Below are 144,179 nucleotides of genomic sequence, written 5' to 3' on the forward strand. Positions count from 1 at the left end.
TACTCTATGCTGCACGAGCAAAGTGCTTACTATGGGAAAACTGATATACCTTGAGCTCACCGGCTGTGCTTTCCAAAACATCCAGTGTACTTATAGACTCAAGGTATAGTTCTAACTTCACATTACGAAAAGTCTTGTCAGCAAGCAGTCCACTTAACGGAGCAAATCTTCAGCTGTAGAGGTAACGTGAATTTAAATTTTTTATTCTTTTCCTATCCTATTACAGGATAAATTTTGTTTTGTTTTATTGTTCATATATTTATTGTGGATCTTAGATAGTTCCGAATTGTCATGTACAGCAATTTTATTAGATTATATAGTCTGTTTTAAGGTTCATCAGTGTTTAACTGAACAGAAGAATTGTATTCACATAAGTTGCAATGTATCATGGGACGAGAGAATGAAATTGATGTTTTTACACAGATTGTGTTTGATGCCTAACAATTTACATACTAAACGTGTGTTTAACGTTGCGTTATTTCACTTCATTTTGAGCGGATGCATGTCAAGCTACGGGGTTAATTTCAAATTTTATTATACCTCAAAGAAGTTTGACTTGCTCGGGTATCTAGCTGATTATTTGCATCATTCTGAAATTCCAGATAAACATAATTAGAAAGAAGTTGTAAGGTCAAATTCTTGAAAATAGCCTCTGGAGAGCTCGTATTTCTAATCAAGCAGATTTTGATAGATTCTCTTCGATACACGAATACTTACGACCTGCCTCAGTGTGGCAGTCGGCTAAAGCCAGACAATATACTAAGGTATTTACATATGTAGCTAAACTATGGGCTGCTGTTCCACAAACACAGCTTGATATGTGTATTAGATGTGGGAATGTTTATGCAGACTTGATACTTCATTTTTGTTTATTTTTTTTCCTTATAATGTCAACTTTAGAAATTCTTTCTGGGATTTCCTTACACATAAATTTCCCCTGAGCCTGCACATTACGTTATTTAATGCAGAAGATGAGCTGCAACTACACTACCTTTTAGGTAAAAGGTTACCATCAGGAGTAATCGAGCAAAGAAAACTCCAAGCTATCCGTCCTGTATGCAGCATACTTTGTCATGCAGTGTGAAGCTATCTTCTGTCAAATAAGGTACTGAAACTTGCAAACTTATGCAGTTGACGAACACTTTGTTGACTGATATGGTGTTAAGAATTTGTATTCTAAGATATATATATATATATATAATATAATTTTAAAAATATTTACTGATTGTATTCAGATGATTTATTCTGATATCATGTAATCTTCCATGGAAGGAAATAAAGATGATGATGATGTACAGCAATTTTATTAGATTATATAGTCTGTTTTAAGGTTCATCAGTGTTTAACTGAACATAAGAATTGTATTCACATAAGTTTCATGCATCATGGGACGAGAGAATGTTCAAGTTCTGTAAGACTGTCAAATGGAGATTTGCATACGAACCTGTTTGTGATAACCTTGTACAGTAGTCCCAATGAAATGATTTATTGCGAAATAATTAACTCCACTTACCTGCATACATAACGCACGTCATTGCATTTTATACACTACCGTGTCGCAGGTACTACATGACTTTAGGCATTATATTTTCAGCTGTTGGGGCTGTAATGTTTTAATGAACGGAGAAGATACAGTCGGCTTGGGCTGCCTTGTGTTGGGCAGTGTCAGTTGCAGAACTGTTGGTGCTGTCCGTCTTGGAACTGTGATGTTTCTGAACTGTGCCCTCTCGTATATGTTGTTGCTGTGGGGCAGCCAAATTTTGACTGAAAGCGGAGACCATACATTTATGTCGGAGTCTATCAGTCTGTTTGTGCTGCCTGTGTTGGGCAGAGTGGTAGTTGTAGAGATGTTGGTGTTCATCTTGGAGTTGTAACATGTCTGAACTGTGCTGTCTGTGATGTGATGGAGCTGTTGTGGAAGCCTTTGTTTGACTGTGTGCTGGACGTGTGCGTATAATGGGGTGCTGTCTGTATTGTCAGCTGTTGAGCTATATGCGTTTTAGGTGTGATCTTAGCCTTGGTGCTGGTTTGAATAGAGTAGTGATTCTGTGACTTTGTATGTACCTGGTGTGCTGTTATCAGTGGTGACATTGGCTCAGAGGAAGATGGTGGTTATCTCGTGGTGATGGACCAAATGGTCTGTATGGAACAAAGGGGACATAGGGATCCTTAGGAAGGCTGGAAGGGGCGGACCATACGTGGTGACTCCTTGACCATCTGACAGCGGCGAGAGTGAATATACCCTGTGGTTTAACTGGACGTTACCTCCCATCTACTTATCATTATCTTTATTCGAGTAAGTGAGGGACATAATCATTATAAATGTGAAAGCCATCATTATTTGTTTGATAAATATTATTGTTATTTGAAAATCAACATTATCGTTATTTATCTGAAAATTACCATTGTCGTTATTTATTTGAAAATCACCGTTACCGTAATTTACTTGAAAATTATCATTTGAAAATTATCTATATTTGAATTAAAGTCGTCATGACAACTGAGTGATTATTCATTGTTTTGCTCAATTTCCAATTATTAGTCATCCATGTTGATAGAATCAATAATATTTAATTTATATTTAATTATTGTTGATTGTTCTTGTTTAACTTAATATGATTCGTTCCAGTTAGGAACAATATCACTTTCTTTATATCGGTTATTTAACTGGTGTACATAATTTATGCGCACTAGTTTGGTGTCGGAATTTTTTTTTTTTCAATAACATATAAATAAACATATTGTTCACGTAATCGTTCCTTGTTTCGTCACTATAATCTGACCCAATCTGGTTCATCCTTTTACATAAACCATCTCGCGTGTTTAAATCGTAAGTGTCTTATATTTAGTTTATATGAATAATAATAGAAGCTCAAACCAAAGAAAAGAATCAACGTATCAGTTAGCACAGGACTGTAAATAGCCGCATAAGGAATAGAACTCCACTTTGAAATGGACACACGGTGCTGGGATATGAATAATTCATTTACTGAAAAGTACAGTGTTTGGTAGTTAATCTTAACTCCGTTCAAAAGGCATGTATATGTATATGTTACTGATATAAATCAAATGTACGTATAGTATGAATGTTGCATCTTTAATACATCACTCGTATAAATGTTTCACTGAAAAGAAAATCGGCAAGCCTAGATTCCCTTTAATGAAAAATTCGTATAAATTTCGTAGTATATATAATGATAAAAGTTAATAGAAAATTTATACATCTCATAGTATATATAGTGATACATTATGTCTTATAAAGTTTTTGTAAGGGTTATTTAGTGAAAGATTGACATTTATAATGCTGATGTCCTATAGTGGTAGTCTCCACTTTAGAGTCATACGTAGTGCGTACGTTAGTTCATTCACAAATGTTTCAAGTTTGATTGAATTGATAGTTCACATAAATATTAAGTGATGTGAATGGAGGTCGTGGATTTTCTGGAAAAGAGCACCTTGTCTATTTCGAAATTCCTAATTAGCCCAGGTAAATCAGCTGATGTGTTTCTGATTCATTATTTCGAAGTACCAAGAATGATTCCTTAAAAGCCTCGAACTGAAACTTTATGTTTTTGTACTGAAGGATGTATTTTGTTTAATCAAATTGATTGAATTGTGTCGTGAGAAATTATTTATTTTATACAATGGTGTTCTGAATGCAGTATCGGTGAATAAATTCTAATGTGATGCCTCTTTTTTTAAAAATTGTTCTTGGGTATATATGAATAGTCGCTGAAGAAATGGTTAGGAGATTGTTCCCAGGTTGCAAACAGTTTGAAACTTGTTTTTACGTGTATACTTTTTACAGCTGTTTAAACAAATATCCATCAAAAGTTTATTCGGAATAAGCGAATAAAGCTCAGATAACATAACGTTAACGGAACTAGCATGTATACTAAATTTGAATCAGATTGTTGTGTGTTAATGCAGATGGGTCAACAAGACTAGTGAAAAAGAAATGCTACATTTTCGCCAAACTTTCTTGCGACTCCAAAGAAAATTTGATGTCGAGTATTTAATGTGAACGAATATACCCACAGGCATTTTATATAAAAAGTAATATACGATTTCTTACCTTAAAAAATTGTTTCATGCAGAATCATAGGATTTATATAATGATTCGCTTAATATTTAGTACCAAATGACCTCCTTGAAATTTTTTGACTGTTTCCGGAACCAAATTGAAGCCACTTAATTTTTTCGTAAAAGGTTTTATTTAGACTTATCTCCCCTTAATTCAAGGACTATAATTTGTTGACACGCCCGTATGGTCGAGTATACCATAGACTTGGTTGTGACTTAGGTAGGTTGTGGGTAGGTACATGCAATTGATAATTAAACCTTGACGCTTACTCAAGTTGTAAGAAGTATACACAAATATAGAATTTTAAGACACTTGTTAAAAAAATTACAAGTATTAAAATGTTTAATGTTATTTAGATGCATTATTACCAAAGTTACAACCAGGAAGAAGATTGTGCGCTTGTTTACTGTATCTTTTTTTCGGTAACTCAGTATGGTTATGGGTCCATTTGTCTGATTTATCCCAATTTATGCATTTGTATCTCAAGTCTTTTCCCTCCCGCTCATATTTTCTAATTTATTACATTTAGTCAAGTTTCTTGTATTGTATTTGCCAATATGACATGGTGTGTAGTAACAATGAAATATGTACTTTCATTTCAACCTATGATGATATTAAAACTACAGTCCCGTGTTTTGATGGTATCAATGCACTAATTAAGCTCCATAAATATTTCACTTTTGTTTGTATTTTACACCATGTTTAATGTTAGGCACTGGTAGGTCCGGCTCAAGGGTTTTTGGCACCCTAGAAGAACTACGACTTTGGCTCCTCCACCCCCACAGCCCAGAAAGAAACATTAACTCCCGTCAGATTTATCGCCCCTTAAAGCCTGGCGCCCTGGGCATACGTATACAATATATACATAGTTTGAGTTATATTGCATTTTATAGTAATACTTGCATCAGAATGCTTTTGTTTTGGAAAACATGCAAACTGCAAATTAGGCAAAACATAACAACTTGTAAAGACAAATTTGTATTTGTTAAATTGCGAATCATCTTTTCGAAGTTAAGCAAATTTAATTTTTTTTAAAAATGTACAGTACATTAAATCGAAGATGTGTTATTAGTTTTAGACTATGAAGGAAATAGAGTTTAGGATAATTACAGTAAGAAGTAAAAATAACCATTTTTAAATTAAAAAATGATATAGTACCTTTAGTTAGTAGTTAGTCACCACAGACTATCTTCAAAAACACAAAAGCAATCACCTGAACAAACTAAATACTGACCTTACTTAAGATTTATCGCCCTTGTATTTCTGGATATTGCTGTATTTTCATATTCACATGAGTGTGTTGCTGTGGGAACGCTTGGGAAAGGCGTTCTCTTACCTTTTTGCGCTCGTGATTGTCGCCTCCATCATCTGAGTAAGATGCGTTCACTCACTTTATAGCGTTCTCTCACTTCATTATTTAGCACTATTCCACTGCATCTTCGATATGGCTTGTATGTATTTTCTTAGGTTTATGAGTTATTTTGTGTACATTGGTGAATGAAACATACGCTACAACTTCTCTGGTTTTCCTAGAGTGTTATGATACCTTCTGATTTGCATAAGTCATGAAAGACCAGTAGAATAAAAGTTACATGGGTTTTCTAAACTAGAAAGTCTCTTTTTGTATACACCTTCTATTGTGATTATTATTCGCAATAGATTCCACGTGACTGTTCTTACTACTCATTTTGCGTCGAACTAGTCTATTCATGTTACTTAGCCCAACCAATGAGAATTTACTAAATTCTTCTAGAAACGTCGAAATCCCATCAGCCAATGAGAAATTAAGCCACTAAGTCTTATTATTAAGATTATTATTAATAATTGTCAACACACGCGTAAGTATCTATTTATAGATCCTATGTAATACTTTGCTCTGAAGAGACTCCGGTCACTTATGCAAAATCGGACTAAGATATTCTATATAATTTACGGCCATGGATAAAAAATATAAAAATTAGATAAAATCTTGTACAGGAATTACAAAATATATACAGTATCATCTAGAATTGTTCAAGTCAGAATATCGCTTCACCATCATATGATTAATAATAAAATCGTGTTGCTGATCCTAACTTAATAGAGGCTTGTATCCTAAATATTTAACTGGTGAGCTTATTTTATTTTATCTGCTACTACTTTTCGGTGGTAAATATAAATGTTAAGGTGCTCCTGAGGTCGTCTCTTAACCTGACGTCTGGCTAAAATCTCCGACATTCCTCGCGACGCCACTGTACAGAAATATTTATCAAATATTTCTGTTTAAAACATTTTCTTGAGATACATTAATAAAATGTCGGATAACACGATGTTATTATAGCCAAATTAAATTACTAAATTTGAAATAAACTATTGTGTGTTAATGGAGCTAAGTCAATGAGGCGATTGAAATGAATAACATTAAAGTGTCGCCGAAATCTCTTGAGACTCAGAAGATACTTTAAAGCTAAGTATTTTATAACACACAGCAGAGAAGTATTTTTACGTGCTCATTTTCTTTTAAAGAGTTGGAGGATTCATAAAAAATTTAATTTGATACTTAACTAAATACTAATGGACAGCCTCTAACAAAATCTTACAGACTATTTCTGGGATTAAATGCCTAAATACAAATACCTTTCTCGTGAAAGGTTTAGCTAGACTGATCGCCCTTGAATTCCATGAGTACTGTTTTTGGACAAGTCGGATATGTATGTACATAGCTGGGATTTTCTTTTAGTTATCCGTGGTTACATATAACTGATAATTAAACTGCAACGCTACAACAAAATGCAGCAAAATCTTCAAATTAGACATGACATAGATTTTCAGGTACTTATTAAACAAAAGTTAACCACAAAATGTCTGATATAATTTGTTTATGTTGTTGTGCGTTTAGCGCCATTTGTCGGCGCAAGATAGAATATACATGGCGGCCAGTATACCTTGTAGAGAATCAACCCGGGAAAAGTCCAGTAAAAACCACCTACCCACGGGAAGCAATTGGCAAGATCTCTCACATACCCACATTGGCCGAGCCTTAGACTCGAACCTACGCGAAGAGGTGAGTTGGCTGTGATCGGTTAAGGCAAACACTTTAGACCACTCGGCTACACGGGGCTTCCTTATGTAATTTACATAAAACTTATCTACAGTATAGAAACAACGAGGATGAAAACTGTCCACTTGTTTACTTTCTCTCTGAAAAATTGTTGTTTTTAATCTTGCATGTTGTCTAACAATGCAAGCTAATGTGCTGACAATAATGGATCGTATATAATTACTCTTAGATGCATCAGGGCAGAAACTTTCTGTTTCTTATGGTGTTGTTGTGTTTTGTTGTTTGTCCTTTTTTTTCGACAACAAATATTCAGATTCAGAAGTTCCTATGCCTTGATATATATATATATATATATATATATATATATATATATATATATATATATATATATATATATATATATATATATATATATATATATATATATATATATATACCACCTCATGAAAGAGAGGCAACCAGTTTTGATTGTTTAATATTTTATTAGTTGTCTTGTCTGTAAATTTCCACGTTTTTCGACCGATACCAGTCTTGTATTGTCATGTTAAAAAGGAACAAATTTTTACAGGAAGCAATTTGCATATTGCTGTGGTAATCAAAGAGAAATCAGTTATAAAAGTCTTGTTTACTTGACTTTATCTTATAAAACATATTACGGTTTCAATGAGAATTAGAGGTCAGATCTAGTATGTCAAAGTGAGACCAATACATAATTGAGACATATTATATACAACGGGTGATGTGTTGCAAGGACTGAAACTTGCTTTCATTGTAGAATATTGTCTGGGCAAGTAATTAGGTTCGGGAATGGACCGAATTACAAAGGAATATTTTGGCATATATGTACTAAGCAAAGTGATTATCGTGACCTAAGTCATATGCTAAATTAAAAAGAAACATTGTCTGAATGCTCAGGAGACGGCTTGGGTTGCTGACTAAAAATGGTTATTTTTGTCACAATTTTCCTTCCTAAATGAAAGCATATTTTTTAAAAACACCTGCCAGGAAACAACACTCATGCAAATTATGTTTTTGCGCATATGACTTATGTGCATCACGGTCTGTGTCAGAAATGAATTGTAACAATGAAACAAGCATACTAAGGCGAACGTATGTCGTACTGTATTTCTGTCTCTCTCTCTACACACACACACACACACACACACCTATATATATATATATATATATATATATATATATATATATATATATATATAGATTCGGAACGAGGGAGGTAAGATGGCTATGGCATTGAAATCTGAATGTGGGCGACTTCTTGTTGCTGCAGTTGACTTTGGGACAACCTTTAGCGGATATGCATTTTCGTTCTCGAGCGAGCCAGATAGGGTGCAAGTTAACCAAACCTGGGTAGCTGGGTCTACACAGCTGATATCACTGAAGACACCAACATGTATCCTCCTGACACCGCAGAAAGAGTTCCATTCCTTCGGTTACGAGGCGGAGAATAAGTATTGCGACCTAGCCCTAGATGGAGAACACGAAAACTGGTATTTTTTCAAGCAGTTCAAAATGCTCCTTCACAACACAGAGGTACGTCATGTTCATATGCTCTAACAAATGTTATGCATAGTTATAAGTCGTTTAATTAGATGTGGCTGGGCAAATATTTGATCTTACTAATTGCTATTAAACGTGCATACATGATAGACGTATGAGGCTGGTACGAACTCTTTCAGGGAAAATCTGAGTTTGTACTCCGTTCACAAAAAATGTTTCACTAATTATATGAATTGACAACATTGTGCACATTAAGAGAACATATTTTGGAACAGTAGATGTTGGAAGCTGGAAAATTAGGACATGCTAGATATGATCATTATATAAATAGGTCTCAAAAGGTAAACAAATACACAAAGCAGTTGTCCTCAATTATCTACCTTAAAAGATATTGTATCTAAAACAACTAGTGAGGTCATTTCTGACCAGTACATACAAATAAGAATAGCTATGTTACATTTTTCATATTAATAAGCAGAGTCATTCTTTCTGTTGTATGTCAACTTCAACAAGTTTGCTGTTGCTGTGCGTATGGATGGCTAAGACATCACAAGGGCAGAATAATGCATGTCTTTGATATGAATTATAGTTGTTGCGACTGCTTGAGCTGATTATTTGTAAATAAACTATATTGACAACAATAATTATAGCGGATCATACTGAAATGTTGCTTGATGTTTCTTGCTTCCAGCGTTTAAATCTGATTTCTATGAATGGAAAATGATAATAGTTGAAAAATAAAATACTCCTATGTTCATATACTCATATAATAGTACGTCCGTTTTGAAAATTCATAAAATAATACCATGTTTTAGTTTTTTGACCTTTATGCCATGTCATATTTCATGAAAATATTTTGCATGTTTTTAAAAGCAATGGCCGTTATAAAATAAAAATGCTATGACGTTAAAAACTGCTCATTTTGGCACCGCTTACAGTCACTAAATAATGCCAGCCCCTATCGTGAAAAGTTAGTCAAGCACTATGATACATAAAGCTGGAGAGCCAATGTTAGTTATTACAGAAAGAAAAACGGCAGCTTTGCAAAATGTTAGCAGAGCTAAAGTTATTTACTACTGCTGAATTGTGATGTTGAGTGAAATGTAAACATGGGGCAAAGGGAGTTTCGTGGAGGGATTTCATGTATACCCACAACGAGAATCAAATTTGTAATGGTGCCAACCATTCATTGAGTGTTAAGATGATAATTTGAGGTCGTTTGTTCCAGAAGTTAAAGTTATATTAACACCATATCTATCCAGTGTTTTGTGAGTAATTAAAGTGTTTCTGTTTGAAACATATTTTACTCTCATATTATTAAACAATATTGGATTGAACACGAATTAGGTAACTCATCTAGGTTCTTTCCCAGAACATGCAATAATTCTCTTAGAGTGCTAATCTAAAATAAATTTCCTTCTCCACAATGTGTTGATAGTAGTGTTACGTGTCTAGGTTCTTACAAAAAATAACAAGAAAAGAGTGAAGACAACAAGCTTTGTAAAATTTAATAAAGAATTTATTTCCCTAGAAAAACAAGGTAAAAGTGAAAAAGAACGATTTTATGAATCAAATCCAAAAACAATCCAACAATTAAAAAATCGAAGTCCTCGTAATAAAAGTCCTAATGAAACTGAGGTCGAATCCCGATGAGATCAAAAGTGGAAGATTATGACGTCATGAATGGTCAGCTATGTGCTGCAGTGTCAACAGTCTCTTGTAGAAGCACAGAAAATATTATTCCAATCTGAATTCTATATAAATTTCGATAAATGTCATCGTCCAAGAATTAATTTAGAGCACTAGTATTTCCAGGGGAAATAATCTTGATATCCAAATAATTTGAAGAAAATAAAATAATTAGCCCCAAACTGGTCACAACAGAAAACACCTGGACGCCTCCAGTGTTAAGGCAAGAATGACTATTCTTTCTCAAAACGTCAATAATTAATCTAACTACAACGCAAAACAGATGCCCGGATGTGGGTCAATCCTCTGGAAAACCTGGAGTTTGTAACAACTGATACATGTTATTTGACACATAGGCAAGATATGATCTTGACTGTAATAAGTCGTTCTTACACTGGGAATGAATAAAAAAATATATAAAAAGTTGTTTACCAGAACTCTTACTGGTTCTGAATCAAGGTCAGAAACTAGAAACAGTGTTTCTGTTATTGGTTGTTTATAACTGAATTAAATTTCTGGACAATGTCAAATCCAGTAAATAAAATTGTATTAAAATAACATGTAATGGAAGAAAAAAATTAAAACTAACAAGCAAAGAATTAAATTAAATCCAATATAAATTAAATCAAATATACATAACAGTAGACAATATGATAGTGTGTTGCTTTGAATATAAAATTATTTTAGATTAGCACTCTCATCACTATGGATTGTTTGAAAAGTGATTCTATGTCTATAAAGTTATATTCCCGCCCCGCCAGGCGATGTATTTTTTTTTTTTTTTTTTTTTTTTATTGTATGACGGTACGGGTTCCCGCCCCGCCAGGCGATGTTTGTATTTGTGTTATATTTGTGTATTTGTTTATTTGTCTATGTTTACAAAGTTATAAGTCCTGCCCCGCCAGGCGTTATATAAAGTTATATTTATCGCTTCTCCAGGCGTTATATAGAGTTACATTTCTCTCTCTGGCAAGCGTTAGAGTTTTGTTTCCCTCTGTCCCTGTTTTGCCCGGTTGAGGTCAGCCACTTGTAACATTGTTGCCGATGTCCAGTACCGTGACGTCATCATTCCTGCTATTTCTATACAAACCAATCCTATGTTCAACTTTACACCATAAAAAGAAATGTAAGTGTAGCGGTATTTTTAAAAAGTAGGAATAACATAGTCTCTCTCTCTCTCTCTCTCTCTCTCTCCATCGTAATAAGCTTGATTGAAATCATAATGGTATCTGTTCCTGTTTTAGGAAACCTCTCCAAAAATGTGCTACCATAATTATGTGAACTGTTCCGTCTATCGTGTAATTTTTTCAAACACTTACACCCTAAAAATTGTAAAGCGATTTCTTTCCATCAGTAAATTGTTGAATACTATAAAATCTTGAATTGACTTTAACTTGTACACATCAGGTATCCTATTTGGCACTGCCATTTGTCATGGGAAAATATTCTAACATTAGATCTACCGTTTTTCAGGAAGAAAACAAACAGGGCTTTTTCAACAAAAAACGCTAGTGTCACTGCACTCTATGACCCTGCCGATGGTAAACTCTCATTCTAAAACCAAAACATGCGTTCAGAAAATGTAACAATGTTTGTCCTGTTTGTTTTATCTCCGTTGCTTAAGTGTGCAGTAGAACCAGACTTTATTTTGGTGATGTCCGTAGTTTTGTTGAAAACTTTGCCACATTGTTTGTAGCGTGTGCTGCCAAACATGATAACTCCTAAATTGGGATATCCAACAAATATTATGGTAGAATGAAAACAATTGTCTAGGAACATTACTCTCATAGAATATATTGTTGTCCTAATTATCATTGTCCTGTAATACCTTTAAAAAGTAACAGAACTCCAAAAAATGGTGTCCTACATTTCCGTTTCTTTCCATTCTTTCTTTCTCTCTGCAATGTAATGTTAATTCTGTCTGTCCATCTCTCAAATCACTATTCCCCGTTCTACTGTCATCTCCTTCTCTTACATTCTAAGCGAACACAAGCCATTTTGGATAGTGAGCATGATATGTTGGATATCATAGTATTGTGATGGATAGTATTTTTGTGGTGTAAGGGATAGTCTCTTTTGTGAGATTTCGTCTCCTTCGTTTCCATTCTGAGGTAAGAATAAAAAATTGGGATAGAGTATTAAGGGGGTTGTTAAATGGTATAATTACTGTGATGGATAGTATTTTTGTGGTGTAAGGTATAATCTGTTTTGTGAAATTTCATCTTCGTTTACATTCGAAGCTAACACATACCGTTTAAAGAGAGAGAGAGAGAGAGAGAGAGAGAGAGAGAGAGAGAGAGAGAGAGAGAGAGAGAGAGTATAAGTGTAGTCTTTGTTTGTCCCTATCAAACTCTTTTTGTCCCTATCAAATTCATTTTACCTACTTACCTATATACGGTATTCAGGTCAGCCACTTAGTCTTTAGTACAAATTGAAATGAAATACAAAAATAGGGACATAGAAAAGGGGCATTATAGAGACAATTTTTAGTGAAATTGTAGGGACATTAAAGTTACGAATTTTTTAAAAATCTGCATAGCTATAGCGTACCTAATTATACGTCCCTAAATACACAAATATTCTAAAGCATAACGGATCACATAGACTAGCTCAGCTGACTAGTAAAATCTATAAATAACTTATGTATAATTAACTACGAGATCTCCTGCTCGGTTCAGCTGAAGCTAGGAGTGTTTTTGTGTATGTGTATTTGTTTCCGCGTGTATGTGTGCGCGCGTACGTTTGAGTGTGTGTATGTTTTTGTGTGTATATATGTGCGCGCGTACGTTTGTGTGTATGTGTGTGTGTTTGTGTGCGCGCGTACGTTTGTGTGTGTATGTATGCGTATGTGTGTTTGTGTGTATCTGTGCCCATGTACGTTTGTGTGTGTTTGTTTTTATCTTAACAAAAAACACTCATCCCTAAACTGCAAAAATAGAGTTTGTGTGTGTATAGTTTTGTTTGTCCCTATAAAACTCCCTTTTGTCCCTACCAAATTTTTTTTCACCTACCTCTCTGCCTACAGTAGCGCATATTCCAGTCCACAACTTGAAACACTGTTGCCATTATTATCCTAGTGTCCAGTATAGTGACGTTATTGAAGCTAGAAATTTGAAGGCTATACATATGGACTTTCCATAGAAATTTCCACAAGGAGTAGCTATAAATAGATACTAGCATTTTACAAAAGGAATTTGCACACACTGTGACTATAAATAGATAGTGGGTTTTTCATAGGAGTTTCCACAGGTTGTATCTATAAATAGATACATGGGTGTTTATCCACGATCGTCAAACAAGTTGAGACTATAAATAGTTACTAGGTTTATCCATTTTAGTCTAAACCAATGTAACCTAATGTTCAGGGATATGTTTAGTCTCCGTTGAATTCTGAGACAATTTAGCAATTTTAGCGTTACTTTTAGTCACATCCATTTTGGCATTGGTCTTTTTCTTGATTATAGCTATTTATAGCATCATTACAATTATGCAAATTTATGAACACCGCCAACATAATTTAAGTCCTAGGCAATACTTTATATATGAATCTCGGGCTTGTATTAGTGTATGTCTGTCTCTGTCTCTGTTGTGTTTGGCCCTCTATCATCCTTGTCTCTAGACAGGCCCAATACAGTTTCACCCATTGTCCCTAGACAGACCCATCCATGTTCAGTTCATATTGGCCATAGACAGGCCCAATCCAGTCTTGCTCTACCTTCCCTATGTTCAATTCCCCTTGTCCCACAATAGGTCCTAACTTATGTTAAACTTTCCCTTGTCCGTATACGGGCCCAATCCATTGTCACTCTACATACCTATGTTGAATTCCCCTTGTCCCTAGACAGGCCCACCCATGTCCTATTCTAAGGATGATTGGGGCTATCTAGGGACAATGATAGATTATATAGATGATTGGACCTATCTAGGGACAATGGAAACACCCATGGTAAATTTCCCATGTTAATTCCACTTGTCGCTTGACAGTCCCAATCCAATGTCACTCTACATCCTTATGTTCAATTTCCCATGTCGCTTATACAGTCCCAATGCATTGTCACTATATATCCCTCTTGTCCCCTTAAAGACCCAATTCATTCAATTGATTTTGCCTTCATAGAGACCCAACCGATGAAAAACTTTCCCTTGCCCCGCTATAGCCCCACCCATGTTAAATTTATCCATGTTAAATTCCCATAGACCCTAGAGTGGATATAGAATTCCCCATGTTAAATTCCCATTTTCCCTAGAGTGGATATAAAATTCCCTATGTTAAATTCCCCTTGAGGCTAAAGTGGAAATACGCCTTTTTAACATTAAGGTCCCATTGAGGCAAGGGTGACCAATCCCTTGTCGCTATGTGCAATTCCCCATTCACTTCATGGTAAATTTCCCCATGTTAAATTCCCATTCACTTAATGTTAATTTTCCCCATGTTAATTCCCATTGTAGCCAAAGTGAATATACCCATTTTTAACGTTAAGTCGCCAGTGTCGCTAAAGTGTCCCATATACTACTCATATATATATATATATATATATATATATATATATATATATATATATATATATATATATATATATATATATATATATATATATGCATGTTAATACTAGAGTCAGTATTCGCTTATTACAAGTTTTATACAATAACTATTTTCTTTGCTCATTTGTTTGACAATATTTACATTCTATTGTCATTTTCAGTGATTATTTTCTCTTATTATGAATCACCAAATCAAACAGATACATAAATTAGGAGACACATTTACTTGGACAATGTACTGCATTAGCAATTACTCTGCTTTGTACAATTGTATATTATATAACTACTACATTTTTCCTTTCTAATATACCTAGCAACAAAATAAATGAGGTCATACCTCCATCACTGCACACATGCTTAATTTCCTATTTGGATATATCTGAGCTTAATTAAAATTTTAGTTGTGATTTAAAAATATAGTACGAATCATTCAAAGAGATGATTGTATTGTTGCCATTGTCATCAAACCTTTCTATGTACAATTGATATATTTATAATATTTTTTCTGACATGTATTATAACTTCCTTTCTTTTTAAATGGGCAATGTTTTGTGTTTCATTGTTAAATCTACATTTATAGATATATTACGTCAGTTGCAACAAAAGGAGATTGAGCACTGTATCTCTTTTGTTTTGGTCTATTATACCAAGAATAAAAACTCTTCATGACATTTGAAAATTATGCAGATGAGTACATTTAATCCTTATCCACCCAATAAAACTAATAAGTAATGACTCAGTGTTTGAAACAGTTCCAAAAAGATGAGATAAAGTCTCTAAGGAGTCATTACATAAAGAGCACATGCTTGTAGGCACTATTCCAATTTTTTTCCAAAACTGTATTTGTTGGTAAATTTACATACATTATTTTAGTTTGAAACCATGTTAATTTAGGACACTTAGTTATTTTAAATGGCAAGAAAAAGTATTCCTTTCAGTTACTCTCAAATATAAACTCATATTCTTGATTCCATTTCAATAGAGATGTTGGCCTAGAAGTGTGAGCTTTAAGTTTTTGATGTATACTTTTACAGCCTTTTGTTTTAGCAAGATTACAGCTTTATGTAAATACGGGCCATATATATTAAAATTAGTGTTTATATGAAGTTTGTAGAAAAAAAAAACTGAATGGCTCTGATCATGCCTTGAAAATTATAGATGTTGACATGCTTTCCAAACGTATTACAAAAATTGTCTATATTAGTACATGAACCGTTTTCATTAACTAAATCGTTTACATACAAAATTCCATTTTCACCCAGTTCAAATACATAACGCTAGAATTTACAACTGCATTACGAGGATCCGTCCGTTTTGGAGTTTTAAGAAAATCGTCCAAGATCTCTACAGTAAATTTGCTATGTAATTCAATATATGCTGCAAATACATTAGTCCAGAATGCATTACAAATATTTCTCAACTTTCTAATAAAATATGTACCAAAAGTGAAAAACATGTCTATATTTGGCATGGAGGTTGTTACATTCTCTTTCCATTTAGGTTCAGAGGTGACAAGTCTTCTTACCCAAGCGAGTTTCAATGAATGTACAAACATATTTATATTTAACAATTCCAATCCACCTTAAAAATACTCTTTGCATACGATCTTCCTTTATGACTTTATCTTTTCCATCACCCCATACAAACTTATGGAAAAGTACAGCATCTAAGTCTTGAAGCTTGGCTTTAGGTGGGTATGGTAAACTTAGAAATAGGTGCGCAATCTTAGATAGGACAAAGCTGTTCACAACTACAATTTTTACAAGTGGGTAAAGTGATTTTTTTTACCACTGTAAAAGTAAAGATTTAACTTCTCTAATTTTGATATAATAATTTAATTATGCTTCACAAATTCATTTAGCACCTATATAGGTGAAATATGATTTGTTCTAATCTAAATGATATTCTTGGCAGCAACTTTTAGTACTTCTAGTTGTAATTCCTATCCATATACATTTAGTTATTTCATTATTTATAATGAGCCCTGAAAATTTGGAATATTGGTAGATAAGATCTTGAGCTGACTTAAGAGACTTCTCTGAGCCATCCAGGGTGAAAGCAGTGCTAAATAAATACTGTGAAACTAGATTTTCTGTGTTGTTTATTTTAATTCCTTTGAAATTTGTTTTTTTTTATTTAAAAAAATAAATTTTCTCTTATCTCTGCACATACAAGAAATATATGTGAGTATTGTGGATCACCTTGTCTACACCCTCTCTTTTTTTCAAACCACGTTGAACATTGTCCATCTACACTTACACAATATTTGATATTGTTATAGAAGATATAAATCCAGCCTTGAAAATTCTGGCTAAAATTTAGAAAATATAGAACTTTCTCAATAATGGCAACGCAACGTAATCAAACGCTTTCTCAAAATCAATTCAAAGAAGAAGTCCAGATAGTGAAACATAAGGCCATATATAGTATGGATATTTTCTCCAATGTATCTGCTTTTAATAAAGCTGTTTGATACTACTTATAATTAATGTAAGTATAGGTTTAAGTCTATTTGCAATGCGTGTTGATGCAAGTTTTTGTATGATGCATTAAGTAAGGAAATGGGTCTCCAGTTTCTTAAAAATTGTTTTGGCTTACCCCCTTTAGGGAGACATATTATAACACCTTCTTTCTGAGTTGATGATAGCGCACTTTTAGTATAGGCAAAATTGATTGCTTTTACAAAATACTGACCTTTATCTCTCCAAAAAGACTTTAAAGTACTCATCTGTAAATCTATCTGATCCTTTTGTTAAGCATGTTATTAAGACTTGTTGTTGCTTCTGTTAGCGTAATTGGGCTAGTCATCGATTTATTTTGTGAACTCTAAAATTTAGGTATATCTGTAAAATTAATTGATGCCAAAAAGATCTGCTGAGTCTACATTGTGATAAGAATGTAGCGTTTCATAGTATAATTGAGTTTCTATTAAAATTTCAAGCTCATTTTGTGTAAATCTTCCACCTTGCTGAGCTAAATTTGGCAACATCTTACTTGTATAATTTATGTTTTCCAAATTACAAAAATATTTTGAAACCCTTTCCCCATCTTCAATCCATTTTGCCCTATATCGTACTGTAGCCCCTTCCATTTTGTTTGGCACGAATTTACACTAACTGGTTCTTTTTCCTTCTAATTCATGTAGATTATCAATATGATAGTTTCCTCTTCTAAAATAACAATCTCATTTGTTATTTGATCTTCCCGTTGAGCTTCTTGTCTTTTCTTATACGAAGCATAATAAATAGTTTTCCTCTTATTTTTTGCAAATGTTTTTCAAAACTTAATTGGTCATTAACTTAAAGTCTAATCTTAGAGCTGTATCTTGTTCCAATATTTTCTTTGTTGTGGGAGATATATCTATTATCGCCCTCTTGAACGGAGCCCTTAACAAGCGCTATGTATTCTAAATCTTTCAAATGAGAATTGTAAAATATATGAACTTTTCTGGGGGTTTTCTGTTTTTTTTTTTAAAAAGAAAGTTATTTGGACTTTAGAATGGTATGTTCTGTAACCTGGTTCTATAGAGGCATCATTTACCATTGCAAAAGGAGTTTCTGAATTACTTTCGGACGTGAAAAATACAAGTATAAATTTTCGGTTGGGGGCATAAACTTCTTTGTCTATGAACGTCTGTCGACTTGTCAGTCCAGTGAATGACGTTCTTGTTTTATTAAAGGTATCCCATCATATGGACCTTTGTAACATCACTTATGTTTTTTTAATAAATAATTTATATGATTCCTTACATTAAGCAGGTTGACGTTAAATTTGTCCTTTACCCCTCCCCCGTCAAAATACGGAATCACGATAGTTTTCTCATGAAGCAACGCGAACGTTACCGGGTTCACCTGCCTCGTTTGCTCCCTGCTGTGCACTCGTCTGTACCAGTTCTTAAACGGGAGACACGCATTTGGTTAATGGCCAATGAAAATGGCTTGCTTGTTGATTTAGGCCGAGTAATAGCGAATACATTCAGTCACTGTTTGAATTCCAAATAAGAATGAAATAAATGAAATCTTTGCAGAGAACGATTCAGTGAACACAACTAAATCGACTGCAGTTGCAGTTAAATGCTTTAGAGATTATTAAGGGAATGTGGACGAAAAGAGAAAAAAGTTGTTAAAAATGTTGTAAACTTTTGATTTGAGATGTTCTGTTTCTTGTAACTGAAGTATTTCTTCAATTATTGCTACACTAATAATCGGTATAATAAGCAACGCATTCCAGTTGTTAGGTGAGTTATAAAGATTTGTTTACTGGGGACAAGTTATGGTCCACTTGGGCTCCATCCTCATGGAACATGATTTGCCATGAGTGAACACATATCTCCTCCTAACAAGGGCAATACATATATATTATCGCGCATGAGATTATTTTCTCAGTGAAAACAAAATTCATTGCAATTTTCTTCTTTAATATAATTTTTTTCTACGCGATAAGAATTAGTTTTGCAATTTCTGTCGCGAATGAAATTAGTTTTTCTTTGAGAAGATAAACTGCTTCTTCGCTGCAAGCATAACTATTTTTCTGAATTATGTTACCTTCTTCACGAAGAAATGTACATTTTCTCTGTAACTTATTTTTCCCTCAAAAACACTTTTCTTAAAGCGCATGAAATTATTTTCTCAGGAAAAAGTATCAAAATTTGCATCTGGAATATAATTATTTTCGCAGCCAAGATATTTATTCCTGCACTTTCCTTCAAAAATAGTTTTAATTTTACAGAGAATGAAATTGATCATATGAAATATAATTGGATCATTTATCGCTCACGGTAGGTTTCATATGTCTTTGATTTAGTTTATGCTACCACTGTTCTGATCAAGATTCCTCATTTTATGTTCAACTCTTTATTCCCTCAACCGGAAGTAGTATAGCCTCAACAATCTAGCAATTGGAGTGCACCGGGCTGACCTTAATCGTAATCAAAGAACGGGAAAAAAAACCCTAGAATGTTTGGCGGGACAGAAACTTATTTAGCACATACAATATACAAACACAAACTACTATACAACTAACTAAAAACAATTTAGGCAAGAAAGCAAATCTTTTCGAGATATATAACACATACAACACAAAAGCACAAACAACTACACAACCGACTAAAAAAGTTTTAGGCAAGAATGCAAATCTTTTCGAGGCATATGAGTGGCCCTAAAAAGTGCCTTTGGGATCTTCTTCTTCTTCTTCTATTCTATCCAGTTCTTCCTCCATTTCGTCACTATCTCAATGATTCATTTCTTCTTCGAAATTTCCGACTCAGGCATCCAATAAGGATGTCCCATGGATCTAAATTTCTCCTGCACCTTCATCCCGTTGTTTTTCAGTCTTTCAGACTTCTCTTTTTTCTTTCTATTTTCTTTGTCCTTTTTGTTTTCTTTTTCGTTTCTCTCCTTTGCCCACGTATCTTTAATCTTTTTCACCTCTACTTCCAGCACCTTTCTCATCATTTCTTCTCCTTTCTTTAGCTGGCCTAGTCCCCACCTCACAAATGACTACTCTGTCTAATACAATGTCTTCTATAAAGCGCCTGAATTTGATGACATGATCAAGTGCCTCCTTCAAGCTTCCCACTCTCACATATTTTGGTGTAATTAATATTTTTAATTTTCTCACTTCCTCCTCTATAATACTTTTTACCAGATCTCTCGCTAATTTCAAACTAGTCACAAAGTCTAGGGTACCTGGATACTTCAATTCTTTCTCAAGCCTTTCCACCACATGGCTGCATCCATCATCCAGAACCATCTGTGTTTCAAATTGTTAAACAAATATATTGCAATTTTCGTTTATTCAATGTTGAATGGCGCGAACGACGAACGCTTTGACTTTATATTTGTCAAGCATGGACGTGAAGGAAAACATCCCTTACACTCACTTCACATATTATCTACTATCCACACACGGGAATATAAAAAAAACCCAAATATACTATCCAGAAAGAAGGAATAGAAGAAAGAAAAAACCCCACAAATATACTATCAACACAAACGTACGTTAACTCATACAAACCCCAAAATATAATATCCACACAGAAGTGAACAGAACAAAACAATCACTCTACTATCCACACAAACGAACATTAATCCATATCTACCATCCACACACACTATATCCACCATCCACTCTCTCTCTCTCTCTCTCTCTCACACACACACACACACACACACACACACACACACTATCACATCAGTAAAGGAGTGAGTGTTTATAATCACACTACTCCTCATTCACAACAATTGGCAACTTGAATAGTGTCTCTTTTCTAGACCTTTGGAAAGCCCTGAAAAAGGCTGTTTTTTAAGAACTCCATATGCACCTCTTAATGTCGGCGCCTCCCAAGTCTAGCTCCACACACGCATTGTCTGCTCCAGTCCTGCTCCCAATTGATGCGTGTGGTTGGGAGCGCTGAGGGGGGTTGACTGGCTTCACATTCCCAGTCTTCACTTTGAGGGATAGCGAAGATTTCCCTCCTTCTCCTGTTCTGCACACGGGGATACTGCCTTCTTACCTCCTGGGGCCACCGAGGCTACCGCTCTTGTCTCTGCAATTCTTGGTCCCATACCTCTATCTGTGGGACGAAGGGTCTCTGTGCTGGTTGTGTTTGTGGTGCTGAAAGTGGCTGTGGAGGTGTCCTAACCATGGGATCAACTTCACAGCTCTGTCTTAGCATCAAGTGAGGCAGGATAATTTCTTTTTTTTTCTTCTCTTCTTTCTTCTTTTTTTCCCTCCGCCTCTTCTATCCTAGCCCTTTCCTGGACTGCCTCCATCGCCAGTTCATCCAGGACGCGCCTGCATATTCCAGGTGCATCTGGAGTTTCATCAGTTTTGTGAGTCTGCTCAATTATTCAATCAATTAAAGGATTTAAGTCGCCTACGCAACTAATGCTTTTGCGACTGGTTAAGTCTCGAAGGTCAAGATTTTCAATTGGTCGAGACTGTAGGAATGGAGCCACTACCGTCCCGCTTTTATGTTCGAATGTCGCACTTTTTAATTCATGAACATGTCCGGCCAAGGAAAGGATGCAAGGGGCCCGCTGAAACGCGAAACACCACAGGAATGTTGTACGCCCAGACACGGCAAAGCGCGTAAGATCAAATCAAATCCTGTTGTACTAGTGGACAGAAATCTATTCCAATGGTATGTAAGCCACCTGTGTAATTTTCTTAATCCTTTGAGTTGTGTAATTTCATTACTATTTTTAATTAAAGTTGTAATTTGGTGTACATGGTATACTTTTGATTTTCCGTAATGTTGTCAGTCAGCTGGGTGTCAGGCACCCTATACATGTTTGGGTCACGCTGTGTTTACTTTTGGTTTTACTTTTGATGGTGCTATGCAAAGGATCGAGTTAGGGTTGTGGGGATAGAGTTTTTATCGAAAGAGGTCTTCAATAGCCAAAGGAAGAACCTCATATAAATTGGCAATTTGAAAGTCGATGTCCGTTTTCTTCTCTACTCCTTCTTCATTCTGTGTTACCCTCTTTCTTTCTTCTTCGTGCTGTTGTAGTGTTTGGCTGTTTTGCTAGATTTTGCTGTTCTGCTTTGACTCGACTCCTATTGCCTTAGATCTTGATGTTTGAGACTGATCTTTTATCGCCAGGATTCTTTGTACAATAGCTATATTGAATTTGGAAGGTATATTGTGCCCAGTTGTGTTGTATAAATTAGTAAGTTTGGTCTGAGTATCAGTGTTGGATTTACATGTCGTGTTATTAATTGGGGATTGTGTTGTTGTCGTTTATTTAGTTCTACCTTGTGTGGTGGTGGTGGTGGGGGGGCTGATGACTGGGCTTAGATCACATTATAGTCTTAAGATGGTTGTGGCCTAAGAATTTGTTGTGTTTATTTATAACTTACCACTCTTGTTGTCGTGTGTATCTGGGTCTGATGGCGGGGGCGGCCACCTTTATAATATGTACACATAGTTATGGGAATATATGTGTTGTTTTTGTCAGACCATGATGGTTAGTATTGTGTTAGCTGCATGCCTACGTGCGGGGAAAAAACCCACACACACAACAACAACAACAACCACGGGCGTGCGCTTCAGCTAGCAGTCTTACCTTACTGTTTTAGCCCTTCTATTAATCGTTATTATAATTACTTGTGGTTGTATTTATATGTTGCCATGTTTGTTAATTTGTTTGAGGAACCTTATTATGTTCATGTATGTGGTATCGATGTTTTTGTTGCGTACCTTATCCAACAATTCAGGGTATGTTGTAGGGGAATTAATTTTCTTTTGGTAATCTTGGAAACCGACTCGTTGATTATGGTATCTGGGACAGGTGTTGAATCCGTGGTCCAGTGTTTCTGCAGCAGGGCAATGTGGACAGTTAGTAGTTTGGTTCAATTCCTTCCTGAGATGTTTCCCAAAGCTGTCTCGGAGTAAAGTTTTTCCTGTTTTGATCCTATTGATAATTCGGATGACAACGATTTCCAGGATTTTAGGTGTCTTGATTACCCTTGTGGCCTCTTTTTGCAGTTGGTATAAATGTCTACCCATTTTGGTATTGTCCCAGAGCTGCTGCCATTTCTTGTTCATTTTGCTTCTTATCTGGATATATATATATATATATACACATACACACACACACACACACACACACACACACACACACTGTAGTTCAGTGTTTATGTTGCATTATTCAGGAGATTGTATTTAGCTCTTCGGTCAGCTTTATCGTTGCAAATCAGATTGATGTGAGCAGGTCCCCGTAGGAATTCGAGGGTTTGTTGTTTATCTTCGATCTCCCTGATGGAGAACATAGTGTCTTCTAGCATATTTGCTCTATCTTTTGACGTGCCAGTCTCTGAGGATTTGAGTACGCTTAGAGAGTCTCTTATAATGACGTACCGGCTGTGGTTTTGGGTCTTAATCCATTTGAGGGCTTCATTTATTGCCCAGATCAGCCATCCGGGAGTATTGCACCAAATTCAACTTGTTGTTGCGGCACTACTATTGCAGCAGCAGTTCTGTTTAGTTCTTTCGATTTAGATCCGTCTGTGTAGATTTTAAGAAATCCAGAGTAAGTTTCTTCAATGATTTTCTGGATTTCTGTTAGTATTTTTGGTGAGTTTTGTAGTTTGGATCCTAAGTTCTTGGCAGACAGGTTTATTTTTGGCGTGCAGTCTTTCCAAGCGGTAGGATCTTTGATTTTATATTGTTCTGTTTGAATTCCGGATAAATGAATTTCATCACAGTGTGTGTATTTCCTTACCTGCTGAGTGGTTTAGAGTTCTTTTTTGCCTGAACGGAATGTTGCACTTTTTAGTTATCATTTTGGTTGCGTTTTTGTCTATTGTATTGAGTTTCTGGTAGCATATCTCAATATGTGATCTTCTCGTCTGAGGTTCAGCGGTAGATCTTCCGTCAGTATTTGTAGCTCCTCGAGTGAGATGTTAGGTAGAGTCCCCGTACATAGTCTAAGTGCTTTAAATTGTATGCTGTCTAGTTTCTTAAGAAGGTCCTTGTTTGCCGAGGCATACACCTGGCAACCGTAGTCCAGTTTAACCCTGATTAATGATTTGTAGAGCTTGAGCATAGTTTGTTGGTCAGCTCCCCACGTTGTCCCCTAGATATTTTTAGGAGGTTTATGTCTTGTTGACATTTTTTGATTAGGGTTGTTGTGTGCTTTTTTCAATGAAGTGTTTCGTTAAGTAGCATCCCCCAAAAGTATGTTTCTTTTACGAATGGGATTGGTGCATTTTGGGTGTAGAGTTTTGGGTATGTATCAGATTTTTGGAATCCATATTTGTCTGCCAATTTGCCGATTGCGTCTAGGCTTTGCTGTAGTTGATTGATGTTGTTTTGGCTGTTGGGGTTGCCTGCCTTCCATATTCCACTATCGTCAGCAAATTGGGACAGTTCGACTAGTTTCATGGTAATATTGTTGCAGAGGTTGTTGATCATGAGGTTGAACAGTGTTGGACTAACTACGCTTCCCTGGAGAGTTCCGTTGTCCAAAGTGTAAAGTCGCGGAGAGTGCATCGCCTACTCTGGTTTTGAATTGCCTCCCCGTTAGGAAGTTTGAGATCCAACGGTGCATTCTTCCTGTTATGCCAAATTGATTGAGTTTGGAAATGAGGCCTTTAGTCCAGACCATATCAAACACTTTTTCGAGGTCTAGAAATACCGCAATTAAGTGCCTATATTTTTTCCGTTTGGCATTGAAGGCAAGTTTAATGCTGGCTTCTAGCTCAATTAGCTGATCAATGGTGGAGCGTTTGGTTCTAAATCCACTTTGATTTTTAGTAAGTAGGTGGTTTTGTTCCAGGTGGTGCCTTAGCCGGTTGTTGATCATTGTTTCCATGACTTTGCAGATGGTGTTAGTCAAGGAGATGGGTCTATATGATGTTATGTTTTTGGGGTCTTTTCCTGGTTTAGGTAATGCTATGACCACTGCTTGTTTCCATAATGTGGGTTCGTTTCCAGTGTGCCATATTAGGTTTATCATGTCAGGTATAACTCTTTGCATATTTATTGGGAGATGTTTATAGATGTCGTAGCCGAGGGTGTCTTCACCTGGGGGGTTGGGGGGTTGGGTGTGTTAAGTAATGCTTGTCTCAGTTCAATGAGGTTGAATGGGTCATTTAGTGGTGAGTCATTGTTGGTTTGGTCCATGAATATGCGAGGGAATTCTTAGATTGCCCGACTTTGCTCCATAAATTTTAAGGTATGATTGTTATTACTGCTGAAATTAGCAAAATGTCGTGCCAACTGTTCTGCTTTGTTCTGGTTGGTGTCGGTTCCTGATATTTTTGGTGATGTTGCCGGGACCTTCCCTTTCATGGCTTTGACTTTGCCCAGACTTCTTTAGAGTTGGTATGATGGTTGAGTGTGGAGCAGTATGCTCGCCACGAATTAGTTTTTGCTTCCTTTATTGCTGTTCTTGCTTTGTTTTCTTTCTGCTTATATATTATAAAGACCGAAGCTAGTTTTGTGTGTTTAAAACGGTTGAGGGCTTTCTTTTTTTCCTTGATGGCTATGCAATAATTGTCTGTCCACCATGGTATACTACTGTGGTTGGATTTCCCGCTAGTTTTAGGTATGCTGTTTTGTGCCGCTTCATTTATAGTCTGGGTTATGTTGTGATAGTATTGATTTGCATCGTTACTTTGCAGTTCTTCTAGTTGTATCTTGCTCAAGGCTTGTTGGAAGAGATTCCAATTGGCTTGCTTTGTTTTCCATTTTTGTATGGTTACTTGTTGCGTTTTTTGGACTTTGTATGTATATTGTTGTCTGCGGCTCATTCTTCACAGTGGATGAATCAACGATGGGTATCCAGAATAACGAGTGCTCCCTTTATATTTTTCAAGCACGGACGTGAAGGTAAACACCACGTGACACCAAAACGTACAATACCCATATGATTACCCCAAAAATATGGAAGGCGCGGACCTAAAAGAAACACTCACTGTTTTACTTATCAACACTAACTATAAACAGAAACACATACAGATTATTTTTGACAAGCGGACGAAACAAAGTGCGTATAGGCACACTTCTAACAAAATCAAACAAACGAAGTGATTATAGGCACACTTCTAACAAAGTCTAACAAACGAAGTGTTTATAGACACACTTCTATATCTTAACTTACTAAAATACCATTGACAATTGAATTAGTATCTCTTTTCTAGAGTATTGGGTAGCCCTGGAAAGGGCTGTTATTTTGTGGACAGGGAGTTATGGCAGTCTTTTATCGTCTAAGATTACGTCCCTGTCTGGCGGCAGGCTTTCTCACAGGATAGAGACTGCTTCGGAAAGAGAAGGTGAATTATTTTGTGTCTACACGGCAGTCGACAAAACCTGTGTATGGTTCCTGCTGTCGCTGCTGCTGCTTTCTCTGCTTTTGAAGTCTGTACTGCTCCGTCCATTCTTCTTTCTCCTTCTTGATTTCCTCTCTGAAGAGCTCTTCTTTCAGATCTTCGGTCACTTTTAACATTCTGACATTCTCTATCTCTTCAGGCTTAGGTATCAGGTTTTGCCTGACACGATGTAGATTCACGTAGGCTACGTTCTGCTTGGCTACTCTTGAACACATCTTCATAGGAAGATGAGTCGCCAATGGATGGTCAGACTGGAGACTGATTCGCTTTATATGATTCAAGCACGGACGCGATAGAAAACATCTCTAGAATGTTTAGAGTCAGAACGCCAGAATAGTTTGATTTGAGGGAGAGGGATAGAGAGAAGTCAAAGAACATGTATCATCATAAAAATTTAAAACAAACGATAGACACGTTTTTTTTTTCAAAGCACAAAACTTTTTATTCAAATAACTAACAAACAACAATTAACAATAGAACAAACAATTTCTTTTCGAATAACCAGCTATTTTTTATAAGGTTTACAACGTTGTGAAGTCAAGCTAGACTTCCACTGATGGAAGTCATCGCGTGATTGATTTACACTACGTTTCCTAGCTAATGACAAAAGATAACCATAATGGTCACAAAACCATCGATATACTTTGTAATCGTTTCAAGAAGAGTGATGATCAAAATAAGTCATTAAATGTCCTAACTAATATCCAAGACTGCGTTGATGAAGACAATACACATAATATACCATGAAATCTGTGCATTGTAATTTCACATTATTGAATCGTGTCGTCTGGGCATTTCTTCTCATAAAGTCAGTGATATCGTCTTCGAAAACTGGTAATCCATATGAATCAAAATACTTCACACAAACCTCTTTAGGAAACTAGATGGCTACCCAGTGTGTTCCTGGGAGATGACTGTATGGTCTTGATGTTTGCAATGAGGAAGTTCATTTTTACCACACACAATAGGATTCCAAGAAGCAGTGTACGAACTGTGGTTCAAAAGATAAAAGAGTTCCCAGGTATCCATTATCTTTGTTTGGTTTTTTCTTCTTTTTTTCTTTGTTTCACATCTAATGATAAGTCTTCAATTCAATCGGAACCTTTTGCTGAAAAATCTCTGACAAGTAACCGTTTCTTCGCTTCCTTCCTGCGCTTTGAGCCCAGAGAACTTTGATGTGATGGATCTCTATTGTCATCAATGGAGAAGAGGATTAATGACGCAAGTCTTTATACCACTGATGCAACACGGCTTCTTCCGAGATGAGACTCCAAGCTTCGTCCAGATACTCGTCCAATTTGTATTCTTGACTCAACATCAGACATTTATCGTGTTGGATTTGACTGGGATGATCATTTTGACATCCAGAGCAATTTTTCTTGATCAATTCTGTAAAATAAATTCTGCCAGGTGTTTGGCAAAACAGGAGAATAAATGTTGTTCTTGTACTGGCCATCTGAACTTCATCACTATGTCCTTTTCATCTTTGTCTTGGGGTTTTACTTGCACGGTATCCTCGCATTCCATTTTCATACATTCTCCAACATTCAAAGAGGGATTACAGTCTTCCATTGCTTCTAATAGTCTAGAATGACTTCTCTCAAACTGTTGATTTCCATGGCATTATCGAATTCGGCATACAATATGACGTTCACAGTTTCGTCTTGGACTTTAGTTTGATTAAACCGAAGTTCCACTCGAATCTGATCGGATATTATATGGTGAAAATGTCCCTCGACTCTGCCTTGGTCCGGAGTGAAATAAAAAGCCCACAAAGCAAACCCTCCTGGATAATACTCGTAAGTAATGCCGTGACTGGTGTTGGTTCCTAACTGTCCGGTGGAGTTGTACAGGGACAAGTATGATCTTAAGTAATTCTTCTGGGTAAAGTTAGGTTCAAAAGGTCTGGTACACGTGGTCTTGCTGTCGCAGCTGACTTCGATTTTGGACACGTCGTAGTGCTGGAAGTTGAAAGGATATTCATTGGAGGGTCTATTGAAGGCTGAATTGCTCACGCTAACAAGGATTAAACGTTTGGGTAACTTTCCTTGGAACAAATTATCTTCGATCATGGAATGCTGATTCCTGGGGATGGTGAAGGTTTTTACTTCCACGCGTCGTATCGGATAATTGGCTGTCGTTCTGCTCAAATTGCGACTGATGTCGTTTCCCACTTTAGGTAACAATTCCCCGAATCGCACGTACAGTCTGGCTTCTTGGATAACAGTTTTTTACTCGGCAGCATCAGCCATTAAATGGAAAGCGGCATTGCTACAATTCAGTCTGAGGCGGACACCCACACCGTTCGACAAATACTTTTGTTGCAACCACATGTCCAAATGCAAACGATCCATCAATTCTAAACTACGACCTGCTTTGACTTTCTGTCGACATTCGTTAAAACCCGCATTGTGAGGATTTTTGTCTTCTGTCAGGACTGTGTCGTTAAACGTGTTTACGCCTGCTGTGTCAGGTTTCCATACCACGCAAGCATCCAGATGAGTGTGGTTGGCTTCTTTTCTGTACGTCAAGAGATGTTCAAGGTACGCTTGGTATGGGTAAGTATCCATACTGCTGCTGACTAGTTTGTTATTCAGGTACAAATCCATTCCGCTTAACAAGTACTGCCTGAAATTGTTGACGGGAGCTACCTTGTCATTCTCTCCCGGATTGGCGTTATCTGCCGCTTTTTTCACTTGGACTTTCAAGTACAAGTAACTGATATTCAGATCGACGTCATCTTTTTGTTTTCCTTTGATGTCAAACTCAATGGGAGCTGAATCAGTCAAAGAGAAGACGGGATGAAATTCGACCCATTGGGATTCTTGCATCGTCATCATGGTGGGTGGCATGGCAAACAGATCCAGTTCCGACCTGCAACAGGTGCAAGACTCTCGGTGCATCATTTGTTCTGTTTCTATGATTTAATAATCAAAAACGTCTAAGTCTCAGACGATTCTTCTTTTCTTAGTTTTTCTAGCTCTAGGGGTATGAAGGTTTCTGAAGAAGGAATGACTGACTCGACACTGTCCAGGGCATTTATAGGCGTTTCTCGTCGGCTCAAAATGTCTTTGCCCGTTTGCAACAATAGCTTTTGCCTGCTCTCAAGAAAGTTTCTTTAGGGTTTTGTTTGTCGATGATGACATCTTGGAGAAATTCTTCGCCTTGCGTTAACGCGGCATCTTTAAAAGCGTGCAATCCTCGTGTCAACATTGGTTTCAACACGGCTGCCAACGAACGAAAGGCTGATTTTAATATATCTCCTAAACTATGTCCTCGCTGTCGAGCAACTCCTAGGTACACTGGATACATGACTTACGAGTCCTGAGTTCAGTCGTGATGGTGAATGAAATATTTTCTCCCACCTCTCCTTTTATAGCAATGTTGACAGTGTCAAAATACGACTTACTGACGGGCAAATAGTGAGGATGTACAAATTCTTGGTGAACGTGATAGGTGTTTCCACCTTTCTCGTCAGCATTCGTGGCATAATCCACTTTGAAAGGAATGACATGCAGTAACGGTGTGTCCAACCACGTTGTACTCCACCAAATCGGAATACACAAAGATCAAATTGAGTCCTTGGTTCAGTTCTACCGGGGAATTAAAATACTTCGCAAAACTCAAGTTCTCGTAAATGGCTGGTGTGGTCCACCTCTGAGCATCTTTGCGTTCCCACCCAAAATATCATACCATTCAGGACAAAATGTAATGCTCAACATTTTGCCCTCCGAAAATTTAATTTGTAGGTGACAAGCCACTTGATGGTACTCAATGGTGATCTTTTCGTTACACTCTGCAAAGCTTTAAGAATCAGTGCTTCGAACCTGGTAGCAAAAGTGCTCACCAAATGTTGACCTCTAAAATAATAGCCTGGTGCAATTACAATGTTATAGGTCCACTTCTGAGTTTGTGAGTTATGCGTTTTATTCTCATATTTTACATTGGTATCCAAGCAAAAAATAAATTGATTTGGAAGGACATTTAGGAATTGTGTCGGGTGAATGATTTCCACCAAAGCCTGTTCCCAATGGGCTTCGTGATCTAATTGCATGGCCTGGGGTTATTTGGTCGTGTATTGTTGGGAAACACCTCCATGGAACTGTCACTGGGTAGTGTTAAGTAAAATTGGTTGTTGTTGTTCATAATTCCAGAGTTCTGCTGCTATCCGAGGGGTCGCTCGAAGTTAAAGGAGTGTCTCCGTCCAAAATGTTGTTGGGGTGGTGACTGCATTTGGACACAAGGCTCTCGTAGTTTCCGTTCAATGAGTATTTCAGGGAAGCATTGGAAAGAATGTAACTGATGCATGTCCTCAGTAAAATGTTCCACAATTGTTTGTCTCCTTGTTGGAAACTCAAATTGGTAATGACCTCACCGATGACACAATTCACCAAAAGGATTTGTGCAGAAAAAGACGATTTGTGTTTTAGGCACACGTTCTTAACATCATACCCACAATGGTTGCTTTTGTAGATCTTGCAGAGATAAACTGGGTGAAGGAGTGGTCACTGCGGTGATAGAGGTAGCTGAGCCTGTGTGGAGGGCATGATGGTAACTTTCTTTTATAGTCGATGACTTGCGAACCGTCGATCCAAGAATCAAAACTGGGAGGATATCCTTTCCAACGCACTTTGACTTCTTTGACACGTTGTTTTTCCACTTTACGGATTCTTCGTTCGAGAATGCTTTCGATGTTGTACATTTCGTCTTTTATTTTGGTTACGCGTTGTAACTCGGACAAGTTAAACGTTCCTTTTAACACATTTCCCCTTCATGTCTTCCAATTTATAAACGGTATGGTGACGGCCACGCACTCGTCCAGTGACACGAAACAATTTGGTGGTCCAGTTGGGTAAGTAACCTTTGTCGAAAGTGCGTTTGGTTTTGCCAGTGCGCACCCAATCTCCTACTGCCAACACTCCATTTTTCATGGGGACAGTCACCGTCAGGGACATACCAAACAAGCACTCAAAAACGGTCACTTGCTTGTCGGGAGCCACTTCTTGGGGGACACGTCCGATGCTTCGATTGTAAGATTGGTTCTACGCTTGGACCAGGTGCTGTAAGATGCTGATGTACTTGAGAATGTGTTGATGCGCAACATATTTCCACACGCGATCTTTGAAGGCGGGTTGAAGACGTTTCACGATGCTGGCTTTGGTTTCGGGACTCTCAGTGGTAAGAAATGAACGTAACGTTTCTTTGATTCTTTTTGGAAAGCTGGGCTCAGAAATGCGGTGCCTTTGTCGGTTTGCCATCAAAGAGGATGCCGACAACTTTGTTTCAACACCAGTTTGAGGGCTCGCACTAACTCACTGCTCGATTTGGAAGTCAGTGGCACGATAGAGGCAAATTTAGAAAAGACGTCGATAACACAAGACAAATATTTGTAGCCACGATTGTAGGTAGCCAAATGAGAGACATCGGCTAAATCGGCTTGCCATTGATGATCAATGACCTCGACTTCTGGAAAATTTTCGGTGAATGGGTTTATGTAAAGTGTACATGGCTTGTTCTTGTAACCATCGTTGTACTTGAGATAAAAGGTGACTTTTCAGACGGATTTTGGCAGCACGATACAATTTCTGAACTTCTCCGTAACCTGCAGGATGGGATGGATCGTAGTAAATGCTGGCTAACACCTTCTTCATTTTTTAATAAGTCACCCACTCTTCGCTGATGATGCTTTGGATGCGGCGAAAGGGTTATTTGGAAACAGCTTTACGTGTCCAATGTGCCACATGAGTAGAAGTCAAAGGTAGTGGTGGTGGTGGTGTTGGAAGCTGTACTATGATGGATTTGGTCTTCTTTTCTTTTTTCACTTCTGGTTTCCCTTCTTTCTTTTTCACTTTTATCGAAGGAGGAGTGGACATCATCTTTTTAACCCAAGCTTTCAGTTCTCGTTTGGGAGTGGGGGAAGGGGTCAACAAGAACGCTGAAATCTTAATAGGAATGGGAGCTGCTGAAGGTGTTTGAAAGACTTCTCTTACCTCTTCTTCCTCAGGCATTCGTGGGGCTGCGTCTATCTTGACAGCTGGGGGTAGTGGTGGTGGTAGTGATGGTGATGGACTTTTCATCAAGACCTTAAAATCTTTCAGAGTGGGCAGAGTTGTCGCATCTAAAGCTTTCTGGTGAAAGAGTTGCAGTCGTTGCAAGGGTTGACTGTATTTTTGCGATTTTTCTGTTTCGGACAAATCGTTTCGATCCATCAACTACTGCAATTCGTCTTGTAACTGGGACATCTCTGTCAAATTCGGATAGGGAGGCAAATTCGGGGTCCGTTGTTCTTGACCACGATGGTATGCCATCCATCATTTGCAAGGCACTAAAGCTAGTTTTCGTCCTTCCATTCAATTTTAATGGTCAAGTCTGAGATTTTTGGACTCCAGAGGTCCCTTTTATCTTCTTGGTCCTTTTTATCACGACGGAATCGCCTTGACTTTCTCGCAGTAAATGATGTTCATCGATCAAACGTTTGACAAATTCGGTTTTGCCTGAACAACTAGGTCTGGCAATTACATGTTAAAGGAATGGCGAAGGTACAAGGCTTCCCATCTGGCACGATCTATGTGATGGCCGATGATTTTGAAAGTAGAGAAAGAGGGAGCAGAGACAGTAGAGGTAGCCATAGTGCAGGTAATGTCACTTTTGACACGAAAACAGACAAGACAAGAGTTTTTATACTTTTTTTTTGTTGAACAAAATGAGTTTCTTGTGCTCATTTAAATGGACCACTTTCATGCTTTATTTGGTGGAAAGTATTGTTCATAATCAGTCCACAAGGAATCAGCTGGTAAACGAAATCCCAGAACGGAAGTCACTAAGACACACACCACACGTCGACCCCAATTAAATGGGGACAGTTCTTGTAATAAGTGTTGGTAATCTTCCACTGTCTGAATAGTGTCATTGATTTCCTTCCACTGAATCTGTTGTATCACGAATAATAGAGTTCGTGGCATGGATGCAAGTTTTATACCCTCTTTGGTGAAAAGTAATAAGTGTACTTTATGAGCAGCATCGGTTTTATTTTACTTCCGTAGCAAAACTGTTTAGTCACTAACTCACACACCACACGTCGTACAGAAGTTTCATCTTGAACCAAGAATTTTTGGTGTAAATGATTTTGGTAATCATCAAACTCGTCCGTTGGAATTCGGTGTAGTGGGATCACCTTGTAAGTAGAATGAGTGGGATATAAAACTTTATGAATCTCATTCGATTCATCAGTGTCTGACCAATGGAACACTTTGAAATGTACCAGAGATCTTATACCCTTCAGGTACCAGTGGTTCCAAAATTGGTGACGTGACGGATGCAATGGTTCTTTGCGTTGAACTTGTAGTGTGACTAGTTCTTGGTAAATGCGTTCCCTCAACTCCAGAGGCAGACACACGCCCAAGTATTATATTTTTTTCTCCTTTCTCCTCATTAGTGTGGTAAAACAAACAGGTGGCATTCGTCCGTTCTTCGTACAAACTGTCCCGTAGGTTCAAAGGGTCCACCATCTTGTAACTTTCCACGACGCGTTCAAAGTTGGGATAGGTTTTTAAACGGTGATTGTACTCGTGTTCACACATTTCCTCCACTTATTATCCTTGCTGTTCTAACTTCAAGTGTCGCTGACAAGTGGCCTGGTACAAGTCTTCGATGATCAGTTGTAAAAACTAATTTTTAGTGTTACGTTTAGGATAGCAGAGGGGACATCTGTGAAATAAGCGACCGTTAAACTCGTATACGATCTTGGGGTTTTCTAAGTCCCAGCCTTCCACAGAATACGTTCCGGTGGTCTTTTCGCCTCCTCCGTTTCGAGCATGTAGAATCCATTTGTCTTCCTTATCGCGTAAGTAATGTAGCCAGCGTAGGGCTTTGACCGAGTATTGATGTTTGACAAAGTTCGTCGTTTGAGGGCTGATGACAGCCAGGGTGTTTTCGGGCATGGATTGTTTGCGGTATACTAAGGAACACGCTTTGGCAATGGTGCAGGCTTCTTTCAAAGGATCGATCCTTCCATGTTCCATAAACAATTTTCAAAATCTTCCACAGCAACGCAGTAAAATGTCCACGTCGGAACAACAATACTTTAACATTTCTTTCTGAAAGTCCGAGGGGTCTGAGGCGTGAGTCTGGTACCAAGCGTAGAAATATTCTCGTTGTTCAGTACGCCTGTGGTCGGGGTCGAAGTCTTTAGCCTGATGAAACTGGGGTAGAACTGCATGTTGATTGGCTTCGGTATTGAAAAAGTGAGGAAAATAGCCTTTGGCCGTTTCTGTCATTCCAAACGTTGTAGGAATTCGACTCAAAGAAATGGCCAAGTAACTCATTGAATCTTTAAACTGCACTTGTCCCACTTGCATGGAAATGATTTTGGCTCCGTTTAAAGTCACTTTAGGACGTTCGGTACTTTGTTCCATATAGTATCTTAAAAGAAACTGTCCCTCGGATCTCGAGAAATTGTAAACCATTACCGTGGCATGGCGATGACAATCTCCGTACCGTTCAATATCCTCTTGGCTCCACGTCTCGTCGATGGGGTCTAAGATTCATTAGGCGAAACCGCCTAGCGTGTTCGATCCCCGAATGATTTTTTCACTTCCTCCAGGAATCTTGCTGCACTGAGGACAGTGACTAAAGATAGGGTCTTGGATGCACTTCTCGCACGTTCGAAGAGCCACTCAGAATTTAGGAATGTGAATGCCAGTCTCTTGCATGCATTCGAAATCGAAAAAGATGAAATTGCATTTCTTCTGCTCATCTTACTTCTCCTCCTGTTTGGAATGGTATTTTGGAATGTAGCATTTGTGTTCCTAGTCCACGATTTGGTGACAAATATGACATCGTTTCGTTCCTGCACATACGTGTGCCTTGGCATTACGGGTACGTATGTCTTGTCCACAAGTAGGGTACAATCTCAGTAGTTCAAAAGCACTTTTCTGCTGTGAACCTCTGGTCTTCAGATGTTGTTGGTAACAGGTAGGGCTGGCAAAAGAGCGCTGACAACCAGGGCTATGCACTCGTGGTTGTTCTTCGTCAAGTCGGAGTTGAGAGGCCAAGTATCCCTCACATTTTGATCCACAATGCTAGTGTTGCTCTCAATTGTTAAAGCCATAGTCACATTTCTGACAGTAATAACCGTATTCCAAGAATGCAGTCATACTGGTAACGGTATCGAAATGTTCATCGTGATGATAGACGTGAATGTATTTTCCGTCTTTGAAATCTTTGCCTCGAAACAACAGAGGTCTGCGGACTTCTTGTGGGTACACTTTCAAGGTGTAGAGTGGAGCCAAGACATCTTGCAATTTTTGTATTTCAGGTATGCCACAGGGTGTCTCTTTGGATAGCCCCGCTTGCTGTAACAAGAGTTCTACTTTACTTCGTTGTTTGGCTCGGTCCAATTGTCGAATAGTTTTCCAGGCTCTTTCCATTCTGCAGTGTCGTTCTTTTTCGCATACGTGTGTCCCACCACGATGGCACGGGCGAAATACATCTGGTCTTGAAGGTTGTGAATTTGGACAATTCTTCGCTTGATGCTACGAAGGTTGTCCACCAATAATGCTTTTTGCGTCTTTTCGCTTTGAGAAGAGATACGTGGGTCAGGAACAGTGTCGCTCTTCCATCGGTGATGTCATATTTGTCGTTGGAGTGTTGCACGTTCTGAATCTTTTCGATGATTTTGAAAGGGGTTAATTCTGCCGGTCTGCTAAACTCGATCCAAACGGGGAACTTTAAACTGTCGTGATGAATGGAAAGTCTCAAGCGATCGTCTTCTCTGGCTTGACGTTGTCGTATCAGTGTGCTTAACAAAGAATCCCACACATCGGTGATGAACCTACCTGCCTTCTCCAATGGTACTTCGGACTTGAAATCTTTAAACTTCACTGTGTACGTGCAAGTCGTTGTTCTAAATTGTCTAGAGGAGCGCTTTTACGTCTCTCGAATGTGTTAGTACTTTTCAGGAGTTAATGCTGGTGAACTTTGGTTAAGTGTAGACTCTATGGGTCTGGGTTCTGGCTCACTCATGTCATCTTCAAAATCACTGGCATGAATTTGTGCCAAGACTTCAGCTACTGTACGAGGCGATAAATCCCGTTTCTGTCTCTTACTCTCTTCTCCACTATATGATGCGATCGTTTCATCTTGACTGAAAGAGTCAAATGACTACATTTTAAACATTTTAGATCCATGTCAGACTAGTGTATATATAAAGGGTTAGCGTCTTCCGTTTCCTTTCACTCTCAAGCCGACCAGAACGATGGAAGAGCCCACACAGATCGAACTTCTGATCAGAGCTTTGTGATGTGTCATACGAAAGTTTTCTTCAGACAAGCCGACGGATCTTTCGAGATAAAAGTCAAGATACTTACTATATCTGTAAGAAGAATGGACACTGGGCTACAGAATGTCCAGACCGTGACAAACGCAAAACAAGTGACTAAAGAGACAAAAGTCAAGATACATGTTATCATTGTCAAGAGAAAGGACATTGGTCTTCAGAAGGCCCTAATAAACAACAGGAGCAAGAGGAAGAGAAGGGTACCGGACAGGAAGAATAGGTACCCTTCTCAAAGGAAGAACACAGACGCGTCCAAAAAGAGAAAGAGAAGAAATGAAGACGAGGGAAAATGAGGAAGAAGAGGAAAAAAAAATATGTGAAAGTGACGAAATTAAAAAACACAGAGTGAAAAAAGACACATAAGACGTTTATGAACTTTCTAAATTGTTGTGTTGTGAATTGGATTGTAAAATTTGTACCAGAATAGACCATACAGAACACGTGTCTCTTGGTTTTGATTTTTTTTTAGAATATGGATCTACACTCATGTATTCATTAACATACGTACATCATGGGTAAAAATGGATTTTGAGTTTTAATTGATTTTTTCAAAATGAATGCTAACTTTTTTCGAGAGAGGTGAGTGACCCTGGAAAGGACCGTTGGGTATTTGTTTTTGTTTTTTTTTAAACTCAGGAACGGGACAGAATCCGCTTTAACTGACATAAGCCTTTGCCATGGCCAAGGACTACTTCTGGACTTGCTCCTGTCGATGATAATTTGGTAGAAATCACTAGTGGTGGTATCGCATGCGTAGTAACAGGGCTGGGTTGTTTGGCTCGGGACGGTCTTTTTCTCTTGGGTCGTATTAAAGAAGTCTGATACATTTGTCTTAGACTCCTTAACTCTGCCAAAATGTCTAAGAGTACCGTTACCGTTTGACTTTTACTGTCCTCCTTCTCTCTTAGACATTGTTTCTTCTCTGCTGTTGCTTCTTCTTCCTGTCTTTTACTTCTTCTTGCCTTTTCTTCTTGCTGTTTCTGTTGAAGGAATAAAGCTTGTTCTGCTTCTTTCTGCCGCTGTAAAAATTTCAAAAATTTCTCCAATTTTTCTTTCTGTCTCTGTTCAAAATCGTCGGCGTGTGGTAAAGAAGGAGAAGGTGGCGAAGGTGCTGATACTGAAACAAATTCGTGCGAAGAAGAGAGAAAATCTACTAAGTCCCATTTACAATCGATTTTTTCTGGAAGCAAGACTGTGTCGACTTTGGTAGCAGCTGCTATACTATCGCGTTTCGTCTCCACTGCCGGTACACCCCAATTCATTGTCTTCTTTGTTTCCGTCATGTTTGAAAACTTTGTCGCATTGATTCACAGAGCACAGACACTAGCGCACATCCATAGGGAATGTGACGTCACAGTCAACTCTCTTCGGATTGGAAGATAGACTTCGCACTGTGAATGAATTTTGTAACGCGTGTTAGGATTGGTGGAAAAAAACTCAATCTGTTTCGATCCGGTCTTGCATTCTCAATAACCGCAGTTCATTTCGTTCCCTTCACCTTTTCTCGTCACAAGATGTGGACAAACGTAGAATCATCTACCCTCGTATCGTCGATTCTGTTCCTTACGGACCTACCCATGTATGTGAAATCATCATGGACAATTAACAGGATCACGGATACGAACGTTTGAAAAAGAAAAATTTATGTGAAGAGACAAGGCTGTTTGAAGAGAGTCCTTATCTACGGACCAGAAGTCAGAAGAAGTTTGAACAAGAGAAGAAGACCTATGTTAACGGAATGATGTTAACATAAACCCAAAGGCCCTTTTCAGGGCCACTCGTAATCCTCGAAAAGATTTGCTTTTTGCATAATTTTTTTGAGTCAGTTGTGTAGTTGTTTGTGTTTCTATGTTGTATGTGTCATATATCTTGAAAAGATTTGCTTTCTTGCCTAATTGTATTTTAGTTAGTTGGTCACGATTGAGGTCAGCCCGGTGCATCCCAATAACTACATTGTTGTAACATTGTCACCAATCTTCAGTACCATGACGTTACCTCACCTGTTCCATTCCTATTGTCCTTACACAACAACCCCACATTCCTCTGACGCTATACAGACCCAGTATTCTCCATGTTCAATTCTCTTGAGGCTATAGTGTCACAGGGTGTGCTAAATCCTTGAGGCTATAGTGTCCCAGGGTTGTCTGTACTGTATTTTCCCACTGAGGCTATAGTATTTGAGGCTATATGTTCCCTTTGTTGACTTTTTTGACTGGGATCTCCATTGAGGCTATATTATCCCACTATACTACTACCTGATATGTGTGTTTATCCCTAATTTTGTTTGTTTGTGTTTGTTTGTTTGTTTAACAAGCGGGCTTGAAAATAAACTTATCCACATATGATTGAAATTCCAATCTGTCTTTACATGGTGCAAACAACAGCAACAAGAACTACAGTTGCTTACTTGTTTTTTTTTTGGTTTTTTTTACTAATACTCAAAGACCACCATCCATAAACTCATATGAGGAATCCTATGGTTTTCATTTCATCTAGTGTATATATATATATATATATATATATATATATATATATATATATATATATATATATATATATATATATATGTGTCATTTTTTAAAACTATTTGACCCTATTTGATCTTTTTTCTTACCTCAGTACTGAATATATTTCATAATGTTGTACAAAAACAGTCTTATTTTAAATAGTGGCGAAGCCACAAGTTGAAACATATGGTTCTGGTACCACAAAATGAAATATATCCAGTATTAACCTATGAAAGGAAAATGTTCTTTTTATTATATACCAAACTTGCTCAAGAATCGAAGTTTACAAGATTAAATCCACTCTTAGGCACAACACGATCACTGAACTCCCTTTTCGTAAGTAGATCTTACTTTCATAGCCTGATCATATAAATATACGTGACGCAAGAAAGCGATATGATTGGGTTGACCTTATTCTGTTGCAGTGAATTACATTTTTTATTATTTTTTAAAACTTTTTGACCCTATGTGAAGGCAATGCATGTACGATTCAGCAATGACTCACAGCATGTTTGTCATTGTTGTCAAGGAAGTAAGGGGAAATAACTTCAGAGATACGAGAACGGCGTCAAGCCAAAAAATAATTTCAATGTCCGAAATGTAAAGCAGCTCCTATTTATTTGTTTTAGCTCACAAAGTAGTCGGTTTTATTCCTGCAGGTACATCTTTTGTAGGCACATACAATCAAGCGTCACATAGCATAATAGGAAATTATATATTTTCACGTGTGAAAATTTAAAGGAAAATATCGGGATGGAAACAAATATGAAAATCACTTCAAGCATTCGTATGATAAAACATAAACTATGTTTTTTTGAAGGCTGACAATGCAACCCGATGTCATGGTCTAAAAAGTGCAAAATGACTTGATTTCCTGATGACGACAACGACTTATTAAACTGTGAAATGATCCGAATGCAAAAAATGTATTAAAATTAGACAAACAAAGGTTAAGCGACAAATCTTGACTATCTTTTATTTGTTAGGGCTTGCAACAAAGCACCATGATAGAAGACGCATTAGGTCGCAAAATGCCGGCGATGACGATACTTTCATTGTCAATCAAATACCTCAAAGACCATGTGATGAAGGCTATCCGGAACAGAGTTCCTGGCATATTACAGGAGGACGTACACTTCGTTATTACTGTACCTGCCATATGGGACGACAAGGCTAAACAATACATGAGAGATGCAGCAGTAAAGGTTAGTTATATTGCATTCAGTTTCCAGTAGGTAAAATGCATCCCCTAACAAGCTTAACGTTCGACCTTTAGAATTAAAGAACACGTTTTCCCGCAGCCCTGATTCAAAGATTTACAGGTACGCATGCCAAGCTAGTTTGTAACGGTACAATTTGAAAAATAGGCAATCGGGAACTCCACAGTTTCATATTTGTCATTTTCCTTGAGAGGTTTCTTTTTTAATGAAATAATAGTTTTAGATTCCGAATAAAAAGAGTTGTACATCGTATACTGCTTTGTAAATTCAAATCCTATAACAAAAGTTTAAAAAGGCAGCAGCTTCAAAGTTCAACCCGCATTTTCAATATTTTTCTGATAGATCAGTTACAAAACATAGTTTCATTTTAATATTTTGCAAGCTTGTTTTTAATATTTTTCACAAGTCCACTTGATATAAATGAGTATAAGTCTAATTCAATCGGGAAAAATCTAATGAGAGTCAGTTGATCTGTCACGTGGAGCGCGAAGTGATAATACTTTTTTATCATTAGTTTTCACTTAAATTTTCTTATCCGGAACATAATGAGGCTGTTAAATAAACACGAGTACAAAAGTTATGGAGTGAAATAAATAAATAACAAGAGTAGTACGAAACTAAGGGTTTTGTCTTACTGGCCCTTTTTCCGGTCTTTTCATCCGCTTTGGACTCTACCCACCATGACCATTTAGCCACTATGTGAGCGTTGTCTGTGGTTCACTTTAATGTTTGATCGTGCACACAGGCAAGTACAAAGGTGACCAGAGTGATTTAGTCATGGTGAAGTAGATACTCGTTCGGATGGAAATGCCGGCAAAGTGGGGGCCAGTAAGGCAAAATTACTGGCCTTTCTTACTACTTTAGCCTGCAGGGATTGTAGAAAGACAATAAATAACCCATAAGAGAAAGACTGAGTGATGATACACTTAGACAGGCAAGTATATGGTAGCGAGCAAGATATGCACTTCATGTAGATTCTTTTTTATTTTACTTTTTCTGTTTGTAAATCCGCGAGGTTTTTTATTTGTGTTTAGTCTGTGATTTTCCATTTCCACCAGCAGAGTCTCAATCTCAGCCACACTGATTATTTTATTATCGATTGTAACCGAGTACAATTTACTGATCATATTGAGACTGACGTGTGTGGCCACAAGTAATTCGGAATAGAAGCGTACTCGGGAATGTATTCTCATTCAAATTAATTTGCTCGCGCTATCAGAGATACCAATTACTACCGATATAACTCCGACATCAGTACCGATTGGTACATCTACAATGGTTGATGTTGTCGAGATTTCAGTCACACCTAGACCAATTGTTGCTTCCGCAGCAAAACCGCACATAACATCTACAGCCAAACTCGCGTTTGTATTTTACGATCAGCTCGGTTCTCATGGCGATTTCTTCTCGCAGCTGCTGTAGCGCTTTGATTATTTTTTCACGTCGTTTAGACTAATGGTTTCTCATAGTTCTTCTACTAATAATACCTTTTACTAATAATACAATCGCGTATTTTCTTTGCAAGATAGGCAGAATTTTTCTGGTCTCATCATCACGTGCAGGCGCAACACAAACGCACACTTCTGACCAGTCATTCCTTTTTACTGGCACAATTGTTATGCAGTTATTAAACCCTCTGCCTCTAAATACTTAAATTTCCGGCGATTGTGCATTCTGGCGGTTTGGCAATCCTCTACTATAAAACCCAACACCGATTACACCAGAACCTTTGACATCTAGCGATCGTTTTCGCCCAATAATTGCCACTGGAACAAGTGCGACCTTGTTGAATAACAGTCCAGACCTTTCTTTTCTTAACTGAGTTAATGTTGGTTTAAAATATTCGATGGTGAGCGTAAGTGGAGTGGATACATCGGTGAATGCTACTTCACCATTGTAGAAACAATCCAGAAGTGACTTTATATCTTGTGCTGCAGTCGACACTTGAGCATTTTCACATGCACGTACAATGAGTCCACGCTGACCTCAAGTTGGTAGTGGCACATCGGAGTGATTCCGAATGGCAATTTCTACTTGACCCTTGACAAGATTATATGATAGTTCATACGATGGTCTGGTTATACCGTTGTGACGCAGATATTCATCAACAAGTGGAACGAAATCACTGTCGATGTTTATACCTTGTGTTAGGTCATCCAACACCCCTTCAGTTTATTCCGTAACCACATCACGACGGTCAGATTCCATTACTTATACATAATGATAAAATCTAATCTTAAACACAAAGACCAAAAACGGTTAAGTTTTCGTCCGGATAATTATTGACTGCTTCAAACTGAATTTCATCTCCGGCAACTAATTATGCTTATAATGCAGCTGTGTAAAATTCGCCATCTCTTTGGTTTGTTTTACGTAATTTTGGTGGCAGAAAACTAAAACCAAGATTCCTCTTATCATTTATCAACATTGCTATTCGACCCCACGAACCTTTAGTTCCAGTTATGATAAACAAGTATGACCTAGTCTCGCGCACCTTTAAAGATGTGATTTTTAGGTTTATCAAAGCCATCAGCTCTAAAATCTAAAATATGTCGACCACTTGCTAAGGCTGAGGAGTTAGGTTTTTTCTCCTCCTTCTTTGATTAAAATTCCCACAACTAAGGTCTATGAAGTTACTACAACCTGTGGTGTGGGCACCTTAGCGATCTGCTGATCCTCGTATTATTTCATTCCACCATTGCCGGTATCAACATAGATTTTGACAAATGCAGCTGACACACTGCTGTCTCTGATTCAATCATTGTCAGTGAGCTTAACAAGATTCTTTACCGCCTTTCAACTTGACAATATTATCTTGAATGCCTACAGTTGACGTTCTGAGTTTGTCAGATTGAGCATCAAACATCACAAGCTCACCTTGATCCACACCAACAACAACCTTGCTTGTAAACACAGACAAACTCACTTTGGTGGTAAATCGGCTCAGGTCCACATTAGTACCGTGTCCTCAAGCAGAGAAACTACCGTAAATGTTGATAGTCGTGGTTGTATATCACACATACTTTCAGGTAAAATCAATAAGTCTTTGCGGGATCAGTGAGCGCTCCAGTGCGCACAATGCTTCGACGACAACATGGCCGCATAAGGGGCCATCCAACCGTGTTTGTATTGGCATTGTTTAATGAAACAGCGGCAGCCGAATCTGTCATCGACATCCACCTTTGCACCGGGATAACTAATTAACCACTTTGACTGGTAGTGCAAGTCCATAAAATTGAAATGATGCTAAGGTGTTACCACATGTGCGACCCAGTGAGTGCCAGGACCAGTTGATGAATAAAGGTTGACGATGCCAGTTTCACGTGTACGTGGCACCATTGATGCAAATTCATTTCGCATAAAAACACCACGGAAAGTTTTGAGCGATTTTCCCATCTCGAGTAAATCAAGATTGGTCAACGGCGTAATCATCTGTCACCGGGTTATCATAGACTTCTGCCCGAGGGTATTCGACGACTTGTTCCTGTCAATCGAAGACCTCTTCGTTTCTTTATCCGGCCGCAAGACGCTGCGAGACAATCGACCATTTTTTTCAGCGTCATTCTTGATGCAGTTTCAACAGCCCTAACGATGCAGCTTTTAACAATGCTAGAATGGCTGCAAGGAATTGAAATATTCCACTGGTCTTTTACATTTGCGCCACCTCTGACTGATAATTTTAATGTTACTGAAGTGTTTTTTTTGACCGCTTTAAGCTCCGCGAGTTGTGTTTGGGTCAACCACACGGGGATATTTCCAGATAATTTTTCTGCAGACAGTTTCAGTGTGACCCCACAATTCCCAGCTTACTTTGAGTAAGACCGACCTTCTCTTCGCAATAGAACATTATTATTCAAATAAGTGACACGTTCAATTATGAATTCTACGAATTTTCCACAGGTGAATCCATCCCTCTCATTCTGCCACTAGCACCCTCCAACAACAGCGTCTTGTCAGAACTTATCATTGCATGACATTTGTAATGAGCACCACCAGCTGTACCTGCATGAAAATACATGTCAACAACGGACTGCCTGTACAACTTCATGTGCTCCAGTGAAAAGTGATAAATTGAGTACAAAGTCTTGTTGAGAAATTTGCAGGCCCGTGTCAATGTTTTTGATGCCATTCCATGTATAACCATACATTGTGATACACACATGCATTGTGATTGGCTTCTGTGTAGCCAAGACCAATTTCTTTGGCTGGTTTCTGATGACTGTTTAACCGCAGAGAGATCTCAGTTACTTCTAAGTTGTCAAATACCATTTTATTATTAATACCATTTCATTATTTACCTGGTCATTGTCTCGCGTTGCAAGTTGAAACGCCAAGAACACGTGTTTTGGTGCAGTAAGGCCATGCTGGGTACTTATTTGCCAAGTAAACTGCCCCAAAATACCAGTGGGTTGGTGTACGTCTGTTGTATGTGCGAGAAATGACACCGTTGATGTGGATTCTGATTGTATGAACGATAGCAAACGTGACTATTTGCTCAATGAAGGTGATAACACGAGCATCCACAAAGTCAATGCATCTAATACAACTTTACCAGCAGAAGCCACTGCATCATACCAAATGGCATAGTTTGAGTTATCTTTACGAAATAAAGTGACCGTGTGGTTTGCAACAAATATCACCTTGCGAACATCTCTGCAAAACCCAACGATGTGACTTAGTGGAATGGCACACCAGAATCGTAAACAGGCTCCATGAAGTTGTGATCGAAGCTGTAGAAATCCAAGATTAAAATCTGGTTTAGGAAAAGCTAAATTTTATACAGCTGCATCAGCATGGCCAGCAGCATTTCATGGCAGTATAATTTTATATTCTCATGTTATCATCGCAGTATCTGATAAATAGAAATACTGACTCCTTGAAACAATTTACCTTTTTGTATCAACATGCACTTTCCCACTATGAAGAACAAAGTAAGAAAAGTAAATTCCCCCCTAAAACGTAAATGCAACCACCATGGTGGGACAGAAAATGTGAAAAGTCAAAACATGAAAAGTACGTTCGATTACGTAGATTCTGGCTGACTAGTTCAAATATTGACCTGAGAGATATTTCAAATCAAAAAAAACGAATAAAGTACAGAACAGGCCCGCGTTTAGTTTAGAAACATTTGGAAACAACTACCTTTAAAAAGGACACATAAACTATCTCAGAAACAACTGTTTGGCACGAGTATTTAAAAAAGCTCCAACAAAATGAAAACCCCGTGAAAAATAATCTTGACAATGATGATGATATTATCGTATTGGAAACTGACAATAACTTAGATGACATAACAACGGATCAAGAGATCATAACCAGTTTAAATTAAATGAAAAACAAAACTCCTGATTCCAATTATATGTTGACAATTAGTAAGAGTGTTTTACCATTCTTAAAGTCTCATTCAAATAGAATATTTGATTCTGGTAACTTTCTTAATGAATCGGCTAATAGCAATATTTGCCCAATATATAAGAATGGGAGCAGAGATGACCTTAATAATTATCGAGGTATATCCTTAATTAATACAATATGCAGTGTTTTCTCAAATATTTTGAAAAAGAGAATTTACTCTTGGGCAGAAAAACATAATATCACTGATGAGGCACATACCGGTTTAAAAAGAAATATATCACTATTGATAACATGTTTAATTTTCAAGCCTAAGCGCAAAAGTTTTTATCCAAAAGAAAAGGAATATTTTATTGCTTGTTTTGTTGATTTGATTTGTTACTCAACTGTTTTTATACATCTTTGAGCTGATCATCGGACGACGGTACAATCACATACAACAGATCCCAGGTGAATCGTCATAAAACCATATTCAACAACAGCTGAGTTTTACCTGATTCATTAAGTCCAATGATGAGTGCCCCGAACTGAGTTTGGAAACACGGTTCCGTCACCATCCTTGGTCGGTTTAGGAGTTGCTTGTGCGGAGAAATCAATGACATTGAAAGCGGAGTTTTTCATATCTTTGCTGCTCTTTCTACCTTAAAAAATCTGTGAATTTACTTTTCCGTGATGCCATTGTAATTGTACGCTATAATACAATGTGTCGTTTATATAATTAACAAAAACACGGCAACTTTTTATGTTAGCAGCATTCCTATTCGTACTCTTCTTCATGGCGAACACGAAGCTGTAAATCAATCCTGTCCAAATAAAATTGATCACGCCTATCTCAGAGTAACCAGCGCGAAAACCTTATGTAATGTTGAGCAAAACATCTTTCAAAAACGAGTCTGCCTCAATAAGCGGAAATGAGTTATCATCGAATACGAAGTAGCATCAATGTTGTCGGGAAACTGTCGCATGTATTCAATAATGCTGAACCTCCCTTCGTGAATTTCATCCACCTTGTGCTTGATGACAGTGTCTAAAAATTTGGCCATATGCACACGCTGCCGCACTTATTCATAGTGCTAATGTGCTATGTAAAATTGAGTTGGGCTGCCATTTTTATACTTATGGCCCCGAAGCATATGCTTAATTAGCCTGCTCGAAAACATCTTCGTCACATACTTCATCAAAAACGTCACTCACGGTTGGCGAGTTATCATGTTTCTTTTGAGCTTGTACTCTTTCATACACTATATTCTGCAGTTTCTTTTTAGTTTTATTTGTCTCAAAAATCTGCCAAAGTCTGTTTCTTTCTAATTTTAAGATCACTCCCAAACTCTCCAATTTATCAATGTGCTTTGATTTTATTTCGGAAAATTCGTGCAACAATTTATGTGCTTCTTTAATGAACCTGTACGATGTATTCAAACCATACAACGATCTGAATGTGTCGGTCACATGTCTTAGATTCCATTCTTTTGGAAGCTGTACGCCGCCCTTTGTATTTTGAATGTATTCCTTCAATATACCTTGTGAATCAATAATTTCATCGCCACTCACCATTTTGTATACAAACAGCAACCGACAATCTGTTTAATATGTGAATATTGCAGCTCTACTATATTTTCCTCTTTCTGCCAGCGTAGAATGGTCATTGTGTATATACTACAGAGGCTACACAACACGATCTGAAGAAAATCAATACACAGCAAAGCTGGTATATACACATTCATTTAATGTAGTAGGCTTGATAGTGCATATATTGACTGCTACCATAGACTTTTGCCTGTCTGAGAATATAATCAGTCTCTCTCTGCAGGTTCATTTGGCGTCGTTTCTACATTTCCTGCAAGCTTGAATAGTACGAAAGGCAGGTAATTGCCTTACTGGTCCCATTTTGCCGGCGTTTCCATCCGGAAGAGTCTCTACCCACCATGACAAAATCACTCGGTCACCTTTCTGCTTGCCTGTGTGCACGATCAAAACTCAAAGTGATCCACAGACAACGCTCACATATGAGCTACATGGTCATGATGATGAGTGGAGACGACGACGAATGGAAAGGCCGCAAAGTGGGCCATTTAGTCGAAACCCGTAGTGTAGTACTACTACAGGTATATAATCGGTTTTAAAATATCTAACTGATGAAGCCTCCAGATATAGCATTGCCACACTGACTTCATTTATACAAGTCATATTCTTTGTTTACTACAGCTAAAAGCCAGAATTACAGAGTTTGTCTGTTGCACAACGGAGCATGCCTCATTATTAGAAAATACTTTTTTGGACAATTTATTCCCCATTTCTAATTATTAATAACTAAAACGTTCTTGAAATCGAAATTAGAAATCTTTCCCCATTGCAAGAAATACTTTGAAATAAGATTTAGAATTAGATTTTTAATAATGCAAAATGCTAACATCATAACAGTATGTACCAAATGTATTTTCCATTGCTATATTATAATATCATGTTTACTGAAATATGCATACTACTTAAGGGAACAATCTTGTTATTTACAGTTATGTTAATGGTGATTTTACTGTCCAAACGTCAGTTTTCCTGGTCAAGTGATCTCAGAGAATTGAAGAAGAGATAGTTATGCCACTTCTTATATATTTTATACATTTGTGTTGTAATATCATCTTGAATAAGCATCTGCAGAAGATTCTCGAAATGGCTTTAAAATGTCACATGTCGTGCATTTCTACTGCCGTAAAATAAGACTAGTCTGTAGGCGTAGGAAATTAATTGATATGTCCACGTTTGTTTTCATTCCTTCGAATATTACAGAAATATGAGTTTATAAATCTTTTCCGTATGATTCAAACATTCTTGAAATTCGATTGGCTAATTGCACGGCAAAATCATTCTACTCGATCCGATCTCTTACTCTTACGGTATACTGAGCATAGTTTTATTTGTCTCAGTAAAATCAAAATCTTTATTCATCAGTTCCTTAAATGTTTAAAACCATCGGTGAATTTTTTCGTTTTTAATGTTAATTGATTCTTTCTACATCACGTCTTGCCACCACAAAATGTGATGTTAGTAAGGTTTTCATTGATGTTAGCGCCATTTAAAAAAAAATTCAATTCAACAATATGCTGATACCTGCATTATCACGAGCTTCACGTAAATTTTGCACTTGGATTATTTGTCTTTTTTGTGTGTCTTTTTAATCATAGGGGAATAAAATTCGTATATCATGTTTTAATTAGTTTGATTGGAATGTCCCAACTATTTGATTCTGCTCCATTTTTGCCTATAAATTAGGGTGAAATGAAATCAAATAGGTTTGACATTTCCTTCCTTCTAAAATATAATATACCTGATAATAATACATAATTATTAAGTGAAGTAATTCAATGTGATATTTAGGTTTCGTATTGTATTTAGAAATAAAACGTAGACTGCGATACCGCCTAACGTATGCAGAGCAAAAATGAACTCGAAGAAAGCTATGAAGAACTTTGAACAAAAGTGTTGCCGAAGACTCGAGAATTCTTGCAAATAGCTCATCATTTATATACATATCGACACAAGGAGAGCTGCTCATAGTGAGGAAACTGCATCAGCATAAAATTAAAACTCAGACTGAAAGATGTTTGTTTTATTAATAACAATACTTTGACAAAAGGTAGAATATTAGCTTCTTTATATATTTTTGTCATAATTTCACCACTGTTAAAAGGCTGTAAAGATGGTTCTTAATTTGGTGTCTTAAATTTGTCGCCAATTTTTTTAGCCAGTTTGATAACGGTAAGGTATGCTTTTTAAAATATAAGTGTCATTATATTTAGAATAAAAAGAGGTATATTCCATGACACATTTTTATTGATTTTTAATGCCAAGGGCATGTTACCAGCTTATATAAAACTCACGATGTCTTGTGTACATATGTGAACTCATTAGTCGCACTTCAAAAAGCGCAGGTGGAGCAGTAACGAGCACAATTCTAGAAATATGTTAATATAAATATCCTATATATGCGACATATTGGAGCATAAATCAGTTTCATTATATTTAATTCTGAGTAATTATGAAATGAGAGCGACTTTATTTTTTACATCAGGCGGGAATCAGTAATGCACAACTCGCCATTTCCTTAGAGCCTGAGGCAGCTGTATTTTGGTGCCAGCGACTAGAATCTTTGAAGACATCTCAAGCGGACTCATCCTCCGTGGAAAGGCTTTTCCATCCAGGAATGAAATACATGGTTGTGGATTTGGGAGGCATGTAATTTATAAATAGAAAACTATACTCTTGTTCTTAGGAACTGACTCTTCTGGGACTAATTCTGTAATTGTTTTTATATAGCTGTACCCTCCTATTCCTACCCTTCGTTCTGTTCTTATTTTTGGCTGAAATCATCACTGAAGCGGTGCTAAATAAATAAAGAAGTGAGAGAAAGCAATATAAATGTGAGGGAGCGCATATTACTCTGATGCGGGGGTGGGGATGAGGGTGGATAATGGCAAGCGGGAAAAGGTAATGGAACGCGCAAACAAAGTAAGGGAAAGTCCAGTGCCGGATTACCAAATAGGCAGAGTAGGCACCGGCCTAGGGGCCCCGCAACAACGTATCAAAATAATATTGATAAAACGTATTAGGAGATAATTTGCGAGGGCGGCCCAAAGATTTCGCTGGCCTAAGGGCCTCCACAGGGTTTAATTCGGCACTGAGAAGGTCTTTCCCACAGCACTATACCCCTGGAAATCATTATGGTGGAGTTGTCATAAAAATGGATTCCTCGATGATCGAGTGGCAATAGGCATTGAATCTGCAACTCACTGAAGTATCAACTGCGTTAAGTCACAGATCAATGTTGAGAAGTGTTAAGATTTGTCATTCTACCTCACTGGTTGAGGTTACTCTGAGACTTTGTTAATGTTGTGTGTTTTTGGCGTTTTCTACATCATATGAAAGATTATGATGTGCTGAGGCAGTTGCAGTAAAATACATTGTCCAGAGACACGATACAGCGGCAGACCCGGTTTTGCCCTGATAAGAGTCAAACTCGCATCATCAGGTCGCGAATCCGGTGTAATGAAGTAAATTGACTACCAAAGAATAGTGACCATCGGCAATTCCACTTCATAACATAATGACCCCCGGTCATAATTCGTGTTATAGAAAATTTACATTTTCGTAAAAGCCTATAATACTATGAGCCTTCACAAATAAAGAAGCATCCCTATAAAATACTGACCCATGCTGTTATATATGAAATTTACATACGATGTGGCGGCGCTTGTTCGGAGACAGCGGTGACGTTGTCGTTGTCTGTTTTGATGTCCATTGCGTGACTGGCACCTTGGTTTATATTTGAATAGTCCTTAGAAAACATGGCTTAAGGAAGTGAACGTAATTCTGAGAATTCACGTCAGAACATATTTTCAAAGTTGGTATCTAAACGCATTACATCTGCTGGGCTCCAGCATCAATGTCTCCTCAACCAATAAAGATATTTTAAATAAATGGAGTGGAATACTTGGGTTCGAGCTTCGCTGTGGCAATGTTATTTATCATGGAACCAGATAATGAATCCACATTACTTAGTACTGGTTCTACCCAGAAAGCCAGCGACAGTGATTAATATAAATTCTAAGAACTGGTTAAGCAATCGATGTAAAATTAATATGTTTAAACTAAGCATTTCAAACGAATTGCTATATCACAAATGACAACAACTGAAAATAATGAGCCACATTGTTTGTTTTTAAGCGACGTTTATAGGTTGTTGAATATGTTTGGCGAAATGTGCACGAGTTTGGATACTTTTCATCATACAGATCGAAATCTTAAAAGTCACCACCTAGTGAGTAAATAGACATACATGGCAATCGGATCAGCATCCTCTTGGTTTCAATTTTGTAACGTTATATTTTGTAAAGTTATCCACTCAGTAACCAACTTTCTCAGTTATTTTCATTCCCAATCAATGTATACTTTTTATATAGTATTGTATTTTTCTTGCAAACATCATTAATAGAATTAGATTTCACGTATATATTTTACTTGGATAGTTATTTATGTAGCTTTTAAAGCATAGCATGTGTTTATTGTAAACCTGGGTCGTATTATGTGATTGCTGGTGGCGTCTGTCTGTCTGTTTTTCTCAAATTCTTGACTTGGCTATAATTCTTGAAACGGTTGGTATATTCGAATTATAATTGGTACTTATATCAAAACGAAGTGTCGGTCGCAACTTTCAGCGCCGTGCGTCAAATGTTACTATCACAATGTGGGTCAAATGTCAAATTGTGACCAGGCCGTAACAGTTTAACGGGTTGGTGTTTTCGAATAATAACTGGTGCACATGTTACTGACACCGTGACGCAGACGGGCATATACTGACCCACAAAGCGGCGCTCTTGTTATTTTATTAGCCCACCTTAAGCAACTGCTCAGCTAGTCAGGTGAGGTGCTCGGGATGGTCTGCTGTCCGTCCGTCAATTGATTTAACTTGTGTGCACCTTAGACGTTTCATTAAACACACAATCGTAATTAAATAAACTTGACAACAACTTGTATTTCAACAATACCTCGTTTCCTGTCTTTAACGAGCAATATATTAACCAGAGTTATTATACTTTGTTTCAAATTGTAATAGTTTAATTGTGTTTAATTTCAACCAATTTTAACCAAACGTAGCAGCAAGAAAATTATTTCCAGAACAATTCGTCTCCTTCTTGAATTAGCAATATTGTTCATGTTTACAAGAGTTCTGCGCCTTTTTGCAATATTTAGCCTCTTGAGCACCATAGTTTTGATGTTTAAGCCAATCTTAATCAGACTTGAATCTAACTAAATATATATTTATTTATTGGCTGCTGCAACTGATTATATATATATATATATATATATATATATATATATATATATATATATATATATATATATATATATATAAGCGTTTTGACATTTAATTTGTCTAAGATTTCCGTTTTTAATCCTGTATGCACCATATAAATTTTATTCTCATTCAGTCTCTAACAAATTTAGCAGGAATTTACAATATATAAAGAACAAAAAAATATGTTGTTTATAACCCATTATCTTAGTAATGGACTCATGTCTACGATGTTTGTTCATTTCTTGAACCTGCGATATCCGTTTATATTTACGAGTTATGCCCAATTTTTTTCGTTTCAACTTCTCATTTATAGCATTGTAAGGACCGCTTGATTTTATCAGATTCTGTTCAAGTCTGGCCAGGAGTGACATTATTGTCATGGCATTGTTTCTTCATATAAAATACTAATCAATTTTCACTTAAAAAGTCGGTCGGCAGGTGAATCGAAAGGAAATCCTTGTTCATGTTTAAGACAGTAGCAAATTCGTTTTGTTGTCTAATTTTGATTGAAATAGTATTTTGATGTCAGCTTCATTCTTGTTGATAATGATCAATTTCTTTAAAAAATATCACCAAGCGAAATTAAAAAAGCATGATAATCATTAGAATCGATGGATGCTCCATGAAACGTGCCATCGAATAAGGGCCCCTCCTTTTAGTAAACATCTTAGGATGACTTTGATCGTTAGTAAAATTGTATAATCGTCCACTGTGATCCACCCAAGAATTCCCTGTAGACAATGATTTATACAGGTAGTGCAGAAATAGCTTATGTATAAGAACAGAAAATGAAATACGTTTAATTGTAACGCATATTTCACAGTAAAGCACGTAAAAAATTGACTTATGATCAAAATTGTCGAAAGTTGTTTGACAAAAAGGGCTCTGATGTTTATTATCCGATATTCGTGGTTTTCGAATTTGTCCGAGCTTTCATCAATGTCAATGATCTGGCCAATTTTGTTAATGATCAGAGGCAAAACGAAGGTGCAAGAAAGTTGACAAGGCAAACGTTGTAATTTTTCATTAAGCAAGGGCCATAACTCTCAAATTTATTGTCCGATATTGTTTTTTTTATAGTTTTAATTCGTCCAAGCTTTCTTTCGTCAATACAAGGACTCTGGCCAAGTTTGATAAAGATCGGAACGTAGTAGAGTGTTGACATAAAAACAATTAACGGACGTACGAACGACGGACAACAGACCATGGCTTAAGCCTTACTGGCAAGGCCAGTAGAGATAAAAAAAAATATAAACGAAGAGTAACGGACGATCGAACGGGCGGACGCACAACCTCTTCGGGCATCACGATAAACCTTGCAAAGAAGGAATCAAGTTAAATTATTTAAATCTGTCCATATTGTGTAGTAGCAGAAGATTTTGGTGGGCGACTCAGGTAGCAGCGGGGGAATGGGGGGGGGGGTTAGCCTACATTTGGGAGGGGGCGGCAACCCGGCCAAATTCTTCTTACAATTTTGGTCTTGGAAAATGTTGATTTTGTTTTTAATTGTGAAAAACAAATCCGAGTCTTGTATGGTGACCAGACCCCTCTCCCGACCGGTGTTGATTTCTTTGTTGACAAAAAGCCAATTCGAGCCTGGTTGAAAAGATGATCCTTCACTGAAGCACGACGAGGCCCAAATACGGTCTCGTGGGGTAAAACAAATTATTTCGCTGGTTTACTGAGTTTGGTGTGTATTTTAGTATATCTACTGGCCACGGATGGGTAATTAAATCGCTGTTGTAATAATAATAATTAGTGATTCTGCGCTAAGTATGGAATCTCGTCCATCGGTGATTCTGTCAAACAGCAACTACAACAACGTCAGGAAGCTCAAGTGGAATTTACAGAAGGTAGAGAACAGTTATTTAAAACATCTGTCTAACCAAACCAAAAAATTGTTACAGCAACTGACGCAACACGAAAACCTCTCGAGACATTACCGGCGGATATTGCTGGTCGTCTTCAACCACCACCAAAAGGCAGAACTAACATAATAGATAAATGCACTTAGGAACGTATTGCCGCTATCAGGGATAAAGACCAAGTATGTTTTATTGTCGCGCTTGGGTACAGTCCTAGACGTCAATATGTAAAATCAGAATATATTAAACTCTAAAAGCTGCAGATTGGGTTAAGGAAGTATTTCGCGTTGCTTTTGATAATTAGATTTTACGAAGATACTAATACGTTTGAAATTTTCTTCCGGGCAGTAAATAAACAGTCTGCAATGGCAAGACATGAAATAGAAGAAAAACATAAAGAAGCAGGGGAAAGGAGAAAATCAGGCGTAACAGCTAGATCTGAAACAAGGAAAAAAGGAGGCAGAAGCTGAGTTAGGTGAACCCCAGCGCTCGGAAACCACATATAGAATCGCCACTTGAAGAAGCAACGTAAAATGGCACTTGCCACTCGCGTTCTTGGTCGTAAACAACAAACCTCGTCGGCGATTTTCGATAAACTTTATCCCAATAACTTCCTCGCTGATGTTGATCGAACTGGAAATTTTGATTGATGGAAGACCAGCTGGCAATAATTCCCCCGAAATCATTAATGAAACAGCTGAGATTTGACAGCAATTATTTACCGTTGGCGTCTTGGACAGCGTCATTTATCGGGCACTAATTGATGAAATTGCCGACGATTATTACAGCGACTGGTCAAATAGATCGGCGATAACAAAATAACATGATTCTACACAGTGCTCAACATTTACCTGTGGTGGTCCGGGTGATAAATTGACGATTACCAGTATATAAAGGTGTCTAAAAGAGATGGGATTGGTGATGTTGTTCAAGGTTTATTTAGAAGGAATCTATCTATCCCGACTGCAAAACAATTAGGAATGAAAGCCATAGAGTTGTTCGTGATAGTGCTATTGGCACTGTTGGTGATGCCGCTGGTAAAGCATTCTCAGCTGTCAAGGATTAATATCAATAAAACCCACAGCAACAGCCAGTGAAACTGCCCAGCACCGAAGTGATGCTAGCAAGCATCAGTAAAATAATAAATCAAGAAGCAAATGAACGACTAAAATAACTAGCTGGCCTGCCGTTGCTGACAAAACAACAAGCTGCTGAGATGAAAACAATATAACTGCAAACCTAATAGCGGGTAGTGGTCTGGCTCGACGTTGTTGTAAACAACGAATAATATAATAAAATGTTCAAGCGAGTGTGAGTCGGTGCGTGATTTTCAATAGTATTCTCATGAAGCACGAGAACCAAACCAACGTGGACGAATCGAACTGCAAGTTCAAGATACATCTAGGTATTTCCTGCCCGTCGAGGCAATCATTGAAGTTCAGGGTAGGCTTTTAAAAAATGATGATTCCACATATGCAGCAAAAAGAGCGATGTGGATCCGTTAACAATGGCGTAATGGCTTTATTTAAGAGTTCCAGATATATCATCGACGGCAGAAAGATTGAGACATGCCTTGATAACTTCGACGTTGTTACAACTATACTCGGGCTAGCCCGATACAGTGATCATTATTCAAGGTCCGCCGGTCCATCCATGATGTTTGCTAGGGACATTCCTGACGATAGGTAGTACCTCATGATACAATTAACGCAGGTCAGTTCTGTTCCATAACCAACGGGAATGATTGTTCGACCCGGCGCTGCTTTTGCGACACTGCAGATTACTAATCCGGAATTCAATCTAAAATTTGCGGCACAACGATCTTAGGTGAACCCCGATGGTGGATTTTCATGTGTGCTATCGCTGTCACATATCTTCGGATTGTGCAGGAATGTTAGAAACGTTATTTTCGGAGCCAAACACACAATAGCACTAGTTCGAAAGGCCACCGATAACGATGCAATCTGATAGAGTGGGAATGGTGGTGGTGGTGGTGGGGGTGCTAGTAAAGTAAAACTAAAAAACTAGCATTATGGATGCCAACGATGATCTCGTCGCTGGCAGAAGAACAAGAATTGTTATCGTTCATGGACAGTGGCTGTAAATCAACGTTATCGTGGCTGACAATGACCACAAACACGGCTCTCTGCACAGGAGGAACATTATCATGGCAGATCGCATCACAGCAAGGAATTTCAGCACCACGATATATATTCGTGGCATTTACAGCGTGTTACCAGGTCTAATAATTAGATATCAAACCCAAATGGTGTTTGACAGATTGGCAGTGTATGCGATTTCGCTGAGGATAAACGGACATCAAGAACCCAGGAAGAGATAATACTGAATTTTGACCAAAACAACGTTTCAAGGGTGTATCATAGCTTAATGAGATTCATGGGACGTGACCAGAATGTTGATTACGGGCTGCCGATATCACAGCGTTATTTCGCGAGGTTGTATCCGATCTATTATTGCTCGCTTAAACATCTGGTTTATTAAGACAGACAGTCTTTGACTTACACATTGGCCCTGCGCTCTCTGTGGTTATAAAGCAATCGCCGTAATTTTATAAGATAAAACAATGCAGCTCGAAGGTGTCGGTGGACCAATCACGATAGTTGATTCACCTGTGGAATATATGTAACACAATCAATAATAATAGTATAATGTCATATCAACACGTCAATGTCACCCTGACACCTGATCATATACAAAAGCTACAATCGGCATCAAATAATAATTGTGGAACAACGGTATCGCTGAAATCAAACGTCAGCTCAAACACTACAATAACGCCAAGAAATTAACAACTGGTGTGCGACTTAACTTTCCGTGAAAGTGATCAAAGACATAGCAAAGACCGGTGGTATATTTCCACTTCTAGCGGTGATAACAGCGCTGTTTGCAGCTAAAGATTAAGCTGTTGTAAAAGTATGCGCACTCACTCGAAGCCGTTGCAACAGCTTCCAGCATGACACTGGAAAACGCAACAGGACAGTGTTTAAAAACACAAACCGGAACGGGGTCCAAGACTATCAGGAACGCGGTACGATCAAGGTCTGCGACTGCGAGGAACGTTTTCCTGAACCTCCCCATGTCAAATAAAATTCAGCCCAAACTGGTCACAACATAATACAGCTTAAAGTGCTAGATGTTAAAGCACGACTGGTACAATCCTCACAGTCACAAGATAATATTGCTCTATGCTTGACCTCAGGTCACAAATAGCATTTTCTAAAAACAACCATTACCTAATGGAAAATGCCCTTCTTTAATGATCTAATGAGTTTGTTTATTTTCGAAACAATAGCCTACAAAATTCACTTAGGAATCTCCAAAACCCTGACCCTGATCAACATATTTAATCTTTATTGTTTACCTGAATAATAATCCTAATAATAAGCTCATTCACAAAGAGAATAATGAAGCTATTATTAATTGTTTACATCAATGAAATAAAGAAAAGTCAATCAGGTCAAGCAGAAATGAATTCAATTTTGGACAATGTCAAGACCAGACTACAAGGTTACATTACAAAAACATGTAATGAAATTAAAAAATTAAACAAACAATAAAACAATTACATTAAATATACATAACAATGCAAAGTTTGTACATTCCACTCACCTCCATTCTGCATTTAACGCATGTATTTCATACTAAACTCCCTCGCCGGGCACACGCGCTATGACATGCAGAAAACTCATTAAAACTATTTTTCCACATGGGGGTTGTCGATCCAATCGTTATCCACTTACAAGTAATTTTTGCTCCTGGCATTATTAAAAAATAATCTGTGATAATCTTCAATTCTAGAAAAACGTTTCTTAATTATATAATGTGTAGGTGGACTGTAGCAAGAACAGTAATATAATCTCACCAGTGTTAGACCAGCCTTTGCTTAGTCATAAATTAACCTAGAAAATTTGAGAAATCAGATTATATCATTAGAAACTACCACAGAAGAGTTTGCAAGATTATCTTTGATTAAACGCTCCGCGGCCAGGTTTGATTTTGATGGAGTAGACGATAAGAAAAAAAAGCCCACTGTTTAATTTACAATTACACGAACATATCAGAATGGCCAAAAATAAGTTTAAGCGGGACGGTGCAGCACATGTTTGGCTAACGTCCCGTATAGATCACTACGGTATTTTAATTGATGCTAAAATGAATGAGCAACGCGGGAGGATGATTATTGATCGTTTAGCTGATGATAAAAGGTATTTTTTAGAATTAAGTTCATTGTAGAACAGGCTGGCCGGCATGGCCCAACATGGGTGATGCGGGATAAACTAGATCAGGTTCAACAATCACGAGCACGTGGCTTGCATTTCACTGTTACAGATACAAATTCTGCACCGGGAATGCTGACGGACATTGCAGTGTTGGAATAGCGATTAAAGTTTCCCATACTGGTAAAACCAATAACCGACCAGGGTTTGCACGATTACGGCAACTATCGTAGTAAAGGCGCCCCTGTAGTGTTAGTCGACCACGACGCTCACGCGTGGGCCGCAAGTGTAACAAAATTTCCGTCGAAAAAACTACTAGATTTTACCACGGTAATATTTTTGAGGAAAGTTATAATATTAGTAAGCGCGACCCCTGATCAGTTTGGCTTTTTCAGAGTGATCCTGGCTCCGAGGGGTCCAATCGGAATCAGGATTCAACGGATCCCCGTTTGATCAATTTGTGCTACCGTGGGGTCAACTTGATCGCGAGAAATCTCTCCATCATAAGATGAAACAGGCAACGCTCAAATATACCATCGTCGACATAGATTAATTACTGAACAATTGTTTTACAATCTCGTCTGTTGTGGCTCGTGTCTCCAGACATAAAAATTCACGAACCCAATCCCTAAACACCTTCTCGAGGATATATCTCGTTCATGTATTGAATTAGCACACGGCGGGCCTTTCTAACACAGATTACAATCCCGTTTATGTAATTTCAGTTGAAATGGTGGCTTGTTGCCCCGCTATGTCTCTTGGAGGGGGTGAATGTGAGCCTTACTTCTCACGATTTGGTCATCCAGCACTTAAAATGATTGGAGTTGCAATAAAGGGTTCGCTTTCAGAAGTGGATCTAATTAGATTTGCTGAGACTGAATCATCTGTGTTTGCAACAAACATTCATCTCGTTATTGCTGCTTGATTTGGTCGTCATTTTAATAAACCAGATACGTAGATAAATCTCCTGGACTGCTGTGCATAAAATAAACGTGGTTGGGCTCCACTAGTTTATTGAGATATATGTTTCATGCGGGGATACTTTACATCGTTGATAGTGAGTACGGCGATAATTTCATATAGGCCACAAAAGCGAGTCTGTCTGCCAGAGAATGACGATATATCGATTGCAAAAGATATGAGCCCAAACATTGTTGGCAAATTTACCCAGGCAGCCTCATCTAATAACAAGCGCCGCTGTACATGGTTAATTATGGACCAAGCAGAACTTGATTTTATTATCGCAGATACGTCAGCAAAGGGCATATTAGAGTCCAGGGAATGTGCAAACTTACCAGATGGAACCACGATCATGTGCTATTACGACGGTGATTTTACCCAGTTTACTAATCTCAGATCCTCGATGCTGCCATATGCATCAATAAACCTGTTATCGATGATTAACCGATTTCCAAATGACGCTTTTAGACCTTCCGATGATGCATATTAACAACACTGACCTAGCTTGTTGGGTTCATTGAAGAATAAAAAAGGAACGAAACGTAATTATTCTAAATTTGAAGATTATAAACCTGATCCTGTATATTACTGCTACGATAAAGTGTCACAACCGTCATCGACACCATAGGTTCATGATCCAATTTCACGACATAAAACGGTTTATCTTAATGGTTCTGGAGGTTCTGGTAAAACAACGTGTGAGTTAGGACTATTAAGAAATTCTGATTTGATAGGGCTAACCCACGCTCACCGGCTTGCCAGGGAGATGCATGAACACCAGGTCGAATGGGCGAGAAACATATTCCTTAAATCATCATGTGGGACGAAATAGTTACTGTGTCCAAGAAATCATTAATAGCGTTTCTCGATTGGCTTTCGCCAAACTAAACGGCTGTTATCATGTGCGACGATCAAGGACAACCTTCTCTGATTACAGCAGAATCGCCACACAACTGGCTAAAATATATATCGATTATTACTAAGAAATATTGATAGATCACCAGGCCAGCGATAAATCACTATGAGAGCTAAAAGCGTTAATTAATCTTCAGCCGGATAAGATTCAATGTGAGATAATGCGCAGTGTAATTCCAGAAATAGCGATCAATGACTTCTGGAACTTATAGCGGACAAATGATCTCATAGTTTCATCCAGAAAAGTAGTTCGCGAACGGGAAAGATATCCCACGTTGGAAGTTACAATATGTTATCGTCCAGCGAATACTCGTCGCCAGAGTAGTCTCTTCGATATTCCAGGAACGGCTACCCAGCAAACGCTCTCGTTCTTAATGATATCGTTGATGTTCCCGTTGAGGCTGTTGAGCAGGCACTTGCGTAAGCATCATGCTGGACTCTAGGATATGCAATAACAATTCATTTATCACAGGGACAAACAATCTCAGATACTAATGCTTGGATTCTCGAAGATCATGTCAAATGGATAAATTTAGTGTATCTGGCAGTATCGAGAGTTACAAAAATGTCTCAGCTGAGATTAATTGTCTACAAAAGTAACGAACCTCAGGTGGGATCCACCACTAAAATTCCCGACAGGGTATAGAAAAAATTGTGTCTATCAGCGAGATGACAAAAAAAAAAATAAACGCGAATTTGATATTGATGTTGAATTTATCATGACGCTGAAACAACTACAAAGTAATCATTTCGATTGCTGTAACACAATAATGTTGTGGGAATATTTTCCTGATGACGTACAACAATTTACCGTGGACAGAATCGACAGTAGTTTTGGTACACACGCGAAAATGTCGTGCTGACATGTCTTGAGTGTAACCTACGTCGTTGAGAGCGACATGTGCTAGCGCGAATCCAGATGGTGTGTATTTTTAGGAATTACCTGCAATTGTTCACGAACAAATCCACGCTGATGAACCGCTGAATCTAGTCAGCAGATTGCGGGCCTACACGTATATTTTACCACGCTGGAAACTGTATGGGTAGTTACACTTTAGATAAGATCAGTTGCTCTTGTATTACCTCTTTCATGGTCATCAGGTTTATATAAATACCGGACTGTCACCTTACTTCCCAGCACCGGTCTCGCTGGCAACTCCCGCTGCTTAACCGGTATGTGTTTATTCGCGATTACATTGACAGATTTCATAGCAATACCACTCGTGACTTCGTTGTTTAGCGTGGCTATCACATGCGGTAGTCTTGCGATCCATTCGCTAGATCTGTCCTTGCTTAGTAATTCCTGGGCATGTTGATATCTAAATAATCTCTCAGCATGTGTTCGATTGAATCGCTCTACGATTTCCTGATCACGATGTATGTCGGCATGTCAGCGTCTGACTGTAGCATTATTTTGTTTCATCCGCGATGATACTGAACCAAGAAATTCTTTGTTTGGATCAACCTGTAGCAATCGTAATCCGCCGCAGGCCACCACGTGAAAAAATTAATTCAGACGAGGCTGAGACTTTAGTTGTTGCTTTAGTCGATAGCGGTTCTGATTCCTTGTTTCTGCTTGCAACGTCGACGACCGCCAACGCGTATTTGTATGTACGAGTCTGTCATTTGCGTGATGTGCCAGTGTGGTAAAAACAAGACATCTGCCTGATGAAGTTCGTTGGGCCTGCTAATATAAAATCGTCCTTGTTGAATCGTTTCAGGCGGGGAAAGATAAATTTGCCATATTGCCTGTCGAGACAACCAATATGCGGCAAGACCACGCGAGAAACCTACAGTATCGGCAAGTTTGCTGATCATTGCTGTACCTTTCCAATATCCTCTTGGACTATAATAAATCGACTCCATTATTATAATTATTGGACAATTAATTTCCGGCGCCCATGGCTAACTTACCACACATAGCCGATCTTATCAACCAGTTAGCGAACTGTATGTTTTTATTTTTTATCGACTTCAACGTATGAATCAACTTGACATCAGAAATATGTAGTTGTTTCAGATCTTTATTTTTAAAAGCGAAGTTATGGGTGTGGCACACTTGATCTATCGCATTCGCCCTGTTCTGGCTAATTTTTTCGTCTAGTCTTATATAAAGTCGTGTTCCACGACTACATTAGTTATATCCAGAAAGATGTTTCTCCCCGGGTACTTAGCCCATGGTGTTCCTGGTAATCTCCCGAGCGCCTATGCAATATCACCACCACCGAACGTCTCGCGAAACGCCACAAACGTGTATTTTTGTGCCGCATTTTACACACTTGCCTGTAAGTGCTCGCCTATTATTTTCGTCGTTGTTCCACTTAGCGTAGTTGTATGCGTGACCGCCTTGCGTTGATCACAATATAGAGTCATGATTATAAATAATTCATATCGCTACAATATGAACGTGATTAACTTTTCAGCGACAAAAAAGCAAGTACCCGTCAAACATCATCCGGCGTTACCAAATTCTATTCAAGCCATTATCATTGTCCCGTCTGGGTCTGTTAAACTCAATTGTTGCTCAACCTGATAATGAGATGTCTCAAATGGGACAAACTTTAATTAGTATCATCATTCACAGACGACCAGCGATGTTATCATATCCTCAAGAAATTCAATGAAGCTGATAATGATTATTCCTTGTCGTATGATACAGGTGCTGTTGAATTTATCACCGTCATCAATAACGCACCGTTCGTCGATAATCTTGATTTTGGTTTTAATAATGTTCTGCTTTAAGATGATGTCATGCTTAACATACAAACAAATCCTGCCAGAATATTTTCACAAGGCACACGCATATGTCATTTACGTCGCGCAACGATAAGTTCAGATCCCGAAAGTGATGAGAGATAACTGTAATTGGTTGGTTATCTTTCACAGAGTTAATACACGCATACACTCTACGAAATATTCATCAGACTTGGTGTCCCGGTGACCTGGACATAAATAAGTTTAAGTCCTTCTTTGCTCATGCTCAGAGAATTCCACATGGATTCATTACAATCAGCTTACACGATCCGGCATCACGTTATCGCATTGGTATCGATATTATTTTTGGTCGAGCAACTCGCACAACAAACTCAGCAAACGCAGCGACATACATTTCGTTTTGCCCCACGAGACCGCATCTGGGCCTCGTTGTGCTTCAGTGAAGCATTTCATCTTGCCAGCCAGGCTCAGATTCGCTTCTGGCAACAAAGAAATCAACCAACGCTCGGATTGGCTTTATGACAATTAAAAAATCAACATTTTCCAAGATCAAAATTGTAGGAGGGATTTGGCCGGGTGCTGGTTGTCGCCCCTTCCCCAAGAAAACGTCTGTAGTCTAATTTGAGCCTGGCTTTCAAGATGAAATCCTTCACTGAAGCACAACGAGGCCCTGCTGTTGAGGACACTCTTGTTTTTTTTTTAATGACGATACGTGTTCGTTTTTCAGACAAAATAGAAAAAATATCAACACTACAACATTGTTTATTACATCATTTGTAAGAAGAACAAATATTTGTATATGTTGCAATATACGCATGATACAATAGATGTGATCTTCCACTTCTGTTAATTTTTGCATCATCAGAGGACATTTAAAATCTAGTGATATTGAATATTAAAGACTATGTTCACTGAACCACCAGTACCAACAAAAGTGGACCTTGTTGATCGGCTTCATCTGACTAAATAAAATCGTAACATCATAAAATAACGTTTTTATTTTAAACGACGTCTTTGTGGAACTGGCATGTCTTAATGACACGAATTTAATTACAACGTTTCTTACGTATAGATAGATAAACATATTGTTAAAAACAGAAAGAATTAAAAATTAAGACAGCCTCATAATTGTGACGGAATATGCATGGATATATATCTAAATAAACCATTATATTGATTTATAGAAAATATTAACAAAAGTATTAATGAAACGTGCAAGTCCTTCGACAACGTAGATTTTCAAAAATGTCAGCTAAATGACAGGAACATTTATATCTATAGCTTTGTTGAAAAATATGCAAACACATTGTTGTATACTTAGATAGGCTACTAATTAAGTTTGTTTAAATATCCTCTCAAATATTTCACATCTAAGTACCACAAGTACCCTCGTCGTGCATATATATAGGAACTTTGTAAATAGCGATTTATTAGTTTTGACTCAACTTGGCGCATAATTTTAATTCTCTTTGATAAATCCACGATTCCCTTTCTGGCAATGTTGTGGAACGTTTGAGCCTGATGCATACGCATTTTTACAGCTTCACGAAATATGTTCGATGTGTTCATTTTCCAGCGCTCGTCAATATGGCTAAAATAAAACGACGAGGAGCGTCATCAGTTTGAACTAATTTGCAATCCTCATCTTGTAAATTTGTTTTTTATTTTGCAAAGGAAGAGTGCTTCTTTTCTGCCAGCAATTTATAAATGAATTATGCTCTTTCACGATCCTGTAGCTGATGGTCCTATGGTCAATTTCTATTCTTTCGCCAGCCCTGTTGCTGATGGTCATTTTTTATGTCGCTGACCCTATAGCGAGCCGTCTTATCGTCTGTTTTTGTTCTTTCACCGACCATGTAGATGATGGTCCTTTGGTTGAGTTTTGTTTTTCCGCTGTCCCGGCAGCTAAAGGTCCTATGGTTGATAGATGTGCTTTTGCCGACGCCATGGTCTGGTTTGCCTCCATGTGGGTAATTCTGTTCTTGCGATGAATTTGTAGCTGGCTTTTTTATTTCTCCAGGGATTTATGACGTTTTCATTTGTTCATGCTTTTTCAAGACTTCACCCGAGTCAATTGTCATGTAAAGTTTTAGTCTATTTTCATACACTGCCGATTTAAATCCTCCTACAGGATCCGTCCCCTTTTTGTTCCGTTACAACTGTAAATGGTTCTGCCCACTTTGATTCCAGCTTTCCTCCTTTTCGAGTAGTTTTTTTTTCTCGTATTCTGAAGCAGAACACTGTACCCTACTTTAAACGAATGTTTGCCAACTACGTTGTCATAATATTTCTTTTGAATAGCTTGAGTTTCTTTTTGATCTTTGTTTAAGTTTCCTCTCTCTTGCGCGATAGTTGCACGAAGGCTTCACACCTGACACAGAAACAATTGTTGTCTTGCCCATCACTGCATGTCGCTATATCTAACAGTATCGGAAATATTGCCTCTCTTTCATACACCATGTAGAAGGCAGTCTTTTGTTGACACACATTCGCATGTCCTGTAAGCGAACAGGACGTATGGTAACTTGTCGTCCCAGTCGTATTGTCCATGACATAGCAAGACAACATGTTGCACAGAGTCCTGTTACACCTTCCTGTATGGCTCCCGGTTTGGGGATGATACGCAGATGGCTACGACGATGATGTCTGGATTATGCAAGATCATGTCGATGACGAAAAACCTCCACGTCGTCGTAGTCAACTCTGTTGACCGTTTACGCGCTGAGACTCGATGACATTTGTTATATTTTAGATAATGCCTATTAAAATAAACATCATTGATGATGAATTTCATCAGATGTTGAACGATTTTATTGCACGGTACAAAATCAGATAAAAGTCATCGGACTGGTATAAGAACATGGAGACCACGTTGGGTGGATCCGAGCTTGCTGAGGTCACAGGATCCTGTCCATTTCGCACCACTGATTCGATTGTGGCTAGCAAAATATCGGGTTTCGAACCTTGCCGTGGACTGAAGCTATTACTCTGCTTGTGGGCATCTCAGTTTGAGCCAGCGCTGATACTTTACATGGAGAAGCTGCTACGAGATAAAATTGTGGGAATTGCATCAACGATGCCATACCAGGATTTGTTATCCTCCAGATGGTTATATGGTGACATATCATCACATTATGCTGCTAGAGCTGAAATGTCCCTTTGTGAGACATACAGAAGTGATGCCTGAGTATTATCGCTCGCAGGTATTATCAGGATTAGCGGTATCTCCGATAGCTTCTCACGGACTGCTAGTCGATGTTGTGTTTCGAAAGTGATCCACTGACCATTTAGATTTGACTCCACGTTATGATAAAAAAAATTTCACTGTCGCAATTTTGGTCGATACAAAGATCCTCCCCTGGTGATGGGTTTGACACTCTTCTATTGTGATGGCAACGGTAACATTGCTAAAGATGAAAGATTCAATTATGGAGACGCCGATGTAAAGTCCCTGTTAGGTTTACTTCAGCAGGATCTACAAACAGAGCTTCTTAAACGCGATCGATTCAGAAACAAAAATTGTGGCGTTTGTACCATTTAAACCAGTGCTGTCCAACCCACAGCCCGCGGGTTGATTTAAAATGGCCCGCCAGAGCTCGAGCAGCTATATAGTCGTTGCTTTTCAGTTTTCTGCTGCGGCCCTCAGCTTCAAGAAAAACATTTTTCAGTGGCCCATGGTGTCGAAAAGTTTGGACATCACTGATTTAAGCTAATGGCGCAACAGTAACATCCTATACCTCCTCAGCAAAATTATCGCAACGTCATACGTCAGGCCGCATCTCTAGTTCTAGCAAGTGCATGTGATCCAGTGTGTCATCGTATGTCACCTTAGTGTTCAAACACTCGTTTCTTTTTTGGCTGAAACATTTGATCGTACGCCTTTTCAAATCGGCTGAGCGTCGTCGTGATCATATCCATGGGAAGATCGGCTGTGGTTTTCAGCTCATGAATTAGGATGGACATATCAAATGGAGTTCCTCTCAAGTACGTTCGGATTTTACTGAACACCTGCTGATACATCATCATGGTGTTATTAGTATTTTGGCCTCCAATGCAGGATTCATCCACTTGATGATCGTTTGTAACGCTAGTCCATCTCAGGGTAAAATCAGCATGATCCGATTGGCAGTGACTGCCGCAGACATGATTCCGCTCGCAGTGACGACCAGTGGCACAGATGCAGCAATTTTTAATAAGCGTTGATAATGCAGATACGCTCATTAATACACGTAGACTTTTCTATGATAATAGGGGTAATACGATTCAAGTTCACGTCGGTTTTCTTCAGGTAAATACTCGTCGATGCGATAAAAATCACAGATTGACAACTCTGTCGTCTGCCGCAGCCTGTCACCTTATGTTTTTGATTCGACCAAATTTTTCTGTAGAAGCTCCAACTGAGACAGGTGTGTTTTTAAGAATGTCAGGTGTTTCCTGGTGCCTTCTTTGTTCACTTTTAGATCATGTAGGGACTCATCCACTAACCACAGTGGGTATCTGTTTAAATCTTGGATATATTTCATCTGATTGAATTTGACAAGATATACCAGCGTATCAGGGGTCAAAATATCGTTGTAATTCCACGACGTGCATTAACCTATAATCGTCTCCTGAATAAGATATTTGCTGATGATATTTGTAAATATAATAAAAAACCAGATCCATTTTTTCTACATTGAGGTTGGCTTTGCGAAGTCCCACACGATGGGAAATATAAAATCTTTGGTCTGTAGTGGCCAAGCGTGTCAAGTATTTGTCTCGGTATTTTTCTCGATCATTTATTTTTCCAGCAGATTCGGAGTGCTTTTGGGAGGTTGATCAAAATAGCAACTAAAAATAATGAATTGTGTCAGAAACATCACTCAGTATTTTCTCAATATCCTCCAGCAGAATATTTTCCAGATAAATGTACGCCGCTGCAGCGTTATCCGTGTTTACCTTTTTAAATCTTGAAAAACTAAATTATGTCAATAAGACAATAAAGAAGATCATTTTAGATGATGGGACAAATATATCAGACCAAATAGATATCTTAGAAGCCCCAAAACAGCTCTGCTTGGAATTATACAAAAGCAAAACTGCTCAGCTTGATGCTAATGATATTCAAGAAACTAAAACTAGATGTTTTAATCACAATATTAAACTTAAGAAAAAGAATAAAGTGATGTTCTACCTACAATGAATGAATAAAGCATGTCCCTAAACCGGATCAGATGAATTTACGGCAGATTTCTATAAATTCTTTTGGAAGACTATTGGGGGATTTTTATGTAGATCAATAAATTATGGCTACTCTAAATGAAATCTTTCAGATTTTTAGACTCAAGAGTCATCACATGTCTACCAAACGAAGACAAAGACAGATGATATTTTAAAAACTTAGAGACCTGTATCACTCCTAAATATTGACTATACGACAGTTTCGGGAGCTACTGATATAGGATTAAACACGTTCTTCCATCAATAATAAGTGATACTCAGAAGGAATTTATGAAAAGTAGATTTATTGGAGAAAATACTAGGCTATTATATGATATTATGGATCAACTGGAAAATGAAAATAGATACGGTTTATTATTGTTAATAAAGTTCGAAAATGCATTTGACTCATTTGAATGCAGAATTGTGGAAAAAGCTTTACAATCTTTTAACTTTGGTGATTCTGTTTGTAAGTGATTTAAGCTGTTTTCTAATAACTCTAAAGGTTGTGTTATAAATAATGTAAATATGTCATCATTATTCTAGCCTCGAAAGAGGGCGTCGTCAAGGGAATCCTCTGGCGCCATATTTGTTTATTATCGGTGTTGAGATTTTAGCTATAAATTTAAAGCAAATTTCGATGTACGGGGTATCTTCTATGGTGCAAGTGAGTATAAATTAGGTCAATATGCTGATGACGCTTTTATTCATCTCGATGCATGTCAACATTCTCTCAAAACAACTATGAGTAGCTTGCACCACCTTTTTCCTATTATCTGGACTTAAACGTAACATAGCAAAAAGAAATGCCATTTGGACTGGAAAAATAAATTTTCTAATTAAAGAATATGTCCTGATATGGAACTAAACTGAACTAAACTGGTCTTCTTCCAACTTTACACTTCTTGGCATCGACTTTTCTGAACACGTACGACAAATGGTGGAAATTAATTATAGGAAAAACAAAAAGAGGCAAAACGAATTCTTTCAAGCTGGAGACAAGGGCATCTTTCATTAGTAGGTAAAGTAATTGTTGTAAAAACTCTTGGTCTGCCCATATTCATATATCTTTTTTCAGCACTTCCAAATGCATCAGCCAAAACTGAAGCAAAACTCAATCTTACCTTATTTAAGTTTGTGTGGGGTAGAAAATTAGAGAGTATTAAACGTTATGTACTAGTAGCCCCGGAGAATGAGGGATGATTAAGTATGATACACATTGATTCATTCATTGGGTATATTACGATTAGTACTAATATTAGTACCCTTGCTCGTACCTCGTGGACAGTGTACTAACATGAGCATATACGTGTCAATGGAGCAAGCCGGGTGATTCACACCCGGCGCTCTTTTAGCCTAATATAGATAATAAATTGAATAGTCCTCTTATTTAATACCGTAAGTATCGAAAATTATTGTAGATATAGTTGTAAAATCTCATTTACCTTTTTTATCCGATATTTTCGTTTAGATCGTCCGCCATATTAGTTCAAATAATGATTACTTCCGTTCCCAGCCTCGTTTGTTTGTGTGCCATATAAGGACATTGAGGCCTTATTTGGAAACGTAAACAAATCGTAGTAAAATATGGCGCGGTTTGAGTCAGAAATTCTGCGCATTTAGAGTAATGCGTTTTATCGGCAACTTTGAAATTCTACCAAGAATCCATTATTCGCTACTTGATTGATAATAACATAGAGTAGAATATCCAAATATGGTCTGGCAAGCCTTACATAGAAAAGGGGTCACGGCGAGAGTCTTGCGTTATCTGTCATGGCGGACACGGTGAGGTTAGTGTAACCATGCCAATTTATTTTATCGTGTTAGGGCTTAATAAATTCAAAATAAGCCAAACTTCGTTCACAAAATGATTATACTTATGTGGTAGATTTCTACACTGTTTGTTGTTCTGACTTTAGTGATGATTTTTGTGTTGTTTTGCTCCATTACATGATATGGGATCAGTTCGTAGCCTCAACCACAACAAATCAAGTTGAGGCTACGACATCGGAGCAATATTACGATAAGACGGGTTAAACGATTGCTGAAAAACAAGGATGGAGAGTGTCAGAACCTAGTCAATAAAACTATATTCAGAAATATAAAGGATATTTGGAATTTAGGAGTAGAACATTAGAAGAAATTTGTAAGCTCGTTGAAAAACAGTTTTTGGAGATACGTAATTTTGGCAGTATTGAATTAGAAAGAGGATCCGCAAAATTCGAATGAGTATTTACCCTTGAGTTTTTTAAATTTTGATCGACCTAGAAAGTTCCATCAATATAAATCCTGGAAAGAGGCCGGCATTGAAATTCCTAATGATTTAGCTGATGATCGCGGTAATTCAATACCTTTTGAAATGATAAAACGAAAAACCAGATTATTCAATTTTTTGAAACACTTTTCATTAATATTCGAAAATTCCAAACTTTTGGAAAGATGCAATCAAAAGCCATTTGACTCACAACATGTCTGATAAGCAGGATGATAAAATAATGAACGTGCAAAAACGAAACTCACTGAAGTTTGTTTGTTAAGATTTTTTTAAAAAGGTAAAGAGGCAGCACGCTGCTAATCAAAAAATATGGATGCAATTATTAAATAAAAATATAAGTAGTGAAAAGATGTTTAAGATTTATAGCAGGGCGAAACTTGTACTTAGGATACAAATTTTATCTCTATTAATCTTAAATTAATTCATAGACTAATTGCCACTAATAATTTTTTGAAAAAAAATTAACATATTAGATGACGACAAATGCACTTTCTGTAAGAGTGAGAACGAAAGTATTGAACATCTATTATGCGACTGCAATATTACTTCAAAGATTTGGTACTCTTTTACTAAACGTTTTGCACATTGTTGTCCAAATATTGTCCATTTGTCCGAAAAAATAAATATTTTTAGAAAGTGAACAATTGGACATTTAGCGTAATATCTTGCTTATTTCGGCTAAATATTATATTTACACTTCCAGATTCAACATGCAAAATCCTTCCATATATCTTATTAAGGAAATGTTGAAGCTCATAAGAACATTGACTAATATGCAGCTACATTAAACAAAAGAGACGACCAATTTCTTCACAAATGGGCCTCAACCATGCACTTGCATCTTATGCAATGTGGTAAACAGGAACTAATACTGTAACATTGCGAAGTCTATGCCTCCTTTACACTGTATAATTATGTCATCCCATCTAATTTGTGTCAAAAGAGATTGCGTGCAAATATGCATGTGTACATGCGTGTGTGTATTTGTATGTGTGTGTTTTTTCCTTCTTAGTGCATTATTTATTGTCTCTAGATTGATTGATAACCAGAAATGTTTTGATTGTAAGGTGACCTTGGGATGATGTTCGCCAACCCAGCGGACAACGTATTACGGGGATGATGATGATGATGATAATAGTAATAATAATAATAATAATGATAATAATAATAAGGATATCTAGCATGGATCCCACAAAATCTCCATTACCGGTATTCAGAATATCCGCTGTCGTGTTTGGCTTGATACATTCTAATCTCAACTTGAGAATGCGTTCTGATAGAGACGTGCGTCCGCGTACTTGAAATTTCCCGATCGCGACTGCAGCAGGTAAATCTATTTTCAAACAGAAATTAGAAGTGACTCCTGTGTCGCCCACTCGTTTCCCGTGGACGTGGGTGCTATGTGATGAGCAAAAACATTAAAAGCTTTAAAGGCAAACGAATATTCCGAGGAGGCTGAAATTATCACACCGCACCGGTTTCCAGTATTTCCTGTAAGCGGTAGAATGTGTCCAGTATTGTTTCTGACTTTCCGCACATCCACATACATTTTCGTGGCTACAACTTTGTTGGCTACCGGTGGATGATCTGTTACCACGATTCTGTCTCCTGTCAATACAGTGAGAGTTCCCGTGAGAGTTCCTCCTGTGGTCGATAATTTAGTTTCTCCAAACGAGTTTGAATGAGAATACGAAATTGCTTGGGTGTTATCGGTGATCGGCCATGAGGTGGGGTGTCCGTATAATTTTTGTCATTCCATAGACGTCGTTCTGGACAGACTAAGTTTGGTGCTGTTGATGTCTACCAGCCCCTGATAAATCGAATTGTTCACGCGAAGTCGTTCCACCGTTCGAATCACGATCGGTTCGTAATTTCCATTTGCATCTCTGTCAATCCACAGAGAACGATCTGAAGTTACAAGATGGTAAATCTTGCTTGCTATGGTGTTTAATCCGATGTATACGCCTTTATCCCTTGCATTCTGTGCGGTGGTTCTGGAGGGCTGCGACACCATAACCAGTCAGAATAATTTCCAGTGACTTGTTCATTTCCGGAGACGGATCCACCTGTTTTATGATATTTTCCAGCCAATGCCATCTCGAGATATGTCACCGTCATGGGCTGAGAAGATCTATCAGCAGCCGAGGAGTGTCCGTATAAACTCTTTGCACCCATGTTGAGATTTCCCGTCATCGTTCCACCTAATTTAGTATGAGCCAGTTGAGACACGTGAGACCACCGTTCAGCATGGCCATTCGGGATGGATAAGGAATATCTTCCACAGTCGTGATGCTGTGACCGTTCATATTCAAGTTTCCCTGCATGGAATCGCCGGTATAATCGACTTTCTTATCCAGCTCATCCTTGCACGGCAGCCTCTGCATCGCAGCTTGAGTCGATTCTGATCGACGTTCCAAAGAAAATAGAGGACATGATTCAAATAAAAAATGAATATCATTAATTTCGATACCAAGACGAGGACGAAAAAATAAAAGCACTATTTTTTCTGCCAGATTGCCATTACATAGTCATGGGTCTTACAGACTCGGTAAAACCAATCTGCTGATGAATATACTCCTGAATAAAATGCTTCATTACGACCATGTTATCATTTACACGCTTAATCATCACCAGAACAAATACAGAACGCTTTCCAAGTTTAGTGAATCTCCGGAAAAATGGTATAGATGGTCACACCAGTACGCACATCACTGTGTCCGACCATAGCAGTGGACAGCAGAGACGTCTGGAAGTAAACACGATTTCATGACGTTTCATCGCAATACAGAAAGTATACCGGAGAAATACCGAAAAGGACTTGAAAACATTTACGTTACAGGGGGATCTAAGTAGTCATTTTTATCTTCCACGTCTATATAACACAATATCGGTTGAAAAGATCACCAGTAAACGCCAGCGTGAGGACGTGTTCAGAATATTTGTCGATCAACGGACAGTGTTACGTTAGAAGGTCATCGAGGATAATTTGAGTCAACAGGTATTTCAACGATATGCTACTCATGAACTGTTTAAACTACTTATAAGCAAAATAGATGAAACGAGAACAGTGGACAATATAAAACAAGATCAGATTTTGGATACTTTAGAGACATCACAGCAATCTCAGGAAAGATTACTGGATGTGATAGTTGAAAAAGATGTGTCTACTCCAAAGAAGATGTAGCTAAGCTCATCAGAGGGGCTGAGGAAAATCAAAAGGGAATTGAAAAACACTCAAGCTTACATGAGCTGAAAAAAGCAGATGAGAAAATGAAAATAGAGAAGATGATAAACATTAAAAATTTACTGAAGAAATGATAACAGAAAGATATGAAGATAACAAATACGTTCAGGATAGTATGGAAAAGATGAAAAAGAGGAAGCAGAAATTAAACATCGTCTGTATGAACAGGATATGCTTGATCAGCATTCATTTTCTGTAACTTAATTCATCCAAGGAATGGTTTATACACTTTCATGATAAAAGGATGCCATATATCGAGAGCTTTTTAATAGAACTGACCAATAGCAGGGATGATTATTTCAACGCTCTGGCAGTACGTACCATGTTAGGCGGAGTAAACAATAGTAATGGTAAAATTATGTCAAGATACCCAGATGGAGATGTAAAAGATGAAATGAATTACATGTTCGACATTTAAAAAAATTAAACAGGTATCTGCGAAGTGTTGTTGCCACTAGAGAAAAACCTACAGAGCTTATGATGTTCCAGTGTCAAATCAAATAGGTGAGCAGAAACAGACAAGTTCGTTAAGTGATAGTAAATCATGGCTTATAGGAGCGAAGACAGGATCTGGGTTTCGCTACTACAAAAATTCAGCGGAGATCTTGGAACAGTTAACATTACTGATTGATTCTGAAAAAGATGGTAATGTGGGTGTGGAAGTCGATGATGAAACATCTTAAGTCTTCTTCTGGAGAGTGCATTTGTTCCGACGGAGCAATACCATATTTTGCACGAGGATTTAATCGGCTCATAAACTGATCAATTGAGAACCACATTGTGACCTATGACCGCTTTCAGTGCAAGTGGGTAGTTAAATAAGAAGATGTCTCACATCTACACCACACTGTTATTCGATTCACATTCGGTCCAATCCACCCTGAGGTACAATCCTCCACTGGATTTAAACCAAACGGCGACGTACTAGATCGCGTTGATTTCTGCTGATTTTTTGCACCATTTTTTTTTAATATGACCGCGAGCAACAATCAGTTTTCGTGTTGGACGACTAATGCGTTGAGACATACGACCAGGATCTCCCCAGGCGAATATAACATTTCCAATATCGCCACAGAAATCTCAAGACTGGTCGATGTTAAAAGTCATAGTGCCATCAACTTCAAAATCGAACCCAATTATTCCATGATTCGTACTCAATCACGTTATCGGATGGTTATAGTGTGGAATTTGATATTTCTAACTCAATCGGATCACTACTTGGTTTTACCAAAGGCAGTATTTTATCTGCTAACGGCGTGTACAAAGGCGATTTGCCCGTCAATATCACTGATGTGAACAGTTTACTCATTAACTGTTCGATTGCACAAGAGTCATTGTCTTCCGTCGGATTAGCGTCTAATGTGATTTATTCGACAGCGATTAATGTACCACCGGGATCACAAATGCCAATTCGACCTAATTCTATTATTTATTATCCCATCGTGAACACGTATGCGATTTCTGAAATCACCTTGTGGCTCACGGATTAATCCAGAAACAAAGTCGACAACAACAATGAAAGAATCACCTATTATCTGCAGGTACTACGTAAGACGTAAACGTTTCAAAGCGTCTTTGGCAGCCTAGCTGTTCGCGGCGTAAAGTCTCATAAGACGGATGACGTGGACAACAAAGTTGTCAGAAACCAAAAAACAGTAGCTGTTAAAATATGAAGCCATTACGCACGGCACAACAACAAAATCGTGGCTTTATTTTCATCAACACTGTCTTCATCCATTCAATCCGTATTACCTGGTCTGGACTCTAAAGCTTTATACATTGCTCTCAAAGTTGCAGAAGCTGGAGCCGTGGGAGCATCCTCTGCAGCAGGAACAGCATTATGACAAACAAATTGCTCGTAAAATCATGCCGGCCACGTCAGCGCCTGGGCCCAACTCACCAGTCCCCGAAGTGATTGCCAATATGTCATCTGATGCAAAACAAACGCTTAAGAAAACGGTTGCTCTTCTCACGGCGAGGTCAATAAAGATTGTACAGTATCTTGAGAACAAGATCGACGCACTGACCACAACGGACAGCCATGCTGTCGCCTGATCAGTTCCTGCTATTAGTAACATTATGTCCGGGTATGGGTTGAAAAGATTCTGCTGACAGATGATCGATGTGTCGGTGTCACTGTGAGATTTGTATTGCGATCCATGATTGCTGAAGTCCCAGACAACTCTGTTGACCGTAGTAGAACAGGGTGATTTTATCACACTACCATTAGTATACACAAGCCATGTACTCGAAATTTTCGCCCGATTACTTTTGGGATATCCCGTCGACGACTCCACGATGAAGTTCGAGTATGTCGAGTATCAGGATACCAATATTACCAATCTCAATGCAAGCACGCACCGAAAAATAGAAACGCGTGACGAGGTTGTGTATTTGCTTCCACACAAAGCCTTCCTGGAAATTCGAGGAAAGTTCAAGACAAATGGAGCTCCTCCAGGTGATTATGCCGGTAATCTTTAGATCGCGTTTCAAAACAATAGATGGTGGTTATTTAAGTCAGCGCAATACCAGGTGAAGAATTTGACTGTGGAGGAAATCAATGGCTATTTACGATAAGCCAGAACGATAATAAATCTGATCACGTGATGATTACATGCGATCTCGTGCGACCAACATGTGGTGGTTTAAAGATACCAATACCAGTGCTACCACAAGTGCCTAATTTGTCACCAATGCAGATATGCTTCCAGTAGCGGATGTGGCTAACGATGCAGCGCTGAATGGAGGTAATTTCAGAAACAATTTTGCTTTTTCTCGTAATGGCACGTATAATGCGATATTTGCTGCACGTCTAACTCTTTCCGATTCCAGTCGATAAATTTGCATGATGCTTCCTCTGAGTATCATTTTTAGAATATGTCGTCATGTTCGCACGGTCTTCAGATGTTAAACATACGCTAATCTTAGAAAGAGTTTCTTCCGCGTTGTACATGTACAGAACGGTTGCTGATACTCCAGCCGACGTTCAGTTTAACATGACGTGGCTCGCGTTGTGGATGCCCAAAATCACACCCTCTGCTGCTCACATGCTCAAATTAGAAGCTACCTTGGCTTGATTACCCAAAAACTTTACTTTGAACAAAACCGAATTTACATGCAACAATGTGCCGCTTCGCAGAGAACCACATCGTGGAGAGTCACCACCAATCCAGGCATCGAGCTTCCCAGACACGTTTTTGTAACTTTTCAGCTTTAAGCACGGCGTGCCGACAAAACTGTAAACAAACACATTTTCAATAATCTCAATTTATCTCGCATTCACTTCCGCGTCAATTCCAGGCAATATCAAAAGTGAGAACTGGAGTGCAATTTTGATGTAGCGACGAGAAATTATTCACGGGCGTGTCTGATGCTCGTGGAGGCCATGCAAAAATAATATGATACCGATACCGGCACGTAGGTGTCACTGGATGAGTTCGCTACGTTGTATCCCATTCTCCATTTCGATGTGTCTTAACATTCGGAATGTCTCAATGATTCTTCAGCCGATATCGAGATTCGGTGGAATATTGGTGATCCTGGTGGAGAATATGTTTGTTAGGCTCTGGTCACCTGAGACCGATATATGACCCTGGACTTACTAAATGGAAAAATAAACGTCATCGTGTAATATGCAACAGCAGTTAATTGTGTTATATAGAGTATATATCACCATGCCTTAGCAACGCGGTCGAAAAACCAATCGAAAAGGGGGTTCCATTCTCAGTGATATAGTCCCTTTCGTCAGAACCTTTCTACCTAAATTAGTATGTACGCTATTGCTTCCACTGAGTCGCGTAAAAGCTGCTGCAGCCGTTACTGGAGCCACACAAAAAGCGTTGATGGGTAAGGGAGTTTCCGGCCGTCAAAAATGTGCTTTCCTCACCTCATCGGCGGACTATTTCAACCGTGGTCGATTACGCACTGCTGTCAGCATTGAGGCGTAAAAAGCAAAATCATCTGGTGTTATATACAGCAAAACAGTGTCGCACGTACCAATAGGATTAACGCTGTCGCCACAGCACAGCATTAGAGAGCGATATTCATTATACTTAACTCTTTAGCATTAACAGGACTGATAAACTTATGCTGAATCATAGACAGGCCACCTCTGTTGAAAAACATTCCGCTGCTAAGAAAGGACTTTTTCTCAAATTGTAGTTGTCTCAGATTTCAAAACAAGGAGGATTTATCTCACCATTGCTAGCAGGTCTCGCAAAGACTCTCATTCCATCCATTCTTGGTTTTGGAAGAGGACTTCAGCGTCCAGAACCACACGTAGGAGATTCAACTTCAGCAGGGGACGTGCTCGGAGAGGCAGGGGATTTTGTGACTTTGAAATTGCCAGAATAAAAAACGATCAATTAAGCCTTCTGCTGTCCAACTTTGACATAAACAAACTCGCAATTATTTAAACTTTCCATGGATTGTGTTCTAAGGATCAGTTGCCAGACAGAATAAGATCCTGCGAAAGCTGTGTGATTAATCTTCAGGATTATTACGATGGATCGGGAACTCACTGGGTGGCTGTGTATAACTATCCGCAGCAGCGTGACGTGGAATATTTCGAGTCTTTAGGATTACCACCCCTTGATTAAATCATACAATACATGAACACGGCTGCAAGCAACAAAGTGGCCCGAAACGTTGATTACACAAGTGGTGCTGTGTATAATTCCATACAGCTTCATGATGTCATTAACAACACCTGTAGATAGTACTTTTTTTACAGCCAGCAGAGATTCACCTGTAGAAACAGTGATGTCACTAAGCATTACCTTTCCAGGTGATTTTGTGGATAGGTAAAATATAATACAACAACAATCCAATCATGGACTCGTGGTGTCTCGAGTATAAAACTAGAACGCGTAGTAAAAACCCTACAGAGGTGGACACTAAATATACTCGTATAATGGTCAAGTCGTTCTGCAAGATATGTGGAAACAAAATATCACAGTTTGTGACGGGTCGGGCAGCAACATCATGGCCGACAGTACAGTTGTCCGCCATGCCGTCAACGACAATGTATAAAAATGCAACATTATCACTGCAGACGCTAAGATCTGGACACTAGCTGCAAAGACCATCGGATAGAACGAAATCTATGTGTGGGAGATTGTAAACGTTAGATCATAGGTGGTGCTATGAGCATCCATAAACTGATCGGAAACCTTCAAAGGCCACGCGTAGGATGGATATACCCAGAACATAAATACATCGTATCATGGAATCCAATAGAAAACCAACTCGTTGACAAGGATCAACTTCTGCCTGGTCAGGAGCCTTTTAACAGTGTGAATATCATTGTCGTGCATCATGATATCTGGTACAAAGATCATCCCGACGATAAGGCAGGCTGTGATCAAATCATGCTGAGGGACTTAAAGGAACTCAAACCCAAATGTTTTAGGGAACGAGTGGACCGTGCTCTGATACGTGAAATCATAGGAGCTAAACATAATCTCGGTATCGGTGTGAAACCAGGGGCTGTTGTAAAGTTGCCACTGACAGATAGACCTGTCTCAGAAACGTTAGCGTTGACGACGCTCGCTGACGAACTTCACAAACTTGCTCGCAAGAATTTCCACGTCCATTTTGCTGTGAAGGTAGACGACATATGGTCTGCCGATCTGGTGAACATGAGATATTACAAAGCATATAACGATTATTTCTGTATTTACTGACGGTTATCGATATCTTTAGCAAATACGCATGGGTGTTTCCTCTGAAAAACAAAAAGGGAAACTCTATCGTTGAGGCGCTGAATAAAGTGGTGGGAAAACGCAAACCTAAAAAAATATGGATCGATCACGGCAGTGAATTTTACAACAAAAGAAGTGTGAGACTGGCTTAAAAAATAACATCGATATGAACAGCACACAAAATCAATCCAAAGCCGCTGTCGTCGAGCGATTTAAAAGAACTCTAACAAATTGCATGTGGAAAAGATTCACCAGCGATAACACCAACATATACTTGGATTTTTTAACCAGAGATCGTTGATTATTATCATCAAGGATAGCATCCAAGCATTAAAATGTCTACAGCAGAAGCCTCACCGGGTCACCATAAGCAGGAGTTCACATAGCCTTGTTTTTAGACATAAATTAAAAGTATTTGACCGAGTCAGAATCAGCAGAAGAAGAAAAAAATACCTTCAAATAAGGATATACACCCAGCTGGATCGATGAAGTATTCAAAGTAGATACAATCAAATAAACCATCCCAGTCACCTACATGCTTAAAGATGCCTCAGGAGAACCCACTGAATGTATTTTTACGAGCAGGAATTACAGTAAACCAGTCAGAACATGTTCAGAATCAAAGAAGTGCTCTCAACCAAAGGCAAAAATCTCTCGTCAAATGGTTTGGTTCTCCTGACACCTTTAACTCGTGGATTCTGACGGCGGCGCTGACCTCTCTTTCAAACTGATCGCATGAGGCGCTAACGCCTCCGAAATAATTCTGTCGTATGTTTCTGAGACTTTTGTACCAGAGACTGGTCTGCACTTCGATGCATGCTATGGAAGCTCCATCACCTCAAATATACGCTTAAACTCGTAATAAAACTTGACAACTTTCTTACGACCTGGAAGCCACACTCTCGTCACCAAATTCGGCAACTGAAAAAACACTAATCTCGCTCAGATGCTGGTAAATTAAATCGCTTTAACTTATTCTTGATATGGTACTGCTACTTATATCTCTGCGCTGGCCTATGGTGACCGTGATATGTCCTCCTTTGATGATCCTCATACTCATCTATGTCCACCTCAGAAAATATCATCTCTGGGATATAACTCAATTCATGATTCACAAAAGCCACATACTCATCAAAACGTTACTTAGAGCCGCCCCAGAGAGAGTGGAAGAATCTGGGAACCTGCTCTACTCTTACTATCGAATTGATTGTTATGGTTCTTTTACGTGCCTGGATTATAGAACGCCCGGTTTACGTCCCCATCCGACGGATGAGGCTAATGGAAAGTTTCTTGCCTAAGAATACACCGGCGAATCTCATCGGCACCGGAGAGGCTTGAACCCGGGTCGTCCGGTTTCAAGTCAACCGCGCTATCCAGCGGGCCACTCCAGTCCCTTTGATACTAAAATAATAATTAGGTACATTATACTTTAAATATCTTCATATCTTTGTAACCACACAAATTCTGTAAATATCATTACATCAGTCAGGTAAACTGACTATTACTGAAAAAAGTCCAATTTGCTCTCATGAACTTAAATGGTTACATAATATGTAAATAAATCAAGCTATTTATAATTCATAAATATGTATCATACTAAAACAAATACATGTGCTTACATGTGATGACGATAACAAGTATCATTCTTAAATATAACGAGTACTGATCCATTGGCCTTTCAAAGCATATATATGCAAATAATACAGTATACATTAGTAAAGCAATCATCATATAATGCTCTTTTTACAATTTAATCGGAATATATTTAACTTATTCATCATATAATCATTATAATAATCAAACTATCTGTCTTGCGAAATGAGATGTTCAAAGTGTGATGGTAAACAACAATTGAAGAACCACCACCAATGCAAATCAGAAAACAAGTGTTGCCCCTGTTCAGGTAATAAGGATTTTCTTCCATTTGACCAAGTGACATAGTTTTGGAATCAGTGTAACCCCTTTTCAACAGGAAGTGGAGATTTATTCATATAAACATTTTTAGCATGTTTAGATCAATGCGGCCTCTATCGTTAGTTGAAAGTTTCTATATAAATATATTCAGAAGATAAGCAGCATACCTGATGGCCTTGTTTTTCAACCAATCAAGTCGGTTTGATCAATCTTGACAGAGGATCACATAAACATTAATTCTGAGACACTGTTTTGAATTTGAGCAAGTAGTTTCAGACAGGATTTTTTAAGTTGTGCATATACGCTTATACAAGCAGTTTAAAACAGTTTAAGAGATTTTTAATATTTTTCTTTCTGTTGCCATGACAACCTGAATTCATGATTTGTACAAACATAAAAGAGGGCCATACTTTCAGCAATTGCCTAATTAGTTCCAGAAAAAGATGTCTTTTGAAGCTAAACATCGACGAGGACATGCGACATGTGATCAAAATAGCTCAACATTGAGCGCTTATTGCGCTATAGTATGTTTTATGAATACTCTTCTAAACTGAAAATACAATCCATCATCTATAAGAGGCATAATGTAAATACCCAAGGTTAGCCTGAAAGTGTGCACCCCCCCCACCATGTTCCCGTGTACGCTCAAAATCACTATTTTACGTCCTTCTTTTGTATTACTTTAAGTCCATTTTTCTTGTCACGAGACAGAAGTTGATTGTTTTCTATATAAAATGCACCGCATTTCCTTCTGAAGTTTCTTTTTCATCGTTATCTTTTAAAGTCGCATGATATTTTCCATTCATTTCAAGAACGGCATATACGTGATGATATTCCCTATGATCCAATATATATATATATATATATATATATATATATATATATTATATATATATATATATATATATATATATATATCAGATGATGTAAAGCAAAATTCAACCAACCACAATCATAATAAAGTTTCAAGTGGAGACCGTAAAACATTTTTCCTGGTCTTGAGTTACACAGGATGATTTTAATGTTCTAAATTTCTTGTGCCATATTAGAAATAAGAGCGAGATGATAGGTCATTGCAGACAAAAATAAACAAAATTATTAATTTGCAAAACATATTGACCGAGGATCATTCTTCTACATACATATAAATCTAAAACGTATAAAACATTGACCCCCTCGGAGAGTCAAAATTATATGGGGGAGGTCAATATTTTATTCCTTGGGTGGTTGTTATTCTATATAAATTACACTAGGCTACAATTGTTTAGAAGTTGTTTGCTTCAGAGATAAAATGTGCTATTTATTATGGATTTTGATGTGCTGAATTCAAATATGACAACTAAAACATCTGATTGGCTACTGTTTCTAAGATAAATAAGTTTTTACATTTTACGTCTATGTTGTTATATTAATAGTAGAGTTATAATCACAAATTGTAAACCTAGGTTTTTCATGTATTTAAGGATGATTTTACATAATAATATTTCACCTGCCCTGTTTATGTAACACTTTCACACAAAAAAACAGCAAAAGGGTTATATAAATCAAATTTATTCAAAAACTATTATGTATATATTAGTACAAGATTTAATCCTTATTCAGTGTCTACTCGGCGCTTCTTGGCTTGTCTTGTCTATTGTATTCTTAAATGGAGCATCTCTTGCCACTGTCCAGCAATAGTCTACAAGCATTGATGGGTTCCATTTGCCCTCATAGCGTTTCTCCATTGTTGTAATGTCCTGGTGAAATCGCTGGCCGTGCTTGTCGCTCACTGCTCCGCAGTTCGGTCGACAAAATCTAGACGAGAGTGCAAAAAAGGTGTCTTTAGTGACATGTTGCAACCAAGGCTTTTGTATGCCTTGATGAGGTTTTCCACCAACTCCCTGTAGTTGTCTGCCTTGTTGTTTCCGAGAATATTTGTTTCCACTAACTGGAAAGCTTTTCATGCCGTATTTTCCTTGATAAGCAGTGCACATTCAAATGCATCATCTCGAAGAAGTTCACGAATCTGAGGGCCAACTAAGACACCTTCCTTTATCTTAGATTCACTTAATCTTGTAAATTCTCCACGGAGGTACTTGAAAGCTGCTTGTGTTTTGTCCATGGCCTTGACAAAGTTGTTCATCAGACCCAGCTTCATGTGCAAGGTTGATAACAAAATCTTCCTTGATTCAAGTGGTAGATGCTGAACACTTTTTTCCCAGGCAGTAAGAGCTGTCGGAGTGGCCAATCTCTCTTGATGCAGTGGGAACTCTCGCACGACTATCCCATTCGAAGAGAAAACAGCAGTACGTTGTGTATCCGGTCTGCAGGCTAAGCAAGAGAGCAAGAACATTCAAATCGCTACAAATCTGCCACTGTTGTTGGTCAAAGTCTATGCACGTCAAAAGTTGTTTCATATTTTCAGGGGTTTCCTTCGTATGGACTGCATAGCCAGCTGGAATTGATGACAAAACGTTGTCATTATGCAAAAAAGCAGATTTAAGACTCGTCTTCGATGAATCAACGAACAGTACTGGTCGTATAACTGATGGAATGTTTGGATAATGCACAGTTCACCTTTTCTTCTTTGACACACCTTTCCCAACTGAAGGCAAAAACCATGCAGAAGTAATAATTTCTGATATGATCTGTTGGCAAAAAGCATAGATTTCCTTTTCCTGTTTAACCACTGGCGAAGATTTGTTGCACAAGTGTTGCAACGTATGAGTGGGGTCCACATCTTGTCCTGATCTACAGTTTTGTAGCCAAAATAAATGGGATAGACTTTCTTAACCATAGTGACTATACTGCGCTTTTGTGATGAAAATTTCTCTTAACCACAAACATAGCAGAATTTATCTGCATTGTTCACACAAGTACGAGGCATGACTGCTCACTTTGGCTAAGGAGAAATGTGTCCCTTTGCTAAATCAAACACTGATAAATAAGAGAGCACGACACTATGATTTGTAGAGCTGATATAGGGCGATTTGTTCAACAGCTTGATGTAAGCTTAGTTACGATTGCATGACATCTAGGAATAACATGATGCAATTCATATCATGTATGACGCAATACCAGCTTCAGATTGCATCATTCATTGTTTTGTTTAAAAAAACTACTGTCTAAACCCAGTCATAGATTTATTAATAGATTCAGTCAATGATGTATTTTAGTTATTTCTGATTTAAATTGTTATTCCTTCCCTTTATAGCTCACTTGCCCTCCGCCATTCCCAAGCCAAGGATCGTATATACTGACCCAGTATCATATCTTTAAAACTAGAGCCAATCAACACTTTTAAGCATTATTTTCGTTCTCAGTGACCCAGAATTAGTAATGTTTGATTACATTTATTTCAGAAGCATTTTGGCTGTAGACCAGTGTTATTTACCGGGGGTCATTTTTTGTATAAAATTTCGATCCGGTGGTCATTATTCAAACGGGGTCGATTTATTTAATTACTCCCATACATATTATACATACATACATACATACATACATACGTATGTACATTCATACATACATACATACGTATGTACATACATACATACGTACATACATGCATAAATACATACACACATACATACATATATACACACACATACATACATACATACATCAGTACACACACACACACACACACACACACATACATACATACATACATACATACATACATACATACATACATTGATAACGATTCTATGGTCTTAAACTGAGAACTTAAGTAATAGAAAAGAGCAAAAACCAACACATTTTGTAAAATTCAACAAATAATCTATTTCCCTAGAACTCAAAGTGAAAATGTAAACATTAACTTACAGTCTTGCAAATTAAATCCTAAGTAATCCTATATTTTCTAATACAAGTCCTTATGAATAAAGTTCTGAATTAATTTTAGTAGTATTACAAATAATTCCACGTGTTGATGTATCTGTAGTAGTCTATATTCTAATGTATATTCTAATGTATACTATTGTACCAATGACATGAATTGTAATCATGTTTCAACAGTCTTTTGTTGAATCACGGTAATATAAACCAGTTTCCTTGTTTGATTTCACTATAATTCCAAGTTAATGTCTCTGAACAATATTATTATTATAGACGAGCACTGTTTATTTCGAATGAATACTAAATAAATAAGTTGAATAAATAAATTCCAGCCCAAAATAAATACTGAACAAAACAATAAGACTGACTATGTTTCATGATCTTAATTTCTAGATCATCAGTATTAAAGCTTATCCAAATTATTACACAAAAGAAGAACCAGGATGTAGGACATAAGTTTATTTCCAGAAGAGTCAAAATTATAATTAAACAAAGTATGTTACTAAAATTATAATGATGAACATGGTAAACATAATGTTGTTAATTCAGAGCAAGATAATGATCCTAATATTTAACCAACAACCACAGAAAAATATAAACTTTGTATTAGTTGTTTACAGAATAATACTAATAAACAGAGATTCTGGTCAGGTAGGCAAAGAACTTGATTTTGGACAAGGTCTGCTACAAAATACAATTTTATATAACCCATAGCATTTTTTGAATAACAAAAAAAAATCTAGCAAGCAATGCAAATTAAACAATCATACATGCATGCAGTATTATCTGGTGGTCGTGAGATGTTAGGATGGCACACAAATATTAATTCACTACTTTATAAAATCATACTTGATTATACAAAATTCATATATTTGACAATTGCTTAGGTACAAACTGATAAGATATACATATTCTTGTTTTGTTAAAAGTTTCATTTTTCAGTACATAACATTAAATAAATTTTGATCATCTAAACTTCCTTCGCAAAAGTGATAAACAAAGTTCTGTGCATTTATTAAATTATACATTTTATGAATTCCTTATATAGTAATTACATTAAAAGTTGTGATTGTGCGACCGAACGAGTTGGAGGAAAAATGCAATATTCGCGAGATGACAGTACCCTTAGTAGTTTTGTCCAAAGTCATTATGCAGTGTATACATTGCAAACGTCTGTGGTATTTTTATACAATTTTAGGTGGAACAGTTGACATTGCTGTCCATGAAATGAAGCAAGACGGATCTTTAGGAGAACTGTACAAAGCATCTGGTGGCCCTTGGGGAGGAACTTGGGTGGACAAAAATTTCCTGGAATTTATAGGCAAGATCGTGGGTCAAGATGTTATACGGGAGTTCGCGAGGAAGGAGATGTCGGATTACATAGATCTCCTCAGAGAATTCGAAGCGAAGAAGAGGACAATAAAAAACGGCATGGACGGCAAGATTACTTGTAAGATGCCACCTTCGATGATAAAAATATTTGAGGACAAAGGGGGTGATGTAAAAAGCGCTATCTCTCGATCTGGATTTGAGGGTAAAGTTTCTTGGGTAGGAGACAAGTTCAGAGTCGATCCAAGTGTTGGAATCAGTTTTTTTGATGAGTCAATCAGAAACACCATTAATCATGTGAGAGAAATGCTGTCCTACCCTTCATTAAAAAATATAGATACAATACTCTTGGCTGGCGGATTTGCAGAGTGTGAACTGGTTAGGGATGCATTCAGAAGCAATTTCAGACACAAAACGATCATTATTCCCGAGGAAGGAGGTCTCGTGATCCTTAAAGGTGCAGTAATTGCGGGACATTTCCCAAGATTAATTACCAAAAGAATAGCCCGTTTTACATATGGAAAGAAAAAATCCCCGAAATTCAATAGCGCCATTCATCCAGTAGAGAAAAGAAAAATCATCGATGGTATAGCTAGATGCAACGATGTGTTTTACAAGTATGTGGAAATAGGTGAAGCTTTGGAAATCGGTCGAAATGTTACTAAGGAATGGTTTCCAATAAGTGCGGACCAGGCGTATGTGACCTGTAAGCTCTATACGTCTACGGAAAAGTCTCCGACGTTTGTAACTGATCCATCATGCCGTTTGCTAGGAACGTTCACCTTTCCTCTGCCAGAAGGTGAAACAATCGACGACAAAGGAAATGAGCAGTCCTTGATATTTGGCGACACAGAACTCGTTTTTAAAGTAAGGCACACGAAGACTGGAGAAGTATTCACAACGTATTTTAACTATGAATAAAAAGAAGGAACTAAGTAAATCACACAAAATGAATGATTGGTGATGAAGCTGAATTCCTTCTTTGTGTCTAAATATTGACACGCTCTGAATGATGATAAAAATGTTATCGGTCTATTGAAATTCTGGGAATAGGTTTGTAAAAATGTAGTGTATTCTGCTTAGATTACTTCACTAATCAGTTGTATAAGACTTTTTTAATATTAGAATGCATATACATTTATCTCATCAAAGCAACAATTTTATCAATTATTGGTTCGTCTAAGTAAATTTGTGACAAAAGATAAGATAACTGAGCTTTGAATGAGTCGAAGTTTTAGATTTGCATGAGAGTTTTGGTTGTGTTGTAAATACTGGACCAAAGTCTAATACGGCAACGGTTAATATATGTATCTTACATGCCTTTCAATATTTAAGGAAAAGATTTATCTGATCTCGGTATATAATATTATTCTGAGCAACATATTTAAAGAAATCAGTTTAAATGGTGGGCTTAAGATGTGACCCGAACATTACACAAAGATGGTATCTGCACAAATTATAAAACGTGTAACTGTTTACTACCGAATGTGCATATCTCGTACATCTTGAAATTCATTTATGTCACACACAAAACTGCGATGCTGTGATCTTTGACCAATTCCACCAATGTTACAGAATATTGCCACAAAAGTGCGGTTATCTTGTGACAACTCTAGTGGTTAAGAGTAAAACTATATAGCCAAGCACCCCTACAATTTTATTGAAATTTCTCAGAGCTAGAAAAATTATCTAAATAGCATAACTAATTAACTCAGTAAATGAGTCTAAACTGAATATAGTCTTTTCCTGACATAATCTGTCAAACACTTTATGTATTTCATATTTTAATTTTACGAATGATATTACTATTTTATGGTCTTGAACAAGAAAGAACGAAAACCAACAAGTTTTGTAAATTGACAAATAATGTATTTCCCTAGAATGCAAAGTGAACATTTAAAATAAACTTACAGTATTGTGAACTATAATGAATAAAAGTCCTACAGATTCTATCAAAGTCCAAATGTATCAAGTTCCAATTTGTTTCCACTTGTATTCCAAATAAATTTCAGCATTGAATGTGTTGATGTGCTTAATTCACTATAATTCCAAATTAAAGTTTTAGTCCAAGAATATTATTGAGAACTTTGTAATACCAGCGAATACAAATTTGAAGAAATAAATCTGCCCAAATTGAAAACTTCACACAATAATAACACTGACTCTGCTTCAGAAGTTAAGGCATGAAAGAATACTTAGGTAAACAAGATTATATATAGATGATGTTTGCTTAAAACGAGTGAATAACGGATATATTTCATCGAGTGGATGAAAATACTAGAGGTTTTCACCCACGAGATGAAATGTATCCGTTATTCACTCGTTTCAAGCAAGTATTATTTTTATTTTATGCTCACATACGTTGGCTACCTAAAATTTGTGACACAGTGAATTAGCAGATTTCTTACGGTAATGTCAGCTGTTTACCGTACATGTTCTGTTGTGCTATATAACCTTCTAATCTTCCTAGGTGGCGATTACCATTTTCTGAAATTACTATGTCAACTAATAGGAAGTTTCCATTCTGGACATTTCTAATGTCAGAATTAAGACTGCATCTTTAACTAAAATCTAAGTAAATATGTTTACTACTAATACTGATCTGAATATTTAATCCCCAATGATACAGACATATTAGTTATGTATTATGTTGTTTACAAAATAAATGCCCCTGGTCATGTACACTTTTAACTTGATTTTAGACAAGGTTAAGTACCAAATACAGATGTATATAACATACAATTATTAAGAAAATCCAACAAACAATACAATTAAATATATATATATATATATATATATATATATAACAGTGAAAAGAACGTTATTCATTTTTTGATGTAATTCGCCTAAACCTAACAATTAACCCAATGCATTTCCAAGCCAATTTGAATTGGGTTTACTCTATGGACTAGATCTTTGTAGAGTGTTTGATATCCAATTATTCACATCTCTGTACATTTCTGTCATGTTTTAACATTATGAGTGAATAAAGAAATTATTAATGTTTGGCAACTAATGCTGATTGTTCTGGTTAATGCAGAAACTCTTTAAAAAGGGTTGAGAGAGGATGTATTATTTGACAAGATCTGGTGTGCGTACAGTTATTCCTCAAATAGTTTTCTATACCACTGCTCAAGACAAATCAAAAGCAGATGTGCTTGTTATAGTATCTTTGCATATTATTTACTTTACTTAACATAAACTAATACACGTAACAAACCGCATAGTAAAGAGTTTTATTGATGTCGAAAATGATCCTTTTAAAAATCCGTTATCTTTTTGGTGGAGCCTTTGCACTGTCTTCCCCTACAATGTTATCAGATTATATTGAAACTATTAGTGATGTTGGCCCTGTACGCATCTTTTAACACCAAATAAGTAGCTTTACATAAGCTCAGATGAGACGGCCCGCAATGTGTTATTAAAAGGAGAATTTTACGACAACCACTTACGTGTAATTTATTTTTGTTCTTTTAAGAGAGAGAGATGGGGGCGGTATAGCGTAATCATTCATTCGGTGCTCTTTTAAAATTTCCCCAAGAAACTATTACACAACAGTATACATGCTTGACTTATAGCTTTAAAATAGCATATGAAATCCGCGTTAGTCATGAGCTAATATAAAACTCTTTCTTCCTATCGGCGACAGCAGTAAACAGTTTTTTATTATCGATGAAATATTCAAGCATATACTTTCACTCTCACTCTATCTGCCATTTGCGCCTGATAAGCCACTTCGAGACGACGAGAGGACACTTGAAATTATTTTCCTTTTGTGAGCTGTATCGTTGAACGAGAAAACCGTAAACACATGCTCTCCTGACCTTCGTTAACACGTGTTGTTTTAAATTGAACACAAGTTTACCTTCACGATTTTTCAACATTTTAAACCAAGCATAGAAAAATACATGCAAAATATATTTTAAAAAATGAGAATTTCTGGAGTGATGTTCCTTTAACAACTCTTGGCAAGGCATAGACTTGTAATATTTTGTAAGTTTCATTGATCGATAAAATAATAATACTCACCGAATATGTCAGAACAGAAATTTGAAAAATGCATGCTCCATCTATTTAATTATCATATAAGCTGTGTTAAATAGTTAGCTGTTTTAATAAGCTGTCTGGATATGTTACAAAAAATAAGATATAACAACGGGGTGAAACAATACTTTGTTCTTATTTAATATAGCTATTGAAAAATGTATGGACACAAACTGCTAGTAATTGTTTAAAGTTCGCATTTCTTTATTGCAATGAACATACTTGTGTCTTTATATGTGTATGCAGAAAATATTGATTTGATACTGCTAATAACCTGAAGTTGTTTATTTAGATATCATAGCTAATTCAGCTACATCACACGTAATACGGTTTTGTAAAGGTTTCTTATTTTCTATTATGGAATAGATTTAAAAGCTGAAAAGATGATGATACATAGTTGGTTACGATCTCAGTGCAGTTTCATGATAATGCATTTTATAAATAGAAAAAAAAATCACTTGTATTATTTCCAATGGTGCATCGTTTGGTTCTACAGGGTGGGTGACAGTAAAGACAGACAGAAAGAGACACACATAGATTTGAAAGAGGCCACATTCTTTCAACAGCGAGCGATACATATGCCAATACAGTTAAACTCTGAAAGCATTTCGCGTCATTCTAGGCTCTGTGCCACGCTAAAATGTCAAATATTACACAAGAAATCAACGACACTATTCGATAATGTATGCTGTCAGTCATCACCAAAACATATTACTCCTGAATGTGAGTTTTGTTTTGCGAAATTTTATCATTCTGAAGTAAATTTAAGTAAGTTTATGTATTGATCATTCAAGATGTAGGGATTTCTTTAGCCTTAGAAATGGAATTTTACGCAAAAATGTAACAAGAACATATATCAAACAGAAAATATTATGATGCAAATTTTGCATCTTAAAGTAATTCTAAATATGCTGGTCATGAAAAGAATATTGTCGCTCCAACCTTCGCTTCCTTCTCATCTGCCTCTTAATTGTAAAACAAAAGTTGAATTCTTTCTAAAGCTGACAGAGAATGATTATCGCAAGACACGAACATTTTGCAGCTCATATACTTGGATAAAGTATCACATATTTCTAATGACCTATTGTACATATCCATCTTAATCGAAGACTGATTTAAGCTCGACCAAAGTTCGGCTTACCTTTGTGAATTCTGTTACACGCCTGTTTGTCTTACGTGAGACCGGCTCTGATAACGCTTACTTTTCACTTAGACTTGCTGATTCCATAGACGGACTGCAGCGATAGTGTTAATGTTGTATAAAGATCAACTATGGATTAGACCGATATTTTTAAAAAGATTTTGTTGGGTTTAAGACCATGCAAAACTGCGACAGGCATAAAGTTTAAATCTACATTTTGCTAGATACGTTGACTTAAGTTGATGATTTTTACTATATCAATCAGATTAGTATCCAATTTTAATTTATCGCAGCTTATACATTGCAACAACAGTAATAATATAATATAACGCAATGTAATGTAACGTAACGTAAGGTAACATTTAATAACATTAGTATAATATAATATAATATAATATAATATAATATAATATATAATATAATATAATAATTGATGCTGATGCAGTTTTTTCATCATACAAGGTAATGAAGAAAAGAAAACTGTTGTATTAATGGTAGATGATTATAGTTTGTTGTCTATATGTTGAATCAAGATGACAGACTTAGTAGGGAAATCTTGATTCGAATCACATAAGCGCAGATCCAAAAGACAATCAGTAAGCCAACCACTACTCAGGTGAGTTCGGCTCAAGTCAGATACAAGTCTGAGTTAAGCGAACCTCCGTTCAACAGGCAACTGTGGCTAACCTAAACCAGACGTATGCAGTCGGACGTAAGTTGACTAGTTTGTTCATTTCATATAGTGCATACTACTTCGTTAAGCATATATGAAGCAGATTAGTTTGAACTACCTTATGATCAATCCTTTTCACAACGAAAGTTAGTTAATTTGGAATGTTTGGTAAATGTATAGCTGTGTCTTCTCTCAAGTATTTTTGCACCACAGATTATGCTTAACGATTGCCTCACACCATTGTTTACTCCTTTCTTCACTTTTAAGATCATGTGTGCTTATGTGTGTGGGATCATCTTTACAGTAGTGATTTTAACATCGGATACATACACAGAGGTTTTATTTGTTGGAAATGTAAAGCCATATTTCTTAAATAAATTTTCCTTACCATACAATAGTTGTCATTGTCTTAGAAGCATTCGGTAGTCCTGTCCTGTGCAAGTGATAAAATCTTTAGTATGGGCTAAAGTAATAGTAGTAGTAGTTGTAGCATTAGTAGTAATAATAGTAGTAGTAGTCTCAGCAGAAGCAATAATAATAATATTAATAATGCTGGTAGTAATAACAACAACATTATTCTTTTTATCCACAGTCGCATGATAGTTTTAGGGTTGGTCTTTATTCCTGCAATGGGGCCCCTACTCGTGACCATATTATTTTTGCTGTCTCATTTTTTATAAATGAACTGGTTCCAGTGTTACTCCTGCTCTCTTCAATGTGTCATCAAGGCTATGGAGTCCACCAGCCAAAATTGGTACCATTCCTTCATGCGTTAATTTGACCTTCTGAAGTTTTCTAGTCTGGTTCTGTAGTCACGAAAGTGTCCGAGCATAAGGCCAAAGAACGCTTAAGCTTCTAAAGTTTAAAGCCATATCCGGAGTCTTTAGTAAAGCGTGAAATTTTGATTTTCACATCTAGTTACTAATAATTAAATAAGTATGAGTCACTGATAATACTTTACTCTGAGCGATTCAACTAAATATCAATGGTTTTGAATCATGTGTCTGCCTTTAAATTTTGAACTCAGCACAGAGGTCATGGCAAGGAGGCCAAGTCACTGTATTTTGTTTCTTGGTAGGAGTTACAGTGTGCGACAAGTTCCCATTGTATTGGCATGTCTACGGTGTTAAAAAGTCTTCTTTACCTCGGCCAAAACTATGCATAGCCTCCTGCAATATGTGGCCGTTATAGATGCTGAATTTATATAGGATTTTCTCCTCTCAGTTATTCTCTTAGCCTCATTATCGCACAACTTGTTTGTGCATTTCATTGAATATTTCCGAGTCAGCTGCTAATATTATGCAATAAAATGTAATGATGATGTAGCCACATATTTATATGTTACTGCATTTATATGGGAATATATGAACAAGTTTTTCGGAATAATACTACCAGACCATGGGAGTGAAGCATTAATCCGAGAAAATGATTTCATATTTTCCCTTACAAATGGAGCAACCATTTTACTTTATACTCATGTTGTTATTCTACCTAAGGCTTCCTCATAACAATACACTACAAGAAACAAAGTAATTGAATTTATGATGTATTCCAAAATAAATACACAGCTGTAGATTTACCAATACAGAGTAACAATATTCTTGCGCACGTAGCACTGCCCAGAGACCCTCCGAACTTCATCACGCGTTCGACATTAGTTTAAAAAAGAATTGTCGTTTCGGTCCACTTAAAATTTAAATTTATAGTTGTTGTTGTTGTTATGGGGTTTAACGCCATTTTTCAGCACATGATAGGCTATACATGGCGGCCAGTATTAATGGTGGAGGAAGAACGCGGGAAAACCCCAATAAGAACCACCGACCCAGGAGAAGCTACTGGCAAGCTTTCTCATATACCTACATTGGCTGAATCCGAGACTCGAACCGGTGGAGACAGGTGAGATGGCAGTGATCCGTAACGGAGAGCGTTTTAGACCACTCGGGGCCCCCTAAATTTATAGTCATATTGTGAATGAATGCGCATTGCAACAACTTTTACAGTTGGTCTGGAATGGATGGGATTTTGTTTTTGTGTTTTTGTTGTCATTCGTTTTAAAATTCTAATCCATTCTTCTGGTTATGCACTGAATTTATTAGATTGTCAATTCCATACGAAGTAAATGTAATATGACCAGAGAGATCCATGTCTTGACTCAGATGCATGTGTGTTTTTCTTTTGTCATTGAATGTTTCTAATGATAATGTGGGGAAAATACGAACTCTTTCGATTAAAACTATTAAATGACGCTATGGAATATCAAATTCATTTTATTTTGAGTGCAGTAAGGAGAATGTGGCTGCGATGGGAAATGTAGTCGAAATTACAGTACAAATTCGCGGTGTGTAATCAAGTTTAAGAACCGATGAAATAGCTCATGTAATTCTGATTAGCAGAACTAAGAAAGTACTTCTTATGGAAATTCAACATGCAAACATTTAGTATATTTTTTGTCATTTTTATGATCATCTAAAGAAAACATGTTTTGCCTTGCCACTTGCTTATTCTTTGTAGGGACCCATCTATGTTATGACCTGTATGGCGCCTATCGATAGCCTAAATCCAAAACATTGCATCAAAAAAGGTAACGTGGAAAATCACAAATCAGTTGGTGTGTGATCGTCCATTAAGCCAGCGGAAATCAGAATTCTTCATTGTCCTTGCTTATTGGCTGTGAGGCCCTTACTTTTCTACCAAAACCTTCAGTTGTATTTTCCCTCGAATTTAGTACTTTGACTTAAAAAATTACACGTTTCTGATATATATGGGATAGCATTTTGACTAAATATGCTTTTCTAAGCAATTTGCATATACCCGATAGCGTACTGTTCATTGTCTGAACCATTTCATTTACGAAAAGTTACAAACATTTCTCCTAAATAATTGTTTAAATAATCATAATGGTATTTTCAATAATGCGTCTCTCACGTTTGTTATGGACATTTCGAATATCACGTTCATTTGTTTGCTTCTTTGAAAGTTTCATTGTGGCTGAGTAATTTCGTACTCATCGTTCACTTTATCATCTTTACGTTCAAATAGACGAAACAGCTTCTTTAGTTCTACCACAAATTTAATAAACTAAAACCTAAACGTCTATTACATTAGTATAATATTTTGTTTACAAAGTGGTTGCTGAAACACTGGACTATCTTTAGAAGCACTTATCATCCAGTATTATGGTGTTCAGTATCTCAAAATACTGAACGATTCTGACAATGTAAAGTTAACGAATTCCTTGAATTCCATAATCTTCAATCCAGGTAAAGGTGAGGTTCGTAGGTTTCAACACTTTTAAACCTCATATCAGTGGCTATAAATGGGTTCCAATCCATATGCATGGTAAACAGACAGAATGTCATATAACAAACTGCTTCAGAAAGTTACAGAACAAAGGTCACAATTAGAATTATCACAATAATGGTGGATATGAAGGCCAACAAGTCACAGGACATAAAGTCTTTAAAGTTTGCAATATTGTAAGGTCCATAGAACAAAAGATAGCTGTACGTATGATCTTTTTCTGGAAATAATTTTAATAGTGCAGTATGCTTAGAATAAAAAGTACTTTTGATTTCCAAATGAGATAGTTTTGGCTTAGTAGTGACAGTTACAAAATGCGATTATAAAGTAATATGTATATTCCTGGTTTATTTCTGTTGCAAACTGTTATTTAAAAAATGCGAAAACAGTTTTAATCATACGACTGATAATTTGTTTTTTATGTTAATATCCCAAGGAAGAAGTTGCAATAGGTTAACTTGTGTAAAACAGAAACCTGCAACATTATACATATCATTGCTACTTCATGCATTTGATAGCATTTTCAGTACTTAAAATGGTATACTCCATCGAATGGTAAATACAAATTCTCTTTTATCAGAGAAAATGAAAAGCAAGTAGAAAGCAAGAAGAGAACATGGAGTGTAAACTTACAATCCTTTTGTTGCGTATTGTACCATTTCTTTTCGCCACATCAAATATTAAACGGCCACAGTACTGCTTCGTGTTTTGAAACTGACAAACATTTTTAATCTTCCTCAAACATTTTGACAAGCACACTCACATCAATAGAGACAGAAGTGTAAAATATCGGTTAGCCAGTGAAGTCACTTACAATGTGTAACACATTGTTTGGTTGTAAATTCAGGGCAAGTAGTGTAGCGACCAGCCGCAGAATAAAAAAACAACACGTCCGATCTTGTCACTGTGCGAAAAGGTGCTGAAGTCAATTCGAAGCGATCGCGGTAAGAAAATAAGTATAGCCAATGAAATCGTTTATGATGAGTGATGCATTGTTTTTTTTCTAAGATAGTGTGGCAAAATAATGGCAACGCAAAAGCGCTGCTACCATTGCAGTGCAGACAGATTGGAGTGTAAACTTACAATCCCTTTGTTGCGTATTGTACCATTTCTTCTTGCAACATCAAATATTAAACGGATAGTAAATGTGTGTTTAGTTGTTTGCTTCTCCGCGTGTGTGGATAGTAGAATTTGGGTTTGATTTGGCTTCTTCGCGTGTGTGGATAGTAGATTTAGGGTTTGATTTGGCTTCTCCTCGTGTGAGGATAGTAGATGAGTGCTTAGTTTTGGCTCCTTCACGTGTGTAGTAAAGTAAGAGTTTGTTTTGTTTCTTCGCGTGTGTGGATAGTATATTGATGGTTGTGTTTTGGCTTCTTCGCGTGTGTGGATAGTAGATGCGTGTTTAGTTTTGGCTCCTTCGCGTGTGTGGATAGTATATAATGAGGTTTGATTTGGCATCTCCGCGTGTGTGGATAGTAATTGGTGGGTTTGTTTCTGCTTCTTGGCGTGTGTGGATGGTAGATTCTGGGTCTGATTTGGCATCTCCGCGTGTGTGGATGGTAAATTGTGGTTATTTATTTAGCTTCTCAGCGTGTGTGGATGGTAGATTTTGGGGTTTGATTTGGCATCTCCGCGTGTGTGGATAGTACATTATGGTTATGTTTTTGCTTCTAAGCGTGTGTGAATAGTATAATTTGGGTTTGATTTGGCTTCTTTTCGTGTGTGGATAGTAGATTATGGTTATGTATTTTTGCCTCTTCTCGTGTGTGGATAGTCAATTTTGGTTAAGTTTTTAGCTTCTCCCGTGTGTGGATGGTAGATTTTGGGTTTGATTTGGCATCTCCGCTTGTGTGGATAGTAAATAGTGGGTTTGTTTCTGCTTCTTGGCGTGTGTGGATAGTAAATTTTGGGTTAGATTTGGCTTCTTCTCGTGTGTGGATAATAGATTGTGGTTATGTTTTTAGCTTCTCCCGTGTGTGGATGGTAGATTTTAGGTTTGATTTGGCATCTCCGCGTGTGTGAATAGTAGATTTGGAGTTTGATTTGGCTTCTCCGCGTGTGTGCATAGTAGATGAGTGTTTAGTTTTGGCTCCTTCGCGTGTGATGATAGTATATAATGGGGTTTGTGGATAGTAAAGTTTGTTTTGCTTCTTCGCGTGTGTTATGTTTCTCCTTCTCCAATGCGTGGATAGTATAGTTTGGGTTTGATTTGGCTTCTCCGCGTGTGTGGATAGTAGATTTGGGGTTTGATTTGGCTTCTCCGCGTGTGAGGATAGTAGATTGTGGTTATGTTTTTAGCTTCTCCAGTGTGTGGATGATAGATTTTGGGTTTGATTTGGCATCTCCGCGTGTGTGGAAAGTAAATGGTGGGTTTGTTTCTGCTTCTTTGGCTTGTGTGGATGGTAGATTTTGGGTTTGATTTGGCTTCTTCGCGTGTGTGGATGGTAAATTGTGGTTATGTTTTTAGCTTCTCAGCTTGTGTGGATGGTAGATTTTGGGGTTTGCTTTGGCTTCTTCGCGTGTGTGGATAGTATATTGTGGTTATGTTTTTAGCTTCTCAGCGTGTGTGGATGGTAGATTTTGGGGTTTGATTTGGCTTCTTCGCGTGTGTGGATAGTAAATTATGGTTATGTTTTTAGCTTCTCCCGTGTGTGGATGGTATAGTTTGGGTTTGATTTGGCTTCTTGTCATGTGTGGATAGTAGATTGTGGTTATGTTTTTAGCTTCTCAGCGTGTGTGGATGGTAGATTTTGGGGTTTAATTTGGCTTCTTCGCGTGTGTGGATAGTATATTGGTGGCTATGTTTTGGCTTCTTCGATTGTGTGGATAGTAGATGAGTGTTTAGTTTTGGCTCCTTCGCGTGTGTGGATAGGATATAATGGGGTTTCATTTGGCATCTCCGCGTGTGTGGATAGTAAATGGCGGGTTTGTTTCTGCTTCTTCGCGTGTGTGAATGGTAAATTTTGGGTTTGATTCGGCATCTCCGCGTGTGTGGATAGTAGATTATGGTTATGTTTTTGCTTCTCAGCGTGTGTGGATAGTATAGTTTGGGTTTGAGTTGGCTTCTTCTTGTGTGTGGATAGTAGATTATGGTTATGTATTTTGCCTCTTCTCGTGTGTGGATAGTAGATTCTGGTTATGTTTTAGCTTCTCCCTTGTGTGGATGGTAGATTTTGAGGTTGAAATGGCATCTCTGCGTGTGTGGATAGTAAATGGTGGGTTTGTTTCTGCTTCTTGGCGTGTGTGGATAGTAAATTTTGGGTTAGATTTGGCTTCTTCTCGTGTGTGGATAGTAGATTGTTGTTATGTTTTTAGCTTCTTCCGTGTGTGGATGGTAGACTTTAGGTTTAATTTGGCTTCTTCTCGTGTGTGGATAGTAGATTGTGGTTATGTTTTTAGCTTCTCCCGTGTGTGGATGGTATATTTTGGGTTTGATTTGGCTTCTCCGCGTGTGTGGATAGTAGATTTTGGTTATGTTTTTTGTCTCTTCACCTTTGTGTGGATAGTAAATAATATGAGAAGAGAAAAAATAGGGGATATTTTCCTTCACGTCCGTGCTTTAGATGTAAAAACTCAAAGCATTCGTCGTTCGCACCATTCTACGGAATAAGCAGAGAAGATGGCAGTGTCAGCTTTGTTCAATGATTTAAGAAATACTTACTTTTGGATGGTGGATGGGGAATATGCTGTGGAAAGAATTGAAAGAGAATGGAGGTTAACAAACAGTCTTGCCTATGTCAACCAAGTAAAATTAGCCATGGAGATGATAGAGGGGATAATAGAGGAAGAAGTAAAGAGGTTGAGAGGATTAATCAATCCCCCCTATGTAAGAGTGGGGAAAATAAAAGAGTCTCTGGATAAGGTAATAGAAGTCAGATGCTATTTGGAAGAGATAGAACAATGGTGAGAGTGGCCCTTTGTCAAAAGGGGTGGTGAACAAATGAAGAAAGCGGAAGAACAGATGAGAAAGGTAATAGATATAGAAGTGAAGAAGATCAAAGACAGGTGGTTAAAGGAGAGGAAAGAAAGAGAAAATATAAATAGAAAGGAAGAATTTGAGAGGCTGAACCATAACTGGATCAAAATCCAGAATAAGTTTAGAGCCGTGGACCACCCTGACTGGATGCCAGAGTTCCAAAAGAAGACAGGAATAGTGGAAAATGTTAGGAGATGGCTGAAGAAGTGGAGGAAATAGAAGAAGAAGCCAAAGGCCCTTTTCAGGGTCCCTCGATAAGAAATTACTATCTTGTCTCAAAAAAATTTCGTGTATCAGTCTTTGTCTCTTGTCTGTTGTCTGTGTTAATCCCATCTCCCATGTTCATTTTTCCTTGACGCTATACAGGCCCACGATATATTCCCATGTTCATTTTCCCTTGAGGCTATACAGTCCCATTCATGTTCATTTGCCCTTGACGCTCTACAGTCCCATCCATGTTAAAATTCCCAACGTTAAATTACCATTGACCCTATAGTGGATATACCCTTTTTAACATTAAAGTCCCTTTGACCCTACGGTGTCCCTATTCACTACTTATGCATCTATTTATAGACCATATGCAATACTATGCTTTTAACTAACTAAAGATATTCCGTACAGTGAAAAGCCATGCATATAAATTTATTTTAAAAGTAGATAAAAGTATGTACCAGGAGTTACAAAAAGATATAGATATACAACACAAATACTTATAATCCAGTGCTTATCTTTGCAAACCAGGTATGAGTTATGGTATGTGTTCTGCTGATTAACACTAATACCTATAAACCAAAATATAAGGATATAGGATGGTATGATTATACGTTAGCGTGCTTTTAGAAATTGAAAATACCGTTGAAATTCCCTTCCTGTCTTTAAAAAATGATGGACAGGGTTTGAAAATATTTTGTTCTGCCTTTCAAGAAAGCTACTGAGAAACGCGACAGCATTGTTGCACTTTTTCAATGAAACAAGAAATGCATTCAATGACTTTTGCGCATTTTCCATATTTGTTGTTACGAGAGAGAGAGAGAAAGAGAGAGAGAGAGAGAGAGAGAGAGAGAGAGAACATATATGAAATTATCTTAATTCTTGATTTCTAATTGTTTATTTTACTACTATTTGAGAAGAAAGTATATGATCCAAGTCTGGAGTAGAAACAGGAATTCGTTGATAGTTTTGTCGTGTTACAATTGATAATATATTGTCTGAGTAATTATTATCATTGTCTTAACTTAATTACACGGTAGAGAAAGACACTTTTCCTAGATCAAAATAATAATATAGAAAATAGTACAAAATAATTCAAGATGTGTCCTTTTTATGATTATCGGATATGTTGGGAGTATACTGCATGGATAATGTGTCCCAATTGTTTGAACTTTTTAAATTTATTGTAGTAGATAATGAGATGAATAAGATAGAAGATAATTACAATATTGAAGATTAGAAAATATTAAGGAACTCACAAATGTTTCATCGGCATCAACAGAAAGAAACTTACGGATGGATCCCATGAATCTCAGCTACAGTTATGTAGCCTTGCATATGTTGATGGCATGTTGGTATAATACTGTCGAGAGTGACACCTAGGTTTCGTACTGACTGGTTTAAATATAATATTGGTGCTACTGATACTTACTGATTAAAGTAAAGCAGAGGAATGAAAAAACTTTTTGTGTCTTGATCAGAATGGATTCAATTTTGTCATCATTCGTTGTCATCATTCGTTCAGTTTGTTACGTGCTCTTCATGACTTCAAATCAGAAATGCGCCTCTATACGAGTTGGATGGTATCATCTACTTCGTTTGGGTGACTAGATTTGTGTATCTGGACGTCATCGGTGTACAGTTGGCAAGACCCCGGATGACAATTTATAACACTTGAGAGGACTGATTGTATAGACTGAAGATAACGGGTCCTAGAACGGAACCCTGTGGAACACCAATTCGTAGATGAACTGGGCATGAATGGTTGACATTTACAGACACATCTGGTGTCCTTTCGACTAAGTACGACTTCAGCAGTAATAAGGCTGTATCACGACTAGCCAAGTACATGCTGGAGATGGTGAAGTTATATATCACTGTCTACTGTATCAATTACTGTCGATAAGTTAAGGTGGGTGATGACTAATCTCTTCATTATCCAAAGTAGAGAGAATGTCGTTTACTAATTTCAAATGGCAGTTTCGGTACTATGGCGAGGGTAACATGTCGACTGGAAATTGATAAAATTTATTATTTAAATTCAGTTGAGAAATAAATTGGGACAGAACAAATCTTTTTGACATGAATGTGAGGTTAGAGACAATCCGGTAGTTTTTTATTTTAAATCATCATGGTCAAAAAGTGATAGTTTCTTCAACAACTGCTTTACAATAGCAGTTCTGCAAAATGACGGAAAATGACCTGGGGGTGTGAGTAATAAAACATCGGTTATTGAAGGCATTATTGAATCTAAGCGCACAATCATCAGTATGTTGGAATAATAATCAACTTCACATGACTTTGGTGCGCTTTTCGTCAGGATTATACTTAAGAAATCCGTAGATAACGGGCTCAAACACTGTTTAAAGGTTGCCTTTCAAATTCTCTATCACAACTGTGCGGTTTCGATGAGTCGATTGAAAGTGTGTTGTCAACTTGATCTCTAACGGTTTGCAATTTTTCACTGAAGACATCTGCAAACAGGTCCGGTGTTTACATGTGTTACTTGACATTAGCTTGTTAATTATATCAAAGATCTCTTTGCAGCAATAACTTCCAGTGAACTTGGTACTGAAGTGGGTCAATTTTGCTGCATGAAAACTGTGAAATTTTTCTTAAAGGCTTCATAGATTTGTTTAAAAATAAATAGTAGGAACGTATGAAAGCCAAAGTCTCTCAGCCCTCTTTTAGAGGCTTCATAGAGTTGCTTAAGAACAGTAGGAAAGTATGAAAGCAAAAGACTCTCAGCCCTCATTTAGAGGAGCGAAGCTGGCCCCTAACACTACTATGCCATGGAGAACTTTTCTGAATGGATCCTCCTGGGTGCTGAAGCATATTTGTCAAGCAATGCACTTAACTACTTATCAAGTTGTTCAGCTTTGGGAAGTTGTTAGTTTTTTGGTTGTCGTGCCTTTGTTAGGTTCTATTTATCATACGGAAGTTTCTCTTAGTAGCAAACAAATATGGAGGATTATGGGCCGATACGTCAAGATGGCATATGACGTAGAGGTGATTTGATGCTTCGTGGGACATCATTGAGGACTGTAGATTATTATCTTTAGGTCTATGAAGAATCCAGTCTAAAATGTGACCATGTATATGAGTTGGTTCACTTGCTGACTGTTTGAAGTTGCAAAATGTGCATGTAATCTCAGAGAATTGATGTATATTGGTTTTTAGGTGCTGAAATCTCCAAGAATAATCAGGCTGCCACCTATCGAATTTGTATATTTCAGGAGGCTAAGAGACTGCTCATAAAAGAGAGACTCAGTCAGTTTGGTTTCTCGACTGGGAAGAGGTCGGTAGATGCAGAAGAAATGGACTGACCATTGTTGAATGATGAGTTTGACTTAGACCAGTCCAAACGATGTATGGTCAAAATTAAAGGTTGCAGTGTAGTTAAGATGGTGGAGTTTGGAGTTCTTTTTGACGACAGCAATTCTACCTCAGTAGGAGTGGCGGGGTAATGACTTGATGGATTAAGCAAGGAGTGTTAGATCCGCGCACTTTGGTTCATGTCCTGATCTGTTTGCGATATTTAGATCAGGAAAAAATTCTATAGCCCGAAAATTGATAGCGTAGACTATGTCAGTGCTCTTTTCCGGTGGTTTAACTGATTGTGTTGTGATGTGATGTGATTTGGATTTTTAACGTAGCTTTAACAATTTTTCAGTCATATAGCTACGATGTCTGCAATGTGGCAGTGTATTGTGATGTCTAGCACTGGGGCATCATGTCGCAGACATGTAGCATGATACCCCACCCAGTCACAGTAACCTGACACCAGGTCGACTAGTCCAAACATTAACCCCTTAATGCTGAGCGCCAAGAGAGGCAGCTATTAGTACCATTTTTGTAAGTCTTTGGTATGACTCGGCCGGGGATGGAATAAAAGACCTCCCGCATCCGAGGCGGACGCTCTATCCACGGTTCAACTGATTGTGCGTTGCGATTCGCATTGGTTTATCAGACCTACAGATTGACTACTGGAGAGAAATTTAATTTTATTTACATTAATCCATACTCATCTCCTTTGCGAAACTTGATAGATAATGTTTAATGCATTCATTAAAGTAACGTTTAAGTAATTCCTGAAGTATACCATTGAAAGATATTTAAAAACTAAGCCATCACAAAGAAATAATATTGAAATCTGTGAGTTAATTACACTGTCCGCGACATCGCTGGGAGTCGTATTGTCGTGCTTCTTTCTAGCTCAAACATAAACTATTTTATTTTCATTTTCAAAAACTCAACCCTCTATAAAATAATTTTTTCAACCCCCCCCCAAAAAAAAAACTGACAATTTTCAGCATTGGGCTCTCAATATCCAATCATTATCACACGAAGCAGCGTTACACCCGGTGTCCAATACTTATCATATATCCCGGAATAATAAACGATTATTAATTTTACCTGTATACACACTTATTTGTATCACGTATTTGAGCTGTCTTCCATAAATGATTTTAATAAAGTGTTTGGACGTCACAGATTGATTACTTTGTATTCACATGTTTCCATGCCGACATGATGAGATATTAGGGCCAATACTCTTTTCTAAATCAAGCCTTGCATGATATAACTTCTACTAAAACAGTAGTATTCCAGTAGAGTATTGATTCTTAAGGTCAACGACAGAAATACCAAACATAGATGACCCCACTAATAAAAATGCGAACTAATCTAACAGTGAAGTAACAATAAGTAGTGTCATTAGGGCGGTTTTTCCCCTTTTATCGCAACTTTATTACTTGTTTGGGTCACAGCCTCTATCCCCCGTGACCTTTGCTCATTTAGCAAGCAAACCACCAATTTTGTGCAACCCGTGGACTATTAGCATTCATAATTCAAGAAAGTAAATTGGTCCAAGCAAGCAGCTAGAGTCATGCAGGACGCAGACCAGTAACTGGTAAATCCGCCTATACAAATTGTTTTTGTTTTTAATCGACTTGCATTATCTGTAAATTCGTAACCGATCTTATCTGTGCTCGAAGTTGTCGGTGATTCTCCTTTTCCGCAAATACAGACTCGAATTCGGCCGCACTAAGTATTTTATCCTCGACAGCCATCGAACTCAGTTTACTAATTGTGTTGAGATTACTTTCTGTCTCTGCAAGCAGTTCTGAATAGTCACGTATTCGTCAGTGTATTTGTATCGAAATTAATTTGCTAGCTCCGGTTACTATCGGTATAGTCCCGACAATATTTCCTATTGGTCACCTATGATAGTTGTCCTGTTTGCAATTTCACTCACAAAGACCTATGTCTTCGTGCCAACATCTAGGTCATTTAGAATGAAGACGCATGCCCAACCAGCAATACCATCTTTCCGACTTTGTAGCTGTTCCTCTTCCAAACCAGTATCTGAAATATCTTTCTTGTCTGGAAGCTCAATATTGCTGGGATATATGGCCTGCTCTTTAAGAATTGCTTAGGTAAGTCATTCAAAATATGCTGTCTCTGACATCCAGAGTTAATTTTGATCCTAATTTGCTGAGTAAATAGCGCCTGGCTGAATTCTTTAAGATTGTATATGTGCTGTTGGATATAGTGAAAAATGAAGAAAAGGAATAATAATAATAAAAATGTTTTGTTATATATATATATATATATATATATATATATATATATATATATATATATATATATATATTGTTTTGTTTGTGATTAAGTTCTACTTTATTTTCATAGGGTTTTTATTTGTATCATTTGTATCATAATAATAAAAATGTTTTGTTGTATATATATATATATATATATATATATATATATATATATATATATATATATATATATATATATATATATATATATATACAATATATACAGAGAGAGAGAGAGAATATATATTGTTTTGTTTGTAATGAAGTTCTACTTTATTTTTTATAGGGTTTTTATTTGTATCATTTGATAGTTTATGGCTCTAAGTGGAGTGGAGTGAGGGGATGATCATAAAGGGTTAAAATTTTCCTTGTTTGTCAATTTCTTTCAGGAAAAATAGGATATTATTATATGTAGAATTGATGTTAGGGATACTGGACGACAGGAATTCCGGGTAGGTTGATGGAGATCCTATGTGTTTTTGATTTGTCTTAAAGATGTCCCGTTGTGCTTGATATTTGTTGCACTCGTTCAATACATGGTGTAAATCTTCTGGGGTGGGACAATGCGGGTAATTCACGCCTCTAACATTGTTAATATGGATCTATTTTTCGAAACTCTGGCCAATAATCTATTTCCAGTTTTGATTCTGTTGATAACTTTCTGGTTTTGTTTGTTGGCCAGAGTCGGCGCTTTTATATTCCTGTATACTTCCTTCTGTATGAGGTGAAGCGTGCGACCTTTTGTACTATTGTCCCATTCCTGCTGCCATTTCACTAGAATTTTATTCCTGATTATGCTATGGTATTATTTGCAGCTGTACTGGAGTATGATATGGTTGCTTTCTTGAAGTTTGTTTTAAGCTGTTTGGTCAGCTTTTTCGTTTCCTGGGATGTTGATATGGGATGGTACCCACATAAATTCAATTATCCTGTCCTTGTTTTTCATTTGTCTTAGTAACATGTTGGTCTTTTTGACGAATTTGTCGCGGCAGGTGGAGATGCCGGATTTCAGTGAATTTAAGACACTTAGCGAGTCACTGATAATTAGTGCTTTACGAATGTTTGTCGATTTCACCCATTTAATGGCTTCAGTTATGACCCATAATTCTGTTGTGTAAATAGAGCAGTTATCTGGGAGTCTAGCTCCAAGCTCTATGTTTTTTCCGGTACTACTATAGCGGCTGCTGTTCTGATAGGATTGTTTGTTTTTTGATCCATCGGTGTAAATCTTAATATAATCTTGATATGAGTTTCCTATGTTAGAGGGTATTGTAGATCTTATCTCTAGAGGTATGTCACTTTTAGGTCCAATCCTGGTTGCGCTGAAATTGATATGCACTGTGTCGCATGTCCATGGTATGGGATCAGGGTATGCGATTTGTTCAGCTTGTATGTTTGGAATTTCAAGATTTTTGGTTAATTCGTGAATCCTCTTTCCTCCTGGTGTCTGTGGGACTAACTTACGTCGGAAGGGGATGTTACATTTTGCTACACGGATCTTGGTTGGGTGTGAGTCTTCATGGATCGATAATCTGTACGCATATCTTAGTAATAGTTCTTCTCTTCGTAGACGAAGGGGTGGGTGGGTCTGCTGTTAAGATTTGTATTTCCTCTCTTGTGGTATTGTTATGCACACCTGTGCATATGCGGAGGGTTTTGCATGAATGATGTCTAGTTTATTTAATAGGTACGACTTCGACGAGGCATATACCTGGCATCTATAATCCAACTTAGATCTCAGTAATGATCTGTATAGGATTAAGAGGGTATCCTGGTCTGCTCCCCAATTTAATCCTTTAATGTTTTTGGAGGAGGTTCAAATCCCGGCTACATCTTCTAATAAGCTCCTGGATATGATATTTCCAGGTGAGATGCTCATTAAAGTACATACCTAGGAATTTGGTGACTTTTTCGAATTTAAATAGTGTATCTTGAATGTTTAGGATTGGGTACTTTATTTTGATCTTGGTTCTAGGTGTAAATAGAATTCCGACCGATTTTTCTTTTGAGATTTTGAAACCCCATTTATCAGCCCACTTTCCTATCTGATTTAAGTTCGACTGGATTTCGCTTATTATTTTGTTGCTGGCAGGGTTCCCTGCCCTCTATATACCGCTGTCGTCTGCAATTTGGAATAAATTTAATTTATTGAGGTCAACAGCGCGCTCTAGATCAGTAATCATAATATTGAAGAGGGTAGGACTTAGGTCACTGCCTTGTGGAGTGCCATTTTCTAATACGTGTTTGTCCGAATATAGGTCCCCTATTCTTGTCCTAATTTCTCGACCGGTGAGGAAGGTAGATATCCACTTGTGCATACGGCCGTTGATACCGTAGTGGTTTAGTTTTGCAATTAGGCCATTTGTCCACACTAGATCGAAAGCTTTCTCTAAATCCAGGAAAATCACTATTAGATTTCGGTAGCATTTCCTTTTAGTGTTAAATGCTAATTTTTAACACTCTATTCCAGCCGAAATAACTGACATAGAGTGGACCTTTTGCTGCGAAAGCCGCTTTGATTTTTAGAAATTAGGTTGTTACATTCCAAGTGATGTTTAAGCCTGATGTTGATCATAGTTTCCGTCACGTTACATATATTGTCTGTGATGGAGATTGGCCTATAGGAGTTTATTTCTGTCGGGTCTTTTCCTGCTTTTGGAATTGGAATAACTATTGCTTGTTTACACTTGTTATGGATTTTTCCGGTTTTCCAGGAAGTGTTGATTAGGTCCAGCATTATGGTCTCCATATTTTCCGATAGGTTCTTGTAGAATTCGTATCCTAGGTTGTCTTCTCCTGGTGAGGTTTTTTTTTTAATTTTTTCAGGGCAGTTCTGCATTCATGTATTCTAAACTCTAGAATTAGAGGGTTGTAGTCAATTCTCAAGTCGGTAAATAGTTCGGGGTATTTCTTCTCCACAAGTTTCCGGTGTGTTTGGAGCCAAGTAGAATGGCTTTTACTACTGCTCATCTTGGCAAAATGTTCTGCTAACAGGTTAGCTTTATCTATTTTGGAATTCGCTCCGGTTATATTTGGCGTAGGTTGAGTAGCTTTTCCTTTCATTGCCTTGATTCGGGTCCATACCTGTTTTGCATTGATTCTATAGTCCAGAGACGAGCAGTATTCTTGCCAGATGTTCAGCTTTGCGGTGCGGATCGTGAGTTTGGCTGCTTGTTCCTTACCTTTATATATTATAAAATCCGAGAAAAGGCCGGTATGTTTAAACTTGTTATGAGCCTTTTTCTTTTCCTTAAGGACTTGTCTACATTCCTCATTCCACCATGGTAAGGGTTTTTTTATATCTGGATATTATTTCCTCCCGTTTTGGGAATGCTTAGGGTAGGCGCTGCTGAGAGCGCATCTATTACATTCTGGTTATATTTACTCATATCCACATCTTGAAGTTCATCTATTTTTATGTCTTCAAGTGTAGTCCTAAATGTGAACCAGTCTACCTTATCTAATTTCCATTTGGGAATCCTAGCTGAGTTAGTGATAGGGATAGTTAGGGTCAGAGTGATTATTACTGGGAAATGGTCACTCTATAGCGTACTGGTTTGGTCCACTTCCCAGTCTGTTCTTTCAGCTAATCTGAGTGTAGAGATAGTGAGGTCTATAGCTACTAACGAGCCGTTTTCCGGATTAATTCTTGTTCCAGCTCCATTGTTTAAAATTGCTAGATTTGTACTAAGCACCCATTCTTCTATTAGTTTCCCTTTCTTATCCCTATGACCACCACTCCATCTATCGCAATGGGCATTAAGGTCTCCGCATATGATGTAGTTTATTTGCTTATTTGTAAGTTGTTGATAAGTCTTGATTGTGGTGGGAGTTATAATCCCTGGATCATAAACATTGCAAATTTCAATATCCGAGCGTCCTGTATGAATTATTACATACTGAAATTCAAGCAAATCTGAGTTGTTAGACTCTGTTTGGTTCAATCCTAATGTTGTATTAGGGATAGAGTCATGAAGATAAATAGCTAATCCCCCTCCCTTTTTTCCATTTGTTCTGTTTTGTAAATAACTGATTGTATAACCTGGGATTTTTGGTCTGAATCTAGTAGTACTAGACAAGTATGTCTCTTGCAGACATATGATGTCTGGTTTAATTTTTTTAAAATTTAATTTGACTATAAATTCAGGATTGTTCTTAATTATTCCGCGGCAATTCCATTGCCATATGACTAATGATTGCTTCTTGTCCTTATCACCTTTTGATTTTGATTGTTAATCAATAATATTAGGATATATTATATAAAGAGCATTATGAAGATAAAGTTTGTTTAGTTAAATTTACTTAAATATTTTTCAAGTAATTCAGATAATAGTCTAAACGTGGGTTGGGTTGGGGTTAAATTATTCTGGGTTATATTTATGATAACCACTATGAATTCTCCGATATACTTAAACATAACGCTTAGCGGAAAGTGGGCTATTAAACTAATATCATCTTTATGGGTGACCTCGTTACCATCCGTATTGCTTTATGTGCTACATGATGCAACCGTTATCAGAGGTAACGTGGGTATGGGTTCCTATTTTTGGTTTTGATTTGCGTTGCTATTGCTTATTAATGGTTCCTTATGAGATTGTTGTTGTTCTAGGGTTAAACGCCATTTTTCAGTACAAGATAGGCTATACATGGCGGCCAGTATAACTGGTGTAGGAAGAACCCTGGAAAACCCAGGGAAGAACCACCGACACACGAGAAGCTACTGGCAGGCTTTCCCACGCTAGCCGAGCCTTGGACTCGAACCCACGCAGACAGAGGTGAGATGGCAGTGATCCGGAACGGTAAGCGCTTTAGATCACTCAGCCACTCGGGGCCCCCTCCTTAGGAGATGGTAATTGTTCCTGTTTTCCACTGTCTTTGTATATTTTCATATCATCTCCTTTTCTTTTATTTGCATTGCCATTGCATTGCTTGTTGGATCGTTGGTGATCTTTTGGTGACACCATGGAACATGGTTGAGTTGGTTGAATTACCATTGTCTGGGTTAATTTTCCTTGATTAAGTTTCCTCACTGAGGACTTGGCCTTTTGGTATGATATATTATCCGTTTCCATGTGATGGATAATTCCTTTTTCTCTGGTGGTATAAATACACTCATCAGATTTTGGGTGATGCGGTTCTCGGCAGTTCGCGCACCGTATTCCTTGATATGCGCACTTGCCGCCATGTTGGCCGCCACATGTGTTGCACCTTGTTTTGTAAGTGCATGTTCTTGTGTGATGTCCCCATGCTTTGCAATTGCTACATAATCTGGGTTTGTTCACATAATCCTCCAGTTTGTAGTATTGCCCGTTGTTTCCAAATCTAACAAGGAGGGGTGGTGTTGATAAAAATTCCACAAGTATCGATGAGGTTTCTTGTCCTTGTTTATTTTCATCCTAATTGACCTTTTGATGTTAGCTCCTTGCTGTGTTAGTTCTTTTGTAATTTCGGCATTGTAACTTTGTAGGTGTCTTCTGCTTAGCTTGAATACCTTTTTGTATGTACAAGTTGGTGCAGATTCCTTCAGAGGCTTCACTTGTTCTTTTCCGGTCTAGTTAGGAGTTTCCTTTTTGCTCTTGTTGTCGTTGGATGACCTGGTGTTACAAGCGGTGTGCCTGGTCACTGACACATTTATGTGACCAGTTTGGTCAATTTCCATATATTTGGTCACTTGATGTGGCGTACTACACCATACTATAATGTAGCGTGTTTTGTGTCTTATTCTTCAAAATTGCTGGCATGAATTTGAGCCAAGACTTAAGTTACTGCGCGAGGCGATAAATTACGTTTCTGTATCTTACTTTATTCTCCTTTCTCCACGACATGATGCGTCGTTTCATATTGACTGCAAAAAGTCAAATGACTACATGAGTCCCTTATATATTTATGTCAGACTAGTGTATATATAAAGGGTCAGTGTCTTCCCTTCTAGTATTCATTTCACTCTCAAGCCAACGAGAACGATGGAAGAGCCCACACAGATCGAGCTTCTGATCAGAGCTTTGCGAGGTGTCATACGAACGTTTTCTTCAGACAAGCCGACGGACTTCTCCCCCTCCTTTTGAGATAAAAGTCAAGATACTTGCTATATCTGTACGAAGAAAAGACATTGGTCTTCGGAATGTCCAGACCGTGTAAAAGCAAAACAGGTGTCAGAAGAGACAAAAGATAAGATACCTGTTATCATTTAAAGAGAAAGGACATTGGTCTTCAGAGTGCCCTGAGAAACTACAGGAGCAAAATGAAGAGAGGGCTTCCGAACAAAAGAGGAAGCAAACTCCCCAAAGAAAGAACCCAGACACGTCCAAAAGGAGACAAAAGAGAAGAAAAGAAGACGAGGAGAAAGTAAGAAAGAAGAGGAGGAAAAACCTGTGAAAGTGAAGAAGTTAAGAAACAAACAGAGAGAATTAACAAAGACAGAGACGGAGTCTATGAACTTTTTAAAGTGTTTTGAATTGAATTGTAAAATTTGTAGCAGAATAGACCAGACAGAAAACGTAAGTGTCTCTTGGTTTTGATTTTTTAGAATAAGGACCTACACTCATGCATTCACACGTGTACATCATGGGACAAAAAAAGGATTTGGAGTTTTAACTGATTTTGACAAAATGAATACTATCTCTTTTCGAGGTATATGAGTGGCCCTGAAAAGGCCCGTTGGGTGTTTGTTTTTTTTAAAAAAAGGCAAACTCAGGAACGGGACGTAATCCGCTTTAACTGTCTTACGCCTTTGCCACGGCTAAGGCTTATATCTGGACTTTCTGTCGAAGACTTGGTAGAAATCACTATTTTTGATATCTCAGGCGTAGCAGGTATGTGGACGGGGTTGGACTGTTTTCTCTATTGTCGCATTAAAGAAGTCTGATACATTTCTTTCAGACTCCTTAACTCTGCCAAAATGTCTAAGAGTACCGTCACCGTCCTCCTTCTCTCCTAGACCTTGTTTCTTCTCTGCTGCTTCTTCTTCCTGTCGATTCCTTCTTCTTGCTTCTTCTTCTTCTTGCTGATGCTGTTGAAGGAAAAAAGCTTGTTCTGCTTCTTTCTGATGTTGTAAAAATTTCTCCAATTCTTCTTTTTGTCTCTGTTTAAAATCCTCGACGTGTGGTAAGGAAGGAGAAGGTGTAGAAGGCACTGGTAGAGGAACAAATTCTTGCGAAGAAAAGAGAAAATTAACTAAATCCCAATTAAACCCGGTCTCTTCTGGAAGTAGGAGTGTGTTGACTTCGGTAGCCGCTGCTATGCTATCGCTACTCGTCTGCACTGCCAGTGCACCCCAATTCATCGTCTTCTTAGTTTCCATCATGTTTGAAAACTCTGTCGCATTGATTCACTGCGCACAGACGCTAGTGCATCTATATTGGGAATGTGACGTGACAGGTAGCTCTCCTCGGATTGGAAGACAGACTCCACAGTGTGACTGAATTTTGTGACGGGTGTTAGGATTGGTGAAAAAACTCAATCCGTTTCGATCCGCTTTTCCACTATAAATAACCACAGTTCACTGCATTCCCTTCACCTGTTGTCACATGATGTGGACAAACGTATAATCATCTACTCTCGTATCGTTAATGCTGTTCCGTAAGGACTTACCCATGTATGTGAAATCATCATGGATAACTATCCTGATCACCGATACGAGCGTTTGGAAAAGAAGAATTTATGTGGAGAGACAAGGCTGTCTGAAGCGAGTCCTCATCTACGGTCCAGAAGTCAGAAGAAGTTTAAGGAAGAGAAGAAGACCTGTGTGATACCCTCTATGTTAACGGAATGATGTTAACAAAACACCAAAGGCCCTTTTCAGGGCCACTCATACGCCTCGAAAAGATTTGTCTTCTTGCCTATACATTTTTTTTTAGTCGGTTGTATTGTTGTTTGTGTGATAGATTGATATTCATCAATCTATATAAGTATGTTGTATATGTTATATATGTCTATGCCCCACCAATTGTTCTTGGTTTTCCCCCAGCTCTTTGGTGCGATTGAGGTCAGCCTTTTGCTACAGTGTTACGAATCTTCAGTTCTATGACGTCACCTCACCTGTTCCATTCATATTGTCCCTATATTGACGCTAAATCCCATTGTCCCCAGACAGCCCTACGACATTTTTTACTGGGATTTCCCTTGTCACTATAAATCTTATCCCCAGAGAGCCGCAATACCTTTTTGACTGAGATTTCCATAGTCCCTAGACAGCCACACACACACACCCTCCCCCTTCACTACTTATAGATGTTAGAGTCTAAAGGAACGAGGTCAATGTTATGGCGAGTCTAGTAAGAAAATAATGGTTTCTGCACAGTAAGTTAAGTTTAATAAAGTGCACTATGACCAAAAGTCAGGGTCACTGGAAACTTTGGTCAATCTTCCGATTCAAGCACTCCCTTTTAGTGCCTACACTGATGACTATTCAACTTAGGGCAAGCGATTATTATGATGCTGGCATTGCTACGGACAATTTGATTGGAATCTGTCACAGTATGGGAAATGTGGATGAACGTTTGAATATTGGAATACCATATTATCCATCATGTTGCTAATAAGGAATGACTTCCTTCGCTCAATACTTCATCCTGCCTAGGACATTGGTGCCAGGTCAACACGTTGTTTTGCAGACCAAGGCAGAGTAGATGGAGCTTGGAGTGATTTCAGATCCTGTAGGAGATCCTCTGTATCTTGTGGAGGTTAGCATTGATAATATCATGTATAAAAAAAATGATTGAATATTGAAGCTGGATCATCTAGTAGAACTATCTACAGTGTATCTGAAATTCTTTTTGTGTTCCTATAGTTTAGAACAAAGGAGAGACTAATATTATCATTATCTGTCTCAATTAATACTTTGAAACGTTAAGCAATTTGAAGTTTAAAATGTTTTGAGTTTTGAATATTTAAAAATTAGCAAAATCAAAAGATTTTTAAAAAAAGTCTCAAGATTATGTTTATTGTGAGGTCAAGTCTTGTGTCAAAAGCTTTGCGTTATTTATATTTTACATAATTCTACTTTAAGTCGTTCAAGTTCTACTCTGATAAATAAAAAATAAATATAACTCTTGATTATGCAATTAAATGTTGGTGTTTTCTATTTTTTAAACAAGTTATGTAAGAATTAGGTATCCAACGATTCAGGTCCTCTGCATATCACCCAGAAAGAAAGGACTTTAAAGAATATGATAAGGCCATATTGCTTTGATACCAGAAAAGATTGGTACGATGGTGTTCATTTAGTGCTATATGCTGTTACGGAGTCCGTTCAAGAATCCCTAGGATTTATCCCATTTTAACTTGTTTTTGACACACTGTTGGTAGACCATTGAAGATGTTGAAAGAGACACTTCTTATAACTGATGAATCAGAGATTAATTTAATTGATAATGTTTCTGATTTTAACAAAAAATTGTCGAAGTTGAAATTATCTTCAGTCTACCCAATAAAAATTGAAAGTAAGATATGAAAAAAAAATGGAAAGAACTTTTCAGCCTGGCGATAAGGTTCTAGATCTCTTATCCTTACCGCAAGATCCTTTTCGGGCTAGGTATTATGGTCCCTATACATTTAAAAAGAAATTAAGTGACTTAAATTATATAATCGACATTCCTGGGAGGCGGAAATAGAAGCAGCTCTGCTATATAAGTATTTAAAAGGAGTGTGTTGATGATAGCCCTGTAAATCATTCCGTAAATTTAGTTATTCCTTTCCCACACATTGATCATTTAAATGATGACGTACAACCGGATTGCAGTGACTTTGGTTCAACCAGTCTTCGGATTTAGACAATATTAAAGTCTATAAAATACATTCATTAGAGAAAACAATAAATGAAACATTAAATTTAGTGTCGCATCGCTTAGTCTTTTAACTATTTTTCTGAAGTGATGCGGGAAAACTAAAGATGGATATATGGTTCCACCTTTCATTCCAACGGTTATAACAATAAAAGCCCCCCCCCCCCTTCTCTCTCGCTCGCACTCTTGTAATACGTTTTCTAGCTACCATCAGCAGAGAGATTCTTCCCTATAAAGCAACTGCATGCAATCATGATGTGATGGAATATTAACGTTGTAGCAGATTATGCAAAATGTTTTAGGTATATTCCATTAGCATTAGGGTTAAATTATTGATCATATTGCAATATATTGAACATTCAGATGGAAGTTTTCTGATGTGTGTAAATAACTTATTCCACATTCAGATGTTGCACAGTTCATATATGGCTTGTTGATAGCAGTATTAACAAATGCATCAATGGTGGTGCTCGACAATGATATGGGGCAATAGTTAATTGTTATAATCTAGTACTCATTTGGATATCATAGATTTACATTTTTTTTTCAAATACTTTCTATAGTTTTCTTAGACTGCTTCACACTTAGTTCCAAACTTTCAGACATGACCATCAATGATTATTCTTTTATTACTCTTGTTACATTCGATATTTTAATTTGAAGTGAATGGTATCACATATCTACTATCAACGCTATCCAAAGTTATACTTTTACCATTGTACACAGACGAAATGTTTCACATTAGTAGGCCATATATATTTTCTAATGCTAATAGTCAGATTTAGGTGACAGGACACAACTGTTACGATGATAGAATTTATTTGTATATCATTCACATTAAACCATCGCATATTCTTCAGTATCAGCTATCCAAAGTTATATTTATAAAGCCATCCCATATTCTTCAGTATCAGCTATCCAAAGTTATACTTATAAAGCCATCGCATATTCTTCAGTATCAGCTATCCAAAGTTATACTTATAAAGCCATCCCATATTCTTCAGTATCCGCTATCCAAAGTTATACTTATAAAGCCATCCCATATTCTTCAGTATCAGCTATCCAAAGTTATACTTATAAAGCCATCCCATATTCTTCAGTATCAGCTATCCAAAGTTATACTTATAAAGCCATCCCATATTCTTCAGTATCAGCTATCCAAAGTTATACTTATAAAGCCATCCCATATTCTTCAGTATCAGCTATCCAAAGTTATACTTATAAAGCCATCCCATATTCTTCAGTATCAGCTATCCAAAGTTATACTTATAAAGCCATCCCATATTCTTCAGTATCCGCTATCCAAAGTTATACTTATAAAGCCATCCCATATTCTTCAGTATCCGCTATCCAAAGTTATACTTATAAAGCCATCCCATATTCTTCAGTATCCGCTATCCAAAGTTATACTTATAAAGCCATCCCATATTCTTCAGTATCAGCTATCCAAAGTTATACTTATAAAGCCATCCCATATTCTTCAGTATCAGCTATCCAAAGTTATACTTATAAAGCCATCCCATATTCTTCAGTATCAGCTATCCAAAGTTATACTTATAAAGCCATCGCATATTTTTCAGTATCAGCTATCCAAAGTTATACTTATAAAGCCATCGCATATTCTTCAGTATCAGCTATCCAAAGTTATACTTATAAAGCCATCCCATATTCTTCAGTATCAGCTATCCAAAGTTATACTTATAAAGCCATCCCATATTCTTCAGTATCAGCTATCCAAAGTTATACTTATAAAGCCATCCCATATTCTTAAGTATCAGCTATCCAAAGTTATACTTATAAAGCCATCCCATATTCTTCAGTATCAGCTATCCAAAGTTATACTTATAAAGCCATCCCATATTCTTAAGTATCAGCTATCCAAAGTTACACTTATAAAGCCATCACATATTCTTCAGTATCAGTAGTTTATGAATTATCCTTTGTTTGAATATGTTAGTTCATCCAAAAAGAAAAACATAGCATCAACATCGTTGTCAGAGTCAGGATCTAGAGTCCACATCACTACTTGCAGCTTATCAGAGCCAGAATCACTAGAGTCAAGATCATTCAGATTCAGCATCTTTAGAGTCATGATTATTAGAGTCGGCATCACTGAATTCAGCATCATCAGTGTCAGAATCACTAGAGTCAAGATCATTCGAGTCAGCATCATTAGGATCGAGTCAGGAATATTAGCGTCAGCATTATTAGAGTCAGGATCATTAGAGTCGAAATCAATGCATTCAACATCATCCGAGTCAGGTTCATTCGAGTCAGCATCATTAGAGACACCGCATTCAGTATCATTAAAGTCTGGATCACTATAGCTGGCATAACAGAATTCAACATCATCCGAGTCGGCATCACTGCATTCAACATCATCAGAGTACATCATTAAAGTCTGGATCGCTATAGTTGGTATAACTGGATTCAACATCATCCGAGTCGGCATCACTGCATTCAACATCATCAGAGTACATCATTAAAGTCTGGATCACTATAGTTGGCATAACTGAATTCAACATCATTAGAGTCAGGGCGCCAATTGGCTTAAATTTGCCATGATTACCACTAGTACAATTGCCGGACATTTTTTATGTAGTCTATTATTGGTTACCAATACTTCTTTTTCGCAATGCATACATTCAGCCTTTTCATACTTGGCAGATAATTTGGATTATACAGGTATATAAGGCTTAGGCTTGAACATAGTTTGAGTTATAAGTACATATATAGATTCTGTTATAAATTGCTTGGATAACAGTCTAAGCAATAATTCTTTAGTCACCTTTTCAGCTGATTTATTACCACATTCACAAGCAATATTGAAACGACCTTTCAGCGCAATATTTCACGGACTGCTTCTTTAGCATATTCTCCACTAATCTGTCTGTTTGTATTCAGCACATTATAGTCATTTCTTTTTGACTGTATCTGCAAAAGCAGTACGAGGTGTCGAATGGACAACATGTACACCACTTTTTCAATACGCTAGTATTTCACGTCATATTAATTTTCTTTTAACAGGCTTTTGGTGTTGTGGCACTGTAATCATTTTAACCCAATTTTATGACTCTAGATTAAACCACATTAGTGAATTTATATATTTCGTTCTTATATTAGAAACTAAAGTCAGTGCACGTTAAAAGATGGGCTACAGTGTGGTACCTTTGTTATGAGGATGTAGTACTGGTAAATATGCAAAACCTCAACCACTATCATGATATGAAGGTATAACAGAATGAATACAGGGTGCACGAAACCTATGCGGTAATGAGTTAAAGCGAAATCTAAACCAAAGGCAGAAAAATGTGAAATATAAATCACAGTGTCCTTCTTTTTATCGAAAGATCTAGTACTAACAGAGATTCATACGATTGCGTCATCTAGCTCGATGATTCTGACATAAACAGCGATTGAGAAATAAGATCAAAGCACCAAAATTGAACCAAAGTGAGTACAAAATGAAATATGACTCACGGTGTCTTACTTTCGTGACTCTCTTAGTCCCCACCCCATGATGTACGTGCAATGGAATCCACTCCAATGCTTTGCCTATAACCTGGGGAGAAAAAATTAAGTTATATATATATATATATATATATATATATATATATATATATATATATATATATATGGAGAGAGAGACAGACAGACAGACAGAGAGAGGGTTGTACATAATTGTATGCTTTAATGTCGGTAAAAAGATCATTGGAGCTTATGTTAAATTGGTGTTTTATGCCGACCTTGACATTAAATAAATAATATCTTATTTTTGTTTACATGGACGTTTTCATTGATGCCGAATCGTTTTGGAAGTATAATAGCTCTCGTCTACTTCATCGAAGTGGGCTGAATAGCCCGAATATGACAGTCAAACAATTAGTGACCTTATTTTGCGGTTATTTGACTAATTGTCTCCCCCCCAGGAATATGCCGTTTTACCCGAGGTTAACATAACATATTTGTAGGGTGCTCAAGTCATCATACAGACCTAGAACAAGGACTACAATTGTTTTATTATGCTGAAGAAAAGAGAATTTGCTTGGTGGAAATGCCAGACTCAGAGATATTGTAGTCCGATTAATCAAATATCTTTCTAAGCAAATGCAAGCACACTTGTCGCATATAAGGGCAAATATAGAATAAGAAAAGATACAAAACACCAATATACACAAAAACTCAATAAAAAAATAAACCAAGCCAAGCCAAAAGCAGAAAAGGGGCTCCAGATTGAGAGATTGTTACACCTATGGCTTGTGGATGGCGTGATTGGTAATTCTACTTCGAATGTGTACATGTTCATCTGTAGCCTTCATCAGTTAAGCAAAGGTAGTGAGGTCCATTACTTTCTTGAGTAATACCTGAAAATAAGGAAATTATTCCAAAACGAAATCTACATCATTATTTGCAGGCATTATCCAAGACCAAATGGCCACAATGCCCAGGGTTCGCTGATGAATGATGCGGCTGAAAATAAAGGGCCCTCGGTGTGGAATTTACCAACCTGAATACAACAGTTACGAAACTCTTTAAATCCCGAGACACCCAGGTCACAACGCACGTAACTACCTCATGAATCTCAGCGGGTGACTCACAGTTACGTGAAAAGGAGCAGAAGTCATCTTTAAATCCTCAAGCACAGTGCTGTTCCAGATATACCCGCCACATTAAGTTCTACCAAGACAACAAAATCGAATAAGGACCAAGCGTCTGACAACGATCACCCGGCCGAGTGATGTTCTATGGAATATATTTTCATTATTGTATCCTAAGTTTTGTATTGTATCATTTGCTGAAGGCACTCTTTTTCTTCCTAATATCCCTATTTGGTGTTTTTATTTAGTAACATGTCATTCCATCCTCATTAATAAACGTAGTTTTGTTCACTGCTGTAGCGTGTATTACTGCGCGGTGATCAGGATTCTTTCGCAAGATGATCGACGCATAAGATATTCAGTAAAACGCTGAATTGTTTGGGGTTTTTAAAAATTATTTCTATAACATTATAGAACGATTATTTTAGTTAAATTTAGACAGGTTTAATTTCATAAATTTGCAATAGAAGATTACAAGAGGAACAGTATAAAAATTAATGGATTCGAACGAAAGCCAGTGGCTTGTAATGTTCTTCCAATTTTACGTTGCAAAAATTGTGAATTAATATGAAGATGAATATGGTGGATTAGATTAAGTTTCTATGAAGAAAAATAAAATAAAGAGTCTCTCTGGATAAACATCATTCAGCCAAATTATATCAAGCAGATGGATGAAAAAAAATCTAGGGAGAAGGTGAAAGACGAAGATAAAGAAAGAAGGAAGTTTAAACAAGAAATGGTCAATTAAACTGTGTCAAACATTTCTTTAGAAAGTGGAGATTATAGGCAGCAAAGAAAGCGGAGAGACAAAATCAGAAAAAATATTGATAAGTGAAAAGGAACAGAAAAGCAAAAAGATTTAAAGTGGACAGTGCTTCCTTCACGAGTCAGTTGTTTAAATTTAAATTATAACAGCGAGTGAAAGTCTGAAGCAGTTCGACGGGTGTTCTTGGCAATAAACGCAAGATAAGAAGTAGCGTTGTGCACTTTATACCGATCCACATATACAAAGTGGTAATGCCGTTATATTATTTATAGATAAATGTTCATTAAATGAACTGCAATTCGTTTTAAGTTGGTTGTGAAGAATTTGAAATTTCCTTCTACCGCAATAAAAGCGTCTAGAAACATAAGTGTCGTGAATATGTAATGTGCTTTATAAGTTGATAATGGGGTCTATTGGACGATTCTGAATATATAATGTATTGCATTTTCGAATGGTTAAAGGAACGAATTGTATCTAAGATTTGTTCCAGCCTCTAGAAACTGGAAATTGTTTACATTAGGTATGTCAAGGTGATTAATATGACTAACAGCTGGTCGAATTAGAGATGTGAGATAGGTACGGCTGTTTTGTCGTCAGGGTTAAAAACTTTCCCATCCTATTTTTCGGTGTAGTTCTTCATTACATACTAATTTTGTTCCACCAGTGGCAAGCGATTAATTTCCTTACATTAACTGTATAATAACATGATTATTACCTGATGATTGAAAAATACCAGACCTAAAATGCGCTGAACGTCCAAACTTGCCCTGTAATATTCGCATATAGTCGGTATCAAATTCAAATGTTTCCAACTCACATATGTCAATGACCTTGGATGTCAAGCAGATATTTGTTCACATAAATTTCTATACATTGTTAAAAATATCATCACATCACTCTGCACGTGATTTTCAATGCTGAAGTTGGTTTGTGCTTGATAAGTGTTCTTGGCAGCCCTCCTGATCAGGAATAACTCTACCTGTATTATCGACAATAGTGTGTCACTTGCAAATTCATGCTGACTGGGAACAAAATCAAAGGTGACAGCTGAATGGTGAGAATGGTGTGATTAAGCTAAAAAGCTGGATCCCAGCTTGAAACGTCATCCGTGCGTGAATAATTTGTCTCTTCTGAGAAGTCTTAAACATCGAAATTCCTGGTATCAGCTGGTGATGTGACCTGAATAAACCAAGCACATATGCCTTGGGTAAATAAATAATCAACAAAACAACAAAAGTAGAAGAATTAATATATAAAGGCAGCCAGATGGATAGATAACTAGAAAACAATATCAACAGCAAGAATACATTTCACTCCGTTTGTGAAGATAATTCCTCACGTGGTCGACAATAAAACGGAGATAGTCATATATACGGATCGTCTTTCAGTATTAAGTAGAAAGTCTTACGACGATAACTGGGAAAAAGAGTCATATACAGTTGGTGCCCTATCTCCGTATTTTAGTTTATCTAATGGGAGACAGGAAGAAAAAGTACCGCAAGCTCGTTCATTTTTACTGTTACCCAATTATGTGCTTTTGCAGAAACTGAAATATTAGAAGATAGTAAATTGAATGAATAGATTTATGGCGATGAGGGTTCTACTGTCTTTCTAGATGGGTCTTTGTTAACTGGGTTCTTGAATCATTCGTTCAAAGCAACCACTTAAAAATATTATCTCAGGAGCGGAATTATATTACATTTCTGTTTGCTTGTTTACTGTTCTTTTTTGGGGGGCAGGGGGCGGGAGCGGGATTAGGGATTTCTTTTGGTTGGTGTGTTGGGAATTACTGTGGAAAAAGTTATTATTATTATTTTGAGAGAGAGAGAGAGAGATTCTAACCTTTGGAATGAACGTGGCTTCATTGTTTCGTTTCTTAAGTCCTCCCAGTGGAAGTCATTAAACCATCCATGTGTTGGTATTTCCATTGCTGAGAGGCGTTCGGCAGGGTCATCCCTTGAAAATATAGGTGGATAAAATTGATCAAAACATCAAGCATCAAATTATGCAGACGGCGCATGGGTACTACACACATGTCTTTCTTGGTTCTCAATTTTAGGCATTTTGTTCATAAGCAAAGTCTTCTAATATAAAGACCCAGACAATAAATCCCTAATATTTCAGTGTCATGTAACGGAAACAAGTATTAGATTCCTGCAATTATCCGTCCCTGTAAGGTATATGTGCATTGTATACATATCTTAGATGAAAGTTATGCTATATTGATATCGTTAGTTCTCGTCAAAGATTATATTTTTTTTCAGGCATGTAGCTGGGTTTTATATATATACAGGGTTGTAGAGAGCGATTCACGTGCCCTGGGGTATTTTCTTTTATAAAATTAAAAAGTGTGATATATTCCCGGTTGCCTCCCCCCTCTTGTCGGCTATATATATATATATATATATATATATATAAGTAAGTATTGTGACTGTTTATATTTTTTTAATTTCAGCAAAGTATTAACCGTAAAAACGATGTACAAACTGTAGGAGCCGCGACACGGATCATATAAAGTTTGCATATATTTTTTCTTTCGGTTCACACTTCATTGAATATAAAAACAATACAAAGTCAATCTTACAGTTAAATTCAAGAGCATAACTAATTAAATCATGTCATGTTTAATAACATTGTGTTATTTAATCATATTTTGAATATCATTCCTAAGGAGTAATAATACAGACCAGTGAAGATTCATGAGGCATATCTGCAGCCAATCAGAGAAAAGCATTGTTAGTTTCAAGTCACATTCAATTCTCAGTTGAAGACGAGCCACCACTTCAGCTAAAAAGTCAAGTGGGTTAAAATGTTGTACTCCTAAGAAGGTCGTGAGATCAAACCCACCCTTGGCAACAAAGTTATTTTCGCTTTTGTTGTTTTAGTTTTAGTTTTTATTTTATTCCACAAGACACAAATTTCAAATTTTCATATTATAACGGTACAGATTTTATATTCACATTCATATCATACATTAATATATAAACACATTCATAAATTTCTCACCGTATCGTCATGTCTTTCACTTCAAAATACAGACGGTGTTTATTTATTCATTTAAGGTATATTTTACTTGTAGCATTACGAAAGATATCACATTTTTTTGAAAAAAGGCGAGAGAGAGAGATTCTCAATTAGGTTCGAGAATTTTTAATTCGTACTACACTGAGATCCGAACCCGGACCCACGGGTAACGGCACCCATCGAATTGCCTACGTGCACTGGGTCAATAAATGGGTGTATGAATGCCTATATCAACGGGGTTTGTAGCACTATTTTTGGGGATGTATGCTTGGCTTAGAAGTTATAGGGTTTTTGAGTGCATACAAAGCAATGGGTGCCCTAACCCGCTTATCTGAGCCCGAGTCTCAGTAGATTATGAATAAAGAAGTATCTAATCTTTAAACCAATATAATATTGTTCTAACTCAGTATTGAAAAATTCACTTCATATCATCACGCATCCTCCTGTAGGAACTAGGGATAGAAATTTTCGATCTGTATGGAGTATGTTAGTAAGTCTATTTCTTCCTCGATAAATAGATAGATAGATAGATAGATAGATAGATAGATAGATAGATAGATAGATAGATAGATAGATAGATGGGGGAGAGAGAGGGGGGAGAGAGAGGTAACAGGATAATAATAATTACAAAGTTAATAAGGTTACAAGGAGGTGTATTCATTATGCCATCGTACGAACGGGTTTAGTTGCGTAATTTCAATCTACCTGAGTAGTGAAAGGGGGCACTTTACGTACAATGGGAATTAGCATTACAGACCCCCCCCCCCCCCCGGGTCAGATTACGTACAATGGAAATTTAACATGGCGAAAAATCGTGGGTCAGATTACGTACAAGGGGAATTTAACATGGGAATAAATCGTGGGTCACTTTACGTACAAGGGGAATTTAACATGGGAATAAATCGTGGGTCACTTTACGTACAAGGGGAATTTAACATGGGGAATAGAGTTTGGGCTTGTCTAGGGACAAGGAGAATTGAATATGGGATTTTTTTAAAATTTTTTTAAATTTAAATTTAAATTTAAATTTAAAAAAAGGGGAAGGCAATTGAAAAGTCATTCTCTTTTCGAGAAATATGGGTGGCCCTGAAAAGGGCCTTTTGTTTTTCTTCTGCTTCTAATTTCTTCTTTTTCTCCACCAACTTCTTATTTTCTCACCTACACTCTTTTTCTTCTTTTTTTTCTCCTCCTCTTCTTTCTTCTCTTCCTCCTCCTCTTCTTTCTTCCTCTTCTCATTTTCTTCTTCTTTTTCAATTTTTTCGTTCCATTTTCGTATTCTTATACTTTCCTCTTCATCCTCCTTCTCCTCCTTTATTTCCTTCATCACACCACTTATCATATCCTTTGCTTTTCTTAAATTGTTAATTTCCATTTTTACTCTATGCGGACTATAAGAATAGTGGTCTTCATTGAGTCGTACTAGCATTTGTTCTATCATTCCCAAATTGTCAAGGACGTCTTGCAATGTTTGAAATTTATCTAGGTGGTTCGAAGCCATCTTCTCTGTAGAATGGTTTGAACGACGAATACTGTGGGTTCTTATACTTAAAGCGCGTACGTGAAGGAAAACATCCCCCTAAAACATAAAATTGATCTTACCTAGATCATGACCAAACAACGCGCGGACGTGAAGGAAAACATCCCACTACTTTCTCATTTCATATAATAAAAACCCAAACTATACTCTCCACATACGCTAAGAAACAATAAAGAAACCCATAATCTACTATTCACACAAACTTACGTGAACCGTTACAAACACAAACACTAACACACAAACACATACACTCTCACTTTAAAAAAAGAGTCATTGTTTATATTCACACTACTCTACCTACACACATTGGCAAATGGATTGTTATTTCTTTTCTAGAGTATTGGGGTAGCCCTGAAAAGGGCTGTTTGTTTTTTTAACTTCAGAGGCACCTTGTTAATGGTGGCACCTTCCGGGTCTGGCACCACAGACACAACGTCTACTCCAATCATTAGTCCAATTCACATGACTCGTTTGAAGAGCAGACGGGGGGTAAGTGGCTTCACTATCCCACTCCTCCGTTTGCGGAATAGTGAACACTTCTTCCCTCTGTCTTCTTTGTCTTCGTTGTGATTGTGGTTCAGCTACAGGTTGGCGAGATGTCCTTGCCTCAGGTGTCACCTTGCACACAGGGTTCATTATAGGGTGACACCTGATCTCTCTCTTTCTTTCATTCTCTTCTTTCATTTTTCTCTCCTCCTCCTCCTGTTCTATTCTCACTTCTTCCACAAGGGCCTCCGCAGTCAGCTCGTTCAGTAGGTATCTGGCATACTCCAGATGCATCTGAAGTTCCATCAATTTAGTCAGTCTGCTGCTCATTTTTTACTGTTGATCAATCAACAAGGGTAGCTAGACTGTCCAGCGAGTTACAATTTATAGTGAAAGCGCGGACGTGAAGGAAAACATCCCCTAAAAACATAAAATTGATCTTACCTAGATCATGACCAAAGAAACAACGCGCGGACCTAAAAGAAACACTCACTCACTTTTTTATGCTACCCATTCCTATTCTAAATTTTTTTCATTAATCACTTCAATAGACTATCCACATACGCAAAGCAATCCAATCAAACCCCAGATCTACTCCCCCACACCTCAAACACCAAAAAACATCATCTTAATCTACTATCCACACCAACGTACGTGAGCAGTTACAAACACACAATTACATACACTCACACTATTAAAAAAGAGTTAGTGTTTATATTCACACTACTCTACCTACACACATTGGCAAATTGATGGTTATTTCTTTTCTAGAGTATTGGGTAGCCCTGAAAAGGGCTGTTTTTTTGTTTGCTATGGCAATCTTTTTAGTTTCTAAGAATGCGATGTCCTCTGAGGATAGACTTTCTGGCGATAGGCCTGCTTCTTCGGAAAGAGAAGAAGAACTCTTTGGTGTCGATACGACAATCGACAAAGCCTCTGTCAGCTTCAGGTTGCTGCTGCTGTTGTTGTTGTTGTTGCTGCTGTTGCTGCTGTTGCTGCTGTCTCTGAAGTCTGTACTTCTCTGTCCATTCTTCTTTCTCCCTGTTCACTTCTTCTCTGAAGAGCTCTTCTATCAGGTCTTCAGTGACTTTTAACATTCTCACATTCTCTATTTCTTCTGGCTTCGGTATCAGACTGTGTCTGACCCTATGCAAATTCACGTAGGCTTCGTTGAGCTTAGCTAGTTTGGAGCACATCTTCGTAGGAGGATGAGTCGACAATGGATGGTTAGACTGGAAACAACCCTGGTTCTTAAAGTCAAAGCGCGGACGTGAAGGAAAACATCCCCCACACGGTTTTCGAGTCGCAACGTTCAATGAGTGTCATGAGAGGGATAGTAAGAAATGAAAGAGCATCAATCCAACATTCTTATAGCTAAACAAAAGACAAAGGCATTTTTTTCAAAACACATTTTTTATTCAAAAATCACTTAACACTAAACAACAACATTTCTAACATTTTTAACAATAATCCAACATGATAACATCAAACATTTTTTCTTTGAAAAAAAAAATGACAAACATTTTTCTCAGTTGACAGTCTACTTTAAACAGGGCTGACAACGTTGTGATTTCCACTGTTGGAAATCATTAGGCCATTGATGGACACTACGTTTCCTAGCTTGAGACAAAAGATAAGCATAATGGTCACAAAACCATCGATCTACTTTCACATCATTTCTAGTAGAAGAACGAGGATCAAAATGAGTCACTAAATGTTCTAAGGAATAGCCCAGGCTGCGATGATGCAGAAAATACACACAGTACTGTCCACACACCAAGGAATCTGTACCTTGTAATTTCACATTATTGAATCGGGTGGTTTGAGCATTTCTTCTCATAAAGTCGATGATATCGTCTTCCAAAGGGGGCAATCCGTACGAATCGAAATATTCCACACATCCTTCTTGAGGAAAGTAAACGGCTACCCAGTGGGTTCCTGGGAGATGACTGTCGTCCGTGTTGATCACGTAAGCTAGATGGTCTTGAGGTTTGCGATGAGGGAGTTCATCTTTAGCACAGACGACAGGATTCCAAGAAGCCGTGTACGAACTGTGGTTCAAAAGGTAATAAAGTTCCCAGGTATCCATTTGTGTGGTTTTTTTCTTCTTCACAGGTAATAATATGTTATCAATTCGATCCTGACTTTTTGCTTAAAAATGTCTGACAAATAACCGTTTCTTCGTTTCGTCTCCTCACTCTGATTCAGGAGAGCTTCGATACAATGGATCTCTTGAGTGGTTAATAGTGGACAAGAATGTTCACGCAAGTCTTTATACCACTGGTGCAACACGTCTTCGTCCGAGATGAGATTCCAAGCTTCGTCCAGATACTCGTCCAATTTTTCTTCTCGACTCAACATCAGGCATTTATCGTGTTGAATTTGACTGGGATGAGCGTTTTGACATCCATAGCAATTTTTCTTGATCAATTCCGTCATTTTTTCGACTAAGTGTTTGGCAAAACAGGAGACTAAATGGGCTTCTTGTTCTGGCCATCTCGACTTCATCATGATCACTTCTTCTTTTTCCAGGGTCTCCTCACATTTCATCTTTAAAGTTTCTCCACTAGGTAAAGAGGGATAACAGTCTTCCGTGGTTTCTAATAATCTAGAATGACTTCTCTCAAACTGTTGATTTCTATGGTATTATCGAATTCGGCATACAGGATGACGTTCACCGTTACATCAGGGTCTCGGTTTGCAAACTGAATTTCCACACGAATCTGGCCGGATTTTATAGGGTGGAAATGTCCCCGGTCGCTGCCTTGGTCAGGAGTGAAATCGAAAGCCCACAAAGCATAGCCTCCTACATAATCGTCGTACGTAATACCGTGACTGGTGTTGGTTCCTAACTGGCCGGTGGCTTCGTACAGGGACAAGTACGATCTCAAGTAATTCTTCTTCTGAAAGTCAGGCTCAAAGGGTCGGGTACACAAGGTCTTGCCATCGCGACTGACTTCGATCTTGGACACGCCAAAGTGTTGAAAGTAGAAAGGATTTTTAGCCAAAGCTCCGTTGAAGGCTTCATTTTCGACGATACCAACGATCAAATGTTTGGGTAGCTGTCCTTGTAACAGATGATCTTCGATTATGGATCGCTGTCCCTTGGGAATGGTGAAGGTTTTCACTTCCACGCGTCGGATCGGATACTTAGCGGTCGTTCTGCTCAACGTCTGACTGATGTCGTTACCCACTTTAGGTAATACTTCTACGCGTCGTACGTAGAGCCTGGCTTCCTCGATGACAGTTTTGCAAGCAGTAGTACCTATCAAATGGAAAGTGGCACTGCTACGATTCAGTCTCAGGCGGACATTCACCCTGTTCAGCAAATATTTCTCTTCCAACCACATGTCCAAATGCAAACGATCCATTAGTTCTAAACTTTGTCCGTTTTTGATTTTGTCTCTTCGTTCTACAAATCCGTAATTGTTTGGTGTTTTGCTTGCATCAGTTTCGAAATTTTCAAACTGCTGTGCTTCGTCAGCTTCCCATAGCACACAGGCATTGAGATGAGTGTTCTTGGCGTCTATTCCGTACGTCAAGAGATTTTCCAGGTACGCTCGATAAGGGTACGTATCCATGCTGCTGCTGACCAGTTTGTTGTTCAAGTACAAGTCCATTCCGCTAAACAAGGGATGCATGAAATTGTTGACGGGAGCTATTACCTCATCGCCTTCTAGGGGCGTATTATCCTCATCGATGACTTTGACTTTCAAGTACAAGTAACTGCTATTCAGATCGATGTAATCTTCGGGCTGTCCTTTGATTTCAAACTCGATGGGAGCTGAGGCTGTCAATGAGGAGACGGGGTGAAATTCCACCCACTGGGATTCTTGCATGGTCCTCATGGTGGGGGGCATGGCAAACAGATCCAGTTCCGTCTTGGAACAAGCGCAAGACTCTCGGTGCATCATTTTTTTGTCTCTTTTCTCAATAATCGAAAACGTCTAAGTCTCGAACGGTTCTTCTTTTCTTGGCCTTTCTAGCTTGAAGTCTGGTGAAAGGGTGTTTTCTTCGTCGTCTCTTTCTGCCTTATCCTTGCTGAATGCCTGACTCGGTAGCGCGCAGGGCATTTATAGGTGTGTCTCGTAAGCCTAAAATGTCTTTACCCGTTTGCAGCAAGACATTTTTACCTGCCCTCATGAAGGCTTCTTTAGGGTTTTGTTTGTCGATGAAAACATTTTGGAGAAATTCTTTGCCTTGCGTCAGTTCCGCATCTTTCAAGGCGTGCAATCCGCGTGTCACCATCGGTTTCAACACCGGAGCCACCGAACGAAAGGCCGATTTTAACATATCTCCTAAACCGTGTCCTCGCTGTCGAGCAACCCCTCGGTACACTAGATACATGACTTACTTACGAATCGTGAGAAAACCGTTTTCGAAAATGGCGTTTCACCGTGACTTTTCCTTTGGTGAATGGAATATTTTGTCCCAAATCTCCTTTTATAGTAATGTTGACCGTATCCAAATACGACTTGCTGACCGGCAAAAAGTAAGGATGGACAAATTCGCGGTGGACGTGGTAAGTGTTTCCACCTTCCTCGTCAGCGTTCGCGGCAGAATCCACTTTGAAAGGAATGACACGCAGTAACGGTACGGAGGTGTGTCCCACCACGTTGTACTCCACCACATCGGAATACACGAACATCAAATTCAGTCCTTGATTCAGTTCTACTGGGGTACGAAAGAACTTGCTAAAAGACTCGTTGTCGTAAATCACTGCTAGCTCACCTTTTTGCTCAAATTTCTTTCTCATCTCCATGTCTCCGCCCAACATGTCAAACAATTCAGGACAAAATAAGAAAGACATCATTTTACGCCCCTCAGGAAATTTCATCAGGAAGCGACGAGCTGTTTTGTGGTACTCCAGGGTGACGACACCTCTTTTGACATGCTCCAAAGCTTTCAGAAACACGCCATTAAACCTGGTGGCTATGGTGTTGACCAAATGTTGACCACTAAAATAATAGCCTGGGGGAATAAACAAGTGATAGGTGGTGTACCTTTGATTTTTTGTGCCAGGGGTTTTCTTGTCATATTTGCCATGGCTATCCATCCACTGTTGCAATTGTTCGTCATGAACTTCCACATCAAATTTATTTTGATTGGGAAGGACATTGAGGACTTGGGTCGGGTGAATCATTTCTACTAAAGCCACTTCCCAATGGGCTTCGTGATCTAAGGGGATGGCCTGAGGTAATTTGGCCGTGTAACAGCACAACGTGTTGTTGGGAAACACTTCCATGGAACTGTCACTGGGTAAGGTTAAGTAAAATTGGTTTTCGTGACTCATAATTCCAGAGTTCTGTGGCTGTCCGAGGGGTTAGTGGACGTCAAAGGCGTGTCTCCGCCCAAAATGGGGTTCTGATTGTTATTGGAGTGGTGACTGACACTGGCACTGGACACAAGGTTCCCGTGGTTCCCGTTGGAACAGAATTTCAGGGAGGGATTGGGAAGCAGGTAACCGATGCAACTGCTCAATAAAATGGTCCACAATTGTTTGTCTCCTTGTTGCAAATTCAAATTGGCGATGGTTGCCCCGATGACACAATACACCACGAAGATTTGGCAGAAAAAGACGATTTGCGTTTTAGGCACACGTTCTCCACACCACACCCACAAGGGTTGTTTTTGTAAATCTTGCACAGAAGAACTAGGTGAAGGAGGAGTGGTCGACGTAGCTGCGTCTGTGTGAAAAGGCATGATGGTCACTTCTTTTTATAGTCGATGACTTGCGAAGCGTCGATCCAAGAATCAAAACTGGGTGGATATCCTTTCCAACGTACTTTGACTTCTTTGACATGTCGTTTGCCCACTTTACGGGTTCTGCGTTCGAGAATGCTTTCGATGTCGTACACGTCGTCTTCTTTTTTGGTCACACGTTGTAACTCGGGCAAATAAAACGTTCATTTGAGCACTTCTCCATTCATGTCTTCCAATTTATAGACGGCAGGATGACGGCCATGCACTCGTCCAGTGACGCGAAACAATTCGGTCGTCCAGTTAGGTAAGTAACCTTTGTCAAAAGTGCGTTTGGTTTTGCCAATGCGCACCCAATCTCCTACGGCCAACATGCCACTTTTCTTGGGGGCAGCCCTCGTCGGGGACGTACCAAACAGACGCTCAAACACCAGCACTTCGTTGTCGGGAGTCACGTCTTGCGGGGCACGTCCGATGCTTCGATGGTAAGATTGGTTGTACGCTTGCACCAGGTGCGGTAAGATGTCGATGTACTTCAGAGTGTGGTGATGCGTAAAATATTTCCACATGCGTTCTTTCAAAGTGCGTTGAAAACGTTCCACGATGCTAGCTTTGGTTTCGGATTCTCGGTGGTAAAAAAATGAATGTCACGTTTCTTTAATTCTTTTTGGAAAGCTTGGTTCAGAAATTCGGTGCCTTTGTCCGTTTGCCATCGAAGAGGGTGACGACCGCTTTGTTTCAACACTCGTTGCAGGGCTCGCACTAACTCGCTGCTCGATTTGGAAGTCAAGGGTACGACCCAGGCAAATTTGGAAAAGACGTCGATGACACAAAACAAATATTTGTAGCCACGATTGTAGCTGGCCAAATGAGAGACATCGGCTAAATCGGCTTGCCATTGATGATCGATGCCTTCCATTCGGGTGCGACTTCTGGTAAACTTGCGTCGAATGGGTTTGTGTAAAGTGTAGGTAGCTTGTTCTTGTAACCATCGTTGCACTTGAGGTAAACGGAGACTTTACAGTCGAGTTTTGGCAGCACGATACAATTTTTGAACTCCTGCGTAACCTGCAGGATGGGAGGGATCGTAGTAAATGCTGGCTAAGACTTTTTCCATTTTTTTTTTGTGTATTAATAAGTCACCCACTCTTCGGTGATGCTACTTTGGGTGGGTCGAAAGGGTGGTTTAGAAACGGATTTACGTGTCCGATGGGTTACGGGAGTAGAAGTCGAAGGTAGTGGTGGAGGTGGCAATGGAATGGCTTTGGTCTTCTTTTCTTTTTTCACTTCTGGTTTCCCTTCTTTCTTTTTCACTTCTGTCGAAGGAGGCGTGGACATCATCTTTTTAACCCAAGCTTTCATTTCTTCTCGTTGGGGTGTGGGGGACGGGGTCAACTAGGATGCTGCAATCTTACTCGAAATGGGAGCTGCTGACGGTGTTTTAAACACTTCTCGCATCTCTTCTTCCTCAGGTCTTCGTGGGGTAGCATCTCTGGTGACCCCTGGGGATGGTAGTAGTGGTGGTGGTGGTGGTGGTGGCGGTAGTGATGATGGTGCTGGACTTTTCATCAAGGTCTTAAAATCTTTCAAAGTGGGTAGAGCTGTTTCGTCTAAAGCTTTCTGGTGAAAGAGTTGCAGTCGTTGCAAGAGTTGACCGTACTTTTGCGATTTTTCTGTTTCGGACAAATCTTGGCGATCCATCAAGGACTGCAATTCGTGTTGTAACTGGGACATCTCGCTCAAATTGGGATTGGGAGGTAAATGCGGGGTGCGTTGTTCTTGCCAACGATGGTATTCCATCCATCGTTTGTAAGGCACTAAAGCCAGTTTTCGTCCTTCCATGGGGTTGTCAGGGGTCGATTCTGAGATCTTGGGACTTCCGAGGGCCTTTATATCTTGCTCCCACCAGTCCTCCCAACATGGTTCCCAAGACTCCTTTCATTATGGGACCTAACAAGAGGGGTAAAATACCTCCACGTTGGACCAACATCTTCTTCTTTTGACGAATGGGAATTTTCTTTTGAACCATTTGACGAAGAACGTGACGATGTTTGCCTAAGCTTTGTTTCTGGTGTTTGGACAAAGGGATCGTGCCTTTCAAAACGTTCAAACAACATTCGCACACGGTATCGATGACCTCTTTGGAGGCCGATTGAATGAGTTTTTTTCGTAGAGGTGGAGAAGCTTTGGACAGGACAGATAACATGTCCCCATGTTTGACTAAACGTGGTGGTAGTCCTTTCCTTTTCTTTCCTTGGGGTTTTCTGGAGGGTGACATCTTTGAGTCTTTAGGAGCACCAAAAAAACACTGATACCCCTACTTGGTCACACACCTTTTTTATACTGGAACGCGTCGCCACTGATTGTCTTTACGTCGTATTAGTTTGAGGACAGGCATGACACGTCGTGCAGGGGTACGTAACGGACTAAATCGAGCCAGTTCTTGCTTGGACAAATCCAGTAAACTTTGTAACATGCCCGATCTTTCTTGGACTTTGATTTTGGGAGAAGGTAATTTGTGAGCAGCAGCCACTGCCACTAAATTGGAAGGTCCTGCCACTGGGGAAGTTCTTTTGGGGGTCATCAACGGAGAAGTTCTTGGTGTGATCAACGTCTCCAAGTACTCTTCAGTTCTGGGTGTCATTAACGGAGAAGTGGATGAACGTGAGGCTGCCGGAGATACAGTCACCGCTGTGGCAGGTCGTGGTTTGCGAGTGTAAGGTTGCGTCCTGGCCGAAGTGCCTCTCTTGCGACTAGTTTTCTTCTGTGGGCTTTTCTTTTTCTGGGGACTTTTTCTCTGTTTTTTTTTTGGGGGGGGCTTCTTTTCTTTTTCCGGGGTGGTGGTGTCTGATCAGAGGAGGGTCCCGCCACTGGAGAAGTTCTCCTTGGGGACCTGGTCTTTTTCTTCTTGGGGCTTCGTTGGACTTTTTTCTTGGGTATAACTTTGGGGGCATTAGGATTCCATCTTAAGAGAGAGCGAATAATGACCCCTCCTAGAGTACCGCTCCCTCCAGGTTTCAAAATGATTTGTTTTTTCGTTTGAGTGTCGATGCGGGGATCGGCCAGTTGAACCAAAGCGACTTTGTTTCGATCGAAAAAGCGTTTGGTTTGATGAGGAATCTGAATGATTCCTTGGAGTATTTGACGTGCCGTCACCGTGAACCATCGTAAGACTTCTTTGAGACTAGCTTCTAAGACACGAGCTCGTATTTGTGGATTTTTTTCTCGACTGATGCCATACAAGGCACGAATCAATTTGACGGGAAGATGCGACTGAAGGGACGTCATGTTCGCACTGTGAGTGAGACAGACGAAAAAAGGTCTGAGGTTTTTATAGATTTTTTTTATGGGGAGTGAAATGAAGTCGAGGACGGAGACGTGTACAGGACAGGCCCTCCGTCTTGGCACCAGTGTTGAAACAAGTGAGTACGAAATCGCAAATCCTCGGGGGTCGTAGGTTTCAAATCGACGAGTAAATAGGCGTGTGGCGTTTGAGTGGCATCGTCGTACGCCTGAGTCAGCCAAGGCGTTCCTAACTGTTTGGCTAAGACTTGCACTTGCGATTTATCTCGAGGGCTTTTAAACAAGACCACATAATGCGCATTGAGACTGATGGTGCGATGGGCCTTACTTTGTTGAAACAAATTTTGGGTGATGTAAACACCACACGATCCGCTGAGGTGGCCGATCGATCAAATGATGTTAATGTTCGATCAAACGTTTGACGAATTCGGTTTTGCCTGAACCGCTAGGTCCAGCAATGAGCATGTTAAAGGGATGGCGAAGATACAAAGCCTCCCAACTGGCACGATCTAAGTGTTCGTCGATGACTTTGACAGTGGAGGAAGAGGGAGCAGAGACAGCAGAGGTAGCCATAGTGTCAGGAATGTCACTTGTGACACGAAAACAAACAAGACGAGATTCTATATACTTTTTTTCAGAACACGTTAATTGAATGTTTTTTTTCAAACATGAATACGAAAGACAAAAATACATAAAAGCCAAAGGCTTAAGTACAAGGATAAAAGGCACATGATAACCATTAACGTGGAATAAAAACAAGTGTCTGTACAACAACATGTTTTGGGTAATGTTCTAACCAGTTCTATAGTAGGGGGTAAGGTCACACAAGTGTCCTCCCGAAAGGGTCTTTCAGGCCTGTCCACGACAGTCCCGTCCTGGGTGACGGGTTCTTCTGGCACCGTCACTAACACGGGTTGAAAAGTAACTTTTTTCCTTGAACAACTCTCGTGCATACTGGGCCACTTCTTGGGTCCAAGCCTCAAAACCCCATTCTTTCCAGGCACGGACATCTGTCCAATGGGGATGTAAGTCACAAGCTACACACACATCGTCATACACGTCTTGGGTAGCTAAAAGTTGACGAATCTTTTTTTCCTGTTGAGGTCGAGAAGTATCCAGATGAAAAGGCAATGCTTTGAGCAAAAGGAGTTTTTCGTGACCATTTAAGGCCATTGAGGTGGTAAGTATTGATCGTAAAGAGTCCACAAAGAATCGGCTGGTAAACGAAATCCCAGAAAACAAGTCACTAAGACACACACCACTTGTCGACCCAAATTGAATGGATACAGTTCTTGTAATAATCGATGGTAATGATCCACGGTTTGAATATGGTCATTGAGTTCCTTCCACGGAATCTGTTCAATGACATGTGACATAAGTCGTGGCATGGCAGCCTGTTTTTATATTCTCTTTTTTTCGGATGCAATACACGTACATTCTACCCAGACATCTTCGTTCTCCAGTAGGGAATTTAAATGTTACATACTGTAACCGAAACGTCAGAGTTCGTTTAGAAGTTTCGTCTTCCGCTAAGCAGATTCCACGTAACAAATGTTGGTAATCCTTTAACTCGTCTTCCTCAATACGTTGCAGTAAGTGAATGTCGAAGTAACCAAAATTATGAACATGGACATCATTGGCGACCTCAAAGTTTTGAACAATGTCTGACCACTGAAACAATTTCTGACGAATCAGTTTTCTTATACCATTCAGGTACCAGTGGTTAAAGATCTGGTGACGTAACGGATGCAATTGTTCTTTACGTTTCACTTGTATTTTCACCAGCTCTCGGTAAATCCTTTCTCTCAACTCCTCAGGCAAGCCCAAAATGTTCTCTTGTAAAGTATCCATAAGTATATACACTGTTTTTGGAATCGTTGGGTGGTGGCCAATAGCCTCGTTTAACTTTGTGCCTAATGTAATATCCACTCATAATCTGTCTTCTTGTACTTTGGAACAGAGCATAATTTAAAAACGGTTGAATAACTTTGCGTTTGCGTTTCACTTGTATTTTGATCAGTTCTCGGTAAATGCGTTCTCTCAACTCCACAGGCAAGGCACGAATGTTCTCTTGTAAAGTATCCATGAATAGGTCATACTAAATCCTCTTTTCTCTGACACAAGAAATGTACTGTTTGCACAAACATGGTTTTAATTCATTGTCGAATCTAAATCGTTTCATCACTAATCTACACATTACAATTCGTTCAGAAGTTTCCTCTTTCACCAAGTTGACATTGCGTGAAAGATGTTGGTAATTCGTTAACTCTTCCTCTGGAATTCGATGCAGTACGTTTACAATGTAGTAGATAGAATCGTCATTACCAAACCATTCCTTTTTAAAACCAGGGGGCCGTTGATCAATGTCTGTCCAATGGAACACTTTCAACTCAATCAGTCCTTGTATAGCATTCAGGTACCAGTGGTTCAAACACTGGTGACGTAACGGATGCAATTGTTCTTTACGTTTGACTTGTATTTTGACCAGCTCTCGGTAAATGCGTTCTCTCAACTCCACAGGCAAATCACGAATGTTCTCGTGTAAAGTATCCATGAACAGATGATGGTAAGTTACTTCAGTGTCTCGGTTCCACTAAGGGTAAGTAATGACAATTCGGTGACCATTGAGCATGTTCTAGGTATGCCGAATCTTGCGGTTCCCAGTGGTGATGTGACACACCGCAACTGAAGCACTTGACTTTATCTCCTTCGCCCAAGTAGAAAAATCCGGCTCTGGCTAATTCTTCGGGGGTCGGTCCTCCCAGATACTTAGGCCATTTTCCTTTGAACGATTGAAGACGATTTTCAAAGTCGCAGTATTCCGACAAACGCACAGGGAACGAATATTCGTCTTTCACAGGTTCGTTTCGATGAGGGTTGAGTGACATGGGCAGGAATTTGCTCAGGGCTGGATGACATCCGTAGGGGGGTAGACGTGAAGGTGAACATTCCCCTTTAAAACGAAACCCAGTAAAATGTCCAACAGGACGAGCGGCATCACTTTCGCATCCCTCAGGTTTGACACGCACAGCATCACTTTCCATGATAGGGGTCGTGAGAACAAAGTTCCCATGATGCTTTACGGCATCGCTCAGGTCACAACGTACAGCATCGTACCCATCGCAAGGCTCACAATCGCATTCCACTTCAGAAGCCTCACACTTGAATTGTGCATTTCTAAACAACTTGTTTCGTGCTTCTCTGAAAGTATTCATTTTGTTCGCTTGGTCTTGGTAGTCACAATGAACTATCGATCTTGCCTACGGTTCCTTTTTTATATACAGACCAATACCGACGTGTCCATACGGTAAGGTGAAATGATTGGGAAGTCGCACTCGCTTCTGGTACACGATTTGATAGACTTTTTCCAAGGGCCGACTGACGATGTGGTGAGTGTGTAAACGTACAATCTTGTTCGGTTGATAGGTGGTCACTTTAAAGTTTCCATCCTCTCCCGATTGCAAGGCTTCTTTCAATACCCCAAAATTGACCACTCGACTGGTACGATAATTCAGAGTCAGTCCTTTCACTTTACACGTCGTGTGCACTTCTCCTTGTTTGTCACGGTATTCGTAGCCGTAATTTTTGGGACCGCCACTGACGAAACTTAGAATCTTGTCGTCGGGATGCTCGTCTGTCCAGGCTCCTAAACGGTCTCCTTCGATGTTAGGGTGCTGTTGACTCGGGTGATGGATGTAAATGCAACTGTCCGTTTCAAAGTACAGGACGCGTTCCCCTAACAGTTCTAAAGCTTCGTACAATTTTAAGCGAGCATGAGCTGTCACGTAAGCCGCAATGATGACATTTCCAAAAGGGTCGTCTTGTACAAAGTACAGATCTTCTTCGTAATTGACCAAGATCAAATCCTCTCGAACGACGTCCATGTGTTTCATGTATTTGGTTTTGTCGTGAATCATCTGGAAGTAGCGGGAAGGTTCTGTCAAATATTCCGTCTTGGGTAAACACGGTCGTTGTGCCATTTTACCCCACAAGCAATTTAACATCACTTTGGCAAACGACCGCCTGCCTTCGTTTTTCTCGATGTGGTCTAAAGAGATGCCTTCTTGTTCATAGTATTTCTCTTTGAATTGTATTTGGTCTTCGGGAGTGTGACACCAGGAAGGATAGCCGCTGGCTTCTTGCTTCAGTTTCAAAAAGGCATCCACGTAGTCGGCGAAAATTCCTTTCTGACTGGGATCACCCTTGTGGTATTGTTGTGTCTTGGGAAAGTGGCAAATTTCGTACACTTCTAACAGTTGGTATCCCATGTCCAGAGCTTTGAACAATTCTACGCTGACCCAAGTTCCCGTCAAGGCCAGTTCTTCCTGGCTGTGCTGACAAGGCTGATCTTGGTTGCACGTTTCGGAACAAGTACGACACAACGGAAACATCAGTTTGCCTTGACAATGGTGAGGTACGACGGGATGGTATAGGTTCGTGGGAGGCAAAACTTTACACTTGATCAATCCTTCGTATTGTCGAATGTTTCTCAGGTCGATGTGTTCCGTTAACAATTGCGGGTGCCCTACAGGAAAGCGACAATATTTGCACACGTAGGGATACAGCGGACACACGTCCAAGTATTTGATTTCTTCTCCTTTCTCTTCGTCGGCTTGGTACAGCAAACAGGTGGCATTGGTCCTTCCTCCGTACAAACTATCCCTCGGGTTCAGCGGGTCCATGAACTGGTAACTTTCCACGAGGCGTTTAAACTCGGGATCGGTTTTCATACGGTGATCGTACTCGTGTTCCCACATTTCCACCACTTGGTATCCTTGCTGTTCTAACTTTAGGCGTCGCTGACACATCCGTGAAATAAGCAACCGTTAAACTCGTACACGATCTTGGGGTTTTCTAAGTCCCAGCCATCGACCGAATACGTTCCGATGGTCTTTTCACCCCCTCCGTTGCGAGCATGCTGAATCCACTTGTCTTCCTTGTCGCACAAGTAATGTAACCAACGTAGGGCTTTGACCGAGTATTGACGCTTGACATAGTTGGTCGTTTGAGGACTGATGACAGCCACGGTGTTTTCAGGCATGAATCGTTGTCGATACACTAAGGAACACGCTTTGGCAATGGTGCAAGCTTCTTTCAAAGGATCGACCCCTCCGTGTTCCATGAACAGTTCTCGAAATTTTCCACAGCAACGTCGTAAAATGTCCACGTCGGAACGACAATACTTTAACATTTCTTCCTGAAAGTCGAAAGGGTCCGAGGCATGAGCCTGGTACCAAGCGTAGAAAGCTTCTCGTTGTTCGGTACGCATGTTGTCGGGGTCGTAATAGTGAGCCTCAGGGAAATGGGGTAGAACGGCATGTTGATTGGCTTCCGTATTGAAAAGTGAGGAAAATAACCTTTAGCCATTTCTGTCATTCCAAACGTTTTAGGCATTCGACTCAAAGGCATGGCCAAGTAACTCATCGAATCTTTAAACTGTACTTGTCCCACTTGCATGAAAATGATTTTGGCTCCGTTCAAAGTCACTTTAGGACGCTCGGTGCCATGTTCCGTATAGTATCTGAGAAGAAACTGTCCATCGTATCCGGAAAAATTGTGAGCCATCACCGTGGCATGACGATGACAATCTCCGTAACGTTCGATGTCCTCTTGGCTCCACGTCTTGTCGATGGGGTCTGAAACCCATTGGGCAAAATCGGCTAACGTGTTCGGTCCCCGAAAGATTTTTTCACGCCCTCCAGGAATCTTGCTGCAGTGAGGGCAATGACTGAAGATAGGTTCTTGAATGCACTTCTCGCACGCTGGATGAGCCACGCAGAAATTAGGAATGTGAATGCCGGTCTCTTGCATGCATTCGAAATCGAAAAAGATGAAATTCCCTTTCTTCTTGTGACCGTCCTCTTTCTCTGGTGGGGGTTGGTATTTTTGCACGTAGCATTGGTGTTCCAAGTCCACGATGTGGTGACAAATGTGACATTTTTTCTTCCCTTGACATACGTGTACCTTGGCAGTATTGGTACGTAGGCCTTGTCCACAGGTAGGGCACATTCTCAGCAGTTGACAAGCACATTTCTTCTGTGAACCTTGCGTCTTCAAATGTTGTTGGTAACAGGTAGGGCTGACAAACGTGCGCAGACAAGTTGAACAAGGCACTGGTTCTTCGCCCAGACAGTGTGGAGAGGCCAAACATCCTGAACATTTCTATCCACAATGCTTGTGTTGCTCTCGATTGTTATAACCATAATCACATTTCTCACAATAATAAGCATATCCCAGGAATCCGGTGATGGTGGTAATGGTATCGAAATGGTCATCGTGATAATAAACATGAATGTATTTTCCGTCCTTAAAATCTTGGCCTCGAAACAACAGAGGCCCGCGCATTTCTTGAGGGTGCACTTTCAAGGTGTATCGTGGAGCTAGGACATCTTGCAATTTTTGCATCTCAGGAATGCCACAGGGTGTGTCTTTGGACAGGCCAGCTTGTTGCAACAGGAGTTCTGCTTCGTTTCGTTGTTTGGCTCGATAGGAACGTTGAATAGTGTTCCAGGTTCTTTTCCATTCTACCGTGTCGTTCTTGTTGGCATAGGTTGGTCCCACCACGATGGCACGGGTAAACACATCTGGTCATGAGTGTTGTTAATTCGGACGAGACTCTTTTTGGTGTTGCGAAGGTCGTCCACCAATAACATCTTTTTGGGTCCAGTCCCTTGAGGAGGAGAGACGTGGGTCATGTCCAGTGTGGCTTTTCCATCGGTGATGTCAAAATGGTCATTAGATTGTTGTACGTGTTGAATCTTGTCCATGACTTTGGAAGCGGTCAATTCTGCAGGGGTGCTAAACTCGATCCAAACAGGAAATTTCAAACCGTCGTGTTGTATGGAAAGTCTCAAGCGATCGTCTTCTTTGGGTTGACATTGTCGCTTGAGTGCAGTGAGCAAAGAATCCCACACCCCAGTGATAAACACTTCTGCTTTCTCTAACGGCACTTCAGCCTTGAAATCTTTAAACTTCACTGTGTATTTGTAAGCCGTGGTTCTAAATTTTCTAGAGGAGCGCTTTTCCGTCTCTCTAATGGAATAGTATTTTTCAGGGTTGACTAAGGGTGGTGAACTTGGTTTAGAGGGTTTGGATTCTGGTTCACTCATGTCTTCTTCAAAATCACTGGCATGAATTTGTGCCAAGATTTCAGCCCTGGTACGAGGCGATAGATCATGTTTCTGCCTCTTACTTTCTTCTTCTTCTTTCTTCTCAAATGAATAGGATCGTTTCATCTTGAGTGAAAGACGTCAAATGACTCAAGTTTAAACACCATAGACTAATTTATAGTCATAGCAGACCAGCGTATATAAAAGGGTGTGTGTCTTGTCCTTATCACTATTCATTTCACTCTCAAACCGAGCACAACGATGGAAGAGACTAACCAAATCGAACGTTTCGTCAGAGCTTTGCGAGGGGTCATTAGAAAATTCTCTTCAGACCAGCCCACGGACTACTCTCCTTCCTTTCGAGATAAAAGTCAAGATACTTGCTATATCTGTCAGAAGAAAAGGCATTGGTCTTCAGAGTGTCCAGACCGTCAAAAAAGAAAAAAAACAGGGGCTAAAAAAGACAAAAGTCAAGATACCTGTTATTATTGTCAAGAAAAAGGACATTGGTCTCCAGATTGCCCAAAAAAGAAACAAGAGGAGTAAGAAGAAAAGAGGAATTCTTCAGAAGAAGAGAGGGATTCTTCGGAAGAAGAGAGGGATTTTTCAGAGGAAGAAAGCAGACAGGTGAAGAAAAAGAAACAGGAGAAGAAAAGAAGAAGGGAAGAAAGTGAGGAGGAAGAAGAGGAAAAGAGTGTGACGGTGAAGAAATTTAAAAAACAGAGAGACTAAACAAGGAGACAGAAGAAGTCAATGAACTTTTTATTAAAGTGTTCTGTTGTGAATTGTGAATTGGATTGTAACAATGGATAAAAGAATAAATTAATGATATTAGGTAGGTGTCTTTGAGTTTTGATTTTAAAATAAGAACGTACACTCACGCACTCATACACAGACACGTACTATAAGGGTAAAATGGGCTGTTTACTATTTTTTTTGAGTTATTGGCAAATTGAAATTGTATTTCTTTTCGAGAAATGTGGGTGGCCCCGAAAAGGGCCTTTTTTCTTTATGGTGTAGGGGTGAGTTCAAGCAATCAACTTTAACTGCCTTAAGCCTTTGCCACCGCCAAGGCCTACTTCTGGACTGCGTAATGTTGATGATGATGATGATGATTGGGTTGAAATCACTAAGGGTGGAACGGTAGGCTTAGTCACAGGGTTGACGTGTTTAGCTCGGGAAGGTCGTATTCTCTTCGGTCGTAATAAAGAAGTCTGATACATTTGTTTCAGACTTCTTAACTCCGCTAAAATGTCCAACAGTACCGTGACCGTTTGATTTTCACCCTCTTGTTTCTTTGCTGCTACTTCTTCTTGCTGTTGTTGCTGTTGTTTTTTTCTTACCTCTTCTTCTTGCTGCTGTTGCTGTAGGAGATAAGCTTGTTCCGCTTCCTTTTGTCGTTGTATAAATTTCTCCAATTCTTCTTTCTGTTTCTGTCTAAAATTCTCCACTTGCGGTAATGAAGAAGGTAACGAAGGTTCCGGAACAAATTCTTGCGAGGAGAGAAAATCCACAAAATCCCAATTCACCTCTTCTGAAAGTAAGTCCGGGTTCCCTTGGGCGGTCTCCCCTGTTGGTGCACCCCAATGGATCGTTTTCTGAATTTCCGTCATGTTGAATCACTGTCGCATAGATTGACTGCACACAAGCGCTAGCGAATCTATATAGACCACGTGACGTAACAGACTGCTCTCTTCGGATTGGATGCGGGCTGACTGAATTTTGTAACGCGTGTTTGGATTGGTCAACAAACTCAATCCGTTTCAATCCTAC

General features: G+C 38.3%; 1 protein-coding gene across 2 annotated transcripts; it reads left to right on the forward strand.

The window, feature by feature from the left end:
- Positions 1 to 4,234: 4,234 nt before the first annotated feature.
- LOC149780712 (heat shock 70 kDa protein 12A-like) lies at positions 4,235 to 89,170 on the forward strand. Of its 2 annotated transcripts, none has more exons than XM_089937765.1 (5): positions 4,235 to 4,303; positions 8,343 to 8,675; positions 40,541 to 40,759; positions 50,193 to 50,352; positions 87,021 to 89,170. In XM_089937765.1, exons 2-5 carry the CDS (start codon positions 8,364 to 8,366, stop codon positions 88,070 to 88,072), a joined length of 1,743 nt encoding a protein of 580 aa, XP_089793891.1. In that variant the 5' UTR covers positions 4,235 to 4,303; positions 8,343 to 8,363; the 3' UTR covers positions 88,073 to 89,170. The 2 variants fall into 2 exon arrangements, with proteins under 2 accessions (XP_089793891.1, XP_089793890.1); XM_089937764.1 differs by having other exon boundaries at positions 4,256 to 4,314.
- The last annotated feature ends 55,009 nt before the right edge of the window (positions 89,171 to 144,179 follow it).

The sequence above is a fragment of the Sinohyriopsis cumingii genome, chromosome 16 (assembly GCF_028554795.1).
Source record: "Sinohyriopsis cumingii isolate HCF-2022 chromosome 16, ASM2855479v2, whole genome shotgun sequence".
Lineage (NCBI taxonomy): Eukaryota > Metazoa > Mollusca > Bivalvia > Unionida > Unionidae > Sinohyriopsis > Sinohyriopsis cumingii.

Coding starts and splice junctions, on each gene's coding strand:
- LOC149780712 (XM_089937765.1), top strand. CDS start 8,364: ATGGCTATGGCATTGAAATCTGAATGTGGGCGACTTCTTGTTGCTGCA. Junction 40,760..50,192: donor TGAGAGATGCAGCAGTAAAG/GTTAGTTATATT, acceptor TTTTTACATCAG/GCGGGAATCAGTAATGCACA. Junction 50,353..87,020: donor CATGGTTGTGGATTTGGGAG/GCATGTAATTTA, acceptor ATACAATTTTAG/GTGGAACAGTTGACATTGCT.